This window comes from Rhamphochromis longiceps, linkage group LG11 (assembly GCF_057381845.1).
Source record: "Rhamphochromis longiceps isolate RC_006_pf linkage group LG11, R_longiceps_female_GT1.1, whole genome shotgun sequence".
Classification (NCBI taxonomy): Eukaryota; Metazoa; Chordata; class Actinopteri; order Cichliformes; family Cichlidae; genus Rhamphochromis; species Rhamphochromis longiceps.
In genome coordinates, this window is record NC_140567.1 from 24,055,460 (window position 1) to 24,159,876 (window position 104,417).

The window sequence follows — 104,417 nt, forward strand, 5'->3', positions numbered from 1 at the left end:
TTACAGACTTTATATTACATACACACACTGGATATTTATTAGGTACACCCCATTCAAATGCTTCTGTTCATTTGAATGTTGCGTTGACGCTGGGAGAAACATTTTGTCACTGATTCAACTTCTTTGGTCTCAGCTGACTGCAGTTTCACCAACCTTATGAAAAGCTTGCTAATTTCAGTCATTATGCAGTCTGTTACTCAATTATGAGTCTTAGAGATGGAGTAAGGAACTTGATTATTTCAGGAGGGCCTAGGAGTGAAGTGGGCCTCCACATTGACAGAAGGCGGTTAAGGAGGTTCAAGCATGTGACCAGGATGCCTCCTGGATGCACTTTGGAATACCTATGCGAGGTGGAAGACACATTGAGAAGAGGTTGTCTAGCTGCTGGCTTGGGAGCACCCTGGTGTCTCCCCATATGAGCTGAAGGAGGTCACTGGGGCGAGGGAGGTCAGCACAGCTAAGCAGGGATGGATGGATGTTTTTGAAGTATGTAGACTGTCTGTTTGCATGGAGCGTTCCTCTGTTTCATGCTCACTCCCCCCTCTCGTTCCTCATGTCTGGGTTAAAAACATCAAGATGGTGACAGCCAAGATGCTCAACTGAAAAATAAAGGCATTGGACCATGTGTCCTTGGGGAGTAGAAAGCTGTAGACTCTCGCTCACGCTTGCCTGGGAAAAAGTAGATAAGAGTGGACCACCTCTAGTGGAAAGTTACTGAGACACTGTTGTTTAGACTAGAATGAGAGAGCTTCTGTAATAAAACTGTTAGGGGCACACCACCATTTTCAGATCCATGGCAAAGTGTCATGCAGGACGCATCTCCCTTCTAGAAGTAATGTGAAAGAGAAATAAAGTATTAAATGGTCTACTGAGCAGTGTTTTGTCTTCCATTGGATGCCTCTGAGGAATCAAAAGAACTCGGTGAAGTGTTGATATATATTAGAGATGGACCGATCCGATATTAATTAATTATTAATTGGTACCGGTCCGATACTGACGTAAATTACTGGATCAGATATCGGAGAGAAATAAAAAATGCAATCGATCCATTAAATATCAAGCACCTCACAACCGTAGCACGTTGGAGCAGTGTGTGTCACGTGATAGAGCAGCTGTGTGTATTTGTAGCCTCACTACCAAACCAGCATTTCATCTCTGAGGAAGTTATCCCAGAGAGAAGTAAAGCAAGTGTGCGAGAAGTAAAGCAAGTGTGCAAGTTCATCTCTGAATGTTAGTAAAGCATTCCCACGTTAAGCTTAACAACCGATATATGGAGCAAGTGCCTCTTCTCTCTCCCTCCCTCTCCTGCTGCTACTTCAATCGTGAAACTGATTAATGATCAGCTGATCGGCTTTTCTGTCGCGACTCCGTCTCTCTTCTTTATTTTTGGCCCACTTTGCACCAGAAAGAGGAAACCAGCAGCTGAACAACAGCAGCACGTTTAAGCTTGATAAGCTGTTGTTAGAATTTATTTAATATTACTTTCTACACCAGGATCTTTTTCTACGTAGCTGACGGCTGGTAACTGTGCAGGGGCGGATCTAGCAAAGTTTAGCCAGGGGGGCCGATAGGGCATGAACAGGGAAAAGGGGGCACAAAGACATACTTTTCTTTCTTATTCTCATTTAAAATGTCGAGCTTTTATTAAATTATTATCTGAATCTTACACCCAAAGTTTTAATCTTATGTAAAATATATAGAAGTCCATTACTGTATATAGTAACTATTAAGTGTAATATACCCTAGTAAGCTAGTACTTTTTCCTTTAGGAAGATACCATCTGTGCAGTCTGCAAATCTGTAGAAGAAAGATGTTGAATATATTTAATTATTCTTGAAAAATAATTTATTTCTGTGCATTTTTTTTCCACACTGCATCAAATTAAAGTTGATTACATCGATTAAGCATCATGAGGTGGAGGGTGGGGGGGGGGTGGTTCCCTTTTTTTTTTCTGGGAGTTTGCAACCCTATTAGTTAGGTTGCTTAATATTTCTGCTAAGTACTCTTTAAAATACCAGAACAGGAAGGATTGAGTAGGTTTACGTTTATTAGATTGATCAGTATTGCTGAACTATGAAATATTTTGGGTGCAGTGCATTTTTTACATAGAGGTACAACAGAATAGCTTTAGTGCTGCTGTTTATTTAAACTTGAGTATGAACTTATACAAAATGCAGCAAGATATTTAAAAAACAGTTTTATTGATTAAAAAACACTATATCGGATTCATATCGGTATCGGCCGATATCCAAATTTATGATATCGGTATCGGTATTGGACATAAAAAAGTGGTATCGTGCCATCTCTAATATATATATTTAAAAAGTTTAGACATTGAGTCTCAAGTTATTCTGTATCACATTATTTTATCCAGAGACATCATACTTTACCAAACTTGTTTTAATCCTTCCTTAAATCATCTCAAAATGCTAAAATCCTTCTTCATTTTGATTTTACCTTTATCCTCATTTTGAACTTTAATGATGTCTCTTTCAAATGGCTTCATGGCATCAGTTTCCTTGTGGAAAAGTTTGTGTCTCAAGTGTTATGTTTGTGAAAGAATTTAATTGCCCTGAAAGTACAGTTTTATCCCTGAATATGTGATTACAAGCCCAGAACAATGAACAGCTCGCCCGCCTGTCCTGACGATGTGTTTTAATGAAGCTCTGTGTGACGGCATGAATTTAAATGGGAGCGCTGTGTGTGACTCATCTTTATTGTTTAATAGGTCAGTACGAGTCTGTCAATCTCCTTAGCGTGTGTGAATTAGGCTCCGAGGAAGTGAGCAAACACAAACAGCTTTAAGGCTCAGGTCCAAGGACACAAGACCACAAACGCTCCAGTGTTTTCCCTCGACCTCAGCCATGTGACCCAGAACAGCACAGAGCATGCTCCTCTGCTGTGAGTAAAGAACTGAAGGTTCCTCTGATGAGGGCAAGAGGTGATGTCTGGTGTTCTGAGCAGAGATGCTCTGAGGCAGCGTGCTACAGAGTAAAGATGTAGAGTGCTGTGAAAAAGTATTTGCCCTTCCTGATTAGTTTGTTCATTGTTTCTGTTTTGTTTTGTCATATTAGACAAGGCTAACCTGAGTAAATTTAAAATACAGTTTTTGAATGATGATTTCATATATTTGGGCGGGATGGGGTTGTACATTACCAAAATGACTCTGAGAGGGCATCAACGACTCATCCAGGAGGTGACAAAATAACCCAGCATCCAAAGAACTGCCCTTTGCCTTTTTTCGCCTTAATAAATAACATCATCGTTTAAAAACTGGATGGAAAACTTGCTTTGATTCAGTTTATCTTTAGTATTTAAAATTAGTAAGTGTGACACATATGCAAGAATAAAACAAAAGATTTATTCTTTTTTTTAACTAGGAAGAGGACAGATACGGTGGTGCAACACACACACACACACACACACACACACACACACACACACACACACACACACACACACACACACACACACACACACACACAGCCGGGTTTGACTTTGATTGTATCTGTTTGATTGTGTGCCTGTTTCAGATGCAGCTAGAGCCGAGCTGTAGGTCTGGTCAGTGAAAACAGCAGAAAAGATTTGTTGACTATTGAACATGCCGAATTATGGCTTCATTCAACACTGACTGAATTATATTGCTAAAGAAAATCTTTAGAAATCTACTAAACTAAACAGATGTATAAACGGGTGTTTTTGACTTCCTGCCTGCCTGCTAAAGTCTGTTTTTCCATCATAGTGAGTATACCTGTGTGCAGCGTGCACTGCCTGCATGCATGCAGAGGAAGCATCGCCACCTCCCGGGGAAATCCTGCAACTGCAACTCAAGATGCTTTACATTAGACACTCGAACTTCCTTTATATTTAATTTCTTTATATCAGTTAAAAACAAAACACCGTATGTGTTATGTTGAAGGGGTTTTAAGTGAACTTTAAAGAAAGTAAAGAAGTCTCACTGCTTCAGGTGACATAAACAGTGTTTTTCATACTAAACAGCCAAGAGCAGAATGTGTATTTTACCTACACTCATCAACATGGCTGGTTGCCAGCTGGAGATGTAAGTGCTGTACTTTGCTTAAATGTTAACTGTTTAGCTCATTGATAGCTACATGTCAGGAGCTCGTCTGCCCTCTTGTGGTCAACAGGAATTAAAGCAGCTTAGGCATGAACGTATGCATGAACTGCTTCTGAAACTTTTTGTGAACTGGGCCTGGAAACTGAAGCCAAGGTGAAACACCTGCATTCTTTCTAATGGCCAGCAGGGTTCGACTTTTCTGGTAATAAAGAAAAGTCAGAATATAAAGAAATTTTGGAAAGAAATGACCTCAGTAAACACTTTCCCGGTGAGTGTATGGTCTCAGTCGTTAATTTCAGGAATTACTAAATAAGATGTTTATTTTGTAAATTAGGGACCTGATTAGAATTAGAAGAACAATAAATAGATCACTCCTTTTTGATTGACAAGTGTCTGCTCCATGAGCATGAAGTGTTGCTCGTTTCTTGGGGCTTAATTATACTCATGAACATGAAAAGCTCCAGCTTTTCATGTTCATTCCTGAAGTTTGAAGTCTGCTTGAAGTCCGCTACCGTTGATGGTGCACTGTAATTTCTTTTAACCACAAATCACACTGACAGATACACATACAAAGTCAATTTTAAATGCTTGTGAACGTAAACTTTTCCAATAATCATTCCAAATAAAAAGCTTTTTTTTCCTCCCTGCTTGTTTTCAAAAGACAAGCAGCTTATTGCATGAAGAAACATTTTCAGTGGTTTCAGAAAAATGTGTATAAAATTTAAAGCATAATCAAAAAGTGATTAAAACTGATGTGGATTAACATTCATTACACTCTGTCTGATACTTCCATATAAAAGGGAAATGGTTCAGTGCAAACTGATCTGGGGTAGGTATCATTTTCATCTTTACACCAGCACGACTTTATAAAACATTCACAGCTTAACTCAAGAAAAAACGTTCAAACAGTTAATAAAAGTTTATTTAATCAAAAGTGAGAGTACTTAAGTTAATTTCATACTTTTTTGTACATCATTTAATGGCTGGCAAAACCATTAATCTGGCAGTATGAGAGTAGAGAGGCGGATAGTTTGCAACCATAAATGGAAACAAAAAGAAAAATCACATGGAATTATCATATGTGTGTTTCTTTTTTAAACATCACAATTATCGTTGTGCTGACACTTGTCAGTAAGTATAATGTTATCTCAACACCTATCAGATAAACAGGAGTGCTACAATATTTTCATTTGATGTCAAAGTGTGGAACTAAAGCATGTTTTTCATGTCTTTGTTATTTAGGCAAATTTATCAGATGGTGAGTTTGGAGGTTTGGGAATCAAATTACACAGTTTGATTCAATTTGTTGTGTGTTTTAAAAGCTGTTCCAGTATTGGCCGCCTAAATTTTATATGCTGCTCAAAAAAAATTAAGGGAATATTTGATCATAGGTATATAACACAAAGTTTGTCAGACTTCAGGGAATCAATCTGCCCAGTTAGGTTAAGCCTAGAGTCCCTGTGCTATCTGTCGCATGTGCTCAGTATGAACCTGCTTTCTCTGTTTAGAGAGCACAGTGTGAGTTCCTGCCAGTTCTGGTGTTTTCTGGCAAATGCCAATCAAGCTTTGAGTGGGCTGTGAGCACAGGTCCCGTCATGGAGTCTGTTTTTAACAGAACCCTGTGAAAGTATGTAGCTGGAGGTCACTTTGTAGGGCTCTGTTCCTCCACTCACTCCTGCTGCTGGTTTAACGCCCTTCTACGGCCATGTCCAGCTCTACTCAAGCAACATCTTCTTGTATCTCATCCTTATTCTTGAGAGTGTGCAGAGGGACACGGGAAAACTTACGGATGCGCAATGCTGCAGGAGCTGGCTTACCTGTCCAACCTGAACAGTCTGCAGGTACTGACTCACCCTACCAGCAGTGACATGGACACCAGCGACAGTTTTTGTTGTCTTGTTGTCGCTTCTCCAGTTCGACTGTTATCAGTTGGATTTGAACCAAAGCAGGTGAAACGGATTCACCATAGTTTCTGATTTTGTGTTCCCTTTGTTTATTTGAACAGCGTATTAATTTATCACAATTATGTCAGAAAATAACATTTACACTAAGTAAATTAAATGAGAAGAATTTGTAAAAAATGCATGAAAAGCATTACATTACAAACACGTCAGATTTCTTTTAGCAGTGTCTGATGGGTTTTATTGGGGCCCATTATTTTTAAAGTCCTCTGTAAGTGCTGTACTGTAAGATTTTACTTCTCTGCAGAAGTCACTCACCTTAAACTCTCTTACACCATTTTTTAAATGCTATGCAGCACTTTCACTTCTTATATTAACCCTTAAGCTTTTGTTCAGTTTGTTGCAGTAAATGAAAGGCCTGCTGTGTCCATGCCGGGCCTCCTCCTCCTCTTCTCTTCCTCCCTCTGAGAATGGGGAGCAGGAATGTGTGATGGGCCGGGTGCATGCAGGCCGGTGATAGGGCCTGCCTGTGCTGCTCTGTCTTTGGCTCAAAAAGTTCAAGTCATTATTCTCCTCCTGCTGCTATTCAGCCGAGGTCCCGTTAGCTCATTGTTATTCTTCCCCAGTGAGAGAGTGAGACAGAGAGAGGCTGATACAGAATGGGAGGCTGACTCTGGTTTCCAACGGCAGGGAGCTGGGTGTACTGGCGGTGGGTTTCTGGACGGTTTTTGCGTGCGTGAAGGCATGTCTGTAATCGGCTCAGTAATGAGGAAAGGTACTGAACGGCACTGAATATCTGACCCTGATTCCTGGGAGTAAAGGGAGGCAGAGAGGGGAGAGTGGGAAACTGTGTGTGTGTGTGTGTGAGAGAGAGAGAGAGAGAGAGAGACAGGGAGGCAACAAGAGAGAGGGGCATGTGAAAAGGGGTGGAGGGGAGCTGAGATTTAGTGCTCTGCTGGATGAAACAACCCCCCACTAACTAACGGAGAGGGAAAGTAGCCTAATAGGAAGAAAAGAGGGGGTGTAAAACTGTTCATTAAACACTCAAAGACGCGGAGGAAGCCTTTATCGTTTCCAACAATGAGCCCAGAAAAGGTATGTAACTTTTTTTTAATTTAAGTAGCTGAATTATTTGTTACTGTTACACAGATGAAGCTGAGAGATCAACAGGTAGCTGTTACTGTTACTGGTACTGGCAACAAAGTGCTTTTGTTAAACTCTGGGAGGGGGGGGGGGGAACTCCACTGTGCAACCGATTTGTTCAAATTTGTAGTTTAAACACAGTTTGTATAAATTTCTCTTTGCAATTATGGGAATCTGCCTGTGCTTTACTGATTCAAAAGGCTCCTGCCTTTGATGTGGCTGTTGAAATGAGAGGAGATGGTGTGGAAGAAAAAGGTTAATGTGGCACTGGAGTATGGAGTGCCGCTTAAGCTGCGGCATTAACTGCTGTTAAGAGAAATCTCAGGGCATAAATGCATGACCGTCTTCCAGCGTTTCACCCTAAAAACAAACTAAACTGAGTTCATTCCTGAAGTTTTGGTGATGACATGAGGTTTGTAACTATAAAATGTTATAAAATACCAATCAAAACTTCTTAATGCTCAATTTTGTCCTAAACCCACCAAATTTTAAAATAAGTTGTTTTTTTCCTTTTATTAATGACTTCAGGGAAACTGATGGTGATTGACTACACCGCTTTATTTATTTATTTGCTGCTTTAAGTGTTTGCGTCCAAAGGAATTTAAAGAGGCTAAACCACATGAATGCACCTTCTGTATCAGTTCCCCAACCACCTGCAGACTTTTCCTGTTGCATCCTGAGACAAACAGCACTTTATTTGTTGGAACTAAAACTCACCATGCTACAACATGCACATGAAATGCTTCTGAAGAAGAATGTGCAAACTAAATTAGAAAAGGCAAAAGAAAGCAAGTTCCCATCTCTCTGTCTTTCTCCTGCACAACAACACACTATCACCACCACCCCCCAACTAGCCTGTGAAATTACAGACTACACCCGGGTGGCCCTAATGAGCAAGAGCCTGGATATGTTTTCTTTGTGTCATACACTATTAGTTGATCTGGGTCAACGTTTTCTCTGTAATCACATCGTGAAAACAAAGAGGGGCTGCATAGGAAAAAAGAAGTGGAGTGAGTCTTTTGCCACCAAATCCAGACTGGAAATCTTTTGAGCCCCCTGAGAAATCCCCCCTCCGTTAGTGCTCCTCTCTGCCAAGGAAACACTGTTGTCGCGTGTTTGTTCAGAGCTCTGACACCTGTGACTCAGACTGGAGGAGCCCATTGTTCTTATCTGAACTGCTGTAACTGGTCCTGAGTGCAAATCTAGGAGAAATATTTGGGCTGTAATGCTGTGAAGCGATAATGTAGAAACTGGCAGCTGGAGCACAGGCGGGACCCATGTGGAAATAACACCGCTTCCCTCAGACGAAACCCAAGATGATCCTCCACGCTTGTTGCCGTGGTACAGTGGCCTTAAAAGTCTGCTTGCTCACTTAAATCACACACTTTTAGTCCAAATAGCACCAAACGCTTAAATACAAGACTTCCCTTTACTGTGAAGTTTTGGGATTTTATGCTTCATGTTCTGGAGCTTCTCCAAATCTCGTATAATAACACTTATTGGCTTCAGTGAGTTCACCATTTAATTCGATGGGTATCGGCTTATATCAGCTTTTTAGAATACAATCAGCCTATCTGGAAATAAGTTGACCTTTACTGATGTCAGTGGCTGAAGTTTATCTTTTGTGTCACATCAATTTTGCACTGGCCAGATGCTCTAATTTAGTGTGATGAAGAACTTAAAGACTTAAAAAGTTACTGCTGTATTCTTTGTCTGTTAAATGTAGGTACAGGCCAAACATCGGTACAGGTCCATCTCTGAGTGGTTTGCCTATAAAGTCGGGCTGCTCAGTTATGAAAAAGCCTGAATATTCTAGTAAACATGGGGGAACACAATGTGGATGTGTTGTTGTTCATTTTCAAGCCTTTTTAAAAGTAAAAGTTCTTTAACTTTATGTCTTTTAACTGAAAAATCAGAATGAAGAATGTGAGCTTAACTAAACATGACACAGGAATTCAAGATTTTATGGAGGCATTAAAATCTGTGTAAGGAAAACGAGCTGACCTGGATTTGCACTTCAGGCCTGAACTTTTATGGTCTTTAACCTGCCAGACTTTAACTGCAAAGAGGGTCTGAACAGCAGGAGTGCAGCGTCCTGCACCCTCACAGGCTGCTCATCCACCAAAAACCAGGCACTGTGTTTCCAGTAGTGTGAATGCATCTGAAGCTAACCACTGATTTCTATGTGAAAATAAGCTAGTGTGGAGTCTTTAAATTAACATTTTTCTCTAATTATCAGCCCCCAAACCCAAATATCTTAAGCTTAGTATCAATTAGGACAAAGAAAAGAAGTAAATACTGGTTTGGCATAATCAGACAAAAGTCTTTAACGTCTCCCCTTTGCAGGTAAAGGTAAAAGCTCCTGGTTTTGTTTGCGATTGTGATGAAATATAAGTGTATTTATCTTTATCTGCTTTTTTTTTTTTAGGATATCGGGATCTTGTGTGAAGCTTAGAGGCGTGAGCAGCGGGTCAAAATCACACCACGATCACACACGGCGAAAGCGGACACACAAGAGAAGAAAAAGATGTCTCGAACCGAAGAGGTCAACAAGATGACTGAAAATGTCTACAAGGTAAAAATCCCATGTCTGTCCGGCTCATCCTAATAGTGACTCCACACACACTGTGTGATAATCAGAAATGTGGAAGCACTTTATGAATTTACATGCACTGTTGCCAACAGGGGATTCTGGACCATTTCAACCCCAGTCTGAAGAACTTTGTGACCATGGGGAAACACTATGAGAAAGCTCTGACAGGTTGGTGAGGACACAGTGACTCAGGTCCTGCTGAACTTTGATTTATCCTCGCAGCTCCATATGTAATCATTTTTTCACTTCCTCAGGAGTGACCATAGCTGCCAAAGGATACTTCGATGCTCTTGTGAAACTCGGAGAGCTGGCGAGCGACAGCCAAGGCTCCAAGGAGCTCGGTGAGTGGGCGTAGAGTGGCAGAGAGGCAAGGGTTTGAATTGAATTGGCTTTAGAGCTAATAGAATTCATAGAGTTAATGTGGCAGCTGGTGAGAAGTGGGAAATAGTCTGTGAGTCGACCACATGTGCTGGTCAGAGAGGAGATGAAGACAAGAGGGGATGAGGAAATGTAAAGAGAGAGAAAGGCAGAGAACAGAGGGACGGGGAGAGAGTAGAGCCATTGTTGGGAGATTAACAACACCACATGATCTCATTGTAATGCTGAAAGCAGCGGGGGAGGCAGGCAGGAGTGTCGGAGGGCGAGATGCCAGCCACCACATATTACAGCACTGTGTGACCGACGGAAGCACTCACAGCTGACCGCCACTGTGAATCAGAAGCAGCGACTTTCAGCACATTTCTCTGCTTTGTTGGGGTTGTTGTGCATATTTATACATGTTTATACTGTGAGGGGCTATTATAAGCGCATGGATACTGCTGCAGAGGGTAAAGGTGACACAAATAAATCCAGCAAAGTGTTTTTCTGTTTAAGTAACATGTTGCTTTCACTGCTGTGCTGCTCCTCACAGGAGACACCCTGTTTCAGATGGCCGAGGTCCACAGACAGATTCAGGTGCAGCTGGAAGATGTGGTAAGAGGCCATCAGCATGCTCAAATAATGATGCCTTGATAGGCAAGTGTTTCATTTATAACAAGCTTTTAAAAATTGTGTGTTTGAAGTGAATCAAACATAAATAAGGGTCCAGAAAGTGAAAAAAACAGCTTGTCTAAAATCTCATTCTTGGCAGGCTTTGCTTTAATAAATCTGCTGCCAGGTTTGTCCGTATGAACAGAATCATATCTGAGAAAGATCCTCTGAGAATCAGCTGATTTTTTAATGTAAAAGAACTTTATTATACTTAATGAAGCCATGCAAGAGCCATATGTGATCCAGGCCCTGGTGTGTGCAGTAAGCTTATAAACAGATAAAGCTAATATTAAGCTTGAGTTCAGCTAATTGGTGCAGCCCTCCACAACAGTCAAATTTCCTCATGTGGCCCCTGGGGAAAATTAATTGCCCACCCCTGGTCCAAGGTATCACGTGAACAACGGTTTTGTTTCTCCATGTCAAAGGTGTGAGCTATTGGAAAATATTAAATCATGACTATATTACTAAATATGTACACAGACAAAAAAAAGACGAGCCTGGTATTAAAATGTAGGTAAATAAATGTGTTTTTTGACCAGTCACCTCACTCATATTTTATATGACCCATGAAACCTTTCTATAGTAAAAGATCTAAAAAAAAAAGTATTTTTTTTTAAAAAGCAGATGAAAACATCCAGGGCATGAGTGCTTGTTGCTGTACACAGGGGTGTCAAACATAAGGTCCGGGGAACAAAGTCAGCCCGGCAAAGACTCCAACGGCTTTGGACAGCTTTGAAAGATCAGAAGGATCAGACACAGATTTTAGACTTTTAATTGTATTTTGTTACAGCTTTTCGTACTGATAAAGACCTCCCTCATGGCCATTCATGCTACCCAGAAGAAAATAAGTAGTAAATAAACATTTAAGTAACAGAAAAGTCAGCAGTTTAAAAAAAAAAAGTGCACATTGTATTCTGCACATTTTGCTCTTAAAGAGTCATGCTGACCTTTTTTTGTTACTACAGCAGCATTTCTTTATCATATAGAAATGAATCTTAGACTCTCTGTTGAAATCGTACTTTTTTTCTTAGCTTAATGTATTTCAGGGATTAAGTGTGTAATCAAACTTCTTTTACACTGACAGAAAGGGGAGTTGCACTGGTCCGGCCCACAATATTAAAGGCGTTTGGGATACCTGCTCTACAGGAAACTAGGATAAGTTAGATATAAAAGATATAAAAACTCAATGTCTAAAACCAAGATTTTGGCTTTTGTCATGGGTGTTGGTGGTTTTTCAAAAGTGTCCCTTTCATGAACATATGGAGTTATAAGGGATGAAAAATGCAGGTAAAAATAACATGAATAAAAAAATTAGAAACCCATATACTTTGAGGGTCTGTAATTTAATGATGAAGATTAAACTTGTTCTGTGGCTTTATTAAATATATTAAAGTTGCTCTCTGATTCAGAGGGTATCAGTCGCGAGCTCTCCACTGCAGGGAAATGTGACAGACATTCTGATATATCAGTGAACTTTAAATGTTTGACAAGACTCATTTACTTATGTCACTAACAGTTAAAGCTGTTTCACTCCGAGCTGCTCGCCCAGTTGGAGCAGAAGCTGGAGCTGGACATCAAATACCTCACGGTAAGTCCACACACCGACTACAGTATACATTATATTACTATTAAAAGTGACTAACTTAGGTAATTAACTAAAGTGCATTTATTCTACTTTTAAGATATGTGTGATTTTATTCTTTATTTGCCTTTGATTGACATAGAAAGTAAAGAAAGAAAACGTTACATGTTGCAACAAAGATGCCAGAAATCTTGATAAAATAAAGTAAAATGAATGAATGGGTTTTGTTAAATCTCTACTTAAATATAAAATGCAATTTTGATCAAATCCTTGACTTTCCTCTCAGGCCACCCTCAAAAAGTATCAGAGCGAGCGACGGTCGAAAACCGAGTCAATCGAGCGCTGTCAGTCCCAGCTGAAGAAACTCCGCAGGAAGAGCCAAGGCAGCCGTCACCCCAACAAATACGGTGACAGAGAGATGCAGGTAACAGAGGTTTAACATCTCATCATCTTCAGTAATGTTAAAAAAAGAGCACGAAAAACACTTTGGCCTCTTTCATTTCAGAAATCCTTCCTCTAAACATCTCAGTCAGCATTACAGCAGATTAAAAAGGAGAGCTGTGTGTGCATTTGTGTGACAACTAGGCCAGCGTGAATAAGATTAAAGAACAATCTGGTTCAGCTGATTTGTCAGAAAAACAAGCAGGAAGGAAAGAAAATATCAGTGATATAAGAGGGTCAGCAGATTTGGAGAATTACGAAAATGAAAGACCAAAAATACATAAGAAGGAAAGGTCACTGAGCCAAGGAGGCTGTTTTATCACTTGCATTTTGTTATCACTGGGCAACAGACAGGATGTGATGTAAGGTACTCCTTCGGGCTCTTTGTTATTCTCATCTTTACACAGTGTATTAAAGGTCACATTATCTTTGAGCGCCGTGTGAGCAACGATAAATGCAGGTGTGCGCGTGCATTAACGAATGTTCAGCTTTGCAGGTTTGAAATTTTGGGCTTTTCCTTCAGTTCGTGGAGCTGATGAGCCGTCGCCAAGGCGAGCTGGACACGCTGGTGGCCTCAGGTTACAAGTCCGCTCTCACCGAGGAGAGGAGACGCTACTGCTTCCTGGTGGACAGACAGTGCTGTGTCACCAAACTGCTCATTAACTACCACTCCAAGGTGATAAGCTCGCACGTGTTAAGTTTGTGAATGTTTCCTTTCATCGAATCCAGTGAAAACTAACAATTTACTCCTGACAGCCGTGTGTGTGTTTGATCAGTGTGATAGAGCTTCTTTCTCGCTGCTATACATCTTAAGTCAGCAGATAATTTCTGTCATTGAAATAAACAACAAATCATGCTGCAAATATTCACCAGATCCAAGAACATGTACTGGTGCTCAGTCTTGTTAACTGAGCAGGCGCGTTGTTCCAGAAATGATTTGATGATGAAACTGTATATCTCGTTTCTGAAGAAGCTGAAAGGCAAGAGTTGATAAAGAGATTAGTTTGCAGTAAAAATAAATGCAGTAAGATTAGTGTTATAAATGTCTTATCCTTTGTTTTTCTGCTGTTGAATGTAATCCAGGTGAGAGAGCTTTTATCCCAGAAACTGTCATCTTGGCAGCAGTCGTGCTCTCAGCCAACAAAGCTCCCGGAGCGTGCTCTGAACCTGCTGCGCCACACTGCGCCTCAAAGCCCAGCGGCTGCTGGGATAGCTGAGGTCCTTCGTCACACCAAGCTTGGCACCGCTCAGCCCGAGCAGGTCAGATCATGTTTTAGTACAAGTGTGTGTTAAATCCAAAGTCACGCCCAACAACCCAGTTTATGCAGACCTTACTGTGGCTAAAAATCATCCTCTGCCCTTATAATATTAGACATGTAAGGTTTTGTTGTGAGGATCTTCTTTGTTAGCTCATTACACTTAGGTCTGTAAGTTTCTGGACAATAGGAAAAAGCCTTTTACAACTTTAGCTAAGTCAATAACACTCTCAAGGAGATGGGCCCGTCATTGTCAGCAATCGAGCCTTCACAAATGGAAGTCCAGAGGGTTTATAACACGCTGCAAACCACTGGTTACACTGTTAAACTGTGTCACTGGTGTTTGTGATGATGTGACTACTGATGATGGGACGATGGACTCATTCTGCTTCTGAACACCCAGAAGGTTTTTAGAGTTGCCTCAGACATCATCAAACAGCAGCGGTATCAGCTACAGAGAAACTGTTATCAGCACCTCTGCGTATGTAGAGGCTTCTGTCCTCATCCTTTTTTTCTCTGAACATTACAAAGAGCAGATTTAACTCTTCCTTTTGGACCCAGAAGAATCCAGTTTTTCACTTGTAATGGAAAAAGTTTCTCTGTGAATCTGTGGGGGTCTGCACGACAATCATGTGATCATTCCTCTCAACTTAACTCAAGGGATTTTGGTGCTAACATTTTTTAAGCTAATTTTGAAAAAGACAAATTAAAAGAAGTCACTGTGAGGGATTGAAACATCCTGCATGGTGCTGCATCGGGTTTTGTTTGTCATCACTTACAAACTAAGTTGAAGAGCTTAGGATATTTGGCAGCTCACAGTTTAATAAGTCATTCAGGACATCAGAATTTTAACAATGGCCTGTATTGTCTGGTAGTTACTGTGATCTGTTCTTGATTTTCAGAGGCTCTCTGTTCAAGAAGTCCCTCCTCTGTTAAACGGAGACTCTAGTCGCTCCCAGCAACAGCGCTCGCTCCCCTCCTCCACCCAGAGTGACACCTGTCCTCCTAAGGGCTCTACCCAGACATTCCTCTCTGCTCCCTCCACCAGAGGAGCTGCTGGAGGTTCATCGCAGGGAGCATCTCCTCAGCACAGCAGCACACCTGTCAGTGCTTCAGCCAGCCCGCTCCCTGACAGCAGCACCAGTGGCAGCGCCAGCCCGGCTCCATCTACTCCCACCACCACATCCAGTAGCTCAGCCCAGCAGACCTCGCTTCTCCTCGCCGCAAACACATCTAACCTGTCCCCGAGCCTCATCCCCTCCACCGTGATGTCGCTCAGCCAGATCTCCCCGGCCAGTAGCTCCTCGCAGGGCATGACCCTCCCCATCCCCCACAGTGCACCTCACAGCCCTCCTCTGCCCCACAGCGCTCCACTCTCTAGGGCCATGACTCCAGTGCAGCTGCTGCACCAGCAGGTGGAACCAGGAGGGAGCAGCACTTTATCTACGTCACATAATCCGTGGCTGCTGAAGACCTCAGAGATGAGCGCCACTGCAACACTTCCACTGCCAAGGAGACCTGTCAGTGAAATGAGGCTGGGAGGCTTTCAGGGTGAGATATGATCTGGCTCACCTGCTGTTTTTTTGGATGTCTTCTTCCCCGACACTTACTCCTCATTTCTTATTTTATTCCTCCACCTAGGCTCGAGTCTTCCCAGGATGATGCCTTTATCTGGACCTACACGTGTGGAAGCCATGTTTTCTCACACACCTGGAACATCAGATGGCAGTGGAGGAACCACAGTGGGAGGAGCATGCTTACTGCACTTCCTGCCTGGTGACAATATCGCTCTGCTCATCTCTGAGCCCAGAGATGGGTGGCACTACGGTCAAAATGAACGAACGGGACGGTATGGTTTATCCATATTTTCATCCTGATTCATATTTTGAGGGGGCCTTAAAACATTTAATGTCACTATTGTGCTCAAAATAAAAAATAAGACTGCATTAAATAAGGTCAGACAAGGATTTATAAACTGTCTCCAGCTGGTAGCTTGTGTTTCTGTAAATAAAACAAAGCAAGCACACCATGTTTACTTTGTTCATTTAGTCTCCCAATCAGAATTAGAGCTGCTAAATTTGGAAATGACCAAACCTTTCGGTGGTTGAAAAAAACTAAATGGGTTAATTAAGCAACCAATGACCACACAGGCTCTGCCAGCCCTAGTGCCCATCGTTGCATGCAAGTGCTGGCACCATTGGATTCTTTGATGTTAAAAATGTATATTTAGCATTTAAAACAAAGAATCAATTTCATGTAGAACGAGAAATATAATGAACAGAGTTTTACGGTAGCAATAAAATCAAAGAGGAAAGTGTTATAGGTTAGCTGGCTTGACAAAACCTAATTTACCAGATGTAGATAACAGGTGGTTATCAGTCTTTTATCTTGAGTTAGGCCTTCTGCTTCAGGCTCTGAGTGTGCTCACATTCTCACAAAATGATCCCTATGAGCGCCCCCTACTCCAGTCGGTATCAGCTGATGATGATAAAATGGTGATATAATCTATAAAAAAACGAAAAAATATAAGAGTTTAATGCAACACTGTTGCAAATAGGACAAAAAATTAATGTTGCAAAAAAATGTTAATCCTGGGATTTATTGCACAGTCGGTAAAATAAACATTTTAATTCGAGTTAATTATTTTACTACACAGTGCGGTCTCATTGCTGTTGTTCATTTCTAACATGAGTTAACACCTTAAAATGGATACGTTTATACTAATTAAAAGTTGAAAAAGAGGTTTTTGATCTCTGACAAACTAAAGCGATTTACATGTCTCCTTTATGTAATGGTAACTTATGATATATATAAACCTTTACTTAGCCAGGAAGATCCCAATGAGATTAAAGTGCAAATAATTTAAATGGGTGTCCTTACTTTGGGTTCTGTGTTCTAGTAGGTGCAATTCTAGCAGTATAAAGGAGACTTGGCAGTAGATTAGAATAAAGTACAGCAACATTTCTGCATCACCAAATGAATGCATGCATGCTCCCATTTGCACTGCTATAACTTTACTGTAGAAATAAGTTACCATGGTGATTTCATCAGGTGAAATGAGAGCCCCTTTGAAGACACAGAAAACTCTCACTTTACGCTCAACATAGCTCACGAAAATGTTAATCTCGCTTTGTTGTTAACTTGAATAAAAAGGCAAATGAAAACAACGTTGCTTTTTTCTTATAGAATACTTATACAGTAATATTTTTACACATGCCTACATTGTAAATGTGACTAAAAGGACATTCAATAACGGAGCAAATGAACAGTCCTGTCTTCTGTGGCCTTTTCTACAACATCGCTCCCAGTAACGTCGTGCTCCTTTTTCGATACTACATTAAAGAAAACTTCTCTCTGGTACCAAATTATGCCCTTACTTTACTAAGTTTTCTTCACACAGTCTCTGACATTTCTTGCGTCTTTAAATGTCAACTTTATTGATTCAACCGGTGAAATGTTTTTTCACAGGAAAGGCTGGTTTCCTTTCTCTTACACTCAGCCACATCATACCAAGATGGATCTTCTCGAGAGGTAAGTGAACAAATAACAACTGCTGAAATCTGTTGGTCTGAAGGCTAACAGCTCTGACATTAGTGATGATGCTTCCATAGTTTTTTTTGGGTGATTCACACTTGATGGAGTCATTTTCAGGCTGAATCCTTTATGACTCTCTCCACTTTCCCATCCATGTATTCTCAGTCACTAAATACACATTTCATGCCATCATAATCATCCTGTCTGCCTTCAGTATCCCCACCACCCTCTCTCAACTTACTCTTTTTTCCAACAGCAACAAAGTTGTTGATAGATTCACACAAAAACCAACATTTGCCTACTCTCATTGTGTCTCCTTTATCTTTTTTCCACTGTGTATTCCTTCCTCTCTGTCTGTGACCTTCCCTGTAGCTCGCTCTTCTTATCTAGAGCTAACAGCACCAGTACCGGGCAACTTGACAAACTAGGGTCTCCGGGTCTCCCAGCCCTCACCCCTGAGTCGGAGGAGGAACGCTCCCTTCCTCCCCAGAGGGTCAGCACCTTCCGCCCGCGCCCCTACAGCATGGCCGACAGCAACAAGGTCAGAAACACGAAACCTGTGGGAGGAGCTCAAGGGTTAGAGTGAGGGCGTCCTCACAGTTGACCCTGACTATTAAAGTAGCAGATACTTCTGCTTTCTAATAATTCAGTACAAATACCGACGCGCATCTCTACTGACTTACAGATCACCTCAGAGTTGGCCTCCCCACCTCCCTCACCGACCAGGTAACTTACAGGTGCTAATCAAAGGAAATTGAGCATTTTTACTTGTCATCGCCCATTCACTGAAAATACTACACAGTCTATAAACTACCTCTGAATAAATTCCGACTTGTGCACCTAATTCTGGTTGTTTATGTTTGGTTGGCACATCAAATTTTTTTCATATTGTGTTTGTTTTTGCACTTGCATCAGTGCAAGACTGTGACGAGTCCAATCTGATGGTGGACACATAAAAAATAGTATCAGCTGCCCAAAACATAATAATAACCATAGCAGGCATGAACAAGTCAGAAGTGAGCACTGAGTCCTGCAGTGTCAATGTCTCTGTAGAGCTGCTATCACAGCATGTCTAACTTAGAAAAGTATAATCCTAAATTCTTCACATGCCCATGTAATCACCAGTTTAAGTTACGTATTTATCGCTTCCTTCTTTCAGGCCCAATCCATTTTCACATGTCCGACTCCGAAAGACCGTCACCAACGATCGCTCAGCTCCCATCATCGAGTGAGCTTTTTATTCCCACCGCAGCAGCAGCAGCAGCAGTGTATCTCTGTGGTTCATCAGTACATCGCACCTCAGGTTGATTCCTGGAAAGAAGCACACTGGCTAATGTTAATGTTCTACTTTTAAATGTAATATTCTGTGTGTTTCAAGTATAAAGGCTGTTATAAATATGAGTACAGCCGACTGGATTTGTAGGTTGCTGGGGGAGAAGAGACAATTGTAACATGTGAGAAACTGCTTTAGTGAAGTGTTGGCTTTAATATAAAAACTAGATGTTTAGATGTTTAGCTTCATGTTTGTCACACTGTGTCCGGCTTGTCCTGAATAACTAACATGCTTTAGTTTGAATTATGACAGATACAGTTGTTTCTTTTACTGTTTTAAAAAGGTTTTTTTCTTCCTTTTTGGTTATTTTTGTGCATATTCAGAGATGTTTTCTGTGTTCAGCTGATTTAGGGACTGGATCCTAATAGCAGGTTGTGCACATTGACTATGATGAAGTGTTATGGGAAGAGGACAGGCTCCTTCTCTATTACAGTATTATATTTTTTAGAAAAGCTGCCAGATCTGGTGCATTTTCTTGGTGCTGGTGAAGGTGAGCATTTAAAAGTATTAAAAGTGTGTGTGTGTGTGTGTGTGTTGTTTTTTTTTTTTCATTTTATTTTAACACAGTGATTGTCTGGATAAGCTACTTGACATTAATGAAACTGGCACAATGACTTATGTTTATGTCATGTTTTAGTTTCTGAACATGAGCGATGTTGTTTGAAGGCACAAGTCTGTCAGATACATCCTGTTGTGCCACTTAACACCATTCATTCTGCTGCTGTAAAGTTACATGTTAGCAGTTGCGAGTAGATGACTTAAAAAATTGCTTTCTGCTTGAAATTTGATTATCTAGAGTTGATCCATCCACTCGCTGAGTGAAATCATCAAAATTGTCCTCTTTTTAAATACAGAGCATCGCTGACAACACAAAGAAAACTCGTAAACTTCACAGACACAAACTGTAAAAGTTGGTAGTTGAATGTTTGGATAGTGGTATCACCGAAAGAAGTGTTTTGTTTGAAAGTAGGATGTCGTGGAGGGTTCAAAGTCTTAAGAGTGAGAGATTTGCATGCTTAGTCTTTGGATTTGATGTCTTCTTGATTTCTTTTCAGTCCCAAAGCTATTCACGAGCTAGGCTGCTTAATTGTAGTTGTACGTCCATCAGTCAGACTAAGCAGAATCTTAAAGTGATGTATGGATGCTAAGACAGATGATGATTAGGTTTTTACTGAGAAACTGTATCCGTGAAAGTGATGAAGAAAGTATACAGGAAGTTGACCAACGTCTGAGCAAGTGTTCATGGTAATCTACAGACATCCAAAGTAATTTTTTTGTAGCTCTGTCCTCTTTGTTGCCTCTAACAAAGTGAAATCTGTGCAAACTAAAGCAGTTCATGTTCCTGGTTTAACTGCCTCAAGTTACTTTGATGTTTTAGCACCTTTTAGATTCATAATATCACCTGAAAAGCTTGTAGAAAAAAATATCTATCAGCATATATTGTACTCACTTTGTGTAGTGTTGCTTCATTAATAAAGATGACAGCAAAATGCTTTTAATGCATGTAAATAGTGCCAGAAATTGTGTGAATTTATGATTTCTTTGTAAAAATTTCACTTTGGTAGAACATTTGGGCTTTGTGGTAATACAGAGCAAACATCTGGAAAGTGCACAGCCGCTGGTAGAGAAATTCAGTCTTCAGCTCAGAGTGACTTACACAGAATGAGATACAATTGGTACAGAGTTTGGATACACAATGTCACTAATTCAAGTTGAATTTAACCTTTAAAAAGCAAATTATTTAGTCACAAATACATTTAAAGCAAGGAGGAGAGTTCTGAAATAATTGCATGTGAGATTAAACTCATTAAAAAATGTAAATAATGTAAAATGAACAGATAACGTTATTTAAGTTTCAAACCTACACTCATTGCCACTTATGGTACACCTGTTCAGGTGCTTGTTAGTGCAAATATCTCATCAGCCAATCACATGTCAGCAACTAAATACATTTAGGAACGCAGACATGATCAAAAGGACCTCCTGAAGTTCAAACCGAACATCCGAATGGGGAAAAAAGATGATTTAAGGGACTTTGAATGTGGCATGACTGTGAAAATGGCCAGACTCCTTTAAGCTGATAGTCAGGCAACAATAACTCAAATAACCACTACAACTGAGGTATGTAGAAGAGCATCTCTGTATCCACAAGACATCAAACCTAGAAGCTACGGCAGCAGAAGACCACACTGGGTGCCACTCCTGTGAGGAAAATAAGGTTACAGTATGCACAGGCCCACCACAAGTTAGACAATATGGTATTTGAAGAATATTATCTGGCCATGATAGAAACTGTGAGGTTTTCTGAGGAATATTTCCAGCAACTTGTTGAAACTGTGCCACAAAAGCTCTGAAAGAAAGCAAAAGGGGATCCAACCTGGCACAAGCACAGTGTACCTAATGAAGTGGTTAGTAGTTCCCCTGCACTTTAAATCAAAGCTGAACAACGTAGGCGAGAGCTGTCCCGTCACAACTCAAACACAAGTTCAGAACACTTCTGTTAGAATTGAAATGTTGTTCGACATTAGACACATTTATTTATACACTTTATCTGCAGAAAACAATGCATCTATTCAGACACTACTGAATATAACACTACTATGAATATTTCAGAGGAACAGACTTTATCTGGACTACTAATGCTTACATGTGAAATAAAAGGTCGATGAAACAAGCTTTTGCATGATTTGAAAAACTGAGATTTCTGCAGAGAACACACAGTTATATTGTTATTTAGTATATTCAAACTTTGTACAGGTGAGAAGAAATAAGAGATATTGAAAGATATTTTACAACCTACTTCATGTTTTCACTAAAAAAAAACAAAAAAACAAAAAAACAAAAAACAAAAAACAGGGGGTATCCATCCATGAGGGGTGCGAGCAGAATTAAAGCTGGTATGAAAATAATTTTTTATACCAGCCTTAATCTGATTACAGCTTCTTATTTTTAAACTAAGCCACCTCTGAAGGATCAGAACTGTGTTGAAGCTTAGTTTCAAAACAAAAATCTTAACCCTGAGTAACTTTTAACTGAGAAAAAAACTGTTTCACATGTATGTATGTTTGAGAGGTAAAGGTGTAGATCAAACTTAAAGCAACTTAAACTGTGACTGATCAACTCTGCTTCGATTTCACAGCAAAATACTTATTAATGCTGTTACTGATTACAGGCTTTGTTATTAATTAATTCAACAGAACCAATTAGACACTGTTGCTATAGTTTGCACATCATTAACCTAAATGCACTGAAATAATACAGATGAAACAAAAGTAGAATTAAATAGAATCTTTATTGTTGGACACAGACATTGGAGGCAACTATTTAGACAGATATTAACATGAGAAAATCTGAAGTTATAGATTTTTGATCCAATCCAAGTTTCTTCCTTTTGGTTCACGTGGATGAGCTGGAATGTCGGGCATGTTTCCATCATCTCGCACGGGAACTGTGAAGAGAAAATAAGGTAGGAGTTTTAGGATGCTGAAACGTCAGCTTTCAATTACACTCGAACCTGCTGTGACATAAAGATCGCCAGTGTTTACCTGGGTAGTTGTACGGCACAGCTGCGTTCAACATTGCTGTATATTTTGTAAGTGGGCTGATGAACGGAAGAATGGCACCTGAGAAAAGACATTTGAACACATATGGCATTACACTCACAGTTCACTGTGCCTCTATAGGCCAATTGAGAATAATTGAATCATTGCACAAGGTGCACAGTCATACAGAAACATAATAAACACAGATAGCAACGACTCTGACTGGCATGGCTTTAAGTGTCAATATAAAGTTACTCATTTAAAATGCTGATTTATGAAAATTCAGACCAAAAGATTTTGGAGCCCTCTGACCAAAAACTGTTTGATGTTAACTTGTCCGGCATTTTGGACAAGTTTCATTAAGAAACTGTATACACACTCCTCCCTCATTGAATTGCTTTGTTTAGATTCTTTAGCTTACTAATTTTCTCCAGTTTGAAACGAAATAATAATGCAGAAGAAGTGATTTCATGTTAGTTTTCACAACAAATTCCTCCATGACTCAAACATCCACATATCTACTACTGTGGAATCAGCAAAGACGCCTCAAATCGCTGGTCGTTGAATAACACGAGTAACCAAAGCCAACTGTCTGCAGTACATGAAGCAGAGTAACATAACAGGCGGGCAGATGGTGATGCCAAGTTAGCCGAGATTTTAGAGTCAAGCTGCCAAATAATTTCTTAAATACACTGCTGGAAAGTTCATGGGCAATGACATTGTTATTTTCTGATTATAACCTAATTTGATATTGGCCACAAAAATTCAGTAAATTCTGTATTGTGTTGTTAAATAATGTATTTATATCGAACTTTTCTACACCTACTTACCACACAAAGCACTTCAATCTACAAGTTACATGTTATCCAAATAGCACTGTATTCCATAAACTTTAAGCATATAGCTGCTAGAGGTGGGAATCACCATACAACTCACGATACGATATTATCACAATACTTAACGCACGATACGATATTATTGCAATTTTTTAAAAATATTTTGCGATATTCATATTCTGTACATAAAGGTAAACTTTATCAATATTCATTTTATCTAATATCAAAGTCTCGCACTCAGTCTTTCTCTCATTTCAGTTTTATTGTTGACAAACTGAACGGTTTGTATTACAGTCTAGTTCAAATTAACTGAGTGCAACCATCTGGTACAATTATAGCTATTCTGAACTATGCAATTTATGAAAACTATGCAGCCCATTCAGCAACTGACAGATTTGAAAGTAAATGAAAACAAAATATAATTTTACATTAAATAAAAAAGTTTTAAACTTAATTAAAATAAAACATGTCTTAAATTAAAATAAGTAAACTGTCATGTTTATTGCTGCCAAAAAAAAGTTAAACACATTTGGACAGTGAAGGAATGTCAGGATTCTTGCTCAGAAAAAGGATCAACATGCTCTGAAGTCAGAGCACAAAAACCTTTTTATCGATTTCTGCTGTCCCTGTATCGATACATTATTAGCAAACAAAATATCACGATACTACACAGTATCGATTTTTCCCCCCACCCCTAATAGCTGCCCCACATCCACAGCCAGTTTCAAACCACCAACATGCATAAAAGTTTCAACTGTGAGAGGACGCTGGAACACAGCAAGGCTCGCTGGTGAAGTACACCATCGTGCCACCTCTATACAAGCAATGTAGGATCGCTCGATGCCACTCTCTCTCTCGTTTGCAGGTGGTTCAAAATGCAGCCGCTCGACTCTTAACTTGTACAAAGAAAAGGCAGAATATCAGTCCTGTTTTAATCCATAGATTACCTCCACAATATATTACAGATCTTTTAACTCCAGGTCACTGAGGTCATCATCACAACAACTTCTTTCATAAAAATTAAAAGTGATTGGGTTTTTGCTGTGTTTGCCCCCCCTGGCTCTGGAATAGTCTGCTACCCCACATAAGAAGCTGTTCGACAATAAACTGTTTTAAATCAGCTCTAAAAGATCGAAGCTCTATCTACTTTAAATTGCCTTTTGTCAAGTGTGAGGTGACTCGTGGATTTTAATTGGGTTCTTGAGACCTGGATTACAAGTGACTGTGCCTTTAAAGCACTTTGGTCAACTACTGTTGTTTTAACACGTGCAATATAAATAAAAGGACTTGACACACAAAGACTATAACGTGCTTATTTGTTTTCTTTATTCGGTCTTTCCATGCTGGACATATAAATCGTATACTCAGTTAAATTAAACTGAACACAAGACAGCTACGCTGATGTAAGTCTACGAAAGCGGATTATTGTGAGACGTATAGCTAGCAATCTTCTGATTAATATTTCATGTTGCCACACTGTCATTCATCGGCGTTGCAGAACTGCCATTGTATGTTATTTAAAGCTATGCTCTCTCTCTCTCTCTCTTTCTCTCTCGCTGCACCACTCTCACAGATTTCTAACAGGTTGGCGACTTACCAACCAGTCCAATTCCACAAGAAGCCATGATAACCGGCTCCTTGTTCCACGCATTCCTCAGGAAAGCTCCGATTCCTGCAGACAGAAACCCACGGGCAGGTTAAAAACCGCACCGAGTGACAGGCTACGTACGGTTAACCAATGCTAGTTAATGTTAGCAACACATCCAAGGTCACATTTTTCGAACGAATACATCAGAACTAAAGTATTTCTAAGATCCGGTTAGAGTAATTTTAAATATATAAGGTGTTTATCTGTACTATCCGAGGGTCCAAGTAAACCGAATTTCACTGATTAGAAGTCAAAAAGATGACAAAATATACACATACCCGCCATATTGTCTGGTGTAGTTTCCACCGAGCGAGTTCTCATGGGAAATGTAGTGACTGCTAAAAATGACGTATAATTCCTGCGCCCGCCGCACGAAAACAGAGAGGGAAACAGAGGATCCCTGGAAGCTTCGGGATTGATTTAAGTCAGCTATCATGCTATTAAACGGCCTTAGCTAAAGCTAAACAGAGAAAACGACACTGCACGCAGCTTGTGCTCAGGTTGATGATGACACTGGTCGAAGTGTCGCTTTAAACACACGTTAAAAACATCGTTTCGAGACTAACAAATGTAAGTACTATTAGACTAATGGATTGTTTTAGTACTAAACAATAATCAGGCGTGGTGACATCAGAAGTCTAAAACATGGGAAATTCTTGTTTTGAACTTTTCAGCCGTTTTTACTCCACTGGCAACCCCGACCACTATATCAGGCTTTTACTGACTCACAAACAGCTGTTGAGTTACTGTAATTACTATCCAGATCTCAGCATCGCGCAGTAAAATAGTAGATTTAAATTTTGTGTTATAAGTTTATATCGGCAAATAATGTGCAACTAAATCTTTAAGATAAGTGTAGCGGAGTAAATCCTGAGCACCTCCTTTGCTGCAGGTATTTCCGCTATAAAGTCAGAGGACAGCTGCTGTCCACGTGGGTCAATTTCAGTCACTTTGCTTCACATACAAACTGAGTGGTTGGTTAAAACACCATTGCTGGCGCTAGGCAGTGAGGCCGTTGAATCCTATTTGCCCAGTGTATTTGCTAGTATTTCTTCTTGATGAATGACTCATAACCGCTGCACAGGCTGTTTACATTAACAGAGAAACTTCTTTCCCTCCAGATGATGGAGGATTTTTCTGGCTTGGCTCTGCCTCCTTTATTTGGAGGTCACATCCTGGAAGCAGAACTGGAGCCTGGTGGTGTGGAGCTGGGACCGGGAGAGGTAATTTTATTGATCTTTATAAAGGTGCTTGTCATGTTAGCACACATGGTAACACTTAGTTAGTTTGCCAATTAATACAAATTCACAGCTCATTTAACCAAGTCTCCAATGTTGCCAGCAGATATGAATCAGTACACTGATGCAGAATTTATATAATATAATAGTAATGCTGGTCTTAAAAACCTTTAAATGAAGAAACACCAGTCATTATATTTGTTTAAACAAGACACTCATCCTTCACAGACATTTACTCCATTTTTTTCTGTCTTCTTTTTTGGTTCAGGAGTTTAGCTTTTTTAGTTTTCTCCATCTTTTCCCTTAGAAATGAGACTACATTAGTACTCAGAGAGCTGACCTTCTCCCTATGAACTTCGATCCTCTGTGACACAGATCTCATGCATGAAAATGTCACTGAATAGCTGCTACTTTACACATCATTGCCCCCTCTCCTTTCCCATTAGAATTTTTAGAATATGGGGAGTTTGGCTCAAAGCACATGGTTACACTCCCATGTGCTACCCACATTTACATGTATTGGAGATTAATCTTTCTAATTCATTATACACTGCATAGCAGTTTTTATTTCCTAGCTCTTGCTGAATAATGTGGCTATAATAAGATGACTTTCTGCTTGACTTGGGTTTTGCTTTGAAACATTGAACAGGTAAAAGTGTTTTCTTGTGAGAACAAACAATGTGATGCCAGACACAAAACAGAATCCTGCTTTTGTATTTGTTTAGGTGGAGCTGGGTCCAGGAGGCACCGAGCTGCTTGAGAGCACAACACAAGAAGATGAAGAAAAAAGAGCTCTTGACAAAAGGAAATATGTGGCTCTGAGCAGGAAATGTAAAGAAATTGAACAGGTGTGTGTTATGGTAAAAAAAAAAATGATACGTGAATAATAAAAATGACCAGATCAACACCACTGAAACAAAGCTTCACACAGCAGTGCTGCAAACACACGCAGGTACACAGCCCTCCCCTCACTAGCAGCTAAACAACACTTTGAGGTGTCAGTAGAACTCCAGTTTCAACAACACTGAAGTATTAAAATGTTATGATAAACATTAACCTGGCTGGTACATTACTGTTATATTATTATCTAATAGCCACATTATCTATCTATCTGTTAAGTTATTATTAAGGTAGTGACTATGGCTAATAATAAAACTTTGTTAGGGCTAGGCAGCAAACCGTACCAGTCCTGCCCATAACATGTGATGTTAATGGAGGGTGTTCATTTAAAAGTAACACATTACTTTTATCTAAAAAGTGTTACATTGTGTTGTTAAGTGCCAGATTGAGTCAGAGGGAAGTGTATCGGCAGCTAGACCAAAACGGCTGACAGAAACATTAATGAATCTATTTGATCAGCAGTGAAAGTCATGAGAAGCACAGCAGTGACTCACACAACCTAAAATATTGTTTGTTTGGTTTTTTTATATAATATAAAAAAACTGCTCTCATTGATGTTATTGTTTTTTTTATTGTTTTAATCTTCAGAAATAATGCCTTCTTTTTTTTTTTATTATTATTTCTTCTTTTTTTTACTAGTAATAGTAGTAGCTTCGAACATAGTATTGAGTATTCAGTGTTTTCCTGAGTATCTGTATCAAGTTTAAATTCTAGTATCTAGTAAATGGTTTGTGCGACCTTACATCGCACAGGCCTGACTTCTGATTCAACTGCAATTATTTCAATAAGGTTTCTGAATATTCTCCTGCTGCTTTAATATTCTGATATATCAGTTCATCATTGATCCAACACATGCACTTTGTTCAGGTAAATCAGAAGATCCTGGGTCGCCTTCACCAAGTGCAAAGAATTACTCGACGTCTGAAGAAAGAAAGGAGGTATAAACTGTCATTATAATAACTGAAGATTTTGTATGTTTTCTGAGAAGTTGCTCACTTTATGGCTCATCTGTGGGTTGTGTTAACTCTCACAGATTCCTCATGAAGACCTTAGATGCTCACGGGGATGACTACAGAAACGCTCAGCTCACTATACTGCTTGAGGTAAGGATTACCAAACATGGGTGGATATCAAAGACAATATAAAAGATGGAAGTAGCTTCTGCGTATGAAAAGTGAAGCCAACGCATTAGTGCAGGGTTAGGGAACTCCAGGCCTCGAGAGCCGGTGTCCTGCAAGTTTTAGATGTGTCCTTGATCCAACACAGCTGATTTAAATGGCTAAATTACCTCCTCAAAATATCCTGAAGGCTGTATCCCAATTCAGGGTCTGCAGTCTTAAAGTACGCAGCCTTAACGGTCCACAAGGGCCGCATACTCAAAGACCGCTAAGGCCGAAGTGACAGGCTTGTGAAATGGGACGGTCTAGCCTCCGTTGTGCTGCCCAGGTTGCCTAGCAACCATGACACTAACAGCTGTAAACATTTCATACAGCATTATTTGACAGAAATGAAGGAGAAAAGGTTTTGTTCATTTGTTTGTTTCTACATGAGCTTTGATTTGATAAGTATCTGAGGCTGACTGTGAAATCATGATTATTGGGCTTCACTTCTGTACTGAACAGTCATTTAAGATTAGCTAGTAAATAACAATTAGCTCATGTTGTTCATGAGACTAAAGTCATCTCACTTTGGTAATGTAAATATAATATGGCCAATATTAAAGTTATAATTTCAATCATTATTAGTTATTACAGCAGTGAATGAACTCTGTTTCAAATACTGAGCTTCAGTAAAGATTCAAGCTGCATTTATTTATATTATTTATATTTCCTGTCACCTTAAATCTTCACTCAAAGACAGGTTTCTTTGACACTGTATATATAACTGTGTTATATATATGAGAGACACATATTGTTCTTTTAATATGTTGGCATTACTAAATTTGTCTCAGTGCTTAATTTAAATATCCATAAAATCATCACATTCTCTATAAGATTAAGGTCAGCTATTGAACGGCATATATTAAGTAAAGGCTTTAAAACCAAGTTAGTACAAATGTCACTAATGTCACATAACTTTGCCGACATGTGGCCAACAGTAATGTTTTAATGTTCTTCGTTATTAAACATTCGCACATAAATAAGTGACATCATATTCAGTACTTACTTTTAAAAGTTTACTCTCCGGCCGCTCCTCTTCTGCCGTTTTTTTTTGTTTGTTTTTTCCAGCAAAATTATCCACACCCACCGCCGCGCTATGCATTCTGGGATATTTTGGGCCACGAAGTCTACACCACCACATCCTTAAAATTCAGTGAAATGAAGGACGCATTTGAGGGACGCATTTTGAGCAGCCTTTGAATTGGAACAGTCTTCGTCGCATCGCTGTGACGCAATTGGCCTTAAAATGCGGCCTTTAAGGCTGCAGACCCTGAATTGGGATACAACCGAAGTTCTCCACAGGCCTGGTACTAATCATTTGATTCAGGTGTGTTGACCCAGGGTGAGATCTAAAACCTGCAGGACACTGACTCCCGAGGCCTGGAGTTCCCTACCCCTGCGTTAGTGCCTTAAACCTTCTTTTTAATGGATACCAAAGCGCAACTTCTCTGGGTCCAAAAAGACTTACTGTATAGAAGTGTATGGGAAAATAACCTGTGGCTCCCTCATTCTGTGAAACCTTTCCTGATGTTGGTAGTTTCAGGCCAGGGCAGTAGGCAGGGTTTTCCTTCAGCTTTCTGTTTGTATTAGTTCTTCTGCTTTTGCTTGCTAAACTTTGAAAGGTCCTACAGAGATAGTTATGAATACTATTTTGTTTTTCCCCTTGCCTTTGTTTCAGGATGAATCTGGAGCCCATTTGGAGCCGGCTGCTGCAGCGGAGGATGAAAAGCTCAACGGTGTTTCCGGTTCCACTCCATCTGCAGCATCACATCATGTGGCTGGGACAAAGAAAAAGAGGCATCGAATTCCTCGTCAAGAAAAGGATAAAGAGCCACAGGTGAGTAAAGCTCTTTCCTGATCAGATGCTGCCTGTGGACGTTTAACTGTGGGTATGTTAAAATGCTGGTAGTCCAAATCACGGACCTTCTTTTCTCAGATCGACCCGGAGATGTCGGCGTTGGCAGAGTCACAGTTTGGAGAAATGTCCAGCCCGACCTCACTGTCTCATTGATCAAACCGCTGTCCTGGATATCACGATGATGGTGACTAGGATAAGAGCACCCAGTTTCCAGGACTGTTTAAAACACTGCCTTACTTGAGTCAATCTTTGTAATGTTGTGGTTTCACTTGAATATTGTGAACAGATTGAGTTCATGTAACACGAGATGTTATTCACCTTATATATGTGTATATTTGTTTTGTATATACGAGGTTATGTTTTTACAGTTGACAGTTGATGGCAACATATTTATGACAAGCACGTGATGCTGAAAACATGATTTGATAAATATTTGACGTATTAGATGAATATGACAGGGTATTACTATCATTACTTGAGTTAGGATTTTATCCGAGTAAGCAGATGGACTCGTCGTCATATTAAACTTTTACACTGTGCTGTTTGGGTTTACTTTTCTGTGATTTTGTTTTTTCCCTCTTTTTTGTATTCACTCATCTGCCTTCACATGCTCATGGACTTAATGTGGCATCTCATTCTTAATCGATAGGGTTTGACATGATTTCACCCCACCTTGTGAAGCTATAACTGCTTCCGCTATTCTGGGAAGGCTTTCCACAAGGTTTAGGAACGTGTTTATCCAAATTTTTGGCCGTTTTTCCTGAAGCACATTTGCGAAGTCGGACACTGATGTTGGACGAGAAGGCCTGGCTCGCAGTCTCTGCTCTGATTCATCCCAAAGATGAATGCCATGAGGTCAGTCAGGCCAGTCAAGTTCTTCCACACCAAGCTCGCTCATCCATGTCTTTATGGACCTCGCTTTGTGCACTGGTGCACAGTCATGTTGGAATAGCAAGGGACCATCCTTAAATTGTTCCCACAAAGTTTAGAGCATGAAACTGTCCAAAATGTCTTGGTATGCTGAAGTATTAAGAGTTCCCTTCACTGGAACTAAGGAGCCAAGGCCAGTTCCTGAAAATCAACCCCATCACCTATATGGAAAGCTTTTACACAAATATTATGCCTGAATAACAAGTTTCAGTTACAGTTTGTTTCTGTGTTAAAATAAAAAATAAAAAAAAAATGCTAGAGCAGTCAATTTGACATTTATTCATCTTTTTAATACTGTTAACCCCCCCCCCCCCCCCCCCCCCAAAAAAAAAAATAGATATAGGTATGAGAGTGAGAGAGATGTTAAATATGACATAAAAAAAACGTACATTTAAAATAAACATTACACAATACACTTACCTACCCCTTCATTTGGCACACAGTGCTTTCCTTTAGATCTGTCTTAATTCTTTGTGGCATAGATTCAGCAAGGCGCTAAGAACATTCTTCACAGATTCTGGTCTTTGTTGACAAGATGGCATCACACAGTTGCTGCAAATTTGTAGGCTGCGCATCCATGATGCAAATCTCTGCGGAGGACATTTGAATACAGTGAACATTGTCATGTTCAAGAAACTAGTTTCAGATGATCTGAGCTATGTGACATGGTGCACTATCCTGCTGGAAGCAGTCATCAGAAGATGGGTACACTGTGGGCATAAAGGGATGGACGTGGTCAGCAACAATCCTCAGGTAGGCTGTGGCGTTTAAATGATGGCCCAAAATGTGCCACGAAAACATCTTCCACACCTTTACACCAGCAGCAGCCTGAACCATTGATAAAAGCCTGGGTGGATTTGTGTTTTGATGTTGTTTATGCCAAATTCTGATTCTATGATCCAAATATTGAAACATCAAACCGGATAGTGTTTTTCCAATTGTCTGTAATCCATTTTTGGTTAACCTGGTGTTCTGTTGCTGTAGCCCATCTGCTTCAATGTTTGACATTCTTTGTATTTATATATGCTCTTCTGCATATATAAGGGTGGCCTGATGTCAGTCTTTAAAAGGAACTGCACAACATTGTTATTCCTTGTCCCCGTCCCCTATCCTGAGACTAAGTCCAACACTGTGACTTGCTCTGCAGGACATGCACTTTTCTAAAGTCTGGCTTTTGCCCAATGCATGTGAATTGTAGTCAAAGAAAGACTAGCCTGTCTAATTCTATACTAATTAGTAAAAGATACCCAGACATCACGAGCATATCAGATTTTGGAGAAAACTGCCACAAAGAAAATGAAGTGGCACTATATTTTCAGAGATAGAAATGTTGTCTTTATTGTTATTATTATTATTATTATTACTTTATACTAGTTATTTTTCTGTTTCATACATGAGAAAATATGTTATGGAGTGACACAGTATATGTGTGTCATAATTGGCTAACATTTGTTAATATTTTTAGGTGTGGCTAAATAACGGCACGCCAATCTATGGATTTGATTTTGTGACAAATATCAACATGATATTTGTCACAAAACATTTAGCATATTTCTGTTTTATTTCAGCATATCTTTTAAGTTTTGGTTGTTTGTTTATATTAAATCCTTTACATTGCAACATTCTAACTAGTGTTAAGAAATTAAATTAAAAATACATTTTCAAATAACGAAACGAGGTATACAATTTCCACACAATGAAGTTATAAGTTCGTAAAAAAAACAAAAAAACAATTTAAATGTAGAAATTTGCATTTTTGTGAACCTCGGGTGGTTTTGTGTCGATCATCGATCGTCACTTCGCTGAGCCAATGGCTGGTTCTCGTTCCAGCGGATGTTTCGCAATGACAGGCGTGAGATATATCCAATCAGAGTTTATAGATTGGATTTAGGGCGGGATCCCAGCAAGGAGGTGGGATTTTAGCTACCGTCCATCTTCAGCTACATTACAGTGAGCGAGCTTGTCGAAAAGAAAACACAATTTGGAAGTAAAGAAGACTTTCTGGAATTAGTTTTGGCTCTATTTGAAAAAAGACAAACGAAATCCCATACCCTAGGTAAATGTCGTGCACAAGTATAAATCTAGATTGTCGGCTTGACCCAGTATCCCTTTTTCCTAAATCTGACTAGCTGGCAAGCTAAGCTGCTAACTAGCATTTTATGCATTAGCTAGCATGTTAGAGATTGGAACGGATTCTGTTATTATTGTGCCTTTCACAACGCAAAACCACAATATAAAGACTGTGCTGGACCCCAAATTAATAATGCATGAATATGAAGTTGTTCTGTCAGCATGCACCGGGGCAGTTCCAGGAAACGGGTCGGTTAGGAACCGAGCGAGGTGGAGAGGCTAAGCTACTGGCTAGTATTAACGTTAGCTGAGTAGCGTTAGCGTGCTAGGTGGCTAAATTTAGCTGACAACCATGTCACTTGTGTTGGAAATATTAGCAAGGTGATATATGACAATACTAGGATGGAGAAGTGGCCATAGAAAACTTTATTTTCATTGAGCGTGCTTAAATTCTGAAGCTGTGGTGTTATTTAGCTGCTAACGTCAGCCGGGTAGCTAGATGGAGTTAATGTCAGGTTCACTGTGGAAAGCGATGTAACGATTCCTCTTTTGGAGGGATTTTTGTTTGTATTGACACACGCTTCGATTTCTTCACCCAGATAACTTCGTGACAGACGGAATGTGGACATTGTCGTAGTCAGAGCCATGGCTGACAAGAGAAAACTTCAAGGTAAAAGAAACTGTCTTCAGTTATGTTGCACAATATGAATCACGTTGTAGGGTCTGCTGGTGTACAGGAAACTTTATTTCCTCTTGCATGCTCTTACTGTTTTGAAAGAGTTTATAAGGTCTTTTGGTAATGCATCATATTTTTTGAATTTGTGCAGGTGAAATCGATAGATGTTTGAAAAAAGTAGCTGAAGGTGTAGAACAGTTTGAAGATATCTGGCAGAAGGTAAGAGATTCTTCCATTCTGTATTTATTTGTCTATTTAGTAACTAATGAGGAAAAGACACACAGTATCTAAATGATTTGTTTACATTTTAGCTCCACAATGCAGCCAATGCAAATCAGAAGGAAAAATATGAGGCTGACCTCAAGAAAGAGATTAAAAAACTTCAGGTAAGAAAGCTTAACAATGACCATGTAAGTATTCAAAATTAGCTATGTGATTTTTAAAATGCTCACCATCTGTGCTCTTTCAGCGATTGAGAGATCAAATAAAAACATGGGTGGCCTCAAACGAGATCAAGGACAAAAGGCAGCTAGTTGAGAACCGCAAACTTATAGAAACGGTATGGATCTTCACAAGTGTACTTTAAAAAAAAAAGTGTTGCATTTATATTATGTATAACTAAAGTGCATTGTTACATCAGACCTGAAGTAATTAACAGCTAATTGGATCTTTTTTTTTCTTTAGCAAATGGAGCGGTTCAAGGTGGTGGAACGTGAAACAAAAACAAAAGCCTACTCTAAAGAAGGCTTGGGGCTTGCTCAGAAAGTGGATCCAGCTCAGAGGGAAAAGGAGGAAACAGGACAGTGGCTAACAGTAAATACATTTATGTTTTACCTATGCTTCTGTGCGTGATTTTTTTTTTAAAACATTTCTTTGGAAAAGGCATAGACAAAAAACTTAACAACGTAACAATTGTATCAAATCAACCACAGATATTCCCAAAACATGGTTAAATTAATAAGATCTGAAAAAATTAACACTCTTTTTTTTTTTTTCTCATCTGCAGAATACAATAGACACTCTAAATATGCAGGTGGATCAGTTTGAAAGTGAAGTGGAATCTCTTTCAGTTCAAACAAGAAAGAAGAAGGGTGATAAAGAGGTGAGTCATCCCATGTTACTCTCTGAAAGGATGTCTGTTTCTAAACTGTCTGGTTAAATTTTAACTGTCTGTTAAATTTTTGGTTAATATATCCTAACATACATACACACTTGTTTTTTTTGTCTTGTAGAAGCAAGATCGTATTGATGAGCTCAAGCGGTTGATTGAGAGACATCGATTCCACATTCGAATGTTGGAGACCATTTTACGAATGCTGGACAATGACTCCGTGCCAGTGGATGCAATCCAAAAGATCAAGGATGATGTTGAATATTACATTGACTCCTCTCAAGATCCAGACTTTGAGGAAAATGAGTTCCTGTACGATGACTTAGATCTGGAAGACATCCGTAAGTAGAGCACTGTCTAGTGTGCGAGTGTTCGGTTAAGTTTTGCTGCTCTTGCTTTACGATACCAGAAATTCTCACTTCATTAATGTAAACCAGCAGTTACCTGTTGGTTCAAAGATGTTATGATGCCACCTGCCACTTACCTGGGGTGCAGCTCTGGTAGATTAGCCCCTCTCTCTCTGCACTGGGAAGTTTTGTACAAAGTAAGATAGATGAACCAGCACAGCTCCATTGTAATTGGATGTAGAAAGTGATTATATGTTAGCTGTGTCAGAGTAAACTGATACACTCTGACTCAAATGAAGTGATGAGAAAATGGACGTTAACCTGCTGGTAATACTTGGTTGGTCCCACTCAGCAAACTAATCTGCATGCGTGCATGTTGTACACAACACAAAGTGCCACACAGTTCAGTGGCATTTAAACCACGTTTTGATTAGTAAACAGTGTCACATAGCACAGCCATGGTTTCACCAAATCCATCAGTTCCTGCAGTGTTTTGAATGTTTTCATATTGTTTCCTTCCTTTTGGGCAACTAGTCTGTTCTTTCTTCTTGTTTCAATGACTTAGTAAAATAGTTGTCATGTTGATGTCATGACGATATCTGATGCTTATCTTTATGTCCTACTCTTCTGTTGTAGCTGCAGCATTAGTTGCAACTTCACCATCGGGCCAGGGCAACGTGGAAGATGAGGTGTATCTCCACTCTAGTAGCACTCCCACTTCCACCACCTCTTCTTCACCCATCCCTCCATCCCCAGCCACTTGCACTGCTGTGAGTTTGTGTCTTTTTTTTTTTATCATTAAAGTTTTGGTCCTGGTGTTAAAGGGATGTTGGATAGTTAAAGAACATTCTGACACAATTGTGCATATATGCCTGTCTCTTTAAGTTTGCACTTGGTTAACCCACCCACATTCCCCATTGTATTATAATCCACTGGCTAGTATGTTGAATCTACATTTCAAAAGTGGATTGTCATATCAAAGTATCTCCTCCTATAGGAGAATTCAGAGGACGATAAGAAAAGGGGACGGTCGACAGACAGTGAAGTTAGTCAGGTGAGAGGTTCGCATCTGTGCTGTGTCAGTAGATGAACAGTTTAGTGCAGTGCTCTTCATCCTTGGTCCTGGTGAGCCATGGTGGCTGAAGGGTTTTGGCCTCTCAGGCACTAAAATGGAGTTTCTCTGTGGGACCATGGTTGGAGACTTCTGATTTAGTTTTTTCCATTTCCTTCATATATGGGCCTCCATAGATCACAGTAAACTTTGCTCCTTATGCATTTTAGATCTCTGTTCATGCCCTCTGGTCAGTTTTACTTGAGATGCCTTCCTCTGATGTTTATTTCCAGTCACCTGTGAAGAACGGCACCCCATCCTTGTTATCCTCTTTCTCTTCTTCCACCACCTCTGGGTCCTCCTCATCCTCCTCCCTTGTGTCCATGGCGAGTGTTGTCGGAGGGATTCCTGCAGTGCCCACTAGCAGCAGTCTTATAGGAAGCTTCAGCAGTGCGGTGCAGCAACATCAGCATCAACCTGCACAACAGCAGCAGCAGAATTCTCAGCTGCCAAACCAGTCGCAGCAGCAGCAGCCACCTCAGACGAAACCCTCAGTCCCTTCAAACAACACCCCCAGCCCACCCAGCAACCCACTTCTCCCAACGTCTACTGCCCCCTCTCTTCCTACACCCAACACATCCACTTCATCAGCTCCCAATCCTCAGTCACAGTCCACATCTGGACCCACATCGGCATCCAGTTTGGGACTTGGGCTGGGCCTGGGATTGAGCAAAGTTGGCATGACTGGGACAAGCAGTGCCAATCAAATGCCAGGGCTAGGGATGGGTGGCCACCCCACTCCTTTAAACACAATGGCAGGGCTCATTTCGGGTTCAACACCTGCCCCCTATGCTCAGGCAGCAGCATCCGGAGGCTTGGGTTTGAGCAGCACCACTCAGTCAAGCATTTCAGCAGAGAGCAGCACTTCCATACCCACCTCTGGCTCCAGTGGAGTCACCACCAACGGGGCAGGAACAGGGCTTGGTTTGCTGGGTTCCAGTCCAGCCCACAACTCTCTGAGTGGGAATATTTTGGGTCTGGTTCCTGGGCAAAGTGTGGCCCCTGGTACCTCTCAGGTTCCCCCAAGTTCTGTCAGCTCTACTCCAGGAGTAGTTGGCATGATGGGAGGCAACGGAGGAAACGTTGGTGTGGTTGGAGGAGTAGGAGTGAATTCTGCTCCTGCTAGACCACCAAGTGGACTGAAGCAAAATGGAAGCACAAGTAGGTGGAAGTTTTGCGGTCCTTGAGTTCATTGTGAGATTTCTATAAAAGTTTTTTTTTTGCTCTAACGTGTCCTTCGCCTGCCTGCAGGTTACAGTGCTGTGGTGGCGGAGAGTTCCACAGAATCGGCTCTAAGCACACCGAACCAATCACAAAGCAGCCAACCCTCATCTCTCAGTTCCTCAACCAGTCAGCCGTAAGTTATTTCTCCTGAAACTTGACACGTTTCTTCTTGTTCTTGTCATGCTGGTTCTTAACTTTCTCGCCATTGTTCCCACCCCACCTTCTGCAGGATGGACAATGGTCCCAGTTTAATCAGCTCCATCACCCTGCCTCCCAGTTCTCCGTCCCCCTCGTTCTCAGACAGCACACCGGGTGGAGGGAGTCTTCTCAACGGGCCCCACTCCTTTTCACAGGCCTCTGAGGGGCTAAAGGTGAGCCATACCAACGAGGTTAAGTTTGAGCATGTAACATTGGCATCTTTAGCTTGGAGCATGGATGAACTTGCAGACTTGAATCAGCTAAAACAGGCTCCATTTGTGGAAGAAAAAACTTCAGAGGCTAAAATTAGTGACTGGGGTCATGCACACAATATATTTTATACAGGAATACCTTATTTAATGGCTCTGCTTTTGTTTACCATACATAAATGATTTCCTTTGTCTGTGAGATATTTTAAACTGTGTTAATGTAAATAGTTATCAGGTCTGATAAGTTGTCTTTTCTTTCTTTCTTTCTTTTTTTTTTTTTTAAATGAACCCAACTTATCTGTTAGTTAAGTTGTTTTCATTGTCACTTTGAGCTTCAAGGGTTGTGCAGCAGTAAGCAGTATAATGGGTCAGTTATTGATGTTTACTCTGAAACATTTCAGTGATTATAAGTGAAAAGTTATAGTAAAATATTGAAAAACAAAAAAAATATATTTGTTTTTGGGAATAAAAATGACCCACACACTGTTGAATCAGCCGTATCACACCAAGAATAATAGGCCATAGTGTCAGCAGGAGCATTACTAGGAGCACTTCCATCAATATTTTCTGATCAGGTCTGTCAGTTCAGCTCAACAGTGACCGCCCACTTTTTAAAGGCTCTGTTTCTGGAAGTGAATTTCCAGAAAAATCTTATATGAAAAAACGTTTAATCTGTGAACCAATCCAATCAGCTACGAGGTGAATTGTTATCATGTTAACACACAGTTGATTTCAAACAGATTTGTTGTTTGTATAGGAGCACACAGCAAGTCTGCTTTGGACGATTACAACATAGTGGCTCATAATCAAAATCAGAACTGGAGAATATGAATGATATGATTGATGTAGGAGCTCCTGAGGTCAGAAGATAACCAGCTAACTGAATTGTTTTTGAATTGAGACATTCCTGTCTGTGCTGGAATCCATAGTTTTTGCTGCTGAGTATAAAATTATTAAATTATCCCTGAGTGCCCACAAACCTCTGCTGATCACATTTATAACAAACACACACTTACTGTGTACTTACTCATGTTACTGCCAGAAAACACGCAGATCCTGACTTTTGTCTGTTTGGAGCCTTTCTGCTACAGGTAATAACCCCTATAAGCCTGATATGTGAAATAATTGCCAGAAAATTAAATTCCAAGCATTTTTTAAAATGGAGAGTTTATTGAACAATCTGACAAATTTGTTTAAAAATGTATTCGATTTTACATTTTTAAATTTGTTTCTTAAATTTTTTTTAAAAAATTTATTCTCCAATTTAATCTTTTTTTCAGGTGTAAAAAAAAAAAAAAAAAATCACACCGATGCTCTAAAGTCTCAAAAACTCACAAAAAACTGTGTGTATTAAATATGATAGACTAGGTGTTAAGGGGATGAATGCATACATTTAGACAGGCGCTCCTGTCTTTGAGCAGTGCAGCTGACAGAAAAACATCTTGTTCTTAAAAGTTTTATTAGTAGCTGATCTTTATTTAATATGTTGTTTGCTCTTCTAGTATTACTTTCTTCTAATGCTCCCATTCATCGTGCTTCTACTTTTAAGCTCCAGTAACTGTAGGCTGTTCCCAGTTTAATGTGACTTTTAGCTTCTGTGTGTTCACATTAATGGGGCCTTGTTCCCTCCTCAGGCACCTGAGCCTCTCAGCTCTCTGAAGGCGATGGCGGAGAGAGCAGCGCTGGGATCAGGCCTGGATGGCGAGATTTCCAACCTGCATATAACGGATAGAGGTCGAAACGGTCAGACCTTTTTTACCTTTTTTCAGCTCTTTATGATGAATAAGCAGATCACGCTTTTATGCTGCTTGCTGTTTTGTTTTTTTTAAATAATTGTACAGTAAAACATTCTTACACACTGCTCATGGTAACGTAAAGAGTTAAGCCTAAAGTGTAAAAAACTGATTTTTTATTTATTTATTTTTTTTACAAACTAAGTTATTATTTGTCTTTTATGAAGATAACAAACATTAGCTTGTTGCTGCCAGCTGTTTTTGTGAGGCAGGAGGTTTTTATGTGTGACATATTTAAGACATTTCCCTTTGTTCTGGTAACATTTAGTTTTCCTTTTAATGCCAGATTGTTACTGCTTCGTGAACATAATTATGAGTTTTGCTGCCAAAGTGTAGGAAGGAAAGTTCCTGTTTTGCTTCTTTCCAGCTTGGCATTTTTATGCTTCGATTCACAGAGGAGGCAGCCAGAAGTAGAAAAAAATCAGAGAGTTTAGAGCAGTCTGGAGCCTGAGTTATTGGCACATAGGGATTGCTTATCTTAAAACACACACACACATTTTCGTTCATTTGTTATCCTGTTTAGAGTGTCGGGGGTGGAGCCTATCCCCAGGGTCAACTGACCAACATTCATGCTCACACTCACAGTCATGGCCAATCAAAAATCACCCGCTAACATAACATGCAAGTCTGTGGACTGTGGGAAGAAGCCAGAGTACCTGGAAAGAGAGTGTAGAAAGGTCCAAACTTCAGGTCAAGGCCTTTTTTGATTCAAGCTACAACCATGAGGCTAGATTATGTCTGTAATTAGTTTACTGTTGGAATGTTCTTACTCTTATAAAAACAGAGTTGGTACAACTAAAGGAATAACCTTAAAACTTTACCTTCAGTTGCTCGCCCTGTCGTTAAGAGTCACATCTAACCATACCCCACACAGATGATGGGAAGTGAGGCATTGCTATGGCTTCTTGTGTAATTGAAGATAGCCGTTGCTTTTTCTGCATCCTGCAGATATCTTCTCTGGTTCATCTGCAGCACCTGGCACACCTGCCGCGCCTCAGCCGTCCGTGACAGAGGTCAACATCCCCCCATCGCTCGGTGTTTGTCCGCTGGGTCCAACCCCTCTCCCCAAAGACCAGCTCTACCAGCAGGCGATGCAGGAGTCGGCATGGACGCACATGCCCCACCCCTCTGACTCTGAGAGGATCAGGTGAGCCCATCACTTTTTTTTCCACAGTAATTTTGCAAATTTACTTTGATTAAATGAAAAATTTGCATTGTGTATGCATACTGCTCTGCTAAAAAAATATGTAGGATAGTTTAAAATTTGTCATAAAACCTGATTTTTTTTTTTCTTTTTTTAAAGCAAATTTGTTCTTAATCACTAGTTTTATTAAATTAAGAAATAATATAGTCCCCATTAGTCTCCAGAAGGGCAATAAATAAGTTTGTGCTTTAGGGCAAGCATACCTTATGTTTAAGTCAATATCATATAAATGTGCAGTGTTCTGCAGTTTCAAAAAATACTGTGCAAAGGTTTTAGGCAGGTGAGAAAACATGCTGTAAACAACGAATGCTTTCAAAAATGGAAGTGTTACTCATTTATTTTCATCAATTAACAAAATGCAGTGAATGAACAAAAGAGAAATCAAATCAATATTTGGTGTGACCACCCTTTGACTTCAAAACAGAATCGATTCTTGTAGGTTTTTTTGAAGGAACTTGGCTTGCACGTTGTTCCAAACATCTTGGAGAACTTGATATAGGCTTCCTCACATCCTTCTGTCTTTTCATGTAATCCCAGACGCATTCGATAATGTTGAGATCAGGGCTCTGTGGGGGCCATACCATCACTCCCAGTACTTCTTGTTCTTCTTTACACTGAAGATAGTTCTTAATGACTTTGGCTGTATGTTGGGGTCATCCTGCTGCAGAATACATTTGGGGCCAATAAACAATCATTTATATTTCTGAAAGCATTTTTTCACACCTGCCTAAAACTTTGGTACAGTACTGTATATCCGTGGTTGCACAAATTTTGGGGAAAAGAGCCCTTTGCGTTGCTCTGTGGCTTAAAAGTAAACGCTTTTCTGGTGACTTCATGGGCTCAGTTGCTAGTTTTCAGTTGTAATGAATAATTTATGAAGTTCATTTTTAAAATTTTTACTATTATTAGAGTCAGAAAGGAGAATTTATCCAGGGCATGCTCATTCGGTAATGAAGGGTCATACACCTGCTCGGCATGACCAGTTTCGGGGAGCAACTGGAGGCTTCGCAACGGAACCTCAATAAGCAAAAAGATGAACCTGTTGTACCTTAAAGTGTTTGTGACATCTGTTGACACTAATAGAAAGTTCTGAATATTCACGTGTGGTTTTGGGTAGTGTGGATGGAGTACTTTGTTAGAGCAGAAATGAGCACAGCTGAAGTATGCTTTGATCAGTGGCATTCATTAAAGAGTTTTCTGTTTCTGTCTTAAAGGCAATACCTGATGAGGAATCCATGTCCCACCTTGCCCTTCCATCATCAGGTCCCACCTCATCACTCTGACTCCATAGAGTTCTACCAGAGACTGTCCACAGAAACTCTCTTCTTCATCTTCTATTACCTGGAGGTAAACGCTCTCCATGTAAACTCACACGAATCGGTTTGATTGTTTGAGTTTGTAAACTTGGAGCTTTTTTCTATGATTTGGTTCCTTTTCACACAAAAAAACTCAAAGAAACCTCAGCGCGAACCAAAATGCATCGCGACAAACCATGTGAAAACTTTTAGTCAGCTTATTGGTTAGATGTGGGACGGGAGCAGAATGATTTGCTATATAAGGTGGAAAATTTACAATAATTTTACAGCTATAGTTTTGTTGCCCGTACTGACCGTTTTTGTGATCTGGACATCTATGGTGCACTGCCGCATCGCACAAAAAGTGCACGTGGATAATGAGAAGGACAGAGTTGAATTAAACGGACTAAACACCCTGAATGTCTTTTTTCTGTGATCTGTTAAAGTTTGTGAGCATAATGGTTTTATTGACTTCTCTCTCAGGGTACCAAGGCTCAGTATCTGTCTGCAAAGGCTCTGAAGAAACAGTCCTGGAGGTTTCACACCAAGTACATGATGTGGTTCCAGAGGCACGAGGAGCCCAAGACCATCACCGATGAGTTTGAACAGGTGTGGGTTCATCTCCGCACACCGATTTATGGTCATTGTGGTGTTGATTAAGGTTTTTATTCTTACCACTCTGCTGTTCCCTTAGGGCACTTACATTTACTTTGACTACGAGAAATGGGGCCAGAGAAAGAAGGAGGGGTTCACCTTCGAGTACAGGTACCTGGAAGACAGAGACCTGCAGTGACGGACGGACGGACGGACACAAAAGGACAGAAAAGACAAAATGTGCTGCTGTTGACATTCCGAGACTGAACTCCAAACTGTGGATAGAGATTGTGATGTGTAGTAGAAACCCTCTCCTGAGATTGGAGACTGGTGTCTGTATAGGCTGCATCTCAAATGTGAAGCCCTTGCTCCTCATGTAGTGCTTTGCTTTTGACCAAAGAAAATGCCCCGTGGGTCTGATCAAATGCATCGCGCTGCACAAGCTGGGAGGGTTCTCGTTGGAGATCTGCGTTTGTGCCTGTCTGTGTGCACACTCAGTATGTGGCATTAGGAAAGCCTACCCCATGCATGTTTCTCATGTTTAGTTGTCTTTTTTTTTTTTTCCCCCGTTTCAACACGATTCTCTGTACCACCTACCCGACATCAGCCTGGAAGCCTTTTGACTTGACACAAAACAGACTTTTGGATTTGATTAAGTAAACTGCCCATCTCGTATTTACTGTAATTTGGTGGTTTAGAATGGGGACGTACAGTGGACATTTAGTCATGGTGTGTAGGAATGGCTTCTTTTAAGATCCTACAATGCCTGTTAAATATGGTCACTATTGAAGATAGTGAGCGGTTATCAATAGTTTTATTGATATTGTCTTGGTCGATTTAAAACGCTGATTGAGAGTGACCACAGGGCCTCTCCCTGTGACAGGGAAAGAGTCCTTATTGGACATGGATTAAATTGCTATGCAATTGAACTGGTCTCTGACTCCCTCTCTTTACAAATAAAATGTTTTTAAGTTAACGTGTCAAGGAAAATGCATTATTATTGCGCCTTCATGTTTGTGACAAATTAATAAACTTGTAAACAACTCTTAAAGATAGGATTTGAGACATTAATCTACTTGATGTTTAATTTTCCCTCAGTGTGAAAAGGCCATGTTGAGCAGAGGGAAATGTACCTACACCCAGGTCACCTCTCATTTCCTCAAAAGTACACACAGCATTAGATAATAAATCTGGGTTTGGTTGGGTCAACTTCCCAGCTTTAGCCAAGGTTTTATTCTGTTGTTACTTTATCCCAGACTTCACTGAGTTCAGTTTACCACCTGATATTTCAGTGAAAGCCCTATACAGTGAATGTGCACTGACTAAACTGTTTACATGTAGAGTTGAAACAGAAATCCTAAAATTCAGGTGGTAAATTTAACTCGTGGGTTGAGTAGAAAGTGTCTCGTCTGCCGTGGTTGTTCCATTGTGTTAGCCCGAAGAACAGTAAGATTTAATCTGGGATGGGACGCATCCTACCTTTTCCTGGCAGTTTGAATGAGGGAGAGTGTTAAAACCGAATCAGTTTTCCATTTAAGCAACCATGAAGAGTTCTGTACCACAGGTTATGTTGTGTGTGATTCGTTTTCAGGCTTTTTTTTGTGGGAGGGAAAAGAGGGGGATGAGCATGTGGGAGGGGAAAAAAACAAGGAAAATGCAGCACCGTTCTGAGAGATTTGCCTTTTATAGATTCTATTTTTTGGGCTTTTAAGGTTTACAGAAAGGTCAGTGAAACTGCTAAAATGTGAATTTCAACACATATTTACAATTTTTCTCATCACAGTTCTGCATGGGAGATGTCATAAATGGGGTTATAACAGGATTGTAAAATTTCAATAAATACTTTTAAGAAATTATCCATCAGTGTGTGGCGTAAAGTCCTGTCATTCCTAGATGGAATATGGATCCACATATTTTCCATCACCTTTAATTTGTTTTGTTTTTTGGTGTCCCAAGAAATACCAGATGACATAAGGAAAATAATATTAAGATCTGCTGCGTTTAGCTTCACTTACAGTAAGCACACCTGACATGCACCTGCCCATCAAAGTAACTACACATTACCTGCAGATTTAAATAACTGTCATAGTGCTGTTTGGTAGCTACACAAAGAAAAAACCTAAATTAACCTGTAAAATGATGCAACCTTGTTGCATCTGCTTTCCTCACAAAGCAAAGTCTGTTCTGTTGCTGACCGTGTCCCTTTATGACACAGCGATGGGTACACTGTGGTCATGGCATGTTAACCTGCTTCCAGTAGGTTACGGACATTTGACAAAGCTCAGACGATCATCATAGTCACCTTTGAAATGTGGTGAAACATGAGATTTAGATCATTAGCTGATAACTACAGCACCTGTGTGATCGTTTCCATCACCTTGTTGAATCAGATCCATAAAAATGTAAACTAGTTCTGATGACAAAAGAGTCCAACCCAGTACTAGCAAGTTCCTAATAAAGTGACCGTGGGGATTTTATCTTATTCGTAGCAGCTTTACTTTCAGTAAAAATAAACTCTGTATTAACTCAAAATTCAACATAATTAGTTCAGTTTCACTCAAAATCGAAGATCAAAACAAGCAGGTATAAATTCAAATGTCACAGAGGAGGCTCCTGTTTCTTGTTTTTAGAAAGAACACATACCTACAAAGTGAACTCTATATTTTATTTAGATGGGGAAAAAAAAACAAAAAAAACCCTTAAGTCGAAACAAGTTTAAAAAAAAAAAAAAAATTTAAAAAAAAATAACACGAGGTGAGCCAAATTTTAAAATATACTTTCACAACTGTGCAACTGTCCATGTGCAGGGCGTCCGTATGTCTTCACATCTTAGCTTCCTTCTTGACTTTGAGGAACTCTGCCATGTTAGAGAAATATTTCTGGTTAGCTTCTGCCACCTTCTTCTCTGCAGCCTGCGGGTTCACGATCTCCAGCCCCTGCAGAAGGAAACAATAACAGATTTAAAAACAAACAAAAAAACAAAACCCCAAACTCTCTGGCAGGTCTTTAGTTAATGAGTCCGCTTCTTTTTACCTGGAGAGGTGTGAATGCTACGCTGGAGCTGGTTCCTGAAGAACGATCTCTGACTGTGGACTTTCCTCCATATGTCATGCTCTGCTTCTGCAACGTCCTCTGTGGACAAAAGCCAAAATGTTAGAGATGATGTAGATACAAACACCAGCAGGAGAGAAGAGCGCATTTACCTGCAGGGATTTGGAGATCCTGGCTTTGGTGGCCTCGTTGACCTGAGCCTGCCTGACTCTGCCGCTGCCGCTCTTCCCCAGCTGACCCAGACTGAAGCCCAGATCCTCCTGATACGCATCATCTTCAATCTGCAACACAACACAGGAGAAACTATTAACTGGAGCAGGATTACCTTGTAATATAATTAACCATCGAAATATCAATGAAGTCCATGCCTGGATTACAGAACACTCCCCAACAGGGGTTAATATAACAATGAACCAATTTAATTTGCTTTACTGTAAGAGTTCTCTCAAATTTATATCCATTATGAATCAAAGGACTTTACTTTCTTTATTAGCAAAATATTCAATACGTTTTAGACTTTTTCAAATGTGAAGTTCTTTTTAAAGGACTGGATTTCATACTTGTTAGGACCGTTTTTAAACAGTGGTTTAAGGTAACGAAGACACATTCATAACAGCCAAGTCTCCATCCACAGAGAGCAATAAGCAGCTCAGAAACTGCACATTTATTAACAGACCAGAGTAGAAACTGTTTGTACTGCAGTAAAATCATCTTGCTGAAGCTCCTTCAGAGTGTTGGGGGAAGTCTCGGTGAGTACAAAATAAAATAAAAATAGCTTGTCTTGTTGGGTGCTTGAAAAGAAAGGAACTGGACCTCCTTAAGTTTGTGAAGATGTTCTCAACCAAGAGACTTCTTCAGCTCTAAAACAGAACAGCTGTCTCAGGTTTTTATGGTGGCTTCTATTTGAGTTGGAATTTTCAACTGGAATAACCCCTTCTTGTCGGACTTCCAACTCAGAAATTCAGAGCAGCCCCATCAGTCACAACTGCACAATCCAAGATGGCAGCAGTGAATGTAAACAGTCATAAAACATGTAACCTGTACAGCCACTGTTGTGTACATCATGTCATCTGTTTGTTGTTTGGTTTCTCCTATGAAGTACAGCGACCTTCTTTTCAGGGACTACCATGACCTGGATAACTGAGAACCTACGCAAACCCATCATCCTGTTACACTGGCTCTGCTGCACAAAGCTGGTGCGAGCCAAAAGTGAGGCTGCTTTGAGTCGTCATTCATCCCAGGTCTGAAATTACTAAAAGCTTTCAGTTGCTTTCTTATTCATTAGGGATCGCCCATAGCAGCAGTCTCCTCTTTTGCTTATTAGGCAAATGTGTAAACCCCTACATTACTACTAACCAGAGGAATAGAAGAGATTCCTCCTGCATGTCTTCATATTTAGTAACATGTCTATATTACTATATTATTATTTTTTGTATTAACTATTTGTACGGTTTTCCTTCTGTCTTCATTAAAAGCATCTTTGAATAAAAGAAAAGAATGCTAAATGAATTATGGATCATAGTCAGACATCAATAATGAAACATGAAATATCACTGGATTAAAAACAAATCTTAAAAACAGGAGCGGAGAAAATATGTACTGACCTCTGCAAAGGTCATCCTGTTGGCATGTTTTCTGATCTCAGTCAGCCCGAGACGCTCTTTCATCTTTCGGTACCTGCAGGAAAAGAGCAGCGGAGCTTGGTTATGCCATTCACTGGATATTTATAGTCGTTGGTGGTAGTCTAAACTTGGCTATGAAAGTTACGTAAGCTTCTTGCAGGTTTCCAGGATGCTGATCTGTGTCATGCCTTGTTCTGTTTCTGCTGAATTTTTAAACTTTTTTCAAATAAATGTTAGATCAGTTTAATCTCAGTAACCTTCTCCCTCTTAAAAGATTCCAATAATAATCAATTTCCATCTCCAGACTGCAATCCTCTTTAGCAGTCTATTCTGGCAGGCCCGTTTCAGGTAGCTGACAGATTGTTTACCTCCTTCCTCCTCTCTTCTTCCTCTGTCCATCCAGCGGGGCTGGCAGTGGTTTGACTTGCTTCACGGGTGGAGGCTCCTGCCATTTATCAAACTTCCTTTCTATTTCTTCTTTTAGATCATAGCCAACCTGCAAACAGTGACAAATATTTTTAAGCCAAATGAAACAAAAATCAACTTGATTATTTCCTCAGTTGCAAATAATTTTGCATGTAAATATGAAAAATCCAACCAAATATACATCAACAGACAAGAGAAATCATAATCTCTGTATCTGCTGGTACATTTATTCTTGCTCTAAATGGTAAATGGCCTGTATTTGTATAGCGCTTTACTAGTCCCTAAGGACCCCAAAGTGCTTTACATATCCAGTCATCCACCCATTCACACACAGGTGATGGCAAGCTACATTGTAGCCACAGCCACCCTGGGGCGCACTGACAGAGGCGAGGCTGCCGGACACTGGCGCCACCGGGCCCTCTGACCACCACCAGTAGGCAACGGGTGAAGTGTCTTGCCCAAGGACACAACGACCAAGACTGTCCAAGCCGGGGCTCGAACCGGCAACCTTCCGATTACAAGGCGAACTCCCAACTCTTGAGCCACGATCGCCCTGCTCTAATACACAAGGCATTTATAAAACTTAGGTGTTCCTTTAAGAGACTCACCTTGCCATCTGAACTCTCGTGGAAACTGTCCACTCTTGCGGCCAGAGTGCATTTTGAAGCCACCAGACGAGCTGCCTTCCTCCTGAGATCCTGAAGGAGGAAAGGACACTGTTAACCGTCACGCTGAACAGAATGCATTCATGCAGTTTATGCTCATATATTCACTGACAGGTGGCAATGACTGCACAACATCGCAGTGATAGATGAAGCCGGTGTGAGGGAGCAGAGAGGTGCTGCTGAAGCCAGAGAGGGTTCTCCTCTGCGCTCCCAGCAGCATCAGGTTACAGGCTGGCATCTTTGACAGGTTAGTGAGGCCTCCGGCGATACCTGCATCCACAGGAGAGACCGGACAGTCACCGAAACAATCCTCAGTGAAGATGATGTACATTTGTAAACACTGTGCAGTCAGTAGATTTCTCTCACCCATGATCTTTGCTGCTGTTGATGCTCCAACAATGATGGACAGGTTTGGAGCAATGAAGGACATTCTGGATTCTACATATTCATAAATCCTGTGTTTAGACTGGTTCAGCTCCAGGGCCATGTCGCACGCCTCCTCCAGCTGCTTCAGTTCATCCTCACTCAGCAACGACCTGAAGGCACAAGTGGCACAGTCGCCGTTCAGTTACAGTAATAACCAAAAATACATAACAACACAAACTCTTTCCTCCTTGAAGCTCTACTATCGATAACCCTTGTTTCTCTTGTCAACTTCGGCAAGACAAGGTGTGCATCAGAAATCAGTGAGGGTGATCTCTGCCTATACAGCTTACTCGGGCTACTCTTTGTATGAGCAATCACACAAATTCATTATTCTTATAGCTTGAAACACTGAAATTTACAGACCTAATGAAATTCAAAAGAGCAGAAATGTAGTTTTCAAAGGAAAGGTCACTTTGAAAACAGGAAGTATTCAAAGTAACTTTTTTAAGACTGAAGGAAGTTTTAATTTTGCAACTGTTCAAATATAAATCACTTCAAAATGAGGTATAAAAGTTATGGCATTTATGAGACTCAAAGAAGAAGACTGTGTTTAGTTTGTGTTTCAGACCTATTCAGATTTTACAATTAATATTCCAAAATTGGAAGTACATGGCTTTTATCCAATTGTAAAAATAAGATATGATGATAATAATTTTAATTTTATGTAGCATATATATTCTGTTTTTAGAAATGTGTATTCTTATTACTGAGGTTTATATCAATAGGGAAGCTGGATAAATATAAACTGATAACTTATGGAGAAGGGGTATGATTGTGCACTTCTTCTCGATATGTAATAGTAAGAATGATACTGAGTGCATTTAGTTATTATTTAAAAATAACCTGTTAATGATTTTTATTCTAATAGAAAAAAAATATGAACGTCTTATTGATGCTTTGTAACTTAACTTAGTTTCCCCATCCCTTTCCTATGAGCTAGTGTCACTGATTATTATAAAATAACTGCTTAACACTTCAGTTTTGAGATGCACTGATTACAATTTCCTTGACCTATTCCAGTTTTCTTTAAGTGAAGAAACCTGGAATAAAACTGCAATCAACACAGCAAGAAGGTTCTGGGTCTTTCATGCTGTCTTGGTCTGTGTGGGTTCTCTTTAGGCTTCCCCCCACAGTCCAAAAACATGCATTCATGGTTGTGATTTTAAATTGACCATAGGTAGGAATATGAGTGTGAACATGACCAGGAATGTGAACAGTTGCCCATCTGTGTGTTAGCCCTGTGACCTGTGCTCGGTGTACCCTGCCTCTCCCCATTAAGCTGGGATAGGCTCCAGCCCCCCAGCGTTAGCAACCCCCTAGTTTTTCATTTCCAGTAAGTGATTTAAGGTGATTCTAGCAGGAAGTGTTCACAGTGAACTACATGAAACTCTTCTGGGGAGACGGGGCCTTTAAATCTTATAAACTTACCCCTGTGTGGTTGAGGCTGTGACACTGACAACCATAATGGTGGCGTTGGTAAGGATTTGCTGCAGCGTCTCATTGTTTTTGCATTTCTCCAGATTGTTTCCCAGCTCCTAGACACAAACCACAAAAAAGAAGAAAAATTAGGGGAGAAAACATCATGGTCAAACAAACTACAAGAAACAATTTTTTTAACACGTTTGCTTGCAGTTAAACAGAGAAATTTGAAAACCGAAATTGGAAAATTTTAACTGCAACATAATTTTCAATCTGTGCAGTTTTAAACTCTTTAATCACGTCAGTTTTGTTAAAAATAGAAATCCTAAATCTAACTAAAAAACAGAAACAGTCAACTCGGAGCTTCTTCTTTTTTTGAATGAATACATAGTTTAGCTCACCTTGACAGTACGGATGTAATCCAAAGAATCCGGCACCAGAGACTCCAGCTCTGGAAACCTCTTGGAGTATTTGTCCCTGGTAAACTTGTGGATGATATCTGGAAACAGATCAGAAACACAGAGGACATCTCAGGTTATAAGGAAGAGAGCGAAATCTTAAAACATAGCATTATGGATCACCAGAGAGAAGAAGCCAACTCACTGAGCTCGTTGTCGATCTCCACTGTGAGGTTATTAGCTGCGACTATCAGTCTGTACTCTGGGTCGGCCTCGACTGGGCCTGAGACTGAAAGCAAACACACAAAAAATAATAACAACTCCATGACGACTGTGGGTTACCATAAAGTTCAAATGAAATGTGTTTACTAGGGGTGGGGGGGAAAATCGATACTGTGTAGTATCGTGATATTTTGTTTGCTAATAATGTATCGATACAGGGACAGCAGAAATCGATATTTTGTTACAAAAAAGGTTTTTGTGGACTGGAACATGCTCTGACTTCAGAGCATGTTGATCAGCTCCTTTTTCTGAGCAAGAATCCTGACATTCCTTCACTGTCCAAATGTATTTAGCTTTTTTAGCAATAAACATGACAGTTTACTTATTTTAATTTAAGACATGTTTTATTCTAATTAAGTTTAAAACCTTTTTATTTAATGTAAAATTATATTTTGTTTTAATTTACTTTCAAATTCTTCAGTTGCTGAAGGGGCTGCATAGTTTTCATAAATTGCATAGTTCAGAATAGCTATAATTGTACCAGATGGTTGCATTCAGTTAAGTTGGGCTAGACTGTAATACAAACCGTTCAGGTTTGTCAACAATAAAACTGACTGAAATGAGAGAAAGACTGAGTGCGAGACTTTGTTATTAGATAAAATGAATATTGATAAAGTTTACCTTTATGTACAGAATCTGAATATCGCAAAATATTTTTAAAAAATTGCAATAATATCGTATCGTGCGTTAAGTATTGTGATAATATCGTATCGTGGGATGTATGGTGATTCCCACCTCTAGTGTTTACAGAGTAAAACAGAGAAATGAATGGAAACTGATAGTGAGAAGAGTCTTAAATAATAATAACAACACTCACCCTCTGAGTTCTTACGCTGCTTCCCAATATATTCAGAAATTTTGTCCATTATCTCTGAAAACTATAAAACACACAAGAGTCACTCTGGGAAGAACAGAGCAGACATTTTACTGCTAATCTCAACATGTGTAAAGCTCTTGTATGTTACAACTCACCTGTTTGCTATTGCGAAGCTTTGCAATAGACGCAACGCTCTCAGCTTTACTGTAGTCCACCTCCATCTCCTCTGGGATGTCTTCCAGCCCTCCGTCTGCACTTCCCTGGTTCGGCTCTCCATCGCTGTCCCTCTCTTCTTCTGGGTACAGTCCATCCTCTCCCTCATCTCCGGCCTCCTCCAGATCAGCCAGGAGCTCATCTGCCAGAGACATCTGCAATCGATGGAAAAACTGTGAGGACAGGCAAAGCCAACTAGGATCAGTTTGCCACAGGGTACATGAGGTTGTCACTGAGTTTGGTGGGGTATATGTTCTTTATTTGCTGCTGTTGATGTAACTCTGAATTTATTTTTTATTAATGATCTGGTTACATAACTTGAGGATCCCATTTTGACTGTTTTCTAAGGGCTTATAAAGCAATCACTGCAGACGCACGACCAGCAACTAAAACAATATTCTTATTCTTAAATTCTTATAAAAAAAGCACGTCTCTAATATCCCCTTACTTAATAATATTATTTGAGCACTAGATACTTAACACTAGTTTTACTCATTTATCAAACAATACAAATACAAATCAAATACAAAAAGCGTGTCAACACAAAAACTTATGGACCTCACTGCGTTATCAAGCCTGAAAGAAATCCATCTGTAGACATATTTTTGTGTTTCTGACAAAGAAGCTCTTCTCAGACTCGTTTGAGATACAATCGTGGCCGTGTTCAGTTGCTCACACGCTATCACCGCCTCATAAAAACTGCGAAGTATTAAGTCTGCTTCCATCTTTGGGTTTTCGCTGGCTGTGTTTGGAGTTAACCAATGTTAGCTAGCTAGCATTATCGAACGTTGGTCCGACGTTACTGAGCGATTTCTCAGTAACTTTGACATACCTCAGAGTTTTAGAGTCCTACTGGTTTAAGAAAAAATTAAAGACGTCCAATGCAGGTTTCAGTCGCTTTGAATAGAAATACAAAATGATTTGTCCCTCTGTTTTCTTGAGTGTTTGCAATCCGGTTGTGCGGCGCAGATGTACCGCTGGTCGCAGATTAAATACGTACATTCGCAAAGCTTTCTGGGAAACTGTGTCAGTACACTTCACAATCACAGAGGGTGTTTTTTTGTTTTGCCTTTTGCCACAGGTTTGATTATCTATCTATCTATCTATCTATCTATCTATCTATCTGTGAAATATATACAATACACACATAAACTCGGTGTACAGTACAGTGAAAATATGGATTAAGATCTGTTTGAATGCTAAATACGATGGTCTAAGTTGATCTGAATGTGTAATTAGCAAATATAGGTACTGGTGAATACTAATGATGAGTTTTATTTATTTATTACAATATGCTTTTGGGTGTAACTGCAAATGTAAAATTAACCACTTAAAGTAGTTTTTGTCATGTTTTTCATAAGTATAATTTTAATTAACGTATCCTCACACACACCTACCTCCGCTTTTACAACCTAGGGATAATTTAGTGGAAGCTAGGAAAAAAATGTTAGCATATTGAGTTAGTCTCACAACAACACTAACCTTAATGTGGAGTTACTAAGTCAAAATTTCAAGATACCTAACCCAAAATGCTGATTTAAGGACATCAAAAATATACATAAATAAAATAATAATAATAATAATGATGATAATAAGTAGCAGAAAAAAACTTCCATGTTTCCCAGCTTCACCTTTGCTGAGAGGTGACATTTTTATATTGTATCTACCTAGATTATGGAGTTGGGGTCATGGCTGTGCTGGCTGACATGTTTTCCCAGCACAGACAGCTGGAGCAATCCATCTAATTTTCACTAACTGTATCTGTGATGTCAGTGCCTTCTGAAGCATTGTTAATTGATTTACAATATAGAACTTGCTCTTACGGCCCATACGTGTCTAAGAAAAATTTCTAGTATTTCAATAGTTTGTAACTTAGCCCTCATTGACAGGCATGTATCTGGATATGAGTGCAACTTTTTTTGGTCATGAATGAAATAAAAGCAACAATCGAGCTTATTTATACGACACAGTTCAAATGAGAGGTTCACATTTCATAGTTTTTATTTCCCCCTTGTTTATACATTGCCCCCTGAAAACCATTCTTTAAACAATACAAGTTTAAACCAACATTTAAACAGACTAAACAAATTGACTAGTTGGATCTCGACTGCATGATGGACTGTTATTAGTAGAAAATGGAATAAATTAACAGATACACAAACAAATGGGAGTTATTTACTAATGAAAGGCTTCAATTTTTCATGCTAAGCTACATTAACTGTCATTAATTAAGATAAAAGAATGACGAGACAGCTAAAAATTCATAGACATCGGAAAATAATGAAACATTACAGGACGTTGTTCCATACATATTGGCATATATTAACAAGTAAAATTATACAAAATACTTTTTTTTGTTTAGCAATTAAGACGTTTGGGAAAATATTTTGATTTATTTGTTATGAAGATCTTGGAGAAGTTATAGATCTAGATGCATTTCTGTCCCAAACAAATTATAGTTAAGTTCATATATGCAATTGCACCAACGCAAATAAATACATAACTTAATAGATTAAATAAATAATTAAGATATTGCATGGAAACTGACTTTACATAAATAAGTAAAATAACATAGAAATAAATATAGAAATTAAAGCTTTTCAGAAATAAAAGTAAAAATAAACTGCTTGTTTCATTTTTCGTGCAGTCTAAGAATACATCTAAAAGTAAACAGCTCTAAAATGATACTGTATACACTTGTATTATGATGTTTGTACAAATGCTGAGGAGTATTGTCAAATACAGGAGTCAAGCAATTTCTGTTTCAAACTGCTGCTTACAAGAACAACTGACTGACTGCAATGAAAAATGTCCTTAATAAAGAGAGGACCGGGATCCAAGCGTTTACATAGACAGACGAATGACTAAAGAAAGTGCATTCCCCGCACTCCCAGGGCAAAACAAAACAAAGCAGAAAAAGAGAAGGTAAGCTGGTACACAGCAAGACTCCCACTGCATAGCTGTCGAATCTGTTTCAGATTTTACAAAGCTCCCGGCTCCTCTTCGCCTAGCATATGCTGCCTTTTCCAAAGATTTCTGCAGCCAAAGGCTATGTATAATCTCTGTAAACAGTGGCAGGCCGGAGCTCAGCAACCCCCAGTCGTACAAAATCCCGTCACTAGTAAAACCTGGAATGTTTCCAGCTTTTAGAATCGAAGTCTCTTCTTTCAGTTGCCTCTTCAATAAAAAAATATCCTCTGGGCGAATGGCTGGTTGTTGGGTTAATTCACGGGCCAGTCCGAGAGGGTTGAGCTCTAAAGTGTTTCCAGGATGATGTGCAACATCACACCAGGTGTGGGTCGTCAGCCGGGCTGACAGTGAAGCGCGATGAAGTCACTGAATTTACCCCGACAGGCGACCTTGGTTTGACTGATAAATCCTCTTTCCTTTTCGATTCTTTGCTTTTTGGCCCTAAAAGAGACAAAAAACAACATTAGCATCACGACTGTGCTGGTATTAAAACCAGAACAAGTGCACCAGGCATATGTATGGAAGCCCAAAAGGGACAGGATGTTCCCAGACAATAAGCATGTGTTTGACTGTAAGGGAAAGTTAAAGGAAAGTCTTTTTATTGGAATTAAACCAAAACATTAACCCGGTTCACAATCACAACTGAAACAATTACTGATCGTTTGTTAGCTCCATTGCACAACAAATCAGAATCCACTAAGAAGTCAAAGAAGTTTGCAAACTGTCAAACTTGGAGGACTAGAACTACCTAATTCTGCCATAAAAAGCAATGAAAATATTGCTTTTTATGGCAGATTCGGAAGGACCACAGGACCACTCCCTCCATCATCACAACTAATAAGATCCTCATTATCATCATCATCTAACAGGATACAAGCGATATGAAGCATGTCTGACAAAGCGATGTTTCAAGCTACCACTTCGTTTATTCTCAAGAGGTGGTGCTGGTCGTCTACCAATCAAGGATCAATCCCTGGCTCCTCTTGTGCCATGTGTCAAAGAATCAGAATGGGTTTATTGCCAGATGTTGAGGTTTACAACATTAGGAAATTGCTGCGGTGCAAGCATCCTTGGACAAGACACTGAACCCTGAGTTGCCCCCAGTGCATTGATGTGAGTGTGTGAATGTATAAGGTATAAACAGGCTGTTTGAATGAGACTTGCTTTGAGTGCTCAAACGTGAGTAGAAGGTGCTCGAAGTACCAATCCATTTACCACCAAGTTCTGTCTTTGTCGTTTTGTGCATCAACTTTGAGAATCTGATATTATCAATATCATTCAGTACATCAGGGCGAGCTTTACCTGCTTGAAGGTTATGCTGAGAAAAAGTACCTGTAAAATTACCAGTGTGACCTTGAGGAGAAGAATGATGATCCATCTGTGACTGGGACACATGTTTACTCACTTATAAGATGCACAAGAAAAAAACAGTACCAAGCACAGGGGAGAAAATCAGCTGATAATCTATATCTTAATAGATATAGATTATCAGTCAACAACCACACTGAGGCGACACAGTCTTAGCTTAAAATAACTCAAAAGTAACACGGACCTCTTTCAAAACTTTGAAGTCTTGAAAGGCCTGAAAGATCATTAAGGAATCTAATTTTGCCTTTTCTGTATGTGACACAACTCGAAAGGAAACTCTGAGCCCCAACTTTCATTAGTCTGTGAAAAAGGGCGTTGAGTGCATGAGATGGAGAGTGGAAAGTAGCGAGAGCAGCTGAAAATGTGCAGAGAAAAATGACTCGGGCTTGCATTGTTGAGCGCGGGATTAACATCCCTGCTCAGTTCAACATGTCACAGCATCCCGGGACATAATTATAGAAGATTAACTCTGGCTCCATATTTGCAGAGGAGAGGGCTGAACTGAGGTTTTCCATTTTAGCTGGGAATGTGCTAGTGGCTGTCACATTTTGTTACATCATTAGGCAGCTCAAGGAGGAGACTGAATCCCTGTGTAAGAAGCAGCAGACATTGATGCACGTAGAGTCCAACAAGCCAGCAGTTATGGTAACAGCTGTGTGGTGCGCTGCACTGACAGCTAACATCAGCATCGGTAATTATTAGTTTTGTATTTTCTCTTTAGCTTTCATTTTATGTCGTTTAGAGGTTGTTGTTTTTTTGCCAGAGTGAGCTTGCTTGTTTAAGTTTAGTTTTTATTAGTTCCAGCATTAGTTTTAGTCTTTCTTATTATTATTATTATTATTATTATTGTATTTATACCAAGTTCCAGAGGCAAGATTTAGGAAAGTCAGTACAGATAATACAATATAAATATTTTTTGAAAGCAGCTTACAAAAAAGCCTCACCAGGCAGTGTGTAATAACAAACTTTGCCAAAGTGACAAATGGCAAAATTAAGACAATTTCCTCTATAATTTTTTTTAATTTAGTTAGTTTTCCAAGTTCACAAAATTGTTTGACTTAATTGTTTGTTTTTTTTTCATATCTAGTTCCAGTTTTTATCTTTAGGTTTAGTTAGCTATAATAAACTTGACCAGCATAAGCAACAAACACCCTACAGAACAGCTGAGGCTTTTTATAAATATTCAGTCATCGAATTAATTAATTAATTAATTTAAAGAAATAAACATTTTCTGGGAACACAAATGTGAGTATGAACAGAGGCTCACATTTAAACTAACATAGTATTACTTCTTCCAGTGTTCCAGTACACTTTCCTAGGATAAGTGGTCATAATAGACCTGGGTGTGTTTGGGAGGTGACTGATTCACCTCTGAAGAAACTGACAAGCTCATATTATAAGTTGGCTCTGTGTTGAACACATTTGATGTTTTTTACTGATTGGTTAGATGCTGCCAGCCAGCTAGATCAGAAAGCACTGCTGACACTAAGGACAACAGCAGTTGCAAACTGCAGTGCAACCAAAATTATTGTCAGTATGTGCAGTCCATTCAAAATCTGCTTTTATATCTTTGAGCAACAATAGCATACACGTTTTGTTAAATTATGTGGGAAAACTTAATGTAAGGAAAACTTTGTCATTTTAGCATTTGGGATCAGTGGCTGGTCAAAACAAGCTATAGCATAAAAAATGACTTATTTTTTGATACTTCATTTTAATACTAGGATCATCTTTTAGCCATTAATGTCCTATAACCCCTTTTACTGTCATGTAAATCCCCAATAAACTTCAGATTTATTTAAGTACCATTTGCTCTGAATAATATCTCTGGATGTACACATGAGCTCCGATTAGGCTTCAAGTGTTGCTCCTCTGCTCTAATCGTCTTCTCACAATTAGACCTGAGACATGTTGACCTACAGGACAACACTGCTACTGCAACTTAAAATTGACCTTCTTTATTCTGCATCTCGTCATGACTGAAAGAAAATGATTAACTTACCATGCAAATCCAACTTGGTGCTTTTGATAGACACCGCAGTTGGAGTTGTGGGAGTTGAATTGCTCAACTCATTAGTTGGAGTTTCCTGTTGGGATGAAAGAAATAGTCAGGTTTATTCCAAAAGAACCCGTCATAAAAAAGTGAACGAATAAAGGAGACGTACCTGATCAAAAAGATAGATTGTGACATCATCAAAAAAGGACACATTTCTTCCTCTGTCCTTCTCTCTGTCCATTGGCTCCTTGGGTGATTTCAGCAGACTGCGGAGCCCAACACGTTTGTCCACGTCCGTTTCTGTGACTACAATCACCCTCCGGGAGCTTTCGTCCTCCTGCTCATCCTCCTCCTCCTCATCGGGGTCGCTCCCAGACGAAAGACCTCTTCGTCTTCCAATCCGGTTTCCGATGGCCCCGTCTCCAAATCCTCCTTTTCCAGTAGTGGTGAGGGGAAGACTCAGAGCAAGAGGTGGGAGGGTGAGCGAGAGGCGAGCTAGCTTTGCTATCAAAGCGAGAGCAGAAAAGAAATGTTAGAAGCAAACCTACTCACAAATTTGATTACAAAAGCAATGAAGTAAATATCTGCCAAAGTTAGCACAAATATTCTATTTGAAGTAGAGAAAATTAAATTCTGTAAAATAAGACTGACGTATCACATCTAGATTTATTTAATCTGTTAACCTATTAGTCTGAAAATGCCCACAATTTTTTATCTGGGAGAAGGTTTGGATCTGTGGGGTTAAAAGAAGTGGAAGCCCAAATCAAAGGAGAAGAAAACAAATAAAAAGGCTTAGAGAGGTGTACTTAGCTTAGACAGTCAAAAATTACTTGTATGCTAAATGTTTTTCAGCGATATCCCAGTATGATCAGGGATAATTGATAAGTACTTGTAAAACGTGGAAGACGCTGATACCTTTCATCGCTTGGTTTGCAGTAAGCTGAGGTAATGGGACCTCAGGTTGTTCGATCACAGTGAGCGGCTCAGCTTTAGGTTCATCAGACTCGATGGGGGGCTCAATGGCAGGGACAGCTTCCTGCTCCTCTTGACTGAAGGAAGGAAGGAAGAACGAAAGAAAGAGGAATATTTCACCAGAATATTAATAATAAAACAACAGTTCATCTTGTCACGTTCATCTAGTTGAATTAAATCTTGTCTTTGAGTTTACTTGAACTGAAAACAGTAAAAATACAAAACAAGTAATTTGAACTCTGTGTGAATATATTTTATTGGATCTATTTCCTCCAGAAATACAGGATGCATCAAACAGAATAATCTGAAGCCAGTGTTTTAATTCTGCAGCATCCATACCTCTCATCCTCTCTTTGTTCTTTCACAGTGACTAGATCACCGCTGCTCCCTGTGACTTCCTCCCCCCATGTCCGGAGCATGGCGGTGTCTTTAACAGTCGTCCCCCAAAGCACATTTGTCTTCACATTTTCACTGAGTGAGAACTGCAGCCTCTCCTCACACACCTGGAGCAACAAAGCAAAGCAGTAAAGAGCACGAGCAAACTCAAGGAGCACCGCTCACACGCACAGCAAACCACAAGAAATCATGCTGACCTGCATCATGAGGCCGTTCTTGGTTGTCATCTTGTTCAGAGACCGCTGGTCCTTGACATCAGAAATTTGACCCGGTGATCTCTGTCCGTCGCTCCTCTCGTCCTGAGGCGGCAGACTGTTCTGGGAATCCAGGATCGTCGGTTGTACAGATTCCAGTTTGTCAGAGTCATCAGACATCTCGTCCTCCTTTAAATCCACCCTGCTACCCTCGGGTATAGAGGAGTCGCATGTCTTGCTGACTGTATGACCGTCACCACTGCTAACTTTGTGATCAGGTGTTTTCTTTAAAGACTCCAGAAGCTCCAGGTTGCCCAAGAAAAGGTCCCCCAGAGTTTCCTCTTCATCGCCAGATATGTAGCACAGTTGTTCCAGTTTTTCAAAGTCCTCCAGAGGCTCCTCATCCAAGTCCTTCCACTCAGAAATCAACAGCTGTGGGAGGTTGTTCAGGGGACCATGAGGTGCAGAAGGCATTATGGGGGATGATTTCTGGGGCAGGTTATTATGACCATCCTTGCTTTCTATGCTGGATGTCAGGTTGCTCTCATCGCTCAGTGTTATATGCACAGAGGGGAGGGTGAGATTGGCAGAGATCCCTTTACTTTGAGTTGTAGCAGGTGGCAATTCTTGCAGAGGTGTCTCTGGAACATCTGTGTTGTATGCTGCGGAAATAAGCTGCTCTGTCTCAGTACTGGTAATAAAGTCTTCTAGATTAATGTGACTAATAAAGTCCTCTCCCTCTATGACGGATGGCGGTGGACTAGGAAAAGAGTCGTCTAAACTCTCCAGTTTATCATCTTGCATATCAAGGTCTATGCTCGGTGGAGGACTCGGAAAATCTACTGAGCTGAAATTGTCAATCTCTTGTGGATATGACTGATCTATCTCCTCCTTTGCATCAAGATCACTGGTATTAGCTGGCAGGGGCACATCTCTGTAATCCTCTTCCACTTTTATAGGGTTTATTCCTTCTTCTATGTATTGCCTGGCAAAACACGGTCTCGTTTCTGCTTCCGAATTGAAGCCCAATTTAAAATTTTCCAGTTCTGAAAACGTCACATGAGGAGCTTCGGCGATGCAGATGGTTATATCTGAGCTTTTGGTTTCCAAAGTGTGGCTGAAACAGTTTTCTAAATTGGAGCCTGCCTCTCTGTCAGCGTGCACAGCCGACATCGCCTCCTCCACTCTGTTACAGAGTTGATTCTGGGGCCATGTGTTAAAATCTTGATTTTGTGCCGTCTCTGTGGAGTCTAGCCGACCCTCCCTGTCCCTGGCTGCCTCTGTGCATGATGCATTCTGCCTCTGTCCTTCCTCCAAGGTCTCTTCCTCTGGTATTTCTATATTCTCTACTTCCACATGCAAAATGTCACTTTTTATGTCTTTCTTAATGCTGTCAATTTCCCCCAGGTTCTCAATGTTTTCCTCTTGCTGTATGTCTGCTATCGTCTGTTGGCTTTCTCTGTCTTTTGTGTCCCACATTTCCTTAATGCAAAGATTGCCGCTTAGCCCTTGGGTTTCATTGTTCCAAGTTTCCTCACAGCCCTCCAAGACAGCAGGGTGAGGTTCACTTCCTGCCAGTTCATCATTTTCTTCGGTCTCCCAATATTCCTGACCTACAACAAGCCTCTCACCCACCTCCCACGCCTTATTCCCGAACCCGGAGAAAAATTCAGATCTCAAGTCGACTCCCTGACACCTCTTCTCTGGGGAGGCCCACTGGTCATTCTCATCTGGCCACAAGCGCAAGTCCCTTAGTTGTGAAAAGCGGTAGCAGTCAAACTCGCCCCTAAGCGCCCCAGATCCTGGTCTGTCTTCATCCTCCTCCAGAGCACTCCATAACTCTTTAGCTGTCGCATTTAGACCCTCGCAGGAGTTGTTATCCACATCGTTAGCAGAGTTCATGCCACTTGCTGCTCCCCTGAGGGGTGGCCTCTCCTTCACAGCGATACTCAGCTCTGCAGCAGCCTTCTGTTCCTCTGTCTCTGCTGTGATCCCGCTCTCCTCCTCGCCATCTGAGTAGCGAAGGTTTCTCAAGCCCAGCTCATTGTGGTCCACACAGGGCCTCTCTCCACATTTCTCAGGCTCTTCAGCCCAAAGACACGTCGGACCGCTCGCTTTTGCATCAGCAGCCTTCCCATCGTCATTTGGCAGGTTTTCATCTCCAAGTATAACGCTGTTCGTTTGAATATCACAAAGTTTAGGTAATCTGGACTCGATGGTGCTGTCAACTTGGGATGGTGCTGCAGAGTCCACAGCTTCATTCCCAGACGTGGGAGAACTGAGCTGACTGAGATCGTTATCTGTCTCTGTAACATTTTTATAATCTTTGTTGTTTGGTCCAAACATGCAACTCTTTGAGTTGCTGCCAGATTTATACTCGATCAAGCTATTTGTCTCAGTGGGACTCTTGGAATATAGATTTAAGTCACTCTCTTCAAAGTCCTGGTATTTGCAGTCTGCTATCTGAGAAATTATGCCATCTGTGTAATGGCTGTCTATCATGTACCCACTGCTGTGTGAAAGCCCTTTAAGTGGCTCATCATCTAATTTTGAAAACAACTTATCAATTAAGTCCACACAGTCCTTGTTCTGTGGATCATCGCACAGCAGGGCTGACTTTTTGCTCTCGTTATGGAAAATGCCAGAATCGTCTCTCTGAGCAGATCCCAGCGCTTTGTTTAGAATATCTTTGTCATTTCCTAAATTAGGGATCGGGTAATTTTCAGGATACAGTACACCCTTCTCTTCACAACTCTCAATAGTCCTCCCTTCTCCAGTTTCCGTTGTCCTATCTGACATGTGGGTACTATTTCTTAATGGACTCTTTTCTCCAGTCTCACCCTCCTCTTCGGTTTTCTCCTCTATCCCTGTCAGTATTCCCCGATCACCTCCTCTCCCGCTGCCAGGCCTGGAGGCAACAAGTCCATCGCTGCTGCTCCTCCTGTTCATCCCGTCACCCTCCCAGTCGCTGTCTGAGAAATATGCAGAGTCTCGATGTGGTGTTTCATTTCCCAGAGCCCGCCATCCGCCGCTTCCCACTCCTCCTCCACCTCCTCCGCCACCTCCCGTCCATGAGTCACTAGGCGTGAGGCAGTCGGCCGAGCTGGAAGTCAAAGGTGATAGGACTGAGTCGGTGGGGGTGACGAGTGAAAAATCGGAGGAAGGGTCCCAGTCTGGCGTGGTAGGAGTGGCTGCGGGAGTGGGCACCTTCTGGGCAGTGTGACGCTCGTCTTTGTGCTGAAGTGAATTTTCCATTTCCGCTTCTGCAAAACTTTCATTAACGAGAGAATCTAAGTTTTTAGAGTTCTCCAAATCAGCTGTTTTCTCAGGATCATGAGAAATCACGTCTGTTTGATCCCCCCTCAAAGGACTGTGCGTCTGTAGGTCATCTTCTGTTATCTCGCCATTGCTTATAACAGCTTCCTTTGTAGTGAGTGATTGGCTCTCACGCAGGTTCACAGTGTTGACTTCCTGAACGTTCTCTGTGGATCCAGGGGGAAAGTGCTCTGGCAGATCTGTTTGCTCTCCTCTGGCAGGTAAGGCAGGGCCGTCCGAACACTCCTCCTCTTCTCTCTGAGACACGGGTGTTTGGTTATGTAGTAAACCATTTTTAGGCATGATTTCAGAAAACACAAACTCACCGGACTGGCAGTGGTCAGCATTATTTACTTGGCTGTCCGGTTTGTTTGAACCAATGTGAAGAATAGGGATGTCAGGTTTCAAGGAAACTTTGATCTCACTCTTCTTAGCACGCTTGGTCACTTGGGCATAGATGGCTTCAGTCTGTGTATCATCTTTGCCCTTGTTGGCTGCTCGTATGGAGCTTTCTGACTGGAATCTGATGGTCTGAGCTGAGTTTGGGTCAATGCAGATGGACTCATATTCAGGGGACACTGGAGTAGGGGAGTAAGATGAATCTGCTTCCTTCCTATGTGCGGCTGCATTTTGTCTCGATATGATTTCGGTCAGAAAGGTTTCTGCTGATTGGATCTCTTTCAGGAACTCCTCTCTGGTGATTTCAGTTCTCCGCGGCTCCTTCTCGGTAAAATGTATTTCAGAATCGTGCTTTTCCGTTGTGATCTCAGACAGGAGAGAGCGGGATCTCCGTATGCCTTTGGAGTAGGCTTCCTCTGCCTCAGTGTATGAGGGGAGGCCTGGGGCGCAGACATAGGGCCTCAGTCTGGATCCTGCAGGATAGAGGTATTTTACTGGATCGATTCCTGGTAGGCCTTCTATGTCCGCCTCCATATTTCCTGTGTCAATCTCTGTGAGAAAAAGATCCCTCTGGAATGACTCTTTAGTGACAGCATCCTCCTCCTCAGCTTCTGCACTGCTGACATGTTTCTCTGGTCCCCATGACTGTCCTGCTGATCCCAGCTCTGTGATCAGCGACTGGGAGCGGCGCATGCCTCTGTTGGGCAGCAGAAAGTTCCCCCATCTCTCTCCTTCTCTTTTCTCCTCCTTCTCCGCTGCATATGAGCCCTCCGACCTGGACTCACTCAACTCTGTCACACTAGATATCTCCGTCAGAAACAGATGCATGGGGGATTTCTTGGCTGCAGCGACACGTTCTGCCTGCTGCTCAGCATCTTCCTTCCAAATTGCAGGCAGGATGGTGTCAAGGCGTGACTGAGTCCTCTTCATTCCCCTGGAGAAGAGCTCTGTAGTGGCGGGGTCTGCATCTTCAGATAGACTGGAATGAGTGACAGTCGTCCCACAGCCAGGTCTCTCGGGAGACATGAAAGGAGAGTCATCCTCATCTGAGTAAGTCGGACTCGATGAAGACTGTCTGTCAATTTGGGGTTTTGTGAGCTCAGGGCGGGGTAAATTTCGATAAATAGGGCGCAAAGGGTTTTCTCGACGTACGGGAGAGTCAAAGTCTTTTGCACGCAAGTGAGAAGTCTCCTTATAAGTGTGCAGCATGCTCTCTCTATCGGACAAATCACAGGTTAGCGGGTCTCTGTTGGATCTCTGCATCTGGGGCTTATTATATCTCAGGTGAATGTCCCCTGTGTTGTAGAGGGGGCAATTCCTTTGTGGTTTGGAGTGGGGAGGAAGAGGAGGAGGACACATTTGAGGAGGTTGAGGGTAAATTGGATGGCTCGATGGGGGAAGCGAGGGCGATAGGGACGGGGAGGGGGGAAGAGTCTGTCGGGCTCGGTGAAGCCCGAGGTGATCAAAGGTAGATGGTGGGCAGGTGCTTATGTGATGGGGGTCTGTCTCAATTTTTCCGCTGATAGTGTAGTGGGGCAGTCCTCTATATCTGAGTGGAGGGGCGGGAAGAGGGCGCGAGTGAAGAGGATTGACTGATGACATGGACATAGAACGAGGCTTGGGAGGGAGGATGGGAGCTTGAGAGCTTGTGGATTTTTTATCCGCCTTACTGCTCTTTTTCTTCTCCACTTCATCGTCATCGCCTAAATCAACTATGGAAAAGTCAGTCACTCTGCTCGAAGTGTCTCTGAATTCAGCCACGCCTGTGTTGGGCAGCTGGACTTGAACCTCGCTCGATCGGACGGTCTGGAGGCCCTTTCCGCACTTGTCAGATGAACAATAAGGGACTCGCTCTTTGCCCAGCATCCCGCTGCGGATCTCCATGAGCTCCATGTCTCCAGGGCAATCTGAGCGGAAAGAGGAATGTACCTTCCCTTTGAGAGACGGCGACTTGTCTTGGGGAGTGTGCTCCTCTAGTCTGATATAGTACTCGCTGGCGAGGGATGGGCTACGGGCGCTTATCACTGGGACGACAGTAGGAGTGTCCAAAGACTGTCTATGGTTATTGTTCACAGTAGGGATTGGCTGAGGAGGAGGAAGAGGTTTGTAGCCTCGTCTGGCATGAGCCTTCTCCCAGAAATACTCAAAGTTCAAGCCTTTGCTAGTTTCGGTGACTGTCAGGATGTCATCCAGTTCAGAGGTGGATGGGGTAATACAGTTCCCCACAGGGTCCAGTAGAGGGTAGGAGTTGTCTCTGTCTTCCCTGGCGTAATCCCTCTCCCTTTGGCGCTCGTTTGCTGCAGTCTGAAAGGCAGGTGGACGGAGTAAGTCCCAGCGTCTTTCAAATGACTCCTCGCTCTCCCCTCTCCTTCTTCTTCCCTCCTCATACTCCTCGTCCTCTTCATCCTCTTCCCCAACACTCCCCCTCGCTATTCCTCGCTCAGCAGCCAAGAGGGAGGAGAGAAGGAGGAATATCTCAGCTACTGAAGGGCGCTGCGACGGAGGTAGCCAGCAGGACTGCATGATCTCATACCTGCAGACAAGGGAGAAAAACAAGAGGATCTAAGTTTGGAGAGACACAGTTTGTGCTCGGATCGATGCAGTCTAATTAGTGGATAAGTACTGACCAGTAGTCTGCATGGGAGAGCTTCAGTCTAGGCTGGGCAAGCGTGATCTGTCGCTCCCTAATGACAAAGGTCAGCACCTCTTCATCACTCAGGTGTCTGTGGGGCTGAGAGCCAAACTCAAACAGCTCCCATATCACCACCCCCAAAGACCTGAGAGGAAAAAATGAGTTGGAGAAGTGAAAAGGGGTGAATCTTCAAAAGAAATCTCTGAGGTTTGTTGTTATATAACACTTTTACTCCAACACCCACAGAGGTTTGACTTTCTAACCGAGGAGAATAAAAACTGTTATGTGAATTGTTTTGTTCCATTTTTTAAGAAAAACTATGTTTTTTCAGAAAGAATAAAAAAGAATAAATACTCCTAGGTATTTTTGCTCCACTCGTGTGTTTTGTTAGGAGGTTGTTTTCTTGTTGGTTCGTTTAAAAAAGCACATGAAAGGGAAGGTTGTAATATTAGAGCTTAAAGGATTTGCTCTCATTTCTTCAGCACTCCTTCTGGCATCACCGGGCTTGGCTACAGCTTTAAGACTGCTGACAAACTGAGCTGGACTCTACTCCAGCAAATGTGAGATCATACTGCTCTTTAGTTTGGTGTTCCCACAAATCATAACACAAACAGCAGTTTTATGTAGGAACTATTTTCTTTTATGGATCCACAACAAGCTGCATTTGTATCATATTGTAATATAACTGAGACTGTAGAAAGAGCATTTCAGATTATGTTCACATAGCCGACTGTCCACGCACTCAATCCTCATTTAATCTCTGCACAGCTGTTAGGAGAAATTAGATTTTCTTTGTTGTCCATCCAGAGAGCATCATTTAAGTTGCTTTTAATCTGATTTAACCTGAGCCACGCTGATTAAAGGAATGAATGGTGGTAGGAAAAGATTTAAGAGTAGCTTCAAATTGGACCCCAGATTAAAAAAACCTTTGTGTTTTCATCAATATTTTATCACCAGCCTTATCGGCTTAACTCGTTAATTCAGATCTGTTCCCAGTGGTGTTAACACAGAGCAGCTTTAAAACATACCACACATTGCTGGTCTTGGTTTGGTCCGTAACAATGAGAGATCCTCTGTACTCCTCCAGCAGCTCAGGAGCAATCCAGCGCAAAGGGATCCATAGTTTGTCTGGAGTTAGGTAATAGTCCTCCTTCATAAAGACACGCCACAGAAATTATTATGGATTTGACTGAATTGACTTTGGATTTCATTTTTCAGAGTAAAAAAAAATCCTGACCTTATAATGGTTATGCGAGAGGCCATAGTCCCCTATCCTGACAGTGAGGTCTGAGGTCAGAAGACAGTTTCTTAAAGCCAGATCACTGCAGGGAGAAAACAAGCAGCTACCCTCAGCAGAGATCCTCACGTTTGGAGGCGTGGCAACAGTGGAAGTGAAAGCGACAACTGACCTGTGGATGTAGTTGTTTTCGTGAAGATGGAGCAGACCCGAGGTGATCTCAAAAGCCATTTTCTGAAGGGTTAAGAGGTCCCGGGTCAGCAGGTCTGGAGTCATCCCATCTGACTTACGCTGGGCTCGCAGATACCGCTTCAAGTCACCCTACGTTGTACATCACAACAAAATATAAACAGTGGATTGAAAAATATGGCTGAGTGAAGTGCATACAGAGTGTTCTTCCTTCTCCTGAAACAGAGATAAAACCTGCAGGACCATCATGTAGGCAAAGAAGATATATTTTACTTCTGCAGCAAATACCCCCCACCCCCCCCCCCCTTTTTTTTTAGGTGTTTTACATCACAGCGCCTCAAAAGCAGCAGGGGAATTAGTAATGAGCTGGCAGCCTTTGTGTTAGTCATTTGTGCTCCTGGAAGAGCAAGGAAATAAAATGGGGACAACATAAAGGGATGAAAAATATCTGCAAGGAAAGGACAATAGGAGACTTTATCAAAGAGGGTAACTGCAGTCAGTGAGGACTCCAGTGCTGTGTGGCTCCTCTCACTGTGTTGCTGTAATTGATCTGCTTGTATCTTTGTTTGGCCTGGAAGTCTGCTCATATGGTTTTCTTAATCAGCTGGTGATTAAACCGCCCGAGAGAAGGAAAACAAATTGATTGTATCGACGCAAAACAGATTTTAGTGACAGCAGAGCATCGATAACTATAAAAAACAATTTTGCCTCAAATTATATGAAATTAAAATAAGATGTAAAGATCTTATCGATGCAGCTCGACTGTGATTTCTCATGTGTTTCTCACTGACATCACCGATATACCATAACCAATTTGTGCACAAATTATCTAAAAAACCCCAAGCATAGCACAACAAAAACACTGCACGCTATACTAAACTAAAAATATGCACCTTTCATTTGTGTGATTCCTATTATTAGTTCATCCGCCTCCTTTTATGTTCAGTTACTTACCAGCTGACAGAACTCCATAACCAGGAGGAAGGGGATGCTCTCACTGCACTGCCCCAAACACTGAAGGATGTTGGGATGTTTAAGGCTCCTGAATGGAAACATAAGAGGGACGCAGGAACAGACAGAAGATAGATAAATGTTTATACGCTGCCTTTAAATGCTTAACAGTGAGACTTAAAGTGAGCAAAACTTAGCTAGATGATCCTGAACACTGGAATTCAGTTCCATCTCAGACCACACAGGCTAATCAGGGCTGTCACCATTATCTACTTATATTTCTTTAAGTGACTAAAAATCTTCACATTAATTATACGAATAGTTCTATTAGTAAAATAAATCTTTTGTTCTTTTCATCACATGAATTATAAATGATTCACATCACAAATGCAAACCATGCAGAGCTAGCAGACAAGCCTTAGTGAATCTGAGTATATATGCTATAGCTGTAAGTGCACCCTTAAAAACTCAGTAGTAACACACCAATCACAGCACAAACCGATCCACAGGACCAGACACTCACATACAAACCAATGAATCCTCAATCATTCAAGCCAAAATATCACAAAACTGCACAAACACACTGAAACCGAACATAAAGTCACGTAACAAAAGACATGACTTTCACCTAAACACACCACATGATTCAGCAGGCTGTAGAACCACCTTTAGGAGCATCGACTTGAAGCAGTTTAACTTTCTGTATGACTTTATCCAGCTCTCACATTGTTGTTGAGGAATTATGACCCACGCTTCTTTGCAACACTGCTTCAGCTCACTGAGTTGCATTTCAGATTTGACTTTGATTGCAACACTGACTCTTTTCTTTCTCAGATTTGCTCCTGTGCTTGGCATCGATGCACAATTTGGACCAAGTTTTAGCTGACAGATGGCCTCACATTTGACTCTACAGTGCTTTAGTATACAGAGTTCATAGTTGACTCAATGTGTGCAAGGTGCCCAAATTATTACCAATCCACCACCGTGTTTGACAGTTGGTATGAAGTGTTTGTGCTGATATGCTGCGTTTAGTTTTCTTGAAATGTGGTATTGTACATTATTCCAAGCATCTTTACTTTGGTCTTGACTACCCAATGGACATCTTTCCAGAGATCTTGTGGTTTTTCAGATGCAATTTGCAACTTTTTAGAGAGAAGATGCTTTCTTCTGGCAATCCTTCCAAACAAGCCATAGTTTTTAAGCCTTTTTCTAATTGTACTGGCATGAAAATGCTAACTGAGGCTTATAGAGACTGAGATGTAACCTTGTCAGACCAAGGTCTAACCAAGGTCAGACCTTTCAGAATGTAGCATTGCATTAATACACAACTGAATGCTCTAAACCAGTAAACCACCAAAACCTTTGATTTTATACAGTTCCTCACACTTGCTGATGATCAGTTAGTCAAGCAGTACCTGGCTGCTTCTTAAGTCGAATGGAAACAGTAGTGTTACGCTTAAGTTTTCACAGGAGTCTGTGCAGTCCTGGCAAGTATAAGAGAGTCACACCTGATTCAATATCCTACATTTATTATTTCTCCATACCTGCCTCTTGTGGCTCCAGTGGTTACTGTTATGCAAATTTTACAGAATCTCACTCAAAGGCTGCAATATGGCTACCAAAATTTAAGCAGTTTCTCCCACCTGTATGGCTCAGACTCAGCCAAGAACTTCCTCTGCTCCAGAGGGCTGGCACTGACACGCAGCTCCTTCACCACAGCCTGCGAGGAGCTGCAGTCACACAGCACTTCAGCCAGAATCACCTAGAAGAGATCGATGGACAATAACATGGAAAATTCCCACAGGAAGAGACGGGTACTAAAAGAACTACTTTGAGTTAGCATCTGTAATCTGTTTGTTAGACATAATTAAAGCAGGGGATGCTGTTTTAAAGACAACCAATGATTTGGGATGGTTATATTTCAGATTTCCTTACCTTTCCAAACCAGCCATTTCCTATCTCCTGGAGATAGTTTAAAGCGTGCCTTTTGAAGCACTGAGATTTGGGATCTACAAAAAAAACAGAAATAAAAACAGATTAGGGTCACACAGACGTCAGCAGTTGATGTTCTTTCAGATGTACAATTTATTAACAGAACAAAAACACTCAGATTCTGCCCTGTAGCAACACATAAATATGACATATCCACCCCAACCATGTTTTAAACATATACGAAATCATATAAAAATGTATCTAGCTGGAAAATTCAGAGTCATGGACAAAATTTTAACTCACTGAGAAATCTACTCTCGCTGTATTTTTCCCTGGTTTTCCATGTTGTGTTTTCCTGCTGTGCATGTGCAATCTGAACTGCGATGATCAATGAACATAATCTTCCGCCACTTTGATAATCAGTTGACTGCTTAAGCTGTTATTCCAGGTCAAAACATCTCTCATTCCAGCTTCTCAAATGTAAGGATTTGTTCCTTCTCATTTTACAGCAAAAATGAATAATTTCATGTTTTGGAGTGTTGATAAAGCAAAATCACAAATTTCACGACATCACTTTAAGAAACTTTAACAGATTTTTGTTCCTTTTTTTTCTTGTGATTTTATAGAAACTTAATCAATAATGAAAACAATCATCAGCTCATGCCATCGTGCAGAGAGAGTTCAATGTTTCCACAATAAACTTGATTATTGTTCATGCTCATACATTCAGCTTTTTAACCTGAATTAAGCAGAGAGAAATATTTCTCTACTTTTTGAAAACTTTCATCATCAGAATCTGTACCATCAGAGTTCAAACATACAACTCAAGAAAGCTTGCTCAAAGGAAGTCAGAGTCTCTCATTATAATGTTGAGTTTGCATGGTCTCCCTGTGCCTGCGAGGGTTTTCTCCAGCTACTCTGGCATCCTTCCACAGTCTACAGTTAGGTTAATTGATGATTTTTTTAAAAGTCCAAAGGTGTGAGTGTAAGGTAGATAAAGCTCTTATGTGCATAGAATAGAACTGTGTGCACTATAAGTGTGGCCTGCAGTGTAAAGTGCTGTGAGCGGTCAGTGAGACCACTAAATAGCAAAACTCATGACACTTTACTGTATAGTTTGAATACGTTTGCAGGTTATATTGCAGTGCTACATAAATAAAACTGAATTGAACCAAATACATAAACTCCACACATCCCTGCCTGTGTCCTGATTACAGCCCTGATGCAAAATTGTCACAAATCATAGTTTCCACTTCACTGAGGTTCAGTAGGGAGTCCAATCCTTCTGGTTGTGCACTCAGTTTGAGACCTTTAGTGGATCCGCATCAGTGATTCAGGCAACAGATCCTGAGGGAGTTTAGTGCAGGATTTCATCTTTATTTTGAGCGGTAGGAAGCTCAATAAGAGTTTGAGCAAAGTGAGAGGCACTTTAGGTTTTTACCTGCTCCATCCTGCAGGGAGGGGCAGCTGGGGCGGTCTCTGACTGGCAAGGTGTAGACCTCAGGGAGGGAGGGACATGATGACAGGCTGTCCTCCTGGATGGGACTGGAGCCTCCAGAGCACTCCTCCCCATCTGCGTTATCGAACTCCTGGTTGAACCACAGCAGCACATAAAAAAATCACTAAGCTGTAATAGCTATGAATATAAAATAAAACGTATTATTCCACTTAATAATAAAGCTGAGTTTAGCAGTAACCACCAAGGACAGACAATGAAAAATCATTCATTCTGAACAAATGGTACTCTGTCTGCCAGCTGAACAAAAACACTAAGTTAAAATTAGACCGAGAGATGATTATTGACCCCTTCTGCTTCATTAAGTTGGAGTTACTGACTGTTCACACTTCGAAATCAAATACTTGTGCAGTTTACCAAGTCAGACACATATAAAAGCATGCAGACAAGCACAAAACGCATTAAAAAACAAAGAAAAGAAGCAAAAGAAAGCAGAGAGAGGTGAATAGATCTCTTACATGTTGAAGACTTACATTGAACCCCACTCCTCCCCTCTTACAGCACAGGCAGGTGAGGAGCAGCAGAACAAAAGAGACAAGCCCCGAGCAAGAGATGAGGATGACGACGTAGGGTGGAGGAGAGAGGGATGCAGCCCTGGACTGAGAAACTGAGAGGACGACAGGAAGAAAAATACAACGGAGGACAGATTTAATGTAGAAATTCAGGGGATTTGTGCTTCTACAAGGGGAGCAATGCTAGGTCTGAGTCAGTGAAAAAAGAAAAAAAAAGAGAGACTTCACTGAAGCAGAAAGGTGTGAAATCTTGTTACATAGGTGTTGTGTTTAGCAGAAAAACCATTGGAGCGTTTTCTTAGAAGCAGGCCTGAGACACAGTGGAGAACCCCAATGGACGGTTTGCATCAGGGAGTTGGGGAGAAATAAGCAGGAAAACAAACTAAGTTGAAGATTAAAGAACACATTGTCTGAGTCAGTAAAAAGAAAATAGAGACTGGAATTAAAATTTGGGAGAGTATACCATTCCAGTAAGGAGAAAAGCTTGGGGGGAAGGGGGGAAATATCAGAAATGGCATTCCACTCAGGAAACACAGTTAAGAAGCAGGGGAGGTGGGTGGCTGGAGTTGTCATTTAGGTAAAAAAAAGGAGCGCTAACTCGGGAAGGGATCAGAAATTGGAGAAGAATTACTCAAATCAGGAAGGTTTACTACTCAGGTGAGAGAGGGAGGGGTCGGGACATTTGATTTTTGTACCTCAATGTAGTCGAGTGTGGGAAGTGAACCATCTGCAGAAAAGAAAAGGGGCAGGGCAGCGTGGTTAAATACCCTTCAGGTATTGTTTATAGGTTTCATTTCACTTCTGCAGCCAAAACATTTTATTACCATTGACAGATGACCAAAAAAGAGGAACAATGACACCTTGAAACAGTCACGAGGTGTCAAACTCACGCTTAAACTGTACATGAAATGTAACCATTAATAATTAAATTACATCTTTTCTGTGTAAATAAGGCAGTCAAAAGCAGATATACAACTATGATCATAAGAAAAAATTAAGAGATATAATACAAAATATAATAGGGGAAAGGAGGCACATATAAACCTTGATACTGTAACTATAACTGGCAGATAAATTGCTGTTTATTTTTATATGTGCAGTCTGAAGATATCACAGTGTGATTGTCTGTGTCCCTCATAAAAATCCCAAAGTACATTCCTCAACATGGTCATGATATTGTAAACACTGCATGCATAAATGTTAAAGTATATTTAATAATTGAACAGCTTGATAAATATTGTAAGAACAGGATCAACACTCGACAAAAAAACTAAAACTTTTTTTTTAATCTAGGAAATGAAATAATATTTTGTTTCTGTGACTTCTGCACAGCACCTAATGTAGACTTTTATCAACTTTTATTTTATTTTATTTTTGTGCTCAACATAAAGTTGCAACATAGTGCAGAAGCAGCCAGAGAAAAGGTAAGTGAAGATGTGCCCAGCATATAAAACCAGCTCTGTACTGAAGTGAAAGCTGCTGTGGCCCAATCTGTGGCTAATAAAAGAAAACTGTCACTCTGGATTGCACCAAACTGATAATCCAAGAAAAGGGAAAGATAGCTAATTATTGGTCATATAAACCTCAAATCACATCTGCAGAGCAGTGGAGCATTGTAAAGTCTGAATGACCCTCTCGCCCCCCCCCTCCTAAAAACATGCACCAGCAGCACAAGTAGTGGCACAAATCCTGATGCACAATTCCTGAGCAGTGCTATTCTTTCATCTTTCCCTAGACAGATGTCCAGACAGACACTGCATATAAATAGGAACCCAGCACAGGGCCTTTTCCACCAGCCTCTGTGCCAACAGCTTCTATCAAAACAATACACCACAATACAATGACTGCACACATTACACAAACACAACAGTCTGCCAGCTCTCAGCGAACAAGGCATATTCAAATTTACGGCAAAAAGTAAAGATGCCAGCAGTGGTTATTGGGCTAAATAGTCTCAAGAGCCAAGTGGAGGCTATTTTTAGACTAAATATCCAGCACTGATCGACGATTTTAGCCCTGCTGTGCATACAGTACATGTTGTTTTTAAAAAGGCATCGATGTGAGGCCCGAAATATTTTCATCATTGCATGCAAATACGGTACCCAACCCATCACCCAGTCGGCCTCGCTCCTGTTGTGATTAGGTCAGCCAGCACTAATAATTCGCATTATGTCTCAGCCTAACTGGCTGATAATGCAATATTCACCTCAGTGTGCAGAGGCCTTTTCATAAATGACTATACCACCCCCCCACCCACCCCCCAAAATCCTCTTCTCCTTTCTCCAGCATCCCTGACAGCTTTTCAAACCTCCTCCTTCTCCGACTCCGCTCACCTTCCCTCTGCGGTGCTCCGAGGGCTCTCTCCGGGCTGAAGTACGACATGATCCCCGCCAACGCTACCATCACCCAGCAGTGTGGCCGCATCGTCGCCGCGTCCGCAGCAACAACAACAACAGCATCCGAGCGCCGCTGCCGACTGTCAGCGTCGGTGTCCTCTCTCCCGTCCCCCCGCCACGGTCTGTGCCGTCTCCGGGCTCACGCTGTCTCCGTCTCCCCCTCCTCCTCTCCGCTTTCTCCTAATAATAAAGAGCGTCTCCTTGCCTTCCTTGTTGTGCTCTCCCCCTCCCCCTCCTCTTCCCCTCCGCTCTAATCCGCAATTAAACACAGTGTGTGAGATGCTCTATTGTGCATCCTCAGGCCGCCTCTCGCTGCGCATCCATTTCTGCTCTGCCTCGGTCACAAGCACCGCTGAAAACAACCATCCTCTATTTCTGACGTTATATTTATATATTTCCTACCCTCTACCTGCTCCTCCTCCCTCCATCTCACGGTGTTGGAGGGTGTCTGTGTTTTTCTCCTCCGCCAGCCTACGTCAGCCTCGCACGGCGCGCATTGTCATGGTCCGGCTTGATCATTCACCACAGCCTCATAGTATCAAAACACACCCGTGATAATGCGCCCACAGGGGAGCAAACGAGGCGGCTTATATCGATCTGGGATTGGATTTTTAAAATCCACATAATATCACTTAAGGATTCATATCATGACCTTTGGGTGTGATGTGATTTGTGCTCTGGCATCCTATAAAATAATCTCAGAAACAAAGCTATAAATTCACCTTTTAGAGGTTATTACAGCCAATCTAAGCCTAATAAACTTATCAAAAAGAGCCAGCACATATGCCACCACAAACTAGCTATATCACCTATAAAAGTAGTTTTGCATTGCAGGGTGGGTACATTTCCACAGCATATGCCTGTAAAATCTCAAATCCTTTGTTCTGGTCACCGTCACACACACAAAAGGTCATTTTTTCACAGCCGTGTTCTCCTATTAGGAAAAGCACGAGTGTTACTATGAACGTTAGCGATGGCTCTGCTCTATTCGAGCATCCTGTAAACTGTGAGTGTGAGTCAGCACAGCGGCATGACCCCGAAACTGAAGCAGTCGTCAGTAATTTCAACAGTTCTACCTGTGCTTTTTCTTTTTCTGTGAGTGATGCATGATATACATTAAACACATACACAAAATAGAGAAACGGTCAGTTCGCCTCAAAGATGAGTAGAGAGAGAGCTTTTTCCTGGAAATAATAATACTTTTATTGTTGCCATTGACATTTACAGTGTTTCTTTAAACCAGCAGTGTCACAGAATACTGAAAATATTAATTATGATTTTTGTTTATATTTGATAATCATACATTATAAGGGATTTGGATCGGTGAAGAGAAGAGTTGTCGAAGATACGAGCCGTGGAGATGATCTTCCTCTGAAGCGCTTCTTTAGAGTCAGGGTGAGGAGCTCTGTCATTCTGGAAGTACTCTGAGCACAGCCGCTACTCCTCCACATCTAAAGGAGCCTGCTGAGGTGGATCGGTCATCTGAATATGATGCCTCCTAGGTTAAATGTTTTGGACATGTCCTACCAAGAGCAAACCTTGGGTTTGACCCAGAGTATGCTGGAGAAATTAAATCATTATATCCCTCTTTCTCTGGTTTGGGAATGTCTCAGTCTCTCCCTCAGAAGACCTGCAGGAGGTGGATGCATGCATGTATGGAAATGGCCTAAAACTAGTAACTCAAACCATCGCAGAAGACGATTTAATGTAAATGTTTTTAGATTAACAGACTCTTTAGATTGTTACTGTATATGTCCTGCTAACAGCTGTTCACACAGCGCTGTCTTTGCTGGCGTGCTGAGCATCAAGCCCCCTGTGATGGGCCATCTGCCCTGCTGATGTGTTCATGGGTAAAACTCTGCAGATAAATTTGACCTCTGCCCCTCATGCGAGTAACAAATAATAAATAAAAATAAACGATCACAACGCTGAAGGCTCAGACTTTCTGTTTGTATCATAGTGAGTTCACAGTGACGCCGTCCTATGAACGTCTTTATTTGGAGTCTGTAAACAGCAAAGAGAGCTCAGGATTTTAAAATCTCATCTCTCCAGCTCTCCCGGTCCCGCCTTTGTCGCTTTCGGGCTAGTTCTGGGAAGTATGCGCTGTTGTAAGGCCTCTCCCTCTCGCTCACTTCCCTCCCAGGCTCCTTTCCTTTGCCGCTCCTCTGCTCCAGAAGTGCCTGGGCTCTCCTCCTTTCCTCAGCCTCCCTCTGTAAACGCTCAGCACGTAACCTTTCTATCGAGCTGGAAGAGACCAGACAGACATTTTGTTACCGACCTGCTTTGATATTCACCACAAGATCGCTTTAATTTGACTTGAGCCCCAGTAAAATACTAAGGGGGATAAAACTTCCAGACAATCAATACTGGTATTCTTACCTCTCGCCGCTGCTCCTCTTTTCCCCTTTGTCTCTTTTTTCCTTTTTCTTGCTCTTGTGCTCCTTTCTGTCTTTCTCTCCGAGAGCTTTCTTCATATCTTTCAAAGGATCCAAACTATCCTTCAGTCTACGATCCTTCTTCTCTCTCTCCTCTTCACTTATCCCTTTTCTCTTTTCTTTTTCTTTGCTCTCCTCTTTGTCTTTGCTGCTTTTCAGATACCACGGCGTGACCTCAGACCCCGGCTGGGGTCCCAATGACACCAGTAAGCCAATGGCTCTTTCCTGCTTCTCCTAGAAACCCCCCCCCCCACAAAAACAACAACAGAAAACAAATATTTTGTGTTATTTTTTTCATTACTGTAGCACACTTTTTGTTTATACATGTGTTTGTTTTGTTTATACAATGCCCAACAGATAGGAGAATGTAAATATCTGAGTAGCCAGACGGGACATTAACCTGTCTTTAACCTTCCACGAGCTCCATAGTACTTGTTCCTAAGTGCAAATAGCAGAGCTAACTGTCTGAGGCATCATGTGTGCCGCATGCTGTGTGCTATTTGAGCAGCTCCCTCACATAAAACCAGCAGTGGGAAGATGTCAAAAGCAAACTATTTCTTGTTGTGTGATAAAGGAAAACAGTGGGAAAAAATGCGACCTGATACTCTCGACCGTATTCCAAGCTAAAGTCGAAAAGGTCTAGAAGAGCAGATGAACTGCTTTTTGATTGGTCTCTATCTTAGATTCATATTGTTAAAACAGGAAGTTGTTGATGGGGTAGGAAAGTTTGAAAGGTACGAAACTGGTAAAAGTTTTTGTATTTTGTAGGTTTGGCCTGTGGATGTGGGAAAAATAGTTTCTGGTGCTACATATAAAAAAAACAATAACAAGTTTCACTTACATGTATGAAATTCTGTAGCCTGACTTAAACCTGCAATATTTAGAAAAAAAGCCTCTTGGAGACATGCTCTAAACCCAACAGGAAGTCCAGTGTTTTAAATGTAAAATGCTTTTTTTCAGGCAGTACACTTTATCAAACTCCTCTTAGAGAACTTTAATCTAAAGACCTTGGCAATGCCAAACTAAGAAGTTTTTGAGTTTGTGTTGTCTGGTGCGTCCATGTCAGCTCAGCAAATTTTGATTAGTTGCCACAAAAAGCTCTTATAACTCAAATGTACACTGTCCACTCTGTCCTGAGCTTGACGTCCTGGAAGCGAGTCTGGAGACATCTACACAAAGTCAGCGCGACAGCTAGTGGCAACAGGAAATCAGCATTAGGTGATAAATCGTGGCTGACAATATCCCTTTTGAAATCCAAACACTCAATACAGCAACGTGACATACAATTAGTAGGTGTTCTTGAAAGAAAGAAAGTGCTTATACAAAGTGTTTGGAAGTAGTGCATATACACATATGTATATACATGAAAGGTTACCAAGGAAACCAGAAATGTTTTTGAGAGCGTTTTCAAAATGCTGCGTTTTCCATCAGCAAAAACGCTGTCTCAGTGTGGACAGGAGGCCGAAACAGAGAGAAAACAATGCGTTTTCAAACGACAACGCATTAGTGTGGACGTAGCCTGAGTGTAGCGTATCTCATTATGCACCAAGGTGTTTCCCACCACACCACTTCAAAAATTCAACTTCCTGTTGAGTTCCGAATTTACTGAAGCAAAAAATTTTAATTAACTAAAACACAACAACTGTTATGGATATTCTCTGCTATTAAAACAGGACACACAATAAACTAATATACTTCAGCAAATCATTAAATAAATGTAAATGGTACTAAAGTGCCTCTGCTTTGCCATCAGCAGCATTTTGGCATTTTCTGACCTGTGATTGGAAAGCCTTGATCACATCCACGGGCTTTAACTTGTATTTATATTGTCTGTCTGAATTAATTTCCCACCCGTCTCATGCTGCATCTATTTACGCTGCATGCATACATACTGGCACTGGGCTGCAGAATAGAATAGCAGGTATGATGACAACAAGACAAAAATTTAAACTGATTGCATTGCTTTTTAAAGTGTGGTGATAACAAACCACTCAAATGACATCTGAGAAAACTACACCCACTAATGATGAGATTAGATAAGAATCATCTTTTCTCTGGCAACATTTCAAAAACATACAAAGCATTTAGCATTTTTGTGACTGAGCTGAAAAGCAAGATTTTGCAGATCCACTCCTAACTACTAAAGGTTTTTAATGGAAAAAATGAAAATGTAAATGGTATTCAGCACTGGACCTGCAACCACAGACCATGCAGGACACTGAACCCAGATGTGGTACCAAACTTGCAAAAGCTTTGCTATCATTCAGCTGCTACGTCAGAGCAAAAGAAAAGCATGAAAGAGAAGACTGACAGAAGCAGCAGCACGGACACCTTTTCTTCTTTCTTTTCCCTGAGATACTCCTCATTCCCCTTCTTCTCCGAGGACTCCTCCAGGGGGAAAAGATTGAGATGCTCCAGAGCTCCACTTCCTCCACCCTGTTCCTCATCACCATCATCTCTGCTTCCTCCTGTTGGCTGAAGAGCAGCTCGGGCTTTCCTTCTCAGATACTCTGTACGTGCCTGTAAACAATGAACAACAATTAAAGGACATTCATGGGCACGGCAAAGCTTATTTAACCTTCATAATAAAAAACTAAACTCAAATCATAAATACTTAAGTTTTCTACTGGTGCCAATTTAGAGACGTACAGTACATTTACAGCAATCTGAATAGTAACACACAGGAAATGTTAGCATTGATTTCCAGGTGTTGTTTTTTTTTTTTAAATATTAACAAAAGACAGCATACAACAGTAAATGTGTTGTTTTTTACAATTGTAGAGGATAGGCGTGCACTAGTGAGAGATCTATTAGGGATGCAGTGATTGCAAAACTCTGGACCAATACTGATGTTTAAAATAACAACTTGTTTGTTTTTTAATTAGTATATTACATATTTTTACCATTAACTATCCACCCTTTTTTGGCAGGGGAAATAAAGAAAAGATCACTACACCGTTTGAACATTTAGTCAGCACAAAAGTTAGCTGACACATCAGAGAAACAATGCTAATCAGCAGTCAACAAGGACAGTATCTGATGCTTACACTCTACCTATTATAATGCATACGTGGTTGCTAATATTTAGTCTGCTTTCACTCTGTTGTTTCATAAAAACAGGGTGTTTCCTGTCTCAGTGTGGGCCTTTTAAGGGGTTCTGGACATCTGGGTTACTTAACGTATCAAAGGTCTATATGTTTTCCAATACATTTTGTCTATTTGATCAACAAAAATTTATTTTAAGCTTTAATAAGTTAAATAAAATGGTTAAAAATATTTTTAGTGACAGTGGATGGCAAAAAAACCCCTCACTGATGGGCTCAAAGCTTCTTTAAATACAGTAAAACCCTAATAATCTCTGCAATGCAACACATAAGTGTAGCAGAGAACAATCTGTTCTCGCATGATAACATTTTATTCCGGCTCTGCACGGCCCACTACATTTTACCCCCTGTGATACTGAGCTACTTCAATGTCATCTCACGTTTCCTGTCCTTTACTTTAATGTACAGTACTGACATTATTGTTTTTGGGTAACTTTTCTGTAATACATTTGATTTCAAAATAATTCTGCCTTTTTAATATATTTATTTTTTAGATTTCCATCCCATTATAAAAAGCTTTAATATTCTACATATTTATTTATTGTGCAAAATGTAGATTAAAAAGAGAATGCCTTAATTTGCATTTTGCAATTTTTATTCACAACTGTTATTGTTGTTTATAACCAATGTTTTAAATGATTTTGTTGGCAGCAACAGATCTCAAAAAGTTGGGACAGTGGTAACAAAAGGCTGGAAAAGTAAGCTTAACTAAAAGGAAACAGCTAGAGGAATATTTTGCAACTAAGTTAACTGCCAACCGCTCAGTAACATGACTGGATATGCAAAAACTGTGTCTACAAGTTGTGTACCAATTTCAGCATAAAGCTCCTAAATGTAAAGTTACAAAGACTTTGAATATCAATACTAGATGCCTGTGATTTTTGGCAACACAGGCAACAGTGCAGTAAATAGTAAATAGGCAGGATTCTGTCATGGAGTCACTGCATGGGTTCAGGAACACTTTCAGAAATTACTGTTACACTTCAAAGTAGCCATATGTGAACATGATACAAAAACGCTGCCTTCTCTGGGCCAAAGCCTATTCAAAATGGACTGAGGCACAGTAGAAACTGTTTCTCAAGGTACAACGTGTGCATTAGTGCCTATGGAACTGGCAGCTTGCAAATCTGGAAAGGTACCATCAGTGCTTCAAGGTATATTTAGGTTTACTTAATTTAAAAATCCTCACTGTTTTCAGCAACACTTTACACAGTATTCTAACTTTTTTGTAACTAGGGTTGGACTAAGAGCATCTCAGGTAGGCCCTACTGAAAAAGGACATTTACTGTATACTTTTATTATAAATGAGTACTTTTTTTTATGTTGTTCAAGTTAGTAACCTTGCTTCTGATCATATCTGGTTTGAATTTGAGGTATCCTGCTCAAACTACATGGGAAACAGAGCAAAAAGTATGTACAGTAACAGCACGCCACGGTCATCCACCCGGAGTCACCTCTTGCTCCGCGCGTTCCACGCGACGCTTGGCCTCGCGCTCCTCCTCTGCTGCCTGGGCCTCGTCCCTCCGCACTCGAGCGACGTTGTCTTTGTTGCGGACATGCCAGCTCTTCTTCGGAAGGATGTTCATTGTTCCCTTGGCGACTGTTACTACTATAGGTTAGCAGTCGGCTAGCAGCGGCAAAAGTGGAAGGAAAACGTGAATAAGTTCCCCCAAATAAAGCCGCTAGTTGTGGAAGGAAATGCGTCAATGCCCCAAAGCGGAAAATAGAATAAAAATATATAAATATACAAAAACAAACTATATTTGCAGCTTTGACCTCCCAAGAGGCAGAGCTAACGAGATAATGTTAGCCGATGTTTGCTACTTTCCACATCTACTTTACCTTAAGGACTCAGCACCACGCATAGATATCACATTTCCGCCAATTTAGCAATATTTTTTTTAACATTTTACTCTCTAAAACAGGGCCCAGGCACTGTCACCAACTTGTTGAGTGAAGAATTGTTCTTGTTGGACAGGTAGCAGGACCTCACAGGAACAGGCAGACCCAAACAGGAAGTAAACAGTAGCTCCATGTTGAAGCAATAACACAATGGCGACAGCAGAGGGGGCTGTTATGTTTCTCATTTTATTTTATTATGTAAAGAAAAGAATATCTGCTTTGAAGGACAGACAGAAAAGGCACTAATCTATTTACATAGTGGAAATGTTATACTCTAATAACGATAAAGATTTAATTCTCCTTCTTTATGTATTCCTTTTAAAAAAATCACAACTTTTAATACAGTTATCTTCGTGCAGACGTGTGTGGTAAAACCTAGCCTGCATTAAATTATAAACATAAAAACAAGTCTTATTATGTTGTTTTCAAGACGGTAGATCCTTGCCCATATGTCGTGTTCAATCTTGTACTCCTGCATGATGTGTCGGTATATGAGCTTGCCGACTCAGGCTCTCAATCTGCTTGATCAGGAACTGTTTGTCACGGCTCTCCTGTAAACCAAAAACTCATAAGTCCATGTGAGAATCAGGAAACCATTTAACTTACTGTTTCAAAGTGAAGCCTAATGACGTATATAAAAGATCACCATTTAATTTCGGGACTGTAGGGTCATTATAAACTGTAAGGTAATTAACGCAGATAGGTTTGTATATTTGGACTGGACTGTGTGTAGTTGTTGTAAAGTGCCTGTGAATGCATCCTCTTTGAATTCCAAGATTTTACCTATCAACACATGATATTAATCCTCGGCAGGTTTTAAAATGAAGTTAATGTAAATACACACAAGCAGAAAGTTATTATATATTAGACTGTTTCATTTTGTAACAAATACTGAAACATGATGCAGAAGCAGTTGTAGAAAACTGACAGTACAGTTTAAAAAGACTGGCTCGTTTGGAAAGGTTGCCAGGAGAAAGCCTATTTACTGTAAATCATGGCAACACAGCTTAAGTCTAAACAAACCTTAAGACTTCTGAAACAATGTCCTTTGTTCAGTTTAGACCAAAGTGGCGATCCTTGACCATAATGTGTAGCATCATGTTTGGTGAAAACCAGGCACAGCATATCAGCACAAACATTTCAAACCAACTGTCCAGCACGGTGCTGGAGGGGTAATGATTTGTGCTTGTTATTTGCACCCACTGGACCTGAGCACTTTGCAGTGATTGAGTCAACCTTAAACTCCTCTGTATACCAAAGTATTCTAGAGTCAACTATGAGACCATCTGTCTGACAGCTAAAGCTTGGCTGAATTTGGGTCATGCAGCAGGACAGTGATCCCAAGAACAGCAGCAAATCTATAACTGAATGGTTGACAAAGAAAAGAGTCAAGGTGCTGCAATTGTCCAGTCAAATTCCTAACCTTAAACATATTGAAAAGCTGTGGTGGGCCAAAATTCCTTCATAACAATGTGAGAGACTAATAAAGTCATACAGTTCTAACAGCTACTGAATCAGGAAGTGTACCTAGTTGTACCTAGTTTGTCACACAGCGCTTCTGCATTTTGGCATAATTTTTGTTAAGTAATCACATGGTGTAATACATCATGTTAGAGTCTGATAAGGACCAGATGATTTTTTTTGTTACTATGTCCTGAACAATTGAAAGAGGGTGTATTTACTTTCCTTCTTTGGCTTTTTCCTTAAGTACATGACTTTATCTAATAATAATAATAGTAATAATAATAAAGCAGTTTACCAGTTTAAGCTGAGCTTTTAGCAGTGCAATGCTTCTCCCATAGACAGTTGCTAAAGCTACGACATAGCACATCACCACACTGCCAGGGAGAAGAGAGACATAATATTACTCCATGAAATGCACAGTAAGGACTATTTAATATGCAGGTCATCATTACACAAATAGCATACTGAGAGTTCACGCACATTGCTAATGCAAAAAGAGGGATGGAGAACGCCTGGGAGCCGACGAAGAAGAGAAACTCCTGTGTGACGTTAGAGAGATTGTTGAATGAGTCTGGAACAGTTGACCACATGGTACTGGATGAGTGGAAAGGACCACAACCGTAAGAGGGACGGATCCTGTTTGAGGAAGAGGGACACACTTGTCCTCAGCAATGTTAAATAACATGAAAAATGTTTTCATGCAAAGTTTATAGCAAGTATAGCAAGACAGCAAGTTTTCTTACAGTGATGCAGAAAAAGCAGTTGTGTTGCAACTGTTACAGGTAAGTATGAAACACTCACTCAGAAAGACTGTAAATCAAGACAACTGTTGCCAAACCCCATCCAAACAGGAGCACCACCAGAAAAAAGAAGGTGGAGGTGGTAGAACGAAACGTCCTCAGCGCTGGCCGACAGTTTTGGAAGAGTGTTATCTGCGGGGGGAAAGTGGCAATTTAATAGTGGATTAGGGACACAATCACCAAGCAATGTGTGACGTGTTGGCGGTGTTAAAGCTAGAGCCTCACCTTCTTGCAGTAAAACAGGATGACAAACTTCAAGGTGTTGATGGCGGGCAGCAGAGGGCAAAAAAGAGCTCCCACCCAGACCACAGTCTGACCATAAACCAGGCCAAGCACATTGGAGGGAACCACAAACTCCTGCCGCCCCACCCACTGAACAGGCTTACAGGAACAGTTATCCACCACAAGCCTACCACATACACAAAAAAAACACTACATAGCTGAACACAAGACTGATTGACCAGTATTCAAATATACAGCATGCATTTGCATGATGTGCATTAATACGACTCATATCTTTATGCTATAAAAAGTACCTGCGTGGAAATTCAACCAGCAGAAAAACAGCAACGGTGATGAGGAGGTCAAACATTGTGAGCTTGTACATTTCCTGCCCCACACGTGTTTCCCAGCACTACCAATAAGAAAAGATAAGATTGTCTTTCAGTGTGGACATGCTGAATATATTCAAAGCTGATGTTACTGTTGTGTTAACCTCTTTGTCTGCACACACAGGCTGTTATAGCAGCTGTTAAAGAGCGCGTTTTGTATTTTACTCAAGCCTCCGTCAGCGGAACGAGGCAGTCGCAGAGCTGCTACTGTTCTCCCCAAGAGATCAAAAAATATTTACTGAAAAACCTGACATGCTTTACCATTATTGTTTATGACTTTTTAAAATACAAACGGAGTGTAAATGAGTTTCCAGTTCAATTATTCTGTCAGTTTTTCTTTTGCACGTCGAAGCCTTCAAGGGATCCTGTTTAATTTACCCAGCAAAGTCTTGATCCAGCAACAAACTGAAAGCACTGCTTTTTCTCATGACAGACAACTTAAACACAAACAACAGAAGGTCTGTCATATAGGACCCCCTCCGCGCTGTTACACTCTGAAAATGAAGATCAGTAATATAATTACTTGGAATTCTTTGTAGTTGTACCCGCACAGTGTACAGTTTCCTTTGAGCTCGTTAGGGTAGCAGGTGATCTGACTCCACAGGGTGTAGAGGAGGACGCCCAGACTCACCAGACGCAGAAACACTGCCCTGGGTGTGGAAGAGAAATGGGTCATTTTCATTCATCTAATTTTAATTTCACACTAATCTTACTTGATAACTCAACACAGATAAGGATACACTACCATATTTACAAGTTTGTTACATAAAACTAATGACCAGGTTTAAAGCAGGGAAGGTTTTAAGCTGTTTTTTGTGTTTATTTTACCTTGAGGGCCCCATGAACAACGTTTTAGCTGATGTAAGTTGTGTGGGAGCCAGGGTGAGCTAGTATTTTTTTTAAAACTGAAGGACGTGCCACACGAAGTAACCTGAGCTGAAATTGAATTGTAGAACAGGTAAGGTGGTGATTGCAGCATAATTTCCTTCGTATTGCACACTATATTGGAGAATCATGGCAAAAGCATTATAGCAGCTTGTGTATAGCCATAGTGGCCAGATAATAAAACATGTGGGTTAGATCATATTTATCATCAGGCATTTAACATTTTGCTGTTTGTTTGATCCATGGCTTGTGACTAGACCCATTATTGTCTGCTCTGTTAGAGCCAGTCGTTAAGGATGAACCTGGCAAGCTAGGCAGTCTTGATAATTATGGGCCTAGTTATAGTACTATGATTAAAGTGAGTAAAATATTTATTGTGTTTAATATTCTGGTCAATTTTTAAAATAGGTGCAGCAGCATCATTATTATCAATAGTTGTTATAGTGTTATAATTCTGCATTTACTCTCTTATTTACAATAAAAATTTCCACATTTGCTGGAGTTTGTCATATCTCATTGTGTATTTGTGATAAGAAGATATGGGCTTGGAGCGACTGATCAGATTTTTTTTTTCAAGCATTACAAACACAAACAAATTAAATGCATGTGACATAATCTCTTTCTCACAAACCTTAAGAGAGCCAATATGATAGTAGTGCTGGGGGAGTATTGCTCTACTAAGGCGATCTTGTCACACAGCAGAGGCACCACAAAGTTTCCAGCAGTGATGACCATGGACGGGAGATACTGAATAATAAAGCCAAGGATCCCTTGCTCATCAGCCCTATTCTGTTTAGCAGAAATGGGAGATGGTCACCCAGAGCTTCAAGAAGATCATGTTGGCATCATTATTTTTACATCGTTTACCTGGCTGAACTGTGTGGTCACATAGATGCCGTAGAAAGCTCCTCCAATGAACCCAAGTGAAAGAAAAGTCATTAAAACACGCAGAGAGTATAAAATCACTTTTTTTGATGTTGACAGATCAGCCTTGTGTCTCTTTCGACTCTCCTCCTCCAGATCCACCTGGCCGAGGGAGAGAAGAGAAATGAGGGGTCACCTGAAGGCACATCGTGTATACGAAACTGTGGAGCAAAGCTGCCACGTGTGGGTCACGTTTCTCTTTTCCAGCACTTCATCCTGTTAAGTAGGATAGATCCCTTCTGACCTGTAGCTGGTAGAGGATGTTTTTCTGCTTCAGTTTGGTAGCTCTGTCTCCCAGGCAACTATAGTCCCATCCGGTGAACACGATCATGCTGTAACTGCTCACTCCAGTGCTGCTTCCCGTTGCCACAGCAACTCGAGCTGCAGTCCCCATCCTGTGTGTGAACAGCCAGTGAAAAGGATACAGACAGAAGTCAGGCTGACTGAACTCAGGACTCTAAGCTAAACATGCAAACACACAGCCTTTATTTACATAATGCATCCGTTTAACACGTTTTACTTAGTGTCTCCAGACCCCAGGAATTCAGTAAAACAAACCCAATTTTGCTGTCTAAGCAAGAACCTGGCCGTTACAGTCGTGGGACTGACCGTGTTATCATGCAGATGAGACAAAAGGCAAAGTAGAAGACAGCAGTGAGGATGTAGGCAAGAGGGATGTTGTAGAAGAAGTCCCTGTTCGGCATCTCTGTGATGTTGTAGTAGCCATAAAACAGGTATGAATACTCCATAAAACCCTGTAAAGGAGAGAAGAATATCCAGCTCAAGATGCAATTACATTTTGCCGGCTGAGAATAAAAGCAGGAGAATTGTGCAATTTCTTCACTACAATATATCGCTAGATTTATTATTTAGGCCTATATTGTAGGCTTCAGCTCCAACGTGAAGCCTAAAAGCATAAATGAACCAGTGTCATTCACATAAAACACTTTGACAAGGTGCAGCAGAAAAGCACAGGTGTAAAGCCTGAAATGAGTCACAGCTCATTCAAACTAGCTGCTTTAGTTTCAGTGTTGTGGTTCTGCGTGTGCTGCCTTACTTTCATACTCATGCCAACATAGTGTCAGTAACACCCGTGACTTTCTATTTTCAAACCACCACACACAAAAAGACATTATTACTCCAGCTGTACCTTATATGTGTTCTCGGTGTCACCTTTTTGCAGAATGAAAGTGGAATGACAATTCTATGAAAGTCTAAAGTGCCTCAAACTAAAGTGCAGGTCTATATACATTCTGCAAGTCTCTCAACGTCTCACCGTTCCCGAAAGGAAGTCGAGCAGGTACTGATAGATCTCCGTTGTGCTCTTAACTTCATACACCTTGCATTTAGCTGGATTTGAAAAAATAAAACACAGTAAACAAAAGGCTTCCTCTGAACATAAAGGTCATGCTGTTGCCTCAAGAATTTATGATATTTGTAAATAAATTAAATACACAGAAAGAGACCGGGAGATTCAATGCAGCTGCAGTGGAAACTATTTAACGTCTAAATAAGATCTGTTTCTTATGTGGCTTTAAAATAATCAAAGGATTTGGAAAAGTCATACATCATCCTGTAAAGCTATTTCAGGTCTGGAGATGATAAATGATATTAGGGATAAACTCATTTTTGTATATATTTGAATGTCACAGATGTGGAATTTTGTATAAATATTCTGCTCATCCACAGGTGAGCAGCCCACATTTTATTTCTGAAGGGAAAACAGAAGGGGTACCACTCTCTCTACTCTTACTCCTACAAATGCAGGGCTGTTGCCTGGAAACTGTTGCAGCAAAGTGCAAGAAGGCTTCCTGTTGTAATTACGAAGAAATGTGATAAAAGATGAGTAACAAGGAAAAAAGGAGGAAATGAAGAAACAGGACGCACCGGTGCAATTTGTTTCACTCAAGTTATTGCTAACAGTGAGGATATCTGTGCTGTTGGTGGTTGGTTGGTGGTGGTTGGTGGATCTGAAGACAACACTGGGAATGAGGACAAACCCAGCAATCAGAAAGAAGGACACAAAATTCAGAACCACCAAGAAGCGAAGGAACACGAAGTAAGACTGGACACCACCTCCAAAGTTCCCTGTGAGGGCAAAGAAACATGGTTTGTTTCAAATGTAAACTTAACGCGTGGGACTGAGCTGCTTCCTTTATTGTCCTTTTATATTAATTTACTGCATGTGTACCTCCAATCATTTGCACTGACTTCCTCCACAATGAGAAAAAGTAAAGAAATTCTTTGCATTTGTTTCTGAGTTTACGCAGCATCTGTCTCCCTCTCCAGGACACATCTCTGGAAAATGCGGGCGACCGCATTTGCTGCACTTCCCTGTAAAGGACAAATAATAAAGAAATTATATTACAAAAACTCAAAATTCCCTCACAATTACCAAGTAATTTAAAATAAACTATATATAGGAGAATTATTAAATAAACATGAATTAGATAGCACTTACACAGTATATACATACATTAACAAGCAGTTTTTGTCATTCTGCCTCTGCACATCACCACAGAGGATTTTAAATCAGTCAAGATGTGACTGAAGTGCAGGCTTTCAGCTTTAGGGGCTGTATCAAAAATGTTTTCATTGACAGTTTGTGAATTTAAAGCCATTTTGATAAATAGAGACGTATTTTCAGAGACATATTGCATAATCATAATTTTAAATGTAAGTATCGCTTTTTAATTCTCCTTTAAATCCTTTACAGTCAACGACTGCGTGAAGTGTATTTGGACATCACCAAATGCTGTGTTTCTTCCCTTGAGGAGTCACATCAGGATCCCCTTCAATTTGCTTACCAGCCCCGTCTCGGAACTGATGACGCCATCATCTCTCTGCTCAATCATGTCTACACCCACCTGGACCAGCCGGCGAGCACTGTGAGGGTCATGTTTTTTGACTTTTCCAGTGCTTTCAACACCATCAGGCCGACCCTCCTGGGTGATAAGCTAACAGTGATGCAGGTGGATGCTTCTCTGGTGTCCTGGATTGTTGATTACCTAACAGGAAGACCACAAGGTAATCAGCAATACAGGGGCACCACAAGGAACTGTCTTCTCCCTCTTCCTCTTCACCCTCTACACCACAGACTTCAGCCACTGCACAGAGACCTGCCATCTTCAGAAGTTTTCTGATGACTCTGTGGTGGTTGGATGCATCGGCAGGGATGATAAGACAGAGTACCGGGCTGTGGTTAACTGATTTGTCACGTGGTATGAGCAGAATCATCTGAGGCTCAACCTGGCAAAGACCGAAGACTATAAATACCTCGGAGTATACATTGACAATAAACTGAACTGGGCTAAAAACACCACAGCACTTTACAGGAAAGGCCAGAGCCGACTCTATTTTCTGAGGCGGCTGAGGTCCTTCAACATCTGTCGGACAATGCTCCGAATTTTCTATGAGTCTGTTGTGGCCAGTGCAATCCTCTACGCGGTTGCATGCTGGGGCAGTAGGTTGAGGGTTGCTGATGCTATATAATAATAAAGTGATCCGCAAGGCCAGTAATGTTGTGGGGATGGAGCTGGGCTCTCTTAGGGTGGTGATGGAGAGGCGAATGTTGTCCAGGATAAAGACAATGTTGGATAACTCCTCCCACCCACTCCATGCTAGCTAGCCACAGGAGCACGTTCAGCGAAAGACTGAGATTACCAAAAAGCACCACTGAACGACACATGAAATCATTCCTGCCTGTTGCCATCTCCCTGTACAACTCATCCACCTGATACACTGTGTACTGCAATAGCTACACCCTTTTTGCTCTTCTGCTCTTCTTTCTTATTCAGATATTTATTAGTAAGTGACTTATATATATATATGTATATATTGTACATATTGTGCTATTTCTTACTTTTTGTATTGCCTGATTTTGTTATTGTTTGTACTGGAGCGCTGTAACCAACATAATTTCCCCAAGGGATCAATAAAGTATTTTGATTCTGATTGCCAGGCTTTTACTGCAGCCTCCTCCAGCTGCTGCTGGTTTGAGGGGTTTTTCTCAATCCACTTTGTCTTTAGTATCTGAAAAGCTGATCTGTTGGGTTGAGATCAGGTGACTGACTTGCCCATTGAAGGATATCCAATTTCTCTGCCTTGAGAAAACCTTTGGGTACTTTTACAGTTTGCTTTGGAGGATTATCCTTTTGTTCTGTGAAACACAGTCTGATCAGTTTTGCAGTACTTTGTTGAATTTGAGCAGAGAGTACAGTTTTGTACTTCACAGTTGGTCCTGCTACTTTCTATCTGAGGTCCCATCATAAATAAACACCAGTGAACTGGTTCCACTGGCAGCAATACCTGTGCATGCTACATTTCCTCCACCATGTGTGACAGATAATGTGGTTTGTCTCCAAACATGACCTGTTTTTCTCCTTCTCCAAACCTTTTTCTTCCCATCATTCTGATACGTCTCAGTTTCATCTGTCCAAACAGTTTTTTCCCATAGATGGCCACCGCCTTCTTCTTCCTTGTGACCAGTGGTGTGAACCCTGTAGTAAACCCTGTGCATTTACACTCATGAAGAAGTTTCACGATTGTGGACTTTGACAATGATACACCTCCTCAAAAGTTGTTTTTACTAGAGCTGATATTATAAAGGTGTTTTCTTCTTAACCACAATAATAAAAGCTGGCCTATATTTTCTTTCAGGCCTTTTTGGTTTTACTGAGCTGCTCAATGCAATCCTTCTTTTTAGGAATGAACCAGTTTACTGACTTCTAAAGTATATTTCATTTTTCTGAAAGGTTATTTTGAATTTTCAGCCTAATTATTGCCTCCTTCGCCTGTATCAACATCTCTTAGAACATTATATATATTCAATTAAAAGACTACTGAATACAAGGTGAACACTGGAAATCAACTCTAACTATCATTCATCTGCTTAATTTGTAATCAAACAGTGAGTGAACAGGCCTCACCTGGCCATGAAACTGCTCATCAATCAACTGTGCAATTACTGTGACTGTGTATACAAATGGCTGTAATTACTAAACAGTTAGTGCAACTCTTTTGTTAAGTCCACTTGATTAAAGCTGGAAGTCTGCACTTCAATCATGTCTTGATTGTTTGATTTGAAATCACTGTGAGGGTGTAGAAACCTATGAAACCTACACAAACTGTGTCCATGTCCTTAGGTTTCTAGATGTAACTGTAGGCAGACACGTACAGTTTAATATACATGAACAACCAGCTGTCTATAACAACTAGCTAATGAAATTGATTGGGTTTAAATGAAGCTATGCGTTGAATGATTTTTCTTCCAGAAATCTACTTGGAAATTATGTTGTGTGTGTTTTGCAGATCCACATTATCCCAGCTCCATTACAAGACTCATGTTATTTAGATGACTTAAGTTTTTATCATATACTGCTAAAAGTTAAAACCCAAGCACAAGTGAAGTTATAAAGTCCAATATATACTATTGTAACAGAACACAGTGAGATAAGTCACAGTGTATGATGAAGGGTGATTATGTTTTTCATTTGTAAGAGGATGAATGTTCTGCTTCATATCGGCCACATACTCATTCTTTAAGACCGCGTTTAAATTTGGGAACATGCTATCATTTACGAGCAATACACTGCTGACTCCCTGACCTTTAAACTCTAGTCATTAATTTACTCGCATTAATTTAGTCCATGACCTCAAATCTGGGCTCTCCATTAACTTTCTCTTTATTTCTCCGTTTTTCCACTGAATTACTGAAACATCACCACCAAACATTCAGTAGAAAGTTTCATACCTTATAGTTCTTCTCAGGTGCATGGGCAGGGGAATACACCTGATGTCCCGTTTGGGTCCACCATCGCTGTCTTCATCTTCATCCTCGGGGGTTGAGTCCCAGTTGAAATGAGGATAACTCTGATCAGGAGCTGGAGACGAAACCTGCCGACGCCTGAGTGACTGCTGCTCACCGTCATAACCATTTCCTGTGAGCGAAAGGCATTCAGACATCGTCTAAGAGTTTAAAACAAAACAACAAATACGAGCAGGTAAATCTGATCACCTCCAATGTAATTGTAAATATGAGAGTTTTGTCTCTGTATTTCACCGGCCATCTCTCTGACGAATGTTAACAGTTTTCCTCTACGATCACATCTAATAGCTGACCGACAACAAATCCAGACTCAAACAAATAAGTGAAACACTTCCTTGTGAGGATAATCTGCGTATCCATGACCTGCTTCCTTGTTGTCCCCTTTCACGGACTTTACTCCCTTTGTAAATGACTGCACATGCACTTCCTTATTGGCTTCAACCTAATGAGTTAGCTTTACCCAGCCAGAAGGGAAAAGCACACTGAAAACAAGGATGTCAGATATTTTGTCTTGAAGTGCTAAAATCATAAATGTCTTTGACTTTACAGGAGAGGGGAGGAAATTAATGCATTTTAACAGCGGACAGGGATGCCAGGAAATGAAATACAACACGCTGCTGTGTACAACAAAAGCAACAAAAGGTTTTTAATAACAGGATGTCGTTAACAAACATTTACCTAGAGAAAGCACTGCGTCCCAATGCTTTGCAGAGGCTTTAATATGACCTTTATAACAAACTAAATCTTCACAGAGGAAATGCTGAAATGTATTGCACTTTCAACACTGTTACAAATCAGGGAACGTTACAGCCGGCGCAAAAACAAAACCCCCCCACAAATAATAACCTCAAGACCATACAGTGCGAAATAACAGTGAGGGAATGGCAATAACTCAATAACATCATGTATTAACTTTCCGCTGAAGTGCACTGAGGAGATCAAACAGTTTTACATTAATGTTACAGAAATGTTTGTATCACAAAAAATGAAAATATGGCCTCTCTAAAACATCATCGCTGCCTTAAAGAGAATTAACAGTTGAGACATGCTCAGGGTGTTCCCCACCTCTTGCAGTCAGCTGAGATTGGCTCCTGAATTTATTTTAGGAGCTTTATTGACAATATCCCCCAATCCTAGCTGTGCTGTTTTCAATGACAAACACTGGCAGCTTATAGAAAATTGTAAGTCTTCACATTAAATGTTTGGTCCCTACCCAGAATGTTACACGATGGCAGTACAGACATTTTGGCAGTGAACGGACTATTGTTATCATTTACATGGCACACCTTTCCCTGGATACAACAGCATGCAGTGGAGATGCTCCTGATATGATCTAAACTGCTTACATCTATAAGCAGAACAGTGAGGGGAACTAATGCAAAAAAGATAAAAGAAAAAAAAGGAATTTAGAGGATTAAAATTTAGGACACAGTAATGTTTGGCATACAAAAATAACAGAACATACAGTGTGTGCATGTGTGTATATAACATATATATACACATATAACAGGAATACAAAAGGTCAATTCTTATCAAACAGACCAAAATAGCTGAACTAATGACACACTCATTAGGTTATCTCCATCATAAAACTAGTCATTCATCATTCTAATATAGGCTGTAGCCAGGATCTCAACATGACATGCACCTCGTTTGATTAGAAATACAATTCAAGACTGCTTATACCTCATGAAATACTATCAAGACCACCATACAGGTGACAGGAGTGGATTACTAGTGCAGCAGGTAATGGTAAGAATCTTTCAGATGTGAATACAAGCACTGAAATCTGGGTGTTTGCTCCTTTTAGTGCCCTTAACTTAAAAAAAACCCCATGCACCACTGGTATTATCCATCACTTCCAGGTGAGGAAACGGCCGTCTTTTTTTCTTTTTCTTTTTAAAACCACACATTTTCAACATTTTACTTGAAAGATAATTGCAGTAACACACTTATAACAACAACATATGGATACTAAGGGGACTGAAACCACTCCCATGTCTTACAGACACAGTTAGTAAGTATGAATATTTACCTACGTTAGTTTTGCTACATACAGAAACAGATTTAGTCAATCATCTGTGTCCGAGGTACTCGTTGCTCTTATAGTAATAGGTTTAACTGCAAGAGGTAAAGGTAACCTTGTAAGCATTTCACGTTTAGATCTGGAATCGTAGATGGATGCATCTATGCTCAGTATCTTGTCAACGTGTGGACTGGAGGAGCTGGAGATCGAGTCTCCAGACATTTCTAATACTAGACGACCTACTTTACACCTGGCCCAGCCAGGGTCGTGGACTCATAGATGGTGGTTGTGTAAGTGAGGAGTGCAAGGAGTCCACCCAGAATCTACCTCTACCACTACTGCAATCCTATACACCTGTTGGTACAATATTTTGAAGAACAAGAAAAACAAAGGATGTATGGTACAAATTGTGGTTTGGTTGCATCAGAAAGGCAACCCGGTATAAAAAAAACAAAACACCAATCAGACACCTGCTGTGGTGACCTCTCACGAATAAGGGAGTAGCCAAAAGTAGCTTTCCTTATATGATACTACTACTGGGATCCTGCACTTTCAAAGTCGAGTTCTACGCCAGCAAAAAGGGTTTCTCAGATTGATTTCATGTCAAAAAATAATGTTGAAACTGCTAACAGGCTTTATCAAAAGAGAAACAGAAGGAGTTTGTGAAGTTTAGGCGTTTGTATCCACGTGTGAAAGATTCCTCAGTAATGTTAAGATATCTGCTGCACTGTAACCGTTTACAGACCAGCTGCCACTCACACTCTAAAAGCCTTCACGGCGCTCGAGGATTCCTCTTCCGCTGTTCACAGCATTTGTATGAATATGTTTATATGAAATGCACTTTTATTTTTGTTTTTTAACTAAACAAGATTTGAACTTTTCTCTTGGACCTGTGTGAGCTTTCTTGTTAGGAAGATAAGTGTTGGTGAAACCAGCGTTTGAAATTCTGCTCTTGCAGCAACCTCCTCCTCCTCTCCCAAAAATGATCTAACCAGTTTTTATTTCCTTGCACCTCCTTTCAGTCTGTTTTTTCTCCACTTTTGTTTTTATCATTATCTATCTTCTCGCCCTCTCTTTTCTCTTCTTTGTCCCCTCTCCTCCCTTCCTTCTTCCCTCCCTTTAAGACCCTGCCCACTAGTATACAGCAAACAGCAATGACATGCATGATGAAGTAGATCGACATCCAGTAGTTGATGGTGTCAGTGGCGTTCAGCAACACGAAGCCCATGCACATGTAGTCGTAGGCCCTCATTTTCAAGAACCAGTGAACCCAGTCGAAGATGTTCTGCCCACGTGGACCCAGTTTAGCTCGGACAGAAGCCTCCATGGCAGACTCTGCTGCGATGCAAAGGGGGATGGTGAGGAAAGAGAGGTAGTAGCCAGGGTGCAGTCCGTGCCAGTAAGCACTGATGAACATGGTCCAGCCAGCCCTGAGAGGTACAGACACAGGAGAGAGGCACACCAAACACGAGGTGAGTTTCTGTCCTCAGTTGTTAGAGGTGTTAAGATCGTGAGGCGGGATAAGGGTGGTTTAAGTGCAAAAAAGGAAGAATTGTAAAAGGTTTGACCCACACATTTACATAAATGGGATATTTAAAGTCTTCGGTAAGTGTATTTGTAAGAAAACAAAACACAAACCTGCTTTTTTTTTTTTTTACCCACATTATTAATATGCATCAGAATATTCATGATTCTGTGTGCTATAAACTTCCACAAAAACATGTGAGCTGCGTCGTGGCACTGGCTGACATGTTCTTTTATCACAATGAACACTGTGTACTCTCTTTGTAGCAGGCAGTGTAGTTTATTTTTGACACACACGCACACACACACACACACACACACACACACACACACACACACACACACACCTGGAGAACAGAACGCTTTGCTGAGAAGAGGCTATTTAAATAAATAAATAAATAAAAAGAATCCACTACTGAGTGAGTCATGTTTGCTACAAACTGAAGTGTCAAGCTTTTCTTTTCTGTTATGTCTCATCATTGTGCAAATGAGACACATTTTTTTAAAAATGTGCATGTGCGGCAGCGACAGAGACACTTGGAAACATAAGCCAGTTAAGAAAGAAGATAGTAAGAGAAAAGATGGGACATTTGTTATTAATAATAAAATGGGGGGGGGGGAGACAATCATCTTTTGGACGACGTTTAGCTTTCATATTTTCATGCATGTACGTGATGTCATAACATTTATGATTTCCAGACAAAGTTGCATCAACTTTTCACCAACATCTTGTTTTGATGATAAGAGACTCAGACTCACTCCCATGAGTGGAAATGAAGCCTCATGCTCCCTTAAACACTCTTTCACATTTGAGCCTGATCGGGTCACCTGACCTCATTGTTTCTGGCCACCTAATGTTGCTGAGCCTAGATCTGGCTTACTGAAGCAACCCCAGATCATAACACTGCCCTCACGGGGTTGCACAGTACATAATAGGCATGATAGGTGCATCGCTTCATTCACCTCACCCCGATGCTTTCATCACTCTGGAGCAGGTTAAATCTGCACTTGGACCACATGATCTTTTTCCATCGCCCCAGAATCCAATCTTGGATGCTCCTTACTAAACATTTCCTTCCCAATTAGCCTCACTCATAAATGAAAAGAGGAAAAAAAAAGTGTTTTTTTTTATTCTTTCCTCCATAAAGACAACATTTGACAGTCTCCCTAGCACACTTATTGACAGGTTTTGACACCTCAGTACATATAAATAAACATGTGTTTTGGCACCAGTTAAAACTGGTTCTGGGATTTTACTAATCTGTACACCCAGCTATTTTTTTATATAAGCATGTCTGAAATATGACCTATGACTCAGTTGAGCTTTGAGGGTTACCCCTAGTCAGTTTTCAGTGGGTAAAGCTTTTGGGTAAAAAGTTTAAGTGGTTTCTGACCACATTTCCTCTTTGAGGAAGATGAGACACCACTTTCCTTCCAGGTTTCACTAATGCGTTGGACAGTTTTTAATAGTTTCAGTAATCTCCTTAGTAGTTTTCTTTGCTTGATGCCGGCCAATAATTTGACACCTCTGTAAATGAATAATATCATTTACACAGCATGAGATATGTCTTCTGATGTGGTTGTTTAAAAAAAAAAAAAAAAAAGAGAGAGAGAGAGAAGCTACTCATGTCGTCAGTTAGGTTTCAATACCCTGAAGCAGTTATTCAGTGCATGGCTGTTACTTATTTGCTTATTTAAATCCAGGTAGTTACGTTTTTCCCCACGTACTGAGTTTGGAATTTTACTGTTGCCTTGTAATGTTTATTAGCCAACAACAGCACTGCATTTAGGACTTATTACTTCTGTATAAGATATGAAGCTTCACTGGCATCCCTGCTGAATATAAACAGAATATTAAAGAAGACTGCTGCCACCTCTCACATGTACCTCCTAACATTAGAACTTATTGCACAGGTCCCATATACACCACACAGGGATCTCTTACTGTAGAATAAGTAGAACCTGCTTCACATACCTGAGTGTGTAGGCTTTGAAGGGGGCGTTGGGGTAGATGTAGTGATGCAGCCACCACTGCACTGTCATATTCCAGTAACGCATGCCATGTCGGACCTTCACACAGAAGTCAGTGTTGTAACAGTCGATGTTCTGGATGGTTTTGAAGTCATATTTCTCCTCCGTGGTGGGATCAGGACTGGAGAGAAGGAAAAGAAACCAGCATTTAACACCAAAAATATGAAACCCCTACACTTTTAGAATATTCGTTTATGTACACAGATGCATCCTCTTTTTATATGCTTGCTATTCCTGTGATTATGTACCTGTAGTCGACAGTAGGTCCTCCTCCAGGTTTAGAAAGAGCCTTTTCTGGATAGCAGCCCAGGCCAGCACTGATACAGCCAGCCTCAGCGCCGCACCACGCTGAATAGAAACGCATTCTAAATACGAAGAATATTGCTACCATGTAGAACATCCTGAGGATGAAAGCAAAGACAAAGTGTATCATGCACCTTTGTCCTAAGAAACAAATAAGATGTGACAAATCTATTCAGTGCCCTTTACTGAAGAGTTAATTACATTTTGATATATATACAGTTACTTTATTAAGTACACCTGTTCAGCTGCTTGTTAATATCAAATCAGACAATCACACGGTGACAACTCATTGCATTTAAACCCGTAGACATGATCAAGACGACCTGCTCAAGTTCAAACAGAGCATCAGAATGAGGAAGAACAGTGGTCCAAGTGACTCTTGGACAAACTTCACAAACTTCTGATCTGTTGGCATTTTCTCCACACACCCTTCTCCAGAGTTTACAGAGAATGGTCTGAAGAAGAGAAAATATCAAGCAAGCATCAGTTCTCTGTGTGAAAATGACCAATTCAATTTGAGCTGATAGGAAGTCAACAGTAACTCAAATAACCATTGTTACAAGCAAGGTATGCACAAGGGCATCGCTAAACACACAACACATTTAACTTCGAAGCAGATGGGCTACAGCAGTGGAAGACCACACTGGGTGCCACTGGTTTCAGACTGGCAGGGGTGGTGTAATGGTGTGGCACACGTTGGGCCCTTTAGTACCAACAGAGCATCATTTAAAAATCACCGTCTACCAGAGTATTGTTCCTGACCATGTGTATCCCTTCATGACAACAGTGTACCCATTTTCTGATGGCTGCTTCCACCACGTCAAAAAGCTAAAATCAACTGAAACTGGTGTCTTGAACATGACGACTTCACGATACACTGTAGATGTACCTAATAAAGTGGCAACTGAGTATAAATGTTATTTTTGAGTAAAATCATTCTAATGAATTCTTCTAATAGAATTTTTTAAAAATTGCTTTGTTTACAGTTGTCTTACTTTAGTCTACTTTTAATCACTGATAAAAAAAAAACTTAAACAACTCTCCAGTGATAATATGACAAAATATAATTAATCTATAACTCCTATTAATTTCCAAAAGCGTATTGCTGTTGTGCTGATTCTTTGTCACAATACCTATAGAAAACGTTTTGATCCAAGAAGTCCTCGGTACGAACGTAGGCCAGCGGAAAGACAGAGTTGACAGCCAGGAACAGAGCGCCATAGACAGGAACCGGCTTCAAGCGCTGCAGGCATGGCGTCAAACCGGGGAGGGCCAGCGGGCTCGGCTGCCTCACCCAGTCAATGTATGTTTGGAAGCGGAAGAAAGGGCCTTTAAGGATATGAAGAGATGAGACAGAGGGATAAATGCAGGATTGAGAAGACAGTGACAGACAAAAATTGGGCAATCAGGATGATGCAAGGTATAGAGAGGAACATTAGAGGGCAGTGTGGTTCAAAAAAAAAAAAAAACAACACAGGGTGCAGTTGAGTAGGAAAAGGAAGTGAGAGAACAAAAATAGAGTAGAGATTTATGAAAACTGTTAGAAATAATACTAAAAAAAAAAGCATGGACTCACAATATTGGACAAGTAGCAGAAAGCGAGACAAAGAGAGACAACAGTTAAAATTCATGCAAAAGCAAATGAACACCAACACTTAATTACAATTTACAGCTAAAAACAGTTCATGTAAGATCAGAATTTCCTTTTTTCTGAACATTTAAGACAAGTTATTTACCCGTCATTATACCGACATAACAGTAACTATATGACAAAATGTCGTAGATGGAAGGCTCCTGCGACAGACCGCCAACGACGGGGGACTTTGCAAAGGAGCTCACGTCTTTCTTCTTCTCCACGTGGAAGCTGCGCACCTCATTGGCCAGACTCACCATCTACATAAACAGTAAGATAAGGATGCATGAATTTGAAATACACTGCAGTATAATTTTAAACTGATTTCTCCACTTGAGTGTTTTTAACTTTCCATACCTTGAGCGTGAGAAGTAGCTGGACGGCGTTGGCGAAAGGTGTTGGTGATGGCAGACCAAACTTAGTGACCAGGCGGAAGAAGAGGAGGTAGAGAAAGGTCCAGCTGAGGCTCAGCGCTGGGGCGTGCCTTGTAAACAGACATATATAGTTAGGAGTGAGACTACATGTACATGGAGTCCTGTTGCATGCTGTGATCTTCACTTTCTGGCTGAAATTAAAGCTTACAGGTTTTTATTTCTATTTATTTTTTTAACCATTTCTACACTCTAGATCAGCTGATATATTTGAGAAATTTACAGGTGAATTCACAGACAACAGTTTGTGTGATACAAAGTAAAATAAGTCTGAAATGCATGGATGTTCGTTCCTCACCTCCAACTGCTCTTGATAATAATCCATGTTCCGATCACGGTCACCAGGGAGTGGAGTGTGTGGATGTGGCAGGTGGCGATAGTGATGGACAGGCCGAGAAGAAGAGCTGCACCCTGCTTCACAGGTGGACCTGAAGTGACAGAAAAATTGCAGAGTGGAAGCCACCTACAAGTGTCTACCGTGGGGCAGGAAAAGTGCCTGACACAGCAGGAAAAATATAATGTTATATAAGTCTGTTGATTCCCACCCACTGCTGTCAGCCCCCGTTGATAAAAGGTGGAGAAATGTAATTTTTTTTATGCAAATTGAAAATAAAAATAAAATCATCAGTTAATTAGTGAAAACCTTTAAAGAGAAAGCCATGCAAAATATAAACATGAGCATTTTTTGTGATTTCCATGTGTTTATCCTGAATATGTGGTCGTCCTTTCACATATTCAAGCTAAGGTAAAGATTGCCTTTGGGGCAAACATCATTTATTGATTCCAGGAGACGTGAAAGTCCCTTCACTTTATTATTCAACTTATACTGATTGATCAATATCCTTGCTGATAAATGGTCTACAAATTTAACTGATCACACACCAGCAGTGTAAAGCAGACTCTGCAGCAGAATACAACCAAAAATAAAATCATTAAAATGTTTTCTGCAGCACCAGCTGAATGCATACGATTTCCTGTTACAAAGTGTCACACACTTCTGTGCTGCTGTAACTTCAGTGCTGTTTGTTAACATGGACTTTTGGTGTGACTTTGAATCCAGTCTTCAAAGGACTGACTCCCCCCCCCCCCACTAACTGTTGTTATGTTGTTTTGTTTCCAATGAATTGCACAATGTGCATCACTGAAGATTTTTAGCTTCATGATTTTATTCATCAAGATCCGATGTGCCAGTATTTTTTCCCCGAGCACTTACAGAGCACTGAAAATCAACATAATTCGTCCCGTTTTAACCCTTTACTAACCAAGTATCGTGTATGCAATCTGGACTTATTTGAATAATCACAACTCTCAAAATAAGACTTTTTTTCCCCTTTTGCATTTAAATAGTAAATTATGGTTGTGTCAGTTTTTCATCTCATAGTATAACAATCACCAGCAAACAGCATTAGATAAAAATAAATATATAAATTATGTATGAATGTGTTCATAATTTGATCGAAATACTCACTGAGGTACCGGAAGAGGAATCCAACAGGGATGGAAGCAGCAAGGACTCCCAGGTACACCAGCTCATCAGGAGACATTGCTCTGCTGACACACACACACACACACACACTTTTATAATGCAACCCACATGCAAAGTAAAGCATGAGAGAAACACTCCATGCAAATACTCAGAAATAAAGTTTGTGTGCTGAGAGTGAGGGATATTTCTAAGGGCCGCCACAGTGCAGTGAATTACACAAACAGACCACTGAGGCCAGAGTGGCTAGCAACAGGAAGTCTAAACAAGTGTTGTTTAGCTGTAGATGCAGGTGTAGGAAAGGAGCCTAAAGTACACAAGAAATACTACAACCTCCTCTAAACACCATTTGAAGGACAGATTTATTTTCTGCATTTTAGTAACAACAAATCACTTGTGCTTGTGTAAAATTATCTCGCCAGCAATTATTAGGTTTGCTGAATTTGAACTTCAGCGGTTGTGGTGCCATATGCACTGGTATACTTTGCGTCAGCTCAAAATGTAATCCTAACAGCCCTTCTAGCCTCCCATAGTTTATATCGAAATTCAGCACAGTAATAGTTTATCCATTTGAATAAAAATGAATAGTTACAAACATTGAGCCCACACTTATCCAGCCTGAATGCCTGAATCTTTATATCCCAGCTTTTTCATTTTTTATATACTTTTTATATTCTCCACAAATGTGCTGCACAGGAACACACTAGGGTCTAAAATAATAATAACGATAAAAAGCCATTTTAACATCATCTGTACACATCCGCGAACCCTTGTGAGAACACAGAGTCGTCTGTAACACCCCTCACATGGTTAGAAAAAACCAAAGAAAATCTGCTCTACGTGAAGGAGAAATTATCCATGTTAAGGTAACTTCCGGTGACAAGACAAGAAGAGCCCCTTGTGCAAGAGCACACTTCTCTTTTTATTAGTGTGGAAACCACTGTCGATTATATTCCGGGGTTAAAACGTGGCTGCTGTCAGTTACCATCAGTATGCACACCTTCAACAAGATAGGTGCAGTGTTGTAGTGAGTAGTAACAGCACTGTGTGTGCGGTGCTGCTTGACTGAATAAACTGGGTTAAAAACACAAGATTACGCATAAAACCCACGTAACAGGAGTTTAAGCCACGGCTCCACAACCGTTAACAGGCAGGAAGGAGACAGAAAGCAAAACTATCAGTCCACATTAATGTTTCATATTGGATTGAACACCGTTAGAGCAGTAGACACTGTTACTTACATTTATACAGCGGGATACCTGTCCGTTTGAAGACTGGTAACACACCTAACTAGCCATTCACACTTTAACACCGGATCAGTTTTCACTTCCTGGTTGACGAGCGATGCGTCAGAGATAGATTATACCATTTTTTTTTAAATTATATTTTAAATTATATTATTTTATTAGCGACAGAAATGAAAATGGAAGAAGACGGGGAATAAACAGCCTCGACTGGGGACTCGAACCTGCACCTTTACAGTCAGCCTTTTCAACAACTGAGCTAAACAAGCGCTCGGATTGTACCATTATCACTTTAACGGCAGGGGTGCGGATTGGATGTCAGTCTAAAACGATTCATTTCCATATTACCTGCATTTAACGCTGTGGCTCACTGTATTTTACTGAAAACTGTCGAGCAATGGACGTGAACCTTGAAATGCATATTTTTATACCCCAGTTAATGGTTGTCATTTCCAAATTGTCCAAATAGACTTTGAAACATTAAAAGAAGCTTTAGAGTATTTTTTTTTCAGAAATTAAAAGTACAGTAATTACAGTATGCAGTGTAGTACGGTGTGTGCGATATTGAAAATAAAAACAAACCCACAGCTTTGTGTCATTCAGTTACAATAACTCATACTGCGTACTAGCTAGCATGACGGAGTTTCTATACAGCTGGGTAG

At 40.6% G+C, this 104,417-nt stretch overlaps 9 protein-coding genes across 14 annotated transcripts; 3 read left to right on the forward strand and 6 right to left on the reverse strand.

Moving 5' to 3' along the window:
• The first annotated feature begins 6,573 nt into the window (after nt 1–6,573).
• On the forward strand, nt 6,574–20,399 carry LOC146659187 (BAR/IMD domain-containing adapter protein 2). Its single transcript, XM_085423099.1, has 15 exons — nt 6,574–7,074; nt 9,551–9,697; nt 9,808–9,883; nt 9,970–10,056; nt 10,626–10,687; nt 12,261–12,332; nt 12,613–12,750; nt 13,291–13,443; nt 13,851–14,027; nt 14,926–15,574; nt 15,665–15,872; nt 17,492–17,554; nt 17,930–18,098; nt 18,243–18,283; nt 18,717–20,399. The coding sequence occupies exons 2-15, from the start codon at nt 9,650–9,652 to the stop codon at nt 18,787–18,789; spliced, it is 2,016 nt and encodes a 671-aa protein (XP_085279225.1). The 5' UTR covers nt 6,574–7,074; nt 9,551–9,649; the 3' UTR covers nt 18,790–20,399.
• A 1,764-nt stretch (nt 20,400–22,163) lies between these two features.
• ndufa3 (NADH:ubiquinone oxidoreductase subunit A3) lies at nt 22,164–25,318 on the reverse strand. The gene is made up of 4 exons (XM_085423101.1): nt 25,195–25,318; nt 24,866–24,940; nt 22,436–22,513; nt 22,164–22,338 (listed from the first exon to the last, which is right to left on the reverse strand). Exons 1-4 carry the CDS (start codon nt 25,235–25,237, stop codon nt 22,247–22,249), a joined length of 288 nt encoding a protein of 95 aa, XP_085279227.1. The 5' UTR covers nt 25,238–25,318; the 3' UTR covers nt 22,164–22,246.
• tfpt (TCF3 (E2A) fusion partner) lies at nt 25,296–30,610 on the forward strand. The gene is made up of 7 exons (XM_085423100.1): nt 25,296–25,486; nt 26,038–26,139; nt 26,880–27,002; nt 27,922–27,992; nt 28,088–28,157; nt 29,893–30,051; nt 30,151–30,610. Exons 2-7 carry the CDS (start codon nt 26,038–26,040, stop codon nt 30,223–30,225), a joined length of 600 nt encoding a protein of 199 aa, XP_085279226.1. The 5' UTR covers nt 25,296–25,486; the 3' UTR covers nt 30,226–30,610.
• A 2,294-nt stretch (nt 30,611–32,904) lies between these two features.
• On the forward strand, nt 32,905–44,135 carry cnot3a (CCR4-NOT transcription complex, subunit 3a). Of its 2 annotated transcripts, XM_085423102.1 has the most exons (18): nt 32,905–33,058; nt 33,672–33,742; nt 33,900–33,967; nt 34,060–34,134; nt 34,218–34,307; nt 34,433–34,561; nt 34,755–34,850; nt 34,981–35,200; nt 35,843–35,976; nt 36,204–36,260; nt 36,551–37,478; nt 37,569–37,674; nt 37,771–37,912; nt 39,583–39,691; nt 40,690–40,888; nt 42,160–42,292; nt 42,724–42,849; nt 42,935–44,135. In XM_085423102.1, exons 2-18 carry the CDS (start codon nt 33,718–33,720, stop codon nt 43,031–43,033), a joined length of 2,736 nt encoding a protein of 911 aa, XP_085279228.1. In that variant the 5' UTR covers nt 32,905–33,058; nt 33,672–33,717; the 3' UTR covers nt 43,034–44,135. The 2 variants fall into 2 exon arrangements, with proteins under 2 accessions (XP_085279228.1, XP_085279229.1); XM_085423103.1 differs by lacking the exon at nt 36,204–36,260.
• A 364-nt stretch (nt 44,136–44,499) lies between these two features.
• On the reverse strand, nt 44,500–53,144 carry prpf31 (PRP31 pre-mRNA processing factor 31 homolog (yeast)). The gene is made up of 14 exons (XM_085423104.1): nt 52,986–53,144; nt 52,096–52,308; nt 51,941–52,001; nt 51,047–51,130; nt 50,845–50,942; nt 50,453–50,559; nt 48,965–49,134; nt 48,711–48,868; nt 48,542–48,631; nt 47,876–48,003; nt 47,490–47,562; nt 46,038–46,166; nt 45,868–45,966; nt 44,500–45,770 (listed from the first exon to the last, which is right to left on the reverse strand). Exons 2-14 carry the CDS (start codon nt 52,306–52,308, stop codon nt 45,657–45,659), a joined length of 1,524 nt encoding a protein of 507 aa, XP_085279230.1. The 5' UTR covers nt 52,986–53,144; the 3' UTR covers nt 44,500–45,656.
• Nucleotides 53,145–54,165: 1,021 nt separating this feature from the next.
• On the reverse strand, nt 54,166–75,860 carry lmtk3 (lemur tyrosine kinase 3). 2 transcript variants are annotated; one of them, XM_085423106.1, is made up of 16 exons: nt 75,066–75,860; nt 72,694–72,827; nt 72,146–72,293; nt 70,708–70,781; nt 70,416–70,534; nt 68,776–68,863; nt 67,805–67,953; nt 67,633–67,717; nt 67,424–67,545; nt 66,391–66,540; nt 60,053–66,296; nt 59,799–59,962; nt 59,403–59,536; nt 58,657–58,991; nt 58,494–58,578; nt 54,166–55,564 (listed from the first exon to the last, which is right to left on the reverse strand). In XM_085423106.1, the coding sequence occupies exons 1-16, from the start codon at nt 75,154–75,156 to the stop codon at nt 55,437–55,439; spliced, it is 8,250 nt and encodes a 2,749-aa protein (XP_085279232.1). In that variant the 5' UTR covers nt 75,157–75,860; the 3' UTR covers nt 54,166–55,436. The 2 variants fall into 2 exon arrangements, with proteins under 2 accessions (XP_085279232.1, XP_085279231.1); XM_085423105.1 differs by having other exon boundaries at nt 72,679–72,827.
• A 455-nt stretch (nt 75,861–76,315) lies between these two features.
• Nucleotides 76,316–82,685, reverse strand: leng1 (leukocyte receptor cluster (LRC) member 1). 3 transcript variants are annotated; one of them, XM_085423109.1, is made up of 5 exons: nt 82,510–82,685; nt 82,122–82,294; nt 79,895–80,083; nt 77,508–77,797; nt 76,316–77,372 (listed from the first exon to the last, which is right to left on the reverse strand). In XM_085423109.1, the coding sequence occupies exons 2-5, from the start codon at nt 82,251–82,253 to the stop codon at nt 77,153–77,155; spliced, it is 831 nt and encodes a 276-aa protein (XP_085279235.1). In that variant the 5' UTR covers nt 82,254–82,294; nt 82,510–82,685; the 3' UTR covers nt 76,316–77,152. The 3 variants fall into 3 exon arrangements, with proteins under 3 accessions (XP_085279235.1, XP_085279234.1, XP_085279236.1); XM_085423108.1 differs by having other exon boundaries at nt 82,122–82,349; XM_085423110.1 differs by having other exon boundaries at nt 82,614–82,666.
• A 49-nt stretch (nt 82,686–82,734) lies between these two features.
• On the reverse strand, nt 82,735–93,390 carry tmc4 (transmembrane channel-like 4). The gene is made up of 16 exons (XM_085421840.1): nt 93,270–93,390; nt 93,006–93,192; nt 89,445–89,587; nt 89,141–89,341; nt 88,530–88,603; nt 87,863–88,008; nt 87,498–87,648; nt 87,197–87,355; nt 86,961–87,118; nt 85,968–86,094; nt 85,370–85,467; nt 85,059–85,242; nt 84,835–84,965; nt 84,514–84,669; nt 84,329–84,407; nt 82,735–83,120 (listed from the first exon to the last, which is right to left on the reverse strand). The coding sequence occupies exons 1-16, from the start codon at nt 93,319–93,321 to the stop codon at nt 83,028–83,030; spliced, it is 2,139 nt and encodes a 712-aa protein (XP_085277966.1). The 5' UTR covers nt 93,322–93,390; the 3' UTR covers nt 82,735–83,027.
• A 312-nt stretch (nt 93,391–93,702) lies between these two features.
• mboat7 (membrane bound O-acyltransferase domain containing 7) lies at nt 93,703–103,986 on the reverse strand. Of its 2 annotated transcripts, none has more exons than XM_085423112.1 (9): nt 103,753–103,986; nt 102,497–102,576; nt 101,327–101,456; nt 100,955–101,081; nt 100,701–100,857; nt 100,098–100,293; nt 98,910–99,062; nt 98,606–98,782; nt 93,703–96,536 (listed from the first exon to the last, which is right to left on the reverse strand). In XM_085423112.1, exons 2-9 carry the CDS (start codon nt 102,570–102,572, stop codon nt 96,125–96,127), a joined length of 1,428 nt encoding a protein of 475 aa, XP_085279238.1. In that variant the 5' UTR covers nt 102,573–102,576; nt 103,753–103,986; the 3' UTR covers nt 93,703–96,124. The 2 variants fall into 2 exon arrangements, with proteins under 2 accessions (XP_085279238.1, XP_085279237.1); XM_085423111.1 differs by having other exon boundaries at nt 102,497–102,579.
• Nucleotides 103,987–104,417: the final 431 nt, after the last annotated feature.

Bases quoted from the DNA above. Each gene is read 5' to 3' on its own strand.
- LOC146659187 (XM_085423099.1), top strand. From the start codon at position 9,650: ATGTCTCGAACCGAAGAGGTCAACAAGATGACTGAAAATGTCTACAAG. The intron at 14,028-14,925 runs GTCAGATCATGT...CTTGATTTTCAG, and splicing joins GCACCGCTCAGCCCGAGCAG to AGGCTCTCTGTTCAAGAAGT. The intron at 15,873-17,491 runs GTATGGTTTATC...GTTTTTTCACAG, and splicing joins CAAAATGAACGAACGGGACG to GAAAGGCTGGTTTCCTTTCT.
- ndufa3 (XM_085423101.1), bottom strand. From the start codon at position 25,237: ATGAGAACTCGCTCGGTGGAAACTACACCAGACAATATGGCGG. The intron at 24,941-25,194 runs GTATGTGTATAT...TTCTGTCTGCAG, and splicing joins TACACCAGACAATATGGCGG to GAATCGGAGCTTTCCTGAGG. The intron at 22,514-24,865 runs GTAAGTCGCCAA...GTCTTTTCTCAG, and splicing joins TTGTGGAATTGGACTGGTTG to GTGCCATTCTTCCGTTCATC.
- tfpt (XM_085423100.1), top strand. From the start codon at position 26,038: ATGATGGAGGATTTTTCTGGCTTGGCTCTGCCTCCTTTATTTGGAGGT. The intron at 27,003-27,921 runs GTGTGTGTTATG...CACTTTGTTCAG, and splicing joins AATGTAAAGAAATTGAACAG to GTAAATCAGAAGATCCTGGG. The intron at 30,052-30,150 runs GTGAGTAAAGCT...TTCTTTTCTCAG, and splicing joins AAAAGGATAAAGAGCCACAG to ATCGACCCGGAGATGTCGGC.
- cnot3a (XM_085423102.1), top strand. From the start codon at position 33,718: ATGGCTGACAAGAGAAAACTTCAAG. The intron at 33,743-33,899 runs GTAAAAGAAACT...GAATTTGTGCAG, and splicing joins TGACAAGAGAAAACTTCAAG to GTGAAATCGATAGATGTTTG. The intron at 35,201-35,842 runs GTAAGTAGAGCA...CTTCTGTTGTAG, and splicing joins CTTAGATCTGGAAGACATCC to CTGCAGCATTAGTTGCAACT.
- prpf31 (XM_085423104.1), bottom strand. From the start codon at position 52,308: ATGTCTCTGGCAGATGAGCTCCTGGCTGATCTGGAGGAGGCCGGAGAT. The intron at 46,167-47,489 runs GTCAGTACATAT...GTTGTGTTGCAG, and splicing joins ACAGGATGACCTTTGCAGAG to ATTGAAGATGATGCGTATCA. The intron at 45,771-45,867 runs GTAAAAAGAAGC...TTCCTTCTGCAG, and splicing joins TAGCATTCACACCTCTCCAG to GGGCTGGAGATCGTGAACCC.
- lmtk3 (XM_085423105.1), bottom strand. From the start codon at position 75,156: ATGCGGCCACACTGCTGGGTGATGGTAGCGTTGGCGGGGATCATGTCG. The intron at 67,954-68,775 runs GTAAGTAACTGA...TGTACAACGTAG, and splicing joins TTATGGAGTTCTGTCAGCTG to GGTGACTTGAAGCGGTATCT. The intron at 66,297-66,390 runs GTCAGTACTTAT...CCTTGTCTGCAG, and splicing joins CTCTCCCATGCAGACTACTG to GTATGAGATCATGCAGTCCT.
- leng1 (XM_085423109.1), bottom strand. From the start codon at position 82,253: ATGAACATCCTTCCGAAGAAGAGCTGGCATGTCCGCAACAAAGACAAC. The intron at 80,084-82,121 runs GTGACTCCGGGT...CATTGTTTACAG, and splicing joins TGGAACGCGCGGAGCAAGAG to GCACGTACAGAGTATCTGAG. The intron at 77,373-77,507 runs GTAAGAATACCA...GGTCTCTTCCAG, and splicing joins AAGAGGAGCAGCGGCGAGAG to CTCGATAGAAAGGTTACGTG.
- tmc4 (XM_085421840.1), bottom strand. From the start codon at position 93,321: ATGGCCGGTGAAATACAGAGACAAAACTCTCATATTTACAATTACATT. The intron at 87,119-87,196 runs GTAAACGATGTA...TCTGCTAAACAG, and splicing joins TGACCACACAGTTCAGCCAG to AATAGGGCTGATGAGCAAGG. The intron at 84,670-84,834 runs GTGAGTGTTTCA...TTCCTCAAACAG, and splicing joins TTGATTTACAGTCTTTCTGA to GATCCGTCCCTCTTACGGTT.
- mboat7 (XM_085423112.1), bottom strand. From the start codon at position 102,572: ATGTCTCCTGATGAGCTGGTGTACCTGGGAGTCCTTGCTGCTTCCATC. The intron at 100,294-100,700 runs GTAAATAACTTG...ATATCCTTAAAG, and splicing joins TTATGTCGGTATAATGACGG to GCCCTTTCTTCCGCTTCCAA. The intron at 96,537-98,605 runs GTATGTGAAGCA...TGTACCTCTCAG, and splicing joins TTCAAAGCCTACACACTCAG to GGCTGGCTGGACCATGTTCA.